Here is a 121,939-nt window from a genome sequence, read left to right as displayed (position 1 = left end):
TCACACCTCAAGATGGTTCATCCTCTACAAAGAAGAAAGAGAAGGACTTGGCATTCAAAGCTAGCCAAGATAAGGGCAAAGCAAGACTTGAGTATGAAAGCTCAAGTGATGAAGAAGATGATGAAGAAAGTTTTTCTCTCATGGTGAAGAAGACCGCCAAGATGCTAAAGAAGCTAAACAAGAGTGGCATCAAGTTTGATAGCAAGAAGAAGAAGTTCTTCACTAGCTCAAGAAGAAAGCCAATCTTCGAGATGGATTGCTACAATTGTGGTAAACTTGGCCATCTTGCTCATCAATGCACAAAGCCCAAGAAATACAAGTTTAAGAACAAGAACAAGAGCAAGAAAGATGACTCAAGCAATGAAGATGAAGATGAGAAGAAAAAGAACAAGCCATATAAGAAGAGAGATGGCAAAAAGAGGGACTTCTACAAGAAGAAGAAGAGTGGAAAGGCCTACATTGTCGGTGATTGGCTCACGGACATTGATTCATCAAGTGGATCATCCGATGATGATAGTGACAATGAGAAGGTGGCCGCCATTGCTATTGATCTTGCATCTTCACCGCCACCATCGCCATCATCCTCTACACACATATGCCTTATGGCCAAGGGTGAACACAAGGTAACTAAGAGTGATGATAGTAGTGATGATGAGCATGCTAGTGATGATGATAGCGATAGCGATGATGATGATTCACCTACATATGATGATCTTATCAACATACTAAGAAAATACACTAAGATCATTAGAAAGAGTAGAGCTACAAATGAAAAGCTTGATGCTAAAAATGATTCACTCTTAGCTAAGTGTGATACATTGGAAAAGACTAATGATGAGCTTAGAGAAACTAATGATGCTATATCATCCAAACTCAAGGAGCTAAAATCTTCCAAGAAAGAGCTTAAAGATAAACATGACAAACTTGAGTGGGTGCACAATGAACTCATCACTAGCCACAACAAGCTAAAAGATGAATACACTACTCTTAAGATTAATCATGATACCCTTGTTATTGCTCAATAATTTTTACCAAGTGAGCCACATGATGCTACTAACCATGTTGTCAAGATTGATATAGCTACTTCATGTGATGATTTAATTGATGAGAGCATTGAGCATGGATCTAGTAGCGAAGGCAAGCAAGTGGTTGAGTGCAATAACTATGATGAGTATGTCAAGCTCAAGAGTGATAATAAGAAGCTCATGAAAGATCTTGAAGAGATGAAAAGCCACAACATCATTGTGCTAGAAACTCTTAATCATGACAAAGAGTTGATCCTTGAAAATGAGAAGCTCAAAGAAGAGAACAAGAAGCTCAAGGAAGAGAAGAAAGATGATGCTCTAAAGGAAGAAAATAAGAAACTCAAGTTAGAGAAAGAGCATCTCAAGATTGGGTTGAGCAAGTTTGCTAGAGGCAGGCACCTCCAAAGTGAGCTACTTATGAACACCATCATGAAGATGGATAGAAGTGGCATTGGATATGTGGCAAGTATAGAGAAGAAGAAAGCTCAAGCTCAACAACTACAATCAAAGCCAAAGCCAAAGCCAAAGAGATGCTTTGAGTGTGGACAAGAAGGCCATTTTGCTCATGAGTGTCAAACTCCACCGCCACAACCCTTGCCCAAGCATGCTAGACCCTTTGCTTTCAATGCTCACTACATGCTTAGAAAAGATTCTAGTGGAAAGATGAAAGTCATGTTCTTAGGACCCCCCAACAAGAGTAGACCTAAGAAGATTTAGGTAGCTAAGTCACTTGTTGAGAAGGTGAAGGGCCCTCAACAAGTTTGGATTCCTAAAGCTTGAATCTCTTATGTGTAGGTGAACTACAAGATCGGTGGAAGTCATTGGGTTGTAGATAGTGGTTGCACTCAACATATGACCGGTGATCCTCGTATGTTCACCTCACTAGATGAAGAGGTAGATGGACAAGAGAAAATAACATTTGGAGATAACTCAAAGGGCAAGGTTAAAGGATTGGGCAAAGTGGCAATATCAAATGATCATTCCATCTCCAATGTGCTCTATGTTGCTTCATTAAGCTTCAACTTGCTATCCGTTGGACAATTGTGTGATCTTGGCTTCCAATGCTTGTTCACCGAAAAGGAGGTTGTTGTATCTAAGGTAGATGACAATCAAGTGATATTCAATGGATTTAGATACAACAACTTATATCTAGTTGACTTCACCTCCGAAGATGCAAATTTGAAGACTTGCCTATTCACCAAAACAACACTTGGGTGGCTATGGCATAGAAGACTTGCTCATGTTGGGATGAGCTCACTCAAGAAGCTTATGAAGAATGATTTGGTGAGAGGGTTGAAGGATGTGAAGTTTGAGAAGGACAAGCTTTGTAGTGCATGTCAAGCCGGCAAGCAAGTCGCAAACACTCATCCAACCAAAGCTTTATGTCGACCACAAGAGTGCTAGAGCTCCTACATATGGATTTATTTGGACCAACAACATACAAGAGTTTGGGAGGAAATCTCTATTATCTTGTGATTATGGATGACTATTCAAGGTATACATGGGTGTTCTTCCTTCATGACAAATCCGAAGTTGCATCTTGCTTGAAGAAGTTTGCCAAGAGAGCTCAAAATGAATTTGAAGTGAAGCTCAAGAAGATTAGAAGTGATAATGGGAAAGAATTTGACAACACAAACATTGAAGCTTATTGTGATGAAGTTGGGATCAAGCATAAAGTCTCCGCAACTTATACTCCTCGACAAAATGGTGTAGTTGAGAGGAAGAACCAGACTTTGATCGCTCTTGCAAGAACAATGCTAGATGAGTACAACACCCCCGAAGCTCTATGGGCGGAAGCAATCAACACCGCATGCTATGCATCAAACCGCCTATTCCTTCAAAAGTTCCTTGGCAAGACACCTTATGAGTTGCTAATGGAAAGAAGCCGGACGTCTCCTTCTTTAGGGTGTTTGGTTGCAAATGCTACATCTACAAGAAGCGGCAACACCTAGGGAAGTTCCAAAGACGTTGTGATATTGGTTTTCTTGTTAGTTACTCATCGAAGTCCAAAGCATATAGAGTATTTAATCATGCCACCGGCTTGATTGAAGAAACATATAATGTGGAATTTGATGAATCTAACGGCTCCCAAGGAGCACATGAGAATCTTGATGATGTAGGTGATGAACCATTGAGGGAGGCTATGAAGAATATTCTGGTGGGAGACATCAAGCCAAAAGATAATGAAGATGATGTACAAGTCATTAACCAACCTTCTTCATCAAGTGTGCCACAAGATGGTGAAAAAGATGGGAGAGTAGAAAATGAAGATACTCATATCTCCCATGAGCAAATGGTGGTACAAGCACAAGATGTTGATGCTCCACAACCTCCTCCTCAAGTGGTCAATAGAAGAAATACACCTCTCCTACAAGATCATCCACAAGATCTCATCATAGGGAGTCCATCAAAGGGAGTGATGACTCGATCTTAAAAACTCACTTCATTTATTGCTCATCACTCTTTTGTCTCTTGCTATGAGCCTACCAAGGTAGAAGAAGCTCTTAAAGATCCGGATTGGATCAATGCCATGCATGAAGAGTTGAACAACTTCACTCGCAATGAAGTTTGGACTCTTGAAGAGCGACCAAAAGGTGCAAGAGTCATTGGAACAAAGTGTGTGTTCCGCAACAAGCAAGATGATCAAGGTGTTATGAGGAACAAGGCAAGACTAGTTGCAAAGGGGTTCTCTCAAGTTGAAGGTTTGGATTTTGGAGAGACCTTTGCACCGATTACAAGATTAGAAGCCATCCGTATCCTACTTGCATATGCATCACATCATGAAATGAAACTATATCAAATGGATGTGAAAAGTGTATTTTTAAATGGCTTTATTAATGAACTAGTCTATGTTGATCAACCTCCCAGGTTTGAAGACCCTAGATATCCTAATCATGTTTATAAGTTGTCCAAGGCACTATATGGGCTTAAGCAAGCCCCAAGAGCTTAGTATGAGTGCCTTCGGGACTTCCTCGTCGAGAAGGGCTTCACCATTGAGAAGGTCAATACCACACTATTCACCAAGAAGCTTGATGGGCATATCTTCATTTGTCAAGTATATGTTGATGACATCATCTTTGGATCATTAAATGAAGACTCGTGCAAAGAATTTGGTGAATTGATGTCGAAGGAGTTCGAGATGTCCATAATTGGTGAGCTTACATTATTTCTTGGTTTTCAAGTCAAGCAAATGAAAGAAGGCATCTTCATCTCTCAAGAGAAATACATAAAAGATCTTCTCAAGAGATTCAAGATGGATGAATATAAGCCAATCAAGACACCAATGCCTACCAATGGACATCTCGACCTAGATGAGGGAGGTAACCTGGTTGATCAAACTCTCTACCGTTCTATGATTGGTAGCTTGTTATACTTAACCGCATCTAGGCCCGATATCATGTTTAGTGTGTGTATGTGTGCTAGATTCCAAGCTAGTCCTAAGAAAACACATTTAATTGCTGTAAAAAGAATCCTTAGGTATCTTAAGCACACACCAAGCATTGGCTTTTGGTATCCTAAAGGAGCTATATTTGAATTAGTCAGCTATTCCGATTCGGATTATGCCAGATGCAAAGTGGATAGAAAGAGCACATCCGGAGGGTGCCATTTGCTTGGTAGATCACTTGTGTCTTGGTCCTCCAAGAAACAAAATAGTGTAGCTTTGTCCACCGCCGAAGCGGAATACATTGCCGCGGGTGCTTGTTGTGCACAAATTTTATACATGAAACAAACTTTGCTAGACTATGGTGTAGTTCTAGAAAAGGTACCTCTTTTGTGCGACAATAAAAGTGCGGTAAAACTTGCAAATAATCCGATTCAACACTCTCGCACCAAGCACATAGATATCCGCCATCACTTTCTAAGAAATCATGTTGCTAAAAATGATATATCACTAGAAGGTGTAAGAACCGAAGATCAATTAGCGGATATCTTTACTAAACCGCTAGATGAGGCTACATTTTGTAGATTGCGGAATGAGCTCAATGTACTTGACTTTAGCAACTTCACTAAAAATTGAGCTTATGTTGTCCCTTGCATTCATTGTAATATACAACACGTTTAATTTTTGGCAATGCATATAGGGCTTGTCTAACATGGTTAAGATAACCACCGAAAAACGTGTGAAGAAGCTTAACCTTGGGTCAAACTTGACAAGCAACTAGATTTACTTACATAATATTGCATTTGCATGAATGTTGTTTTGTCGTTTTGTTCCATTTGCCCTCTTATTGCCTATTTTCTTAAAAAGAATAATAGCCTAAGGCAAAATATTTTGAGAAATATGAGGGTTTGAGAGAGGTCACTCATATCAGTCCCATTTGGTGTTTATTTGGATCTTATTCAAGTTGGGACTTGATTGGGAACATGCAGCGCGAAGGAACTTTGCAGATTTGCTGGAAAAGGTGCACCGGACGCTGCACCAGACGCTGCCGTCCAGCGTTCGGTCAGTTCACAGGAGGTGAACTGCTGGTAAAGGAGTGACTGGACGCTACGTTTGTGCGTCCGGTCAGGAGGGGATCCAGCGTCCGGTCGATTGAAGGAAGAACAAGTTGTACTGACCGGACCCTACCTGCGTCCGGTCATGGACCACCGGACGCGTCCGGTCCCGATTCCAGAGGAATTGGACCTCTCTGGAATCGACCGGACGCTGGGTGGTAGAGTCCGGTCGCTACCACCGGAGCATCCGGTTAGTGGATCCCGCACAGTTTTAGGACTCTTTTCCATTTCCTTTCTTGTCACGTTTGGGGAATCTATTTAACCGAACCGCCGTACCTTTTTTTTCCTGCATCCCGCCGTGACCAAGCCAAAACCTAATCGCCATTACCGCCACCTCCGCCGCTCCTACGCTGCCGCAGCCCCGTGTCGAGCACCTTGCGCTAGCTACACACGCCACCACGCCTCCCCTGCCTGCGCTCACCCCTACCTCGCTCGCCACCGCGCCGCCGCTGAGGAGCCCGCTGTCGAGCCTCGCCGTTTGCCCAAGTCACCGTGCGGCTCTCCATGTCAGCGCCGTCGTCGGCTAGCATCACTCAAGGCCATCTCTAGTGCCCTAGCCCTACCTCCTCCCTCATTGGTAAGGCCAGATTCTTGTTCCAATTTTGATTTGCTTAGATCAAATTGCAATGCAATGCACTGATTTCAAATAATCTAGGGCCACCGGTTCATCGCTGTTCCTCGCAACCCCTAACCCTAGTCGGTTCCGAGGTTCCCCGCGCGACGTCTTTCCTTTTCTCAGATCATCGTTTCATCAGGTAGCTTGCCCATCATCTCAATTTCACACCTACATTGCTTGCTTCCTAGGTCTTTCGCATCCATTAGATATATTGTATTTATTCGTATATCCATCTATTCTATCATGCAGCGAGTTGGTGTTGTTGAGGTTCTCATGGCAGTTGGCAGTCAACTCGGAGCCAAGCTCACGAGTAAGGATTGAGGCCAAGCCTCGGGAGTGTCAGTTGGTCTGTTGATCTTCATCAGCGACAGTTCATCCTCTTGTCAGATCAGATGGCTCGCACCAAGAACGTTGGTGGTGGTCCGAGTGATGATGATCGGAGGCCCCCGCCTCGCTAGCCTGCAGGATCGAAAGGCAAGGCAACGAAGCAGGTGACATCTAAGAAGTGCAAGTACCCCGAAGCAGAGACAGCGAGAGCAGCAGCAGTTGCAGAGGCTGCAGACCATGCCGAGAGAGGAGGTGCATGCAGTGGGGTTGTGATTGCAGATCCACAACTTACACCAGCACAGAGGGTAGCAGTCGAGGATGCTGAGCAGCGTCATGGTGGTCCACCTGGGACTGTCATGATGGCAGGCCATCATCTGGCCATTGAGGAGCCTCAGCCTCAGGGGGAGTCCCAGTAGGAGCCACAGCAGTCGCCTCCACCAGCAGATACTCAGCCAGCTCAGGAGACTTAGGAGGGCCAGTAGGCCGAGGAGACCGAGCAGGCACCCTAGCTATGCCGCTCTGATCGTACCAGTGCTACTGTTCCACCGAGGCCAGCTACACAGCGCAGGGGTTCCCACCCACCGCCTAGACCACAGGGTCCGCCTCCAGTGGTAGACCTCGACTTGAGGGCGGCCACAGCCAGACAGGTTCGCCAGTTGCGGTTTATTGAGTTCGAGGTGTGGTTTCCTCCGAGGAGGGATGAGAGAGCAGCAGAGGGCTTCTACACACCGCTCTAGGAGGATTTCTATAATGCTTATCTCAACAGCGGAGCAGTGTTCAGATCTCAGAGAGTCTGCAGTTTAGAGTCTATTGTGGCAACAGCTGGAGAGCACATCTGCCCTTACTTGTCATATTTGCTGGGGCTCATAGATCTGATTGGCTGGACTAGACTATATGTACCATCTTGGGTCCGGTAGTTTTATGCTTCACTCTACGTTGATCCACAGCACAACTTCATACATTTTGCATTCAACGGCAGAGACTATAGGATGATGAGTTTCAGGGCCCGTGAGATACTGAGACTACAGGAGCAGCCTGTCAAGTTACACGAGGTATGCTATGGACAGTAGGAGCCTCCTAGACATCCTCATGGTGGATTGGTGCCCCCTATAGACCTTGTGCGCCATTGTTTCAAGGAGCCCTTTGGTGAGAGGTTGAGGAGGAACCCCAGTGACCTGACTCCTATAGCTCGTATCCTAGAGGCCATTATCAGGAGGACACTTCTTCCCAGGTTGGGATACAGAGATGGTCTGACTCGCCTACAGCTCTGGCTCCTTAATGCCCTGATGCAGCAGACCGTGTTCGACATTTGGGATCTCCTTCTATCAGAGATGGAGGATACTATTGCTGAGGGCTTCAAGGGTCGCAGACAGCTTCCTTATGCATATTGGATTACATTTCTCATGCTGAAGGTAGTGTCAGTCAGGACCCTAGAGATGGTTGCTAAGTATAGAGGTGCCACTACAGAGTTCCCAGCATATAACATGGCACAGAGGATCAGGCACAGCACTCCACAGGCACCAGCTCGTCCCAGTCATCGTCTAGATGTTCTAGAGTTAGCCGCTCAGCCAGATGAGATCATCCGAGGCATAGCCACTACTGAGGAGGAGCAGCTCAAGGCACAGCAGGAGGCGACAGCGTCTAGTGATAGCTCGGATGATGATTATCGACCCATCCCTCAGATGCCTCCATGCAGACACGATGCAGAGGCCGGTAGTTCCAGCTCCGCTCCACCTGCACCATAGACGGACCTCGCTCTCATTGCTATTCTTGAGTAGATGCAGCAGTATCAGGCAAGGCAGGAATAGGAGACCGCTGCCAACTTCACACAGTTCTAGACTCGTCAGGACGAGTTCTAGAGGTAGCAGCAGCTTCTCCAGCAGCAGCTCATGGGATTCATGCAGCATATAGTGACAGCACTTGGGGCCCCACTACCACAGCATTTGCCCTAGCTTGCTCAGTCTGCCACCACTTCGACGACTCCAGCTATACAGCCCAGTGTGCTTCAGAGTCAGGGACAGCCTCCTGCTCAGTTTGCTTCACCTCCAGTATAGGTGTCCTAGTGGTTAGCCTCACCAGTGGTAGCCCCGCAGTTCACTCCATTTCAGACAGGCTTCACACTAGACCAGTCAGCTTCGCTCTTTGTGCCTGACACATCAGTCTCCAGGAGTCTTAGAGCATCCTTTAGCGAGCTGACCGGCATGCCTACACCGCCTCATATGCATACCACCGGTCCGTCTATAGTAGCTCCAGTCGCAGTGACTACTCAGAGGCTCCCCTCGTCTATCGCCTCTTTAGATCCTACGACAGACGTACTAGCAGCTTCATAGGCAGCACCAGCCCCAGCTCAGACCCAGACTGCTTCAGCGACACTTCCTGCCATAGAGGGTCAGTCCGTGTAGAGCTCAGGGTTAGATGATGATGGAGCCCAGTTCCAGCTTGCCCCTCGCACCTCAGCGCTAGGCTCATCCGCTGCAACCCCACCGACCGACCCTTAGGTTTTGGCGTTTGACGCCAAAGGGGGAGAGGGTTCGAGTATGTAGACTCAGGGGGAGCGACATTTAGGGGGAGCTAGTTATCTAGTATTAGCTTATTATATACATTTGGAGTTTTATTTGTGTGATACACTATTACTATTATGCATTCGTGTGGTACTTTCATGCATACTATTATATCTATGTGATAGTAATATCTATGTGATTGTGATATATGACATGTGTGCTCTCTACTTTAAATAATTTATATGTCATATCACTTGTGTTATGCTCATTTGCTTTTGCTTCCGCGTTTATACTCCAAAGCAAATGAGCTTTATCACTCGTACTCATGCTTAAATCATATCCTTTGAGTACATTGTGTTGGCTTGGGTCATATAAGCTTGCCTAACTCATTTGTTCTTATTGACAAAAGCTTATATGAACCAAGCCCGTCAAAAACCTCACTCTTTCACATACTCGAGGTGGTATTGTCATCAATCACCAAAAAGAGGGAGATTAAAAGCATCTAGGCCCCTAGATTGGATTTCGATGATTAATGACAATATAAGATTACTGTGACTAACGTGTGTTTTGCAGAGGCAAATAAGTTAGGTCATGGTAATGGAGATTGATTGGGCGATCATGGATGTCATGCCCCTACGATGGAAATCATTTCGGTTTTCAAAGGATGGACGACAAGGTTAAGGATAACTAGTTCTAAGTGTCGATTGGAGTTGAAGTGACACTTAGAGTAGTTTAGGACTTTGTTTTTCCTTTGGCCGTACTATTAAGGGGGGTATGGACGGGTAGCTTGACCTAGATGAGTCTAGTGAGTTAGGTGTGGTGCACACTTATTAAAACTAGCTCTAGGTAGCTCCTATGAATGCCTTAGATCCTTTGGAGCAAACTTCATTCACATATGATTGAGAGTTGGAAGTGAATGGAGGGTCAAATGCTGACCGGACGCTGGCCCCGGTGCGACCGGACGCTAGCCATAGGGTCCGGTCAGTTCATTTGATCAGCAGATTGCGTTCGATGCGACCAGACGCTAGAGAGGTCGAGTGACCGGACGCTGAAAGGCAGCGTCCGGTCGACTCCAGTAAGGTTCCAGAGAAGGGAATCTGCGACCGGACGCATCCGATCAGTACTGATCGGACCCTGAGGGTTCAGCGTCCGATTGAGTCCAGTAAGGTTTCAGTAAGGGTTTTATGCGACCGGACACGTCCGGTCAGTGCTGACCGGACCCTGCCAGCGTCCGATCAATACATTTTTATTGGTTCATGGGTTGAACTGATCGGAGCATCCGGTCAACACGACCGGAGCGTCCGGTCATCCCGTAGAAGCTCATAACGGTTCGTTTTTCAGGCTGCCTTATAAATAGAAGCTCCACTCGTGTGTGGAGTCACTTTTGCTCATTCCAACAGCTGAGAAACATGTTTGTGAGTGCTAAGAAGAGCAAGGTCCTAGTGAGGTGTTTGTGATTTGAGAATCCAAGAGTGAAACCTCATTAGTGAATCAAGAGTAGACAAGTGTGCATCCATCTTCTCATTAGGCTTCGCATGGTCAAGTGAGAGTTCGTGCTTGTTACTCTTGGTGATCACCATCACCTATATGGCTTGGTGGTGATTGGAGCTTGGTGATCACCCGGCGGAGCTTGTGGGTGACCCAACTCAAGTTGTGAGCGGCTTTGGGTGATTCGCTGCGACAGAGTGTCGAAGAATCAACCCGTAGAGAGCACTTGATCCTTACGCGGATCAAGGGGGAGCTACACCCTTGCGCGGGTGCTCCAACGAGGACTAGTGGGGAGTGTCGACTCTCTGATACCTCGGCAAAACATCGCCGCGTTCCTCTCTCTTTACTTTGAGCATTTACTTTGAGTATTTACTTTGAGCAATTCAATACTTGTCTTTACATTCATAGAATTGCCATGCTAGAGTAAGTTTGGAACATAGGTTGCAAGTCCTTTGTGCATTAGTTTGATATAAACACTTTTATAGGCACAAGGGGTTAATTGGGCTATCTGTAGGATTTGATTATTGAAAGAAAATTTAGAATTAGCCCAATTCACCCCCCTCTTGGGCATCTTGATCCTTTCACTTTCCTTTTCCACACAGGAATGGCAAAGGCTACAAATATCCTGGAGTATGCATATGATCTGCCTTAACTCTACCACAAGTGTCGCACTCCATGACGTGCCGGGTGATGTCCTGCTTCATGTTAGACCACCAGTACAAGTGACGCAGGTCATGATATATCTTGTTGCTGCTGGGATGAATAGACAACTTTGAATGGTGGGCTTCATTCAAAATCTTCCTTTTTAGCTCTTCATTGGATGGAACCACCAACCTATCCTTGTATCTCCCCACTCCATGCTCATCAACACTAAAGTGAGGGCCACGCCCTTCAGCCATCAATTTTCTAATGTGGGGAATTTCTTCGGGGTCTTCTTTTTGCTCTTGAATAATCTGCTCCAGCAATTCTGAGGTCAATGCAATGTGAGCCAACACTTCAGCATGGTCGAGAGACAAAGTTGTTTCCTCAACCTAATGTTACTTTTGGTTCAAAGCATCAGCCACTACATTGGCCTTTCCTGGGTGATAATGGACTTCTAAGTTATAATCCTTTATCAATTCTAACCATCTCTTTTGCCTCATATTCAGCTTAGACTAGGTGAAAATATACTTGAGGCTCTTGTGATCAATGAAAATATGTACTTTGTTACCCAACAGATAGTGCATCCAAATCTTTAGAGAGTGGACTACAGCAGCCAGCTCTAAATCATGAGTGGGATAATTTACTTCATGCTTCTTCAGTTGGCGCGAAGCATATGCTATCACACGCCCATCTTGCATAAGCACACACCCCAACCCTGTCTTCAAGGCGTCACAGTATACATCAAAGGGCCTATCAATATCTAGTTGGACCAATACAGGAGCAGTGGTCAGGAATGTCTTCAGAGTTTGGAAAGCTTCTTCATAAGCTGGGCTCCAATCAAACTTAGCTTCTTTTTGGAGTAGCTTGGTCATTGGCTGGGCTATCTTAGAGAAATCAGAAATGAAACGCCGATAGTATCCAGCTAGACCAAGGAACTGATCAATCTAGTACACAGACTTGGGAGACTTCCAATCCAATACATCTTGCACCTTGCTGGGATCTACAGAAATGCCTTCAGGTGTCAACACATGCCCCAAAAACTGTACTCGATCTAACAAAAATTCGCACTTGCTGAATTTAGCATACAGCTTGTGCTCCCTTAGTTGAGCCAGCACTATTCGAAGGTGTTGGGCATGCTCTTCATTATTATTGGAATAGATCAGGATGTCATCAATGAAAACTACCACAAACTTATCCAGCTCCGGCATAAAAACTGAATTTATCAGGTACATGAAGAAGGCAGGAGCATTGGTGAGACCAAAAGACATCACTAGGTACTCATACAGCCCATACCTAGTAGAGAAAGCTGTCTTTGGTATATCATGTGGCCTGATCTTGATCTGATGATAGCCTGATCGAAGATCAATCTTCGAGAACACCTTGGCACTGGCTAGCTGGTCGAACAAAGTATCTATGTGAGGCAAAGGATACTTGTTCTTAACTGTTACCGCATTAAGGGGGTGGTAATCCACACACATCCGCAGAGTACCATCCTTTTTCTTCACGAAAATAGCCGAGCAACCCCATGGTGAAGAACTAGGACGAATGAAACCTTTGTCTATCAGTTCTTTCAGCTGCTTCTTTATTTCTGCTAGTTCCCTTGGAGCCATGTGGTATGGGTGTCTAGAGATAGGAGCAGTACCAGGCTCAAGCTCAATGGAGAACTCTACCTCTCTGTCTAGTGGCGACCCTAGAAGATCTTCAGGAAAAACATCCGGGAACTCACATACCATAGGATTGGAGGTAAGATCAAGAGAGGCTTTAGCATGGGCAGCAACAGGTAAGACTGGATCTGAGGGTACAATAAGAGACATCCTATCCTTAGAAGAAGGAAGTCGTAACTCCACACTCCTCTGCTTCATATCCAATACTACCCTATACATCCGCAACCAGTTCATTCCAAGAATAGCATCAATGCCTTGCCCAGGCATTACCATGAACTGTAGGCGGTAAGTGTGGGTAGCTAATACCAAGCTTACTGTATCTGTTCATGTATTGATGAATATTTGTGAACCCACAGTATGGATCTTATAGGCATACGACATAGCCATAAGTGGTAAGTTGTGCCGCTCTACAAACCCCATGCTCATAAAGGAATGTGATGCACTAGAATTGAACAACACATAAGCTGGATGGGAGTCGATGGTAAACATACCAGCCATCATCGGCTCCTGCTACAAAATCTACTCAGCACCTATGAAATGCACTTGACCGAATCTACTGGGCACTTTTTTCTTGATTATGGTCCTCTTAACAAGCCTAGAGTTCGGTGACGGTTGAGCGGACTGAGCTGGCTGGTTCTAGGGACAAGCTCGGGCATAGTGGCCATCTTTGCCACACTTGAAGCAAGCACCTGGCCTATTCCCAAACCCCTAATGAGGTGGGACCTGCTGTCCCTGAGACTGCTAGGGCTGCACCTGATGCAGGGGTGCACAGTACTGGGTGGAGGAAGTTTGCGAAGTCTGCTAGGGCTGCCGGAATGAAGGCCTGCCGGATGATTGATAGGGCCCCCACCGGACAACCTATATCTTCTATGTGTGAAGGTGGTTAGAGGATCTAGCTACCACCCACTTCCTCTTCCACTTGGCCTGGGACTCCCGCTGAAAACCCTCCATGGCAATGGCGGCGTTCATCAGTGCCCCAAAGGTCTGATAGTTCGCCATATACAGCTTCTTTTGAAGGATGGAAGAGAGACCGCGAAAGAAGCGGTCCTTCTTCTTGTCATCAGTGTCCACATGGATGCCAGCATACTGAGCCAAGTGATTGAACTTGTTCACATAATCCATCACTGTCATATTCCCCCGGCACAGCTCGAGGAACTCAGTCACCTTCCTGTTGATGACATCGGCAGGGGTAAAGAACTCTCAGAATGCAGTGGTGAACTCCTGCTAGGTTGTTGGATGATCAGGCTACTCCATGGCATGGAAGGTGTCCCACCATGTGCTTGTAGACCCCAAAAGCTACTGCGCTGCAAAGCGCACCTTCTGCTCGTCGGCCACGTCGAGTAGCAGAAACTTCTGCTCTAGAATGCGAAGCCAGTGCGCCACATCTAGGGGCTCATTAGACTGGGTGAAGGTGGGTGGGTGAGTCTTGAGGAAGTCCTGGTAAGAGGATGGTCCCTCCAGATGGTGGGCACCACCCCCGTTCCCACCGTTGCCCCCGTGGCCTCCATGGGCGAGACCTGCGACAGCTTGTGCCATTATGTCCATGGCATGAGCTGACTCTCGGCGAGCAGCCAATAGCTCTGCCATCATCTCAGCATGGGTCATTGGAGGCGGTGGTGGCGGAGGAGGAGCCAGAAGTGGAGCCCCATGGCTCTCCCCGTTGGGCTCATGGGCCCGGCCACTCTCGTCGTGGCCCTCGCCAAGACCGTGAGCCACCCCGCACTAGTGCTCCCGTGTCCAGACCTTAGATTCATCTGTAAGAGATATGAACAATCCATTAGAACACCCTCCCGATCAGCATCAAGGGATTAGAGAAATGACAGCACATTTATTAAAGCATTCCGTTAGTTAGTCCTATCAATTTACTAATTCAATTATTTGTGAAGCGGGATTTCAGTTGAAGTAAGATGCTATTATCATGATGCATGCTTCGACCTATACGTTCACTCAAGCCAAAATATAGCGGCATTCGTAAAACTTTTCGACACATCGCACACTCACTTTCCGTATACTAAGCGATTTCTTACGCAACGTAAGTCAGTGTACCTGTAGAAAACTGATTAGATAAAACCAGTGCCGCTATCCTAGATAGACCATATTGCTAGGGCTTATATTTATTTACCTAATATAATCGCATCCTACTTTTCGCAAAACTTTTGTTGGTCAAATTTTTAAGTTTTGAAAAAGGGTGATGAACTCGTAACCATTATTGGCTCTAGTACCAACTGTGGTAGAAATGTCTGAAATAGCACACTTACGGAGGCGCTCGTCTTCCACCAGACACTAAGCACCCCAAAAGCAAGCTACAACAGGCGGTATCCGTCGGGCACACCCCAAGGGAGAACCCAAAAGATCCACATTTTTCCCAAGGATCCAATAATAAGAACGAGTTACAATACTTGTCCATTTCATACATCAGAGTTTCTTAAAAGGTACATTATTACAATACCAAATGTTAGACTGTGGAATGATAAACAGCAGAATTTAAATAAACATCTAGCGATCAGAGCGAGGATTCTGTCTAAGCCCACCAGAAGAATCCTCCACACAAAGGTACTTCTCATACATCACCTGCAACAGGGGTAAATAAACCCTGAGTACACGATGTACTCGCAAGACTTATCCGACTAGTGGGAATAATTTCTCAACTCCAAGGAATATGATAAGCTTTATGGTTTGCTAGTTTTCTTTTAGCAGAAAGCAATACTAATAGTGAGTCCTTATTTATGTTATTATTATTAGCCGCATTAAGTTATTATCTATCCAGTCTATATATGCACCTGATCTACTTTCAAGCAAGAGTTGAGCAATAAGTTCCATTTCTTCTCCTTTCAACTTTCAGTTCTTACTATGGTGCTAAACACGAGACAAGTTGTACCGGATAGCTCGACGATTCACGAATCAATATGCCCAGCTAGGTGCCCTAAAACACACGCCCCAATTGTACCCCAGGCACAAGTAGGACTAACCCATTGCCCTCCTGTCCTAGGTGTCCAGGTCCTCGTCCAAACTTGGACTCCAAGCCCCCACTCTTGAGTCTTGGACTCAATGCGATGCAAGGACCACCACCATCCCGCCTCCCATCAGTCGGTCCAAAAAGAGCCAGATCTACGACAAGAGAGCAACAAGTCTTCCCTGCGCCCGTACCCAAGTATGCGCTCGAGACAATAAATCTGTGACATGCCCACGATGCCTTATGCAATGACCGGTCCTTAATCGACTCAGATAGGGAAAAAATGTAACCAGGCTATGCCCTGTTGGCCGCAGGACACAACCCTTTACACCCACCAATACCCAAACCATATCCCTGCCCGGTCACCATTTACCTTTACCATTTTATCATGAGTGATCATGTTTATCACCTACTTGTGAGTAATGGCAGGTTACTCACGCTACCGATTTACTGAGCATAGCAGCTACTCGACCTGTACTAGTAGGACTCATAGGTAGATATATTTATGCATGTAGTTTCCATAAAATACTTGTAACGTAAATGCACATCATAGATATATATTCAGTGATAATTTAAAATAGGTGTTATACACCGGGGCTTGCCTTGGGCAGGCGACAGGTCAGTAAGGTCAGCACCAATAGGCTCCAGGGCACCCTCCTGTATGAGGATCTCCTCGTCGTACTCCTCGATCACCTCGTCGTACTCCTGTTCGTCGATGGGCACGAACTCAACCAACTCACGATCTACATGCATGACATGATGATGCAATACTTAGTAATATAGCAACGGCAGTTCTTAAAACAAAAGTACATCTATCTAACTACTAAGCTAGTGCTACCGACCATGGTACTAAGCTATCTCTTGTTATCGATAACAAGTTTGAAGTACAACATTCATTGTTATCATAGCAACTACATGTATTCTTACTCCTAACGCCGATTTACGCTATATACGATAAAGTAAGGACAATGGCTACTCTATTTATCATCCTACTCTAGGGCTACAAAATTTACAGCAAGTACATAATAATCTAGTGAGGCTACTGTAAAATTTTCATAGCTATAGCTGTCACCAATTTTCCACAAATATTCCTACAAATATTAATCTACCTAATATTAGCTCTCTAGTTTTGAATTTATGACCCACTACTTTCCACAGCTAACTGCAATCTAACTGTACTAACAAGTAGATGGTATTTTTGTGAAACTAACAAACTTGGTTTCACTATTTTTGGACATCTACAAGATTTACCACAAATTATCAAAGTTTAGCTGGCCCAGACGGCGAGCGCGGCCCAGCACGGGGAGCTAGCCCAGACAGCTACGCGGACACGCCCAACAGAGCAAGGCAGCGTATTTCAATGTATTCAAGGGTTTATTTTTTCACAAGAAAGCGGCCCTATAACCTGTGTTATGCAAGGATGATGCAGAGATGACATCAACAAGTTAAGAGCAATAGTACGCACCGCCGGCTGCTCTGCATGCGCGAGGTTGCCCGGTTCACGCTGGTCGCGGAGAAGATGTTCTCGGCGGCTTGCTACACCGTTGATGGACCACTGCACGGACGAGGAAAATGAGTCAAGGAGAGGCAACCGCCGTGCCCGATTGAAACAAACGAGCAAGAGCAGCACCCCGGCTGAGAACTCTGTCTCGCCGGCCATGGCAGCCCGACAAGGGGAAATGCCCCGTCGTACCTCACTGAAGGCCGAACGAAAGCCAGGACGGCTTCACTCACACGCTAACGATTTGGGCTCGCAGTGGGCACGGTTAATTGGAAAATGGTGGAGCGGTTGAGGCCAATTGCAGCGGCGACTCCTAAGGACTTATGGCGACCGGCGGCGATAGAATTCCAAATTGGTGTCCTTTCCTTGTACCACCGCCACAGTGGCTAGTTTGTCACGACGCCATCCTTCCACACGACCGCCATACGTGCACCGTACACAGAAAAGGGCAACGCATTGATTCGGTTGCTTGGCGTGGCTTGGCCGGCCAATGACCTTACAGGCAAAGTGACTGGCGCCTTTGGTGTGGCCTTGAGTGAAATCGTGAGAACACGACAAGCTGGACGAGCCCACGCGCGCGCGCAGCCGACGTCAACGGGAGCAGTACCAGGACGGCAATGTTGAACAGCACGCCAGGCGAGCGACGCGACGCAACGTGAGGCGAGCAACAGCCACGTTGGATGCGCTAAAGGGGAAGCAGAGTCGTCAGGACCCGGGCGCGGTGCTCTTGTGTGCATGCGTGCGGGTGCCGGGCAGATACGTTCGCCCACAGCAGCAGTGCAAGGGCCATACGCGTGTGTACATGCACAAGCACAGCAGTGGGAACATGGCTAACGTGGCAGTGCACGTTGGCAAGCCAGCAGTGGTGCTAGGCCAAGCAGAGGGTGGTGACCACGCTCGGAGATGAACCATGTGTCGTGCACGCTTTTTAAAGCATCCCAAAACTCAAACCCGAATGCTACAATCGCCAAACCAGTCGTTCTACATGGAAAAGGGTACCTAAGGCTAGCCAATCGTGCCAAAACGTCTCACCACTTCTTAACCCGGTCTCTCTACAAAAATTGCCAAAAGTGGCTTCATCGACCCATTTTTAAACTTACGCGAATTGACGTAACTCTGAACGGTTTCGCGTTGAATTCCAATTTTGATCTACTGGATGTACTAGCTAGCTACCCTCGTCCTCGACCGCACATATTTCATCGTCGCCTACGAAGTACGTACTACAAACTTTATCAAAGTTCGCATAAACGTTTTATAGCATTTTTATTCGATAAAATCCGATTTGGATACTAAATGATATCAAGCGACATGAAACGTAACGTTTGTTTCTTGTTTTGGAGAAACGTTTCAAGTACCGTATATTGATTTATACTTTATGTTACACACATTTGCACATAAGTAAGATGCTCATGCAGTGTCTCAGCAAAAGCAGTACAATGTAACACCGAGGGGGTTACAGGCAGGAGGCTTGGGTGCAGTAAGAGAGAGACGTGTGCTCGCTCGCTCGCTCAGTGTCATGCTTCAAATCAATCACGTCATGCGCCTTGCCACGCCATCCGCCGTGGCGCGTCACAGCACGCCCAGGCGGTCCTAGCCATGTCAGCGTTTAACGGTCTGGTCGCTGCCACATCACTGCTCCTACTGCGCCAACATGCATGGCGCGGCAACGTGATTTCGCCGTGCCATTTAAATAGGCGCAGCCAAAAGTGTTAGTTTTGAAAAAAAATAGTGTTATATTTAAAAATAGTTTTAAAAAAGTGTTAAAAATAAAAAAATTTCCCTGTCTCTAGGCCGGCCCCAAATCCTTGTCCCTTGCCTCGGGCTCCGGCCTGCGATCGATGCAAATGCGTGCGGGTGGGCACCACAATGCCCTGAGCAAGGGCTGTAGCTGCGGGGGCTTCGGTGCACGGCAGACCTACTCGCTACTGTAGTGCTGCGGACCACAGTACCACACGGTCACACGGTGGAAGGCGGTCGCGCTGTTGTCCACTTGAACGCTTTTCATCATCCTCGCTTCGCTCTTCCGCTTTCCCCTGGCCCGCGCGCCGCGTCACTCGATTTTTTTTTATTTTTAGCCCTTTTTTTGAAAAAATTTCACAAATATGCCCTTGGAGGTATGACTTCAAAATCTGGACCCTTAGCTCGGTGCCATTATTGGTGGCGCCGAGCTTACACATCTCGGCGCCATAGATTCTGGTGCCTAGGTCGGGCCACGTTGGTGGCGTGGACGCTGACATGGCAGCTAGCTTGGTGCCGTGGATCTTAGCGCCAAGCTCGGCGCCATGGATCTTGGCGTCAAGCTTGGCATCGTCATTATTGGCGCTGAGCCCTATCTTACGTATAGGACCTCCCTTCCTTTCTCTCTTTCTCTCTTCCACTCTCTCTCGAGCCAGGGCACCACGTCTGCCGCTGCGTGTTGCCTCGGTCACCGAGCTCGCGCCCACACCGCCCCACGCGCCTGCCACCGTGCCCACAACCTCGCCCGTGCCCGCCACTGCCACCACGCCGGCGGTCCGCGCCCGGCCACCACCGTGCCCTCGCCGACACCCGTGGCCCACGCTCGCCACCGCCACCATGCCCACGTCCCGCGCCCGCAATAGTGCTGGCCACCCGTAGCCCTAGGCCGCTTGCGCCACCTCACCGCGTAGAGCGCCGACCATCCTATGCCTGCCGTGCGCCACCGCCGGCCCTAGCCCCTGCAGTGCCCGGCTATGCCACCGCTGGCCTGGCTCATCGCCCTCACCCACGCCTGGCGTCCGCTGTGACTCCATCCTAGGGCCATCAATCCCGACATCCGCTACGACTCCATCGACGTCCACGTCCTCGGCCGCGGCACCGCCGGCCCCGGCCCCTACAGCGCTCGGCCACCCCATCGCCAGCCCAGCTTGTCACCCTCACCCACGCCCAGCATCTACTACGAGTCCATCCTAGGGCCATCGATCCTGGTGTCCGCTGTGACTCCATCGATGTCCGTGCCCCCGTCCACATACCTGTCGCCGGCCGTCCTATGGCCAAGGGCGGTGGCCTTTGGCAAGGGCCGAGGGGAGGGGGTGCTGTCCATAAGATCTTGAACTCATCAGACAGGTAAAAATTATGAATATACAATGTACCTACTTAGTTAGCTTTGATTGTAGTGTAGTAGTTTTGGCATTTGTTATTTACTAGTTAATGTGATGACTTAGGTAGTTGATTTAGTTAGTGATCTTGTCAGATAGATATGTAGATAGATAGAAACATAGATACATAGGTACATAGATATAGTTAGATAGCTACTTAGATAGGTAATTATATATTTAGTTAACTAAATAGGATCTAGCTATTTAGTGAGTACACTGTATATATATACGTAGTTATTATCTTATTTACTTGGTTTGTAGTTAGAAAGTACTTGTTAGGTACTATCTATCGTCTAATTTGGACTAAAGAACATGTGTTTCGTTACGTGTTTGAACTAGATGGACAACCTAGTGACCATATATCATGGAGGCACCATTGAAAGCGATCGCTATGGATATGTTGAGTTTGTTGACATACAAAGCATGCCTGTGCTATTCAATGATAGACCTTCATTTAGTGAGATGGTTGCAAGGGCTCGGGAGGAGCTGCATTGCCTTGGAGATGATGATGATGGCATTGCAATTGAGGGTGTACTGCACCTAGGTTCTCCTTCCAACATCCTCAGGCGAATGATCCCAATTGGGTGTGCGGATTAGTGGGAGAACTATGTGAGATCGGCTATGAAGAGCCAGTTGCAATGTTTGGACGTGGTTGTGCATCGAGTGTTAGTTGATCCCATCCCTCATGGGTTTTCCCCACCAATGGGTCAACAAGCACACTTGGACCCTCTCATCCTAGAACCTGATATGGATGTGGAGGTTGCACCTATTGTTTCGGATGCTCAATCTACCCCCAATGAGCTAGTTGGAGATGCTTGTCAGACTTATGATGTTGTGGCATATCCTTCTCATGAGATCCATTTGACACAGAATCATCCAAGTGAGTGTCTTATCCGCATAGTTATTGGGAGCTTACCCCATTCCTTACATCTAATTTTTCATTATTTCCTCATTTTTCTACTTATGTTGCAGTAGATATTCCTAACAATGTGGATGTGCCCACTGTTGCTGTGCAAGTGCTCTATGGAGATGGATTCCGTGCCTCCAATAGTGTTGAAATTATGAATGATTCAGAGCCATATGAGATGGCAAGGGCTCTTGATTCTGATGATGATCGTCCTGTTGGAGAGCTGACAGAGAGTGATGTTGAGATGCTGATGCGTATCTTTCGTGGCCACTATGATCTAAGAGTTCACGAGTTCAGTGATCTTGCTCATTTTGATCAGGTGTCTGCAAACATGGTAATTGAGAATGGGAGGGTATTCAAGGACCTCTCTACATTGAAGAGGTGGTTGCAGGCATTTGTAGTGATATGAAAGAGACCTTACAAGGTCTTGCATTCATATGTGGAGCGCCGTTACATAGTTGTGTGTGATATGGAACACTGCCCATGGAGGGTTTGTGTAATGAAGCAAAAGGTATCGGACAGTGGAAGATCATAAAAGTTGTCGGGCCACACAACTGTGCTGGCCATGTGCTGACATTGAAGCATCGGCAGTTGACATCTACCCTCATTGCCAAGCGGTTGATGGGAATATTGTAGGGAGAACCTAACATGAAGGTTAGAACAATTATCAGGACCGTTGAGGCGTTGTATGGAGGTTATGTGATAACTTATGGTAAAGCTTGGAGGGCTAAGCAGTGAGCGTGGAAGATGATATATGGGGACTAGGAGGATGGGTATGAGTAGCTGCTAGTACTTTTCAATGCAATCAAAGCGGTGAATCTAGACATGCACTTGTGGTAAACCAAGGCAGTACCACTTTCTATGTTCCCATTTGGTGGCAGCAGCTAGGCATCACAACTATAATATCGAGAGCGGGATATTTCACGAGTTCAGTGTCAACACACTTGTGCACACATGGAGTCCCCGCTTTGTGCCTTTTCGGTACCCTAGAGAGTGGCCTCCATATGATGGGCTAAAGTACATTATGGATCCAGCTTACCGTTGGAACAAGCGTGGATCAAGGAAGAGGACGAGGCACAGGATGGTTATGGATCAGATACCTAGAAGAACGAGGCATGGGAGAGGAACTCCATTTCTTAGTGATCCTGAGCAGTATGAGTGCGGCAAGTGTGGTAGACTGGTCCACAATTCACACACTTGCCATTGTCAAATTAGTGAGGTGCGACTATTGGTTGTTTTCATTATTTCATATTTGTCGTATTCATTCAATTAATTATGCATGTCTCAATTTATGCTTGTAATTGTGCCAATTATTTGTACATTTCTAAGTTTATGTTTCATTGTAGGGCATGGATCCTACACCTGTTTGCCTGCGTTCTCTTCCTTGACGCCACGGGTGACACTACATCGTGGATGTGGGTCCACTACCTCAGTGACTAGGACCAGGCGGGTCAGTACAGCAGGGGCTCTGTAGTGTTGGGTTTTCTTTACTGGTAGCTTTGCGAGGCATGTCATCGAACTTCGTCCTTAGTGTCACTTGGTGGATGTGTGTACCTGCTCTAGTTGTGGATCTAGGCTCGTCTACCAGTTGGCCGTCCCAAGGTTCTGGCTCATCGTGAGTGGTTCCTAGGTCAGCCTCCACATCGACAACCAATGTGGGCGTACCTTTGGGACCAGGTTAGGGTTCTGCACATAAGGTTACAACAGGCGTACATTGAGTTCACGAACGAGCTAGACACGCTCATGGCGTCTAGTGTAAGTAAATTTTATTTTCCATGCTAGTTTGAAATGGTTTAGTATAGCATCTAACATCTTGTTTGGACATGTTGCAGGTGTCGTGGGAGCCGTACGATGGAGAGGGGGCACTTCTTTTTCAGTTGAGCAACATTTGTGGGTGCGATGACGACTTCTATAGGATGAGGTGCCCTCTAATATGTTTTTATGCTGTTGAGTTCCACCTGCCAGATAGAGTTGCATGCCAATTTAGAGTGAGACAGCTTTGGCCAACAACTCCATTCTCGACTGGCGTTGACTTACACAAGTAAGTGTTTTGCCATTTCAATTGTCTCATGATGGTCCATTTCCATTAATATGGTGACATGTATATGGATTGAAGTAATGATGACATATGTGCAGGTTGGATCGTTAGAAGAATAGAAAGATTTTTGACTGGGAGAAGCACCACCAGTACTACATTGAATAATGGGAGTTGTTGCACGACAATATGGACGAGAACAACGAGCCGCACACGAACCATGAGTTCAGGCGCTACCAAGCTTGGTACCAACGTGTGACACGTTGTAGGCTAAGGCTACAATGGATAGAAGATGACTACGCCGACATCGAGTCCTCCAACGATGAAGACACAGCGTACGACCAATCTACTTGTGTAGGAAGGTAGGTGGAGGTAGGACCAATCTTGGACAGAGTGGTAAGTCAATTGCCTTATTTTTCTATGTTAAGTTGTATACCAATACATTATGCATTAGAGGTATCTATTTTAGTTAGTGGCACCTTTGAGTTGTAGCATCCTTATAATTAATTCAATCATGCAACATAATCATGCCTTCAGAAGAGGACTAGATGGAGTTTGATGCATGACCAAATGGATATTGTGATGACCTGTAGGTGACGGTACAAATTCGGATGGGTTTAGTCCTAGTAGTTGTTTAGTGAATTTTTCTTCTACAAAAGAAAATAAAACTTGTTGCTATCTGTTGAGAAGTATTATTACTGAGAACTTTGTTGCAGGGCAATACCTCAAATGCTCCATTGAAGACATTGAGCGCTTTCGTCCGAGAGTCAAGGACGACGACACGCGTAGCTTCCTAGACGTAAGATTCAAAATATTCTTTCAAACATATTATTAATACGTTAGATTCTTTTAGTTAACATAATTTTGTACAACAGAGGCTGTCACGTTGGCTACGCCGTGCGGCTGCTCGTTGTGGTTGTAGGATAGCCACGACGCAAGACGTGTAGGTTCCTTCCGTAAGTAGAGGAGGCTTAGGTTCCTCTAGCCAAGCACCTACAGGGTCCATAGGCATTGCGTACGAGGATGAGGACAAGGACGAGGACGACGACGACATGGACTAGAGGCACGAGGAGCTTGGCCCGTCTCAGCTCCAGGACTCTCCCTTGACTCAGCCTACATAGCCTTCAGGCACTAGGCGACATCGTCCACCTGACCCTTACACTCCAGATACCAATGCTCTTAGTCACAGGGGTAAGGGTAAGACTAGGAGGCAGTGAGGGTAAGACTATAGACTTTGTAGTTACTTTCCTATAACTATTTGGGATTGTATGGATATTATGGACTATGCAGGACATGTTATGTTGATTGTGATGTTCGATGTGGTTGCATTATGCTCTTTGAATGATTAAATGTTTAGATTATATAATGATGTCTCTATTTGTAACCGTGGATGCTCCTGAAACAAGGAAAACTCTTGCGAATTTTTTTCGTGAATCATTAATTATACTACACTGCTAAAAAGGCATAAATGTAATACACAAATTAAATGTAAATTCATTAAAACATGTATAGTCCAATCGTATCGTACAGACACTTTGTAGAAAAATCTAGGCTTTTCAGTAACAGTGAACGAATCTAGGCTTTTCATATAATGAAAATAGACTTTTCAGTTACAAGGACGAGGAGTACGATGACAACAGCGATTTATCACTTCACTTACATAGTACACTATAGCATCTAGGCTTTTCAGTGATTTATCATGTCAACGACGAATAGACTTTTCAGGAAATGAATCTAGGCTTTTTAGTGTCCATTGAAATAGGCTCTTCAGTGAAACTAATTAGGCTTTTTATGACCAGTTATAACACATTGAAACGGCAACTAAACCTACCTCTGCCTATATATACGCAATGTTGGATGCATTGCTACTTACTTCCCAACTAGTATTTTCTTTCGTTGTAGTACCAATGTCTGGAAGGTCGTCTAGAGGGAGATGAAAGGGGAAGGGAACTACCATTGTGTGGGAGGGTTCTCTTGGTCCCAATTTCTTTGAGGAAGCTCTTTATGAGAGGTTCCCGATTGAGAGCAAAAGTGATTTCACAAAAGAGGCACCACTGAGAGGATACGATGAACGGAAAAGAAGAGTGGCCAAATGCATGCATGGTGAGGACTGCCTAGTGCAGATGTTCACCGAGGAAATAGATGGAGGTCGTCGTTTCTTCAAATGCCCGCGAGCATGGGTAATTGCTATTACTATTTGTTTCTTTAATATGTTCCTCTTCTATACAGCTTACATGACATACTTATTGCAGTCTTCTTTGGCCAAAGAAAACTATGGGTTCACTAGGTGGGTCGATCCTCGACCTATTTAACCGCATACGGAGTACATCTACTACATGTAGGACCTTATCTTCAATCTAGAAAGAAAAGTTAGCAGCGGTTACAAGGACGACGAACAGGACGACAACAACAATGGTGCCGATTCATAGGAGGCACTCTGCAGTGATCCATATTGCACCTGTCCTAACCATAAGAACAAGGGGCCTCTGCCATCACCCCCGCCACCACCACCACCAACAATGGGAGGCTACTGTGGAGAAGGTGCAACACAATTTGCTATGTGACCATACTACTAGGATGACCCTATCTTATTCACATGGCACATCCATTTGTTTGTTGTTTGGTTTAATTACCTAAGGCATGTTAGGTTTAGTCAAAGAAACTCTATACCCTAGTTCGGTACATGTTCTCACATGCCATTTCATGTGTTTTGTGTGTTGAATTATATAATGTCCTACTTCGTTAGGTTTTGTTTGCAGCATGTGATCATATTTCACTACGTCCACAATATTATACTGAATATTATGACCACAAATAATAAAAATAACTACATAATGAAAAGTCCAATACTATGCCACATTAAACAACACAATAGTACTAGAAGTACGTGCCGACAGTAGACAACATTATTCATGAATAAACCATAGAACTAGCAAGTCATGGAGACTACTGAGTGCAACGAGGCCACTTTCCCTTCCTCAGGGCATCGGGATTCTCCTCCAACGCTGCTTGCGCTCGTCGTGCATGCTCAAGCTTCTTCTCTCTCTCCTCCCTATACGCAGCAACACGCCTCCTTTCCTCCTCTTCCTTGTGCTCCTTTTTGCAGCCTCCTCTCCACGTCTCTTCTCTATCATCTTCTTGTCCTCCACCTCCCACCGCAACAAGTTCTGCATCCATTCCTTGTCTTCAGGCTTGATCTCAGTGTCGATCCACTGCTCAAAATCACAAAGCAATGGAGGGGTCTGCAAAAAATGCACTTGTTACAAAACAAAAAATCATGCAAGATGTCATATGATACAAACATCAATTCCTCACCATCTTGTTAATGCGGGCTGACGAAGTGTAGGCTCAAATGCAAAATTAGAACACATCCAATACCTCTGCCTATACGTGTCCTCTTCATCGGACTTGGCAACCTTGCAATGATCGTCGCAAAAGCACATGGGCACTGGAACACCACTAGACAGAGGCAATGGGTCGAAGGTATTTCCGGTCATCCGGCCATAACTATAATTTAGTCATTTTCGTTATAAGAACCAAAATCAATTAACATTAAACCCTACACCTAGGGTTTCCCATTTGATCGGACAACAATGAACCCATACCATAACAACGTGCGCTGAGGTTACCTTGGTTTGCTAGCTTTTCCATGCCTTAGCATCCTACGGTTGTATAATATAAATATTAAAATTGCATGAAACCCTAAGTAATGATGATTCTTAAGTTGAAAAATATGACTAATATATACCGAATCGATGTAAAAAAACTAGGAGGGAGCGAGGATACCTTGCTCTCGAAGATCTACGGATCAAATCAAAGTTTCCAAGGTTCAATATGTCGATTCGTGAGGTAGGACGAAGTGGGGAGACAAAAAACCTGAAAGAGAGGAGAAAGAAGAGGAAGAAGGTTCAGGCAGAAAGGTTGGGGGCCGGGTTAAAACACCACCTCGGCACCGTAGATCTTGGCACCATTCTCGGCGCCAATAACTACGGCGCTAAGCTGAAAGGTCCTAATATGGCTAGAGGGGGGTGAATAGCCTATTTAAAAATCTAGCAATCAACTAGAGCAATTTAATTAGTATAAGAAATAGTGAAATGCAAACTTACTCTAGCTCTACAAGGGTTGCAAGCCACATATCCAACAATTCTAGTTACTATAATCACTAGGCACACAATTTGCTAACTCACTACTCACTAAGAGCTCTCACACTTGCTATACTAAAAAGCTCCACTAGATAAACTTAAAACAACAAAGCAAGCTCTCAATTCTAATTACACTAAAGAACTAGCTACAACTAATTTGCAAGAATATAAATGAGTGAGTAGGGTGATTATACCGCTATGTAGAGGAGTGAACCAATCACAAGATGAGTACTAAATCAATCACCGGGAGAATACCAAAGGGCAACAGACAACAAATTTTCTCCCGAGGTTCACGTGCTTGCCAACACGCTACGTCCCCGTTGTGTCGACCAACACTTGGTGGTTCGGCGGTTAAGATATGTTGCACAAACCTCGTCCACACAATTGGACACCGCAAGAACCTACCCACAAGTGAGGTAACTCAATGACACGAGCAATCCACTAGAGTTACCTTTTGGCGCTCTGCCAGGGAAGGCACAAGACCCCTCACAATCACCGGGAGATGGCCACGAACAATCACCAACTCGTGCCAATCCTCCACCGCTGCACCAAGCCGTCTAGGTGGTGGCAACCACCACCAACAACAAGCAAATACCGCAGCAAAACACGAACACCAAGTGCCTCTAGATGCAATCACTCAAGCAATGCACTTGGATTCTCTCCCAATCTCACAAAGATGATGAGTCAATAATGGGGATGAGTGGGAGGGCTTTGGCTAAGCTCATAAGGTTGCTATGTCAATGCAAATGGCCAAGTTAGTGAGATTGAGCCGGACATGAGGCTTAAATAGAAGCCCCCAAGAAATAGAGCCGTTGGCTCCTTAGTCCACTGAAAAACGGGGCGACCGGACGCGCCGATCAGATCGATCGGGCGCTGGACCCCAGCGTCCGATCGCGCGATGTGTGCCACATGTCCCCTGTTTCAAACGCTGATCGCCCGATCTCAACGGTCATCAGTACATTTAAGTTGTGACCGAACGCGCTGCTTTGAAGTGACCGGACGCAGGACCTCAGCGTCTGATCGTTTCTAGTAAGCATCAAGAAGCGAAAAATCACGACCGGACGCGTCCGGTCATGCCCGACCGGACTCACCCAGCGTCCGGTCACTCAACGTCTCCCCTATGCGCCGCATATGTCACCATACATCATACTGACCGGACTCAGGCCCTGAGCGTCTGATCATTTCTTGTGCCAGCGCCCGGTCAAGAGACCGAAACCGCGTGCTCATTGCTGCCACTGACCAGACGCGCCGGTCCTACTGAGACTTCCGTTCACCTACAGTGACTTCCGTTCACCTGGGTTAAGCCACCGAACACGTCCATTACGCTATGTGAAACCCTTTCTTTTCTGTACAGTGCGTCGGTGGCACCGTAGGACTGTCTGCACTCTACGGATGGACACTCCACCGGTGAAGTTTCTAACCCTTGCTCAAATGTGCCAACCACCAAGTGTATCACCTTGTGCACATGTGTTAGCATATTTTCACAAATATTTTCAAGGGTGTTAGCACTCCACTAGAATCCTAAATGCATATGCAATGAGTTAGAGTATCTAGTGGCACTTTAATAACCGTATTTCGATACGAGTTTAGATCTATTTAAATTGTTCACCATAATTAAAGCTTAATTACACTTACATCCTAAATGCATACGAGTAAGCATCAACGTGGCCCTGTGTGCAAACAATTGACGCTGATATTAGTTTGGCTCGGCGTTCAATCTATCATTCACTGTCGAGGTGCTGGACTTGGCTAATTAATGGCCACGCTCCGTACATGCATGGGAGAGACCGTCTGCATGCATGAGACGCTCTTCTCCGTTTTTTTGATAGCATATACACACGTAACACACACGTAAATATATGCATGCTCCGCACCACCTGTACCTAAGCTTGCTATTAGCTTCTGCGTGCTCTTTTCATTTATTACGAGTACTAGCCAATGTCCGGGCGTTGCTAGTGACAAAAAAAACAATTATTGTGAAAAATATGCAAAAAAAAAAACTAATAAATAGTTCACGGATATATGCTGTCAACAAATAATACATGGTAAAGAGGATGGAAATAACAATCCGTGTTTGATAGCTAACACTACGCCAGGGAGAGTTTGTAGGGAGGGTTCCAACATAGTTTGTAGGGAGGGTTGGGCGAGCGGCCAGCCGCCTCTACGCATCCGTCGCTAGAAATCAATGAGACGACTGAGTATTTGTAGGAGCGACTGAAAAAATAAGCCACTCCTACGGGTCTACAAAATAGTAAAATAGCAAAAAAAAATCTGATAAGACTCCATTGGGCAGCCAACCACAATCACTCCACCCCACACTCACTTGTGTTTATATCGCATATTTTTTCTTCTCATATTATACTCGACCAAATTTGAAATGAGTGCTTGGAACTCTAAACGAATTCAAATGAAAATGTCGTCAACTACAAAGTTGTTTAACTTTTTGATTTCTACAACTTTTGTTTTTGCTATTTCTCCATCCGAGACCATTCGAAAAATTCGAATTTCAAATGTGAGAAATTGAGACATAGTTTTCCTTGAATAAATGATTTCAAATGAAAAAGTTATCAACTACAAAGTTGTATAACTTTTAGAGATCTAAAACTTTCATTTTGGTCGTTTCTTTATCCGAGGTAGTTTAAAAATTCAAATTTCAAATGTGAGAAATTCTATAATTTTTGTTTTGGTCGTTACCTAATTTTACTATTCGGCGTCCATTTTTAGAGGCGGTTTAGGGACGGCTAGATGTAAGTGCAATTAAGCCCTAATGTGGTTTTTGGTGATAATGACCACGCAATTAGAGGACTAATAAGATTTATCGAGATGACAAGCAGGTAAGATGAAAGGGTGGATAATACATACGATGGTGGAGTCCCCAATTACAAAAGGACATAGCAACCGACGACTCAAAGGCGTTTAATTTATTTTCTATTTCGAATTTGAGTATAGGAAAAGCCACACTACAAAGGGGATACAATGCACAAGCGTTAACGTGTAACTAAGTGCTCAAACTAACCACCAAAGTATCCTCAAACACTTAGCCTTGACAGCAAGTCCTTCATTCTCCACCTTGTGGCTGTCAAAATGGAAATCATTGGTTATTAGTTCGGAAAAGAGTATCAGTCCCAGATAAATCCACTTAAGAAGCAAGGAACGAACAAGAAAGGTCTTGAGCTGCCAAGAAGAATTCAAAGCGTAGGGTGCACCCTGGCGGCTACTCTGGTTAATCGCATTACGGGTCTCATATCCATGTCCATGCTTTCTTCTTTGCGCACTGTTCGTTAGAGCTTTGCTACTAGCCGGCTAGAGCGTCGCCCGGACGTTTGTAATCACCCTCTTCATCTAGTAAGAACCACTCATCTCAAGAGTTCACTCTCTTACTTGAGAACGAGGATAGGGTTTGCGAGACCCAAGCCTTTGTGGCTTTCTCAACAACGTGGACTTAGGCAAGCCTTGGCGGCGAGCTAAACCATGGGATAAATCATTATGTCTCTTGTGTTGTGATTTGCATTGTATTACTTGTGTTTGTGGTGATTCTAGGGTTTGGTCCCGATCTACTTGCTCTTGCACTTCCACTAACATCCAGGTGGTGGAATAGGCTCTACACTACCCTACTCGATCTATTTGTGTTCACGAACGGCACAGAAGTGGCACTGCCACGCAAGAATTTAACTTTTGTTCGAGCTGAATTTTTACCTTAGCAGGGATCCTTACTGTAACACCATAAAATTTACATTGTTTTAAAATAGTAAATTTGATTTATTTATGTTATTTTGTGTGCATTCAAATATAGGAAAAATAATATTTTTGGTGAAATTAAAATAAATAATAAGGAATAGATACAAGTTGAGGCATTCATGCTGCTGCACATTGTTTTTGTAGTGATTAGCTTTGACTAAAATTTGAATTGAATTCAAATTTACCTTGAAAATGAGATTTGAAAATTTTATTTATAAAAAGAAAAAGGAAATTTCTTTCTCTCCACTCCCTTCCTCGGTTTCGGCCTGCAGGCCCTTTCTTCCGTGGCCCGTTCACCCTCCTCTCCCCTTCCCCGCTTAGCCCAGCCGCCGCTCTCGGCCCAGCAGCCGCGCGCCTCGGCGTCGCTAGCCCAGCAGCCACACCCAGCCCAGCAGCCGCGCCTGCGCCCGCACCAGGCAACCGCCCACGCCCCGCGCCCAGCCGCTGACCGCCCGGGCCCGCTTGTCGGCGCCGTCTTCACCCCGCGCTCCTCGGAACCGCCCGGCCAGGCCGCATGCCGCAACCGCCCCACTCCGCGTCGTGGGAGCGTGCCCCCCCTCGCGCTCGGCCGCTTTAAATCGGCACCGAGCCGTCTCCGCCCCTCCCTGCTGCCCCCCGCTCTCACTTTCGCGTTTGCCGTGCACCGAGGAAGCCCACAGCCGTCGCCCCGAGGTCTCCGAGCTCCATCGACCGCCCCTCCGCGCGGACAGCCTCCTCCGAGCCGCCTCTGTCTCCTTTTTTCCCTTGGTGAGCTTCGCCGTCCTCCCCTCTATCTCCCGGTATCTCTTTTTCTCGTTTTTGTTGGCTTCCCGAGCCTTGGCCGTGAGCTTCGCGGGCCATGGTCGCCGGCCATGGCGGCCACCGCGCTAGCCCCCGTTTCCGGCCACCGCAACGGCATGGCCGCGACCCCCCCTTCTCCCCCCGAGCTCACGGGTGCCCTCGGTGGTCAATTTGGTGAACCGTAGGCCCTAATCCGCGCGCAACCGAGTCCTTCGCGCCGCCGGCCATGGCGCCGGGCCACCGGTGTTACTGTTCCGGCCGGCCTACCCCCTCCAGGCCGATCCTAGCCGCCCATCGCGAGATCAACGGCCAGGAATAGAAGATACCCCTTCGTGGGTGATTTTGCATAAGAGCCCCTAGACTTTTCTAAGTCTTAACCCGCAGTCCAAAATGTATTTCCCCGAATACGCAATCTCGATTAGAAAGCGTAAACTCCACGGCTTAAGTCAAAAGTACGCTTTCAGTATTTACAGAAATGCCATTTGAACTGTTTCGCTTATAAAATTATCGTTTTAGCTCCGAATTGATCCATTCAAATCGCGTTAGCTTCGTAATTTCATAAGCTACATGTTGGAGCTACTGTTAGTCAAGTTTGGAACTTTTTAAATTCATGATTAGATTTAATTAAATATAGGGCTATAGGAAAACCTGTTTTAATCATAACTTTCGCATTTTAGCTCTGTTTTTCGTGAACTTCGCGTTGACGTGATCGTAGCGAAACGTAGATTAGTTTTACAGACATTTTATCTTGATTTCAATACTGTTGGTGTACTGTTCTAATGATAGGAATGTTTGCTTTGCATGAATGCTTTTGGAATGTTGTATGTTGCCGTGTTGGTCGCGTTCAGACGGTGAGGAAAACGTTGGAGACCAAGAACTCTTCGACGACCAGCAGGACCAGCACGAGTTTGTGAACCAAGGCAAGTATAACATGGGCCTTCCTTGATGTCCTATTTCACTTTAATCAATTATTCATTTACATGTGTCTAATTTTGATACCCGTAAGGACATCCTAGTGATTGTTATCCTGTTCCTTGTCTCCTATGGGTTAAATGCATATGGGTAGATTGCTAGTGCTCTAACTGAACTTGATATACATGTTGATGAATAATACTAAGGAACAAAGTGAGTAACATGATTTATAACAACTGTTCCATAGGGCGAAAGTGCAAATGACCTTTGTTCATGTTGCTCCCAGCCCTCCATAAGGACTTATCTGTCGGCAAAAGCTGGGACTAACAGTGCAACCGGGAGAGTCATATGGCTCTGACTTTAGCTCAGTAATAAGATCTTTCCTAACTAGTTAGCGGTTACCTTTTTGGCGCAAATGGGGCTTGCCACTTTGGGTATAGGGCTGCCTCTATTCCTATGAGTATAACCGCAATGGATTTGTGCCATAGGAAAGGGGGGTTCCTACATCTGCCTACCAAGGAAACCTAGCGGCCCTAACTTGTTAGGGAAACCTATGAAATGGCTTCATAGTGTACCCTGCCCGCTCACCTTGGTAGTGACATGGGAGTAATTAACCCGGGCATATGGGGATCACGACTCGCGGTGAATGTGCACCACCTCTGCAGAGGGTAACAAACTGTTATAACAGCCGTGCTCATGGTTACGAGCGGCCCGGAAAACTCACAGAATAACTGGTTACTTGTTGATGATCATTTAAAGTTGTTCAATGATGATATATGGTACACTTGACCCCGATATATGTTCTTATGTGGATTAAATGGGAGCTTAAGCATAACTTGATAATAATTGAGAATAAAAGCTTGACCTATTAAAAATGCTAACTGCAGTAAACCAGAGTCTATCCTTTTTGAGCTTCATAACCCCATGTTAGTTTGCTAAGTACGGAATGTACTTACACTTGTTTATTTTCTTTACTTGGATAAAAATTCCGGATGGGTAACAGATGACAACGGGTATGAGGATTTCCCGGAGGATTATTAGGCTTGTGGTCAACCAGTTGACCTTCCATGTGACGACGGCCACGAGAGTTTTATTATCTTTTTATTATTCCGCTGTGATGTATAAGACTAAGTTTTATTATAACTCTGATGTATGAGACACCGTGATGATACTTTATGTAATTTGTCAGCTTGTGTATGTGATTGATTCCTGGGCACACACGAGTTTTGGTGCATTCAATTTTATCCTTAAAATTGGGTGTGACAAATTGGTATCAGAGCCGTGTTGACTGTAGGACGCAAGCCTAGTTAGAAAATGGTCGTTTTAGCATCTTTGCTCCTCTGGTTTCTTGCTTACTGACTTATCCTTGTTATTTTATTAAAATGTTTATGCTTTTCATACCTTAATCTATTATTTAAAATTGTTGATTCTAATTTCATCTCACTTTAAATCTATAGATGTCTCATAATCCGAAGACTGCTCGACTCAGCACCGCCGGCTATCGTGCCATGTTCACCCCGCGTGCCCCACAGGCGGAGAGGGAGATTGTGATCATCTCCGACGACGAGGAGATGGCTACACCGACGCCTATACCTACTCCTACACCAGTCGCCATGCCCGTCTATCCTGTGGTAGCTACACCTGAGGAGTCGATGGCTACTTCCCCTACACCTGCACCCTCCCTAGCTGTCCCCGTGGAGGACGATGAGATTGGCTGGAAGTGCAAGTACTACTTCAAGCTAGCTCCAGAGACAGCCTACTACCACACTCTCCTCACCCACGTGCTGGACGACTACTTCCCCGACTTGCACGCCTCCATCAGCTACCACTGCGCCGAGTATAAGCACCCACTGGAGGCTACCTTCTGGAAGGTAGAGCTGGTGGTCACCGCATGGAATGATATCATCAATGGACATGAGGTGGAGACTGTCCACAGTGCCCCTGCCAGGAGAGCCCATGCTTTGGATGGCATGGAGGATGCAGCACAGAATGCCTACATCCACTACCATGGTCGTCGCTTCGAGGCCATGAGGGAGGATCGCTTTAGGTTCCTTCCTCGAAATGATCATGAGGGTGTTTGGTAGGTTTTGGCTCCACCAGAGAATGACCCAACTCTGGAGGCAACGGTGCAGCATGTCCACGCTATGCAGGGAGTGGATGATGAGGTCAAAGGAGAACTGCGTGCATCTCAGAGGGCGCAGAGATGTCTTTAGAAACAAGTGGATGAACTTAGAGCACAACTGGGACAGCCATCCATCTACAAGAAGAAGCGCCGTTCCTTCACCATGATTGACACCGCTCCATAGGTGTTAGGTGCCTTGATCTAGATTATCATGTCATTAGTTCGTGTCCTTATTTAGTCTTGTTGGTCTTGTGAACTTGGTTGATTAGATGTTTGATTTGTGAACTTGGTTGATTTGGTATTTTGCTTGATTTCTGGAAGTTTGTGGGCATGTCCACAACTTCCTTAGAAGGGAACTTTAAATTTAGAATGAAATCTTAATGCAGATGTTTCGTTTTATCTTATCTCTGCTGTGCTGATTTCTGGAGTAGCCTGTGTTCTTTATCTGGTAACTCGAAATCTGGGATGATAAAAATTCTGAAATTTTTGTGGAGATAACTAGACCTCTGTATCTTTCAAGTGTCTTTGGAATCACATCAATAGCTGTTCAGGTTTGGGAGATCTAGCTGACACAAGTTGATGTTCCTGCGCTGTCTGGAACTCAGAACAGTTTCGGTTTAGCTCTATTTTTGAATATGTGCAAGTTCGAATCTGTAAAAGTGGTCTAAATGAAAGTTGTAGCTGATGTCCTAAGCTTTCTAACGAGTCTTGGTGCACCGCTGTTGGATCTCTGAAACTCGAGTTATAACAGTTTTACTGAACTGCTGAATTTGAACCTTGTCCAGAAAATTCTCAGCATTGTTTCTTATCTTTTGTAAGCTCTCTATATTTGGAAAAATCTCTAAATTTTGCACATTTGTCGGAAAACAGATGGCCGTGAGAGGAGGAAGCGGCAGAGGCCGTGGTCGTGGGTGTGATGCTCTTATAAATCCACCACCGCCACCTGTGACCATGGAACAGATATTGGGAATGCAAGCGCAGCTGATGCAAGCTATGATGCAGCGCTTAGACAATGAACCTGCAAGAGAGCCACCGCCCGTCCAGGTTAGAGATAAGCGTGGAGAGTTTATGAAAGGTCGTCCACCGGTGTTCACCCATGCCACAGACCCTATGGAGGCCGATGATTGGTTGCGTGCTGTGGAGAAACAACTGAACATAGCACAATGCAACGACCTTGAGAAGGTGTTGTATGCCTCTGGGCAACTCCAAGGAGCTGCTCAGGATTGGTGGGAATCATTCCAGTTTGGACGTCCCAACAATGCTCCTGCTATCACTTGGCAGGAATTTAAGGACAGTTTCCGGTCATACCATATTTCTGATGGACTAGTGGAACTGAAGCAGGAAGAATTTAGATCTCTCAAGCAAGGATCAATGACTGTGGCGGAATATCGGGACAAGTTCGCACAACTATCACGCTACGCTCCTAATGATGTAGCGAATGACAAAGATAAGCAACGCCGTTTCCTCAAGGGACTCTATGATGGGCTGCAGCTCCAGCTGATATCTAATACTTATCCTAACTTCCAGTCTTTGGTGAATCGCGCAATCATGATTGATGATAAGCGCAAGGAAATGGAAGCTAAGAAGAGAAGGCTCCAAGGGCAAGCTTCTGGAAGCAACACTCGCCCACGTGCTTATCCCCAGCAAGGTTTCCAGCAGAGGAATCAAGGACCAACTCACTAGGGAAACCGTGGTCAGTATCCTCAGCGGAACCAGTCCTAGCAACGCCCTCAATATCAGCAACAGTTTGGAAATCAGCGTCCCCCGCAACAGACTAGTAATCCTACAACACGCCAGGGAGTGCCTAACAATGCTCATGTGAAGAGTGGTGCACCCAACAATCCCAATGCCTGTTACCGATGTGGAGAAGTAGGTCACTATGCTCATCAGTGTCCTAAGAAGCAGAACCAGCAAGCACCTCAGAACCAGACCAACAATCAGAAGTTCAACGCCCGACCACCTCTCACAGCGAAGGTGAACTATGTGTCATCTGATGCAGCTCAGGAGACGCCTGAGGTCATGTTGGGTACGTTTAGCGTCAACTCTGTTTCTGCTATCGTACTTTTTGATTCTGGTGCTTCGCATTCTTTTATCTCCCAAACTTTTGTTAGAATGCATAGCATACCTTTGTGTGCCATGAAAAACCCTATACTAGTGAATTCCCCGGGAGGTAGTATGCCCGCTTCTTATTGGAGCCCCTCAACTAGCATTTCCTTAAGGGGGTAGACTTCAAGGTGAAGCCTATCCAGGGATGAAAACAGATCGGATACGGACGGATATCACTGATATTACATTTGTTTTCATATTTCTGTCTGGATTCGGATTCGAATACGGATAGTGTCAACTATGTCGGATAGGATATGATTGGATGTCGACATCATAAATATGCGATTTGAGTATTCGGATACGGATACGGTATCGGATGTTGGATATCCGGACTCGGATATGGACAGATCTCAACCCCTCTAAACAAATTCGGTTTCGAATACGGTCAGAAAATATTCATACCATTTTCATCCCTCCTATCGTGTTGAGAACAACGAGAATTGATCTTATCCTGGGAATGGATTGGATGAAACAACACCGGGCAGTGATTCAGTGTCAGGAGAAATCTGTGGTTGTGACATCACTCAATGGGGATAGAATCTGTGTAGAAGTAGTAGTGCAAGCTCAGCCTACAGCCACAGTGAATCAGCTAGATGGTGAAGTCAATGAACAAGATCGTGTCGTGGAGGAATTCTCGGATGTCTTCCCCGATGACTTGCCAGGTATGCCACCTGACCGAGACATTGAATTCATTATTGAATTATTACCTGGAACTGCACCAATAGCTAAACGTCCATATAGAATGGGAGTTAATGAATTAGAAGAGCTTAAGAAACAACTAAAAGAGTTGCAAGAAAAAGGTTTCATACGCCCCAGTTTTTCCCCGTGGGGGGCACCTGTGATCTTTGTGGATAAGAAGGATGGTAGTCAACGGATGTGTGTGGATTACCGCTCACTTAATGAGGTTACCATCAAGAATAAATACCCTTTGCCTAGGATAGATGATTTGTTTGATCAGTTGAGAGGAGCTCATGTGTTCTCCAAGATTGATCTCCGATCTAGTTATCATCAGCTTAAGATTCGGAACTCGGATATACCCAAGACAGCATTCACTACACGGTATGGATTGTATGAGTACACCGTTATGTCTTTTGGATTGACCAATGCACCTGCATACTTCATGTATTTGATGAATAAGGTGTTCATGGAGTTTCTGGATAAATTTGTGGTAGTATTCATAGATGACATACTAATATTCTCCAAGACTGAAGAAGAACATGCGGAACACATAAGGATGGTCTTGCAGAAGCTTAGAGAGCATAAGTTGTACGCTAAGCGGAGCAAGTGTGAGTTTTGGTTAAAGGAAGTCTCTTTTCTAGGTCATGTTGTCTCTAATGGTGGAATAGCAGTGGATCCAGGCAAAGTGCAAGATGTACTGAATTGGAAACCACCAACTACTGTAAGTGAGATTCGTAGTTTTTTGGGATTAGCTGGTTATTACCGAAGGTTCATTGAAGGTTTTTCCAAGCTAGCCAAGCCCATGACAGCTCTGTTGGAAAAGAGTGCTAAGTATGTATGGTCGGATAAATGCCAGGCAAACTTTGAAGAGCTAAAGAAGAGATTGACTACAGCTCTAGTATTAATTTTGCCCGATTTAAACAAGAACTTCTCTATATATTGTGATGCATCCCGTTTGGGTCTTGGATGTGTGCTTATGCAAGAAGGAAGAGTGGTTGCATATGCATCTAGACAACTAAGAAAGCATGAGTTGAATTATCCTACTCATGACTTGGAATTGGCAGCTGTGGTTCATGCTTTAAAGATCTGGAGACATTATCTAATTGGACATAAGAGAGATATCTATACTGATCATAAGAGTTTGAAATATATCTTCACCCAATCAGATCTGAATCTAAGACAACATCGTTGGTTGGAATTGATCAAAGACTATGATTTGGAAGTGCATTATCACCCGAGAAAGGCAAACGTTGTAGCTGATGCACTTAGCAGAAAGAGCTATGCCAATGGAATTCAGACAACATCTATGTCAGTAGAGTTGTGTGCTGAAATGGAGTATCTCAACTTGAGCCTGGTCACTAATGCAATGGAATTGGTGATAGAGTCTACATTGGAGCAGGAGATATGCAAAGGACAATTGGAGGATGAAAAACTTAAGGAGATAGCAGAGAATGTAGTGCTTGGAAAGGCACCCGGATTTAGAATGGATGAGAATGGAACTCTTTGGTTCGGGAAAAGGATATGTGTACCGGAAGTGAAAGCTATCCGAGATGCAATTCTGCAAGAGGCCCATGAGTCTGCTTATTCTATACATCCCGGAAGTACCAAGATGTACTTGGATCTCAAAGAAAAGTATTGGTGGTATGGTTTGAAGAGAGATGTGGCAGAATATGTGGCTTTGTGTGACACTTGTCAAAGAGTGAAAGCTGAGCATCAAAGACCTGCAGGGTTACTACAACCAATGAAGATCCCTGAATGGAAATGGAAAGAAGTTGGTATGGATTTTATTGTAGGACTGCCCCGCACTCAAAGAGGTTATGATTCAATATGGGTAATAGTGGATCGACTTACCAAGGTTGCTCACTTTTTACCAATCAAGACTACCTATAATGGTGCAAGATTAGCAGAGTTGTACATGGAAAGAATAGTATGCTTACATGGTGTTCCCAAGAAAATTGTGTCGGATAGAGGCACCCAATTTACATCGCAATTCTGGCATAAAGTACATAGATCTTTGGGAACAAAGTTGAATTTCAGTTCTGCTTACCACCCGCAAACTGATGGACAGACGAAAAGGATCAACCAGATTTTGGAAGATATGTTGAGAGCCTATGCACTTCAGTATGGTGATAGTTGGGATAAGAGTCTGCCTTACGTAGAGTCTCATACAACAACAGTTATCAAAAGAGCCTCAAGATGGCACCTTTCGAGGCGTTGTATGGACGTAAGTGTAGAACACCTTTGTTCTGGAATTAGACTGGAGAAACTCAAGTGTTTGGTCCCGATGTCCTTAGAGACGCGGAAGAACAAGTGAGAATGATTAGAGACAATTTGAGAGTAGCTCAGTCTCGACAAAAGAGTTACGCTAATACCCGCAGAAGAGAGCTGACATTCGAGATTGATGATTATGTGTACCTGAAAGTGTCACCAATGAGAAGTGTGAGAAGATTCAATATGAAGGGAAAATTAGCACCAAGGTATATAGGACCTTTTAAGATCCTAGAGAGACGTGGAGAAGTAGCTTATCAGTTGGAACTGCCTGAGAGCTTGTCCGGTGTGCATGACGTGTTCCATGTTTCCCAGTTGAAAAAGTGTCTAAGGGTACCAGAAGAACAAATTCCTTTGGAAGAACTTGTTGTCAAGGAAGATCTTACTTATGAAGAGTATCCGATAAAGATTTTGGAAACTACTGAAAGAGTTACGAGAAGCCGAACAGTAAAGATGTGCAAGGTGCAGCGGAATCGTTATACAGAGGATGAGGCTACTTGGGAAAGAGAAGAGGATCTGAGAAAGACTTATCCCCAACTGTTTGAGTAAGCAATCACCCGAATCTCGAGGACGAGATTCATCTTAAGGGGGTAGAATTGTAACACCCTAAAATTTACATTGTTTTAAAATAGTAAATTTGATTTATTTATGTTATTTTGTGTGCATTCAAATATAGGAAAAAATAATATTTTTGGTGAAATTAAAATAAATAATAAGGAATAGATACAAGTTGAGGCATTCATGCTGCTGCACATTGTTTTTGTAGTGATTAGCTTTGACTAAAATTTGAATTGAATTCAAATTTACCTTGAAAATGAGATTTGAAAAATTTATTTATAAAAAGAAAAAGGAAATTTCTTTCTCTCCACTCCCTTCCTCGGTTTCGGCCTGCAGGCCCTTTCTTCCGTGGCCCGTTCACCCTCCTCTCCCCTTCCCCGCTCAGCCCAGCCGCCGCTCTCGGCCCAGCAGCCGCGCACCTCGGCGTCGCCAGCCCAGCAGCCACACCCAGCCCAGCAGCCACGCCTGCGCCCGCACCAGGCAACCGCCCACGCCCCGCGCCCAGCCGCTGACCGCCCAAGCCCGCTTGTCGGCGCCGTCTTCATCCCGCGCTCCTCGGAACCGCCCGGCCAGGCCGCATGCCGCAACCGCCCCACTCCGCATCGTGGGAGCGTGCCCACCCTCGCGCCCGGCCGCTTTAAATCGGCACCGAGCCATCTCCGCCCCTCCCTGCTGCCCCCCACTCTCACTTTCACGTTTGTCGTGCACCGAGGAAGCCCGTAGCTGTCGCCCCGAGGTCTCCGAGCTCCGTCGACCGCCCCTCCGCGCGGACAGCCTCCTCCAAGCCGTCTCCGTCTCCTTTTTCCCCTTGGTGAGCTTCGCCGTCCTCCCCTCTATCTCCCGGTATCTCTTTTTCTCGTTTTTTTTGGCTTCTCGAGCCTTGGCCGCGAGCTCCGCGGGCCATGGTCGCCGGCCATGGCGGCCACCGCGCTAGCCCCCGTTTCCGACCGCCGCAACAGCATGGCCGCGACCCCCCTTCTCCCCCCGAGCTCACGGGTGCCCTCGGTGGTCAATTTGGTGAACCGTAGGCCCTAATCCGTGCGCGACCGAGTCCTTCGCGCCGCCGGCCATGGCGCCTGGCCACCGGTGTTACTGTTCCGGCCGGCCGACCCCCCCCAGGCCGATCCTAGCCACCCATCGCGAGATCAACGGCCAGGAATAGAAGATACCCCTTCGCGGGTGATTTTGCATAAGAGCCCCTGGACTTTTCTAAGTCTTAACCCGCAGTCCAAAACGTATTTCCCCGAATGCGCAATCTCGATTAGAAAGCGTAAACTCCACGGCTTAAGTCAAAAGTACGCTTTCAGTATTTACAGAAATGCCATTTGAACTGTTTCGCTTATAAAATTGTCGTTTTAGCTCCGAATTGATCCATTCAAATCGCGTTAGCTTCGTAATTTCATAAGCTACATGTTGGAGCTACTGTTAGTCAAGTTTGGAACTTTTTAAATTCATGATTAGATTTAATTAAATATAGGGCTATAGGAAAACCCGTTTTAATCATAACTTTCGCATTTTAGCTCCGTTTTTCGTGAACTTCGCGTTGATGTGATCGTAGCGAAACATAGATTAGTTTTATAGATATTTTATCTTGATTTCAATACTGTTGGTGTACTGTTCTAATGATAGGAATGTTTGCTTTGCATGAATGCTTTTGGAATGTTGTATGTTGCCGTGTTGGTCGCGTTCAGACGGTGAGGAAAACGTTAGAGACCAAGAACTCTTCGACGACCAGCAGGACCAGCACGAGTTTGTGAACCAAGGCAAGTATAACATGGGCCTTCCTTGATGTCCTATTTCACTTTAATCAATTACTCATTTGCATGTGTCTAATTTTGATACCCGTAAGGACATCCTAGTGATTGTTATCCTGTTCCTTGTCTCCTATGGGTTAAATGCATATGGGTAGATTGCTAGTGCTCTAACTGAACTTGATATACATGTTGATGAATAATACTAAGGAACAAAGTGAGTAACATGATTTATAACAACTGTTCCATAGGGCGAAAGTGCAAATGACCTTTGTTCATGTTGCTCCCAGCCCTCCATAAGGACTTATCTGTCGGCAAAAGCTGGGACTGATAGTGCAACCGAGAGAGTCATATGGCTCTGACTTTAGCTCAGTAATAGGATCTTTCCTAACTAGTTAGCGGTTAACTTTTTGGCCCAAATGGGGCTTGCCACTTTGGGTATAGGGCTGCCTCTGTTCCTATGAGTATAGCCGCGATGGATTTGTGCCATAGGGAAGGGGGGTTCCTACATCTGCCTGCCAAGGAAACCTAGCGGCCCTAACTTGTTAGGGAAACCTATGAAATGGCTTCATAGTGTACCCTGCCCGCTCACCTTGGTAGTGACATGGGAGTAATTAACCCGGGCATATGGGGATCATGACTCGCGGTGAATGTGCACCACCTCTGCAGAGGGTAACAAACTGTTATAACAGCCGTGCTCATGGTTACGAGCGGCCCGGAAAACTCACAGAATAACTGGTTACTTGTTGATGATCATTTAAAGTTGTTCAATGATGATATATGGTACACTTGACCCCGATATATGTTCTTATGGGGATTAAATGGGAGCTTAAGCATAACTTGATAATAATTGAGAATAAAAGCTTGACCTATTAAAAATGCTAACTGCAGTAAACCAGAGTCTATCCTTTTTGAGCTTCATAACCCCATGTTAGCTTGCTAAGTACGGAATGTACTTACACTTGTTTATTTTCTTTACTTGGATAAAAATCCCGGATGGGTAACAGATGACAACGGGTATGAGGATTTCCCGGAGGATTATTAGGCTTGTGGTCAACCAGTTGACCTTCCATGTGACGACGGCCACGAGAGTTTTATTATCTTTTTATTATTCCGCTGTGATGTATAAGACTAAGTTTTATTATAACTCTGATGTATGAGACACCGTGATGATACTTTATGTAATTTGTCAGCTTGTGTGTGTGATTGATTCCTGAGCACACACGAGTTTTGGTGCATTCAATTTTATCCTTAAAATTGGGTGTGACACTTACACTAGATAGAGCCGCCCCTACAAATAGGGTCATTTGTAGGGGCCGCTGAAAGCTCGCTTTGGGAACAATTTTTAGAGGCGGTTTTAGACTGAGCCGCTCCTAGAAAAAGGAGGCCTTTTATGTGGCCTGGCTCGTGCCTCTAAGCCCTACCTCTACGTCTATCAAGTGTTATTCGTGTTAGGAATGCTCGAAAACGAGAGTTCTTACAATGGAGGAATCGAGAGAGAGGTGTGTAGGGGGAAGCACTATGCTGGCCTAGGGTTTGTGCTTCGGTCGGTAGATCGTTCTTCGTTCTCTTGATGGGAGTACAAATCGGGTCATTTGTCTAGGGCTTGGGTCCTCGTTTGTCTTGTAGCTGGGGCCGACAAAAAAATGCAACCACTACCTGCTAACCGCCACTACCCAGAGGGGCGCTTCGTTGGCTTGGGGGAGTTCTACCTAGAGGGGCGCTTCGTTGGCTTGGGGGAGTTCTTTGTCCAAACGCGTCACGCCCCCGGCATGACCCTGCCGAGGGAGTGGCCGACAGCCTCATAGGTGTGGAATGGGACGGCGGTGTGCTGCCCTACGTGGCTTGGCAGAGTCATAGTAGGCCTCATTCTCTTACCCTTGCATACCACTTACCACAAAAGCAAACACAAAGCATAGGGTGGGAGCCAGTGGCCAGTACAAATCGTACTGATAATTATTTGGCAGGTGACGAGCCCGAGTACGACTACAAGGGTGATGATTGGGAGGATTAGAGGTCTTGTCCTGTGCCCAAGTCTGCCTGAGGAGATGGAGTCTACTCCCACTGCCATGTCTTTTGATGCACGCTGTGTGCTCTGAGTGATTCCGCCAAGTGGCGATGTAATAATGAGTAAACCTTTCTATTGCACTCTTTATGACAAGTATTCGATATATGTACTGTGGTATCGGCTGAATTTTGATAATATGATGGCACGATCTCCTTGGACTATCACATCATGGTTTGTATCTATGGATTTCCCTTCGAGAAAATCATGGATCGTTTCAAGCACGGACACCCAGTCCAGCCTCTTAATCATGTGGTTCAACAAGCCAATGTTCATCTTGTCAGTAGCTTCATTGATCTCCTTAAGCATCTGGTCCATGTAGCCCTGCATGTCACTCTTAAGATTAGGCTCATGTTTGGCATTTTGTTACCAATAAGATAGAAGAAAACACAGAAGGTTATCCTTACCAACTACTATGTGGAGTTGTGGACGGTGGACACACATACTCACACATCTTACCGAGCTCCTATAAATGCTCTTACCAAAGCAAAACAATGGATATCTTTGTAGACAATGGCACAATCGGTGATTGTTTATGGTACCTATTAGTAACAAATAGTAATATTAAATAAATGTTCAAAGCACTTGTCCGAGTTGTTGGTCAATATGTGTCCCTAACACCAGTTGTGACAAACAAGGGAGTAAAATATGTATGAAAGGCGCCAAGAAAAAATACGGACAAGGCACACAACACTATAAACAAGACAACTCTCGTGTTCTCTATGTGCTCCTCTTCTTTTGTTCCCTACTTTTTTCACTATTTTCAGCATTCCTTTTTTTTTTGCATTTTTATATTTTTTCTCACTTAAGATGACGCAAGAACCAACCATAAAAATTTTAAGCTCTAACGGATAAAAGACATGGTCTGTAGAAAATCAAGTATATATATTCTCTGAAAAGCATGCCGAAACTTCTGAGCTCAAAAACAGTCTTCCTGGCCGATTTGGGTACTTGCCTTGATAACGATGTGACATATATAGTAGGCATAGATCAAGCAAGACGCAATCAAATCTATGGTTACAAAACTCCATTAACAAAAGTATAACACCTTGTAAGAAAAAAAATGACGAGCAAATAGTATAGTCAAAGAATTACAGTATGTTTTTTTTACAAGCAAAAAATTTTTTTTGGGGACAAATTTAAAGGAATGGCCTCAGTTTCAGTGGCACTTGCCTTCTCTGGGAAGACTGTTGGCAAGGACAACCTCTAAAACTCATTTTCCCTAAGCTCTTTTCTTTTGTCAAGAAACCTGATTCTCTCTCAAATCTGTAGTCTCGGCTAACTCAGTTTCTAGTCTTTTTAACCTTCCCTTCACGGTTGAGGCCTTTGAGCAATTCCCTGCTTCATAATCCGCAGATGGTAAATGGAGCAAACACCTGGTCTTACATTTGGGGGAACTCAATCTTTACTTCCAAGAGAGCCTACTGTCATCTCATAGGAACAAGTTGGGCACACCTAACCTTCAAAATGGATTTAAAAATCATCCTGCCAGCATAAGCACAAAGTATTCTTCTGGCTTCTCTCCAAGGAGAAAAGTTGGCCTCTTTCAATTGTGTTCTATGTGCTAATGATATTGTTCCTTGATTGTGATTTAGCTAAAGCCTGCTGCAATTTCATAAGGCAGCTAAATGTTCATTTCTTTATGGAAATCATTATCATTATGAGAGCATCTGGACAATCAGAAACGATGCCATTTTCAGAGGAACCCCGGCAAGCAGTTCGCGGTGTTCAGAAATCAATCTTCAGACTAACTTTTCGCCGGCTCCTTTGGAGAGCTAAGGAGAAGTATTTCTCTCATTGAATCATGGCTAGAGCAGCTTGTGTAATAGGCCTGATTTTCTTTGTTACCTGAATTCCACCGCCCCCCCCCCCCCCCCCCCCCCCCCCCCCCCTGTTTGTCTTTATTTCCTTTTGTTGCTCTTGTAACCTTCTTCGTTGCTCCTAATAAAATTTTCAGTAGGGGCTCTTGAGCCCCTCCTGTTTCTAAAAAAATACTAGAGAAAGATTTTTTTGCGGGAAACAAATACTAGAGAAAGATGGTTGTAAATGGCCCACATACACACAACCAGTGCAAGATGGATGTACCCGGTGGAGCGTAGCTGCTAGCCGTGTGGACATGACCCCATCATTCATCCGCACAACCAAGTGGCCTCACACCTTCGTAGATTCTATGATGAGTGGAGCCTAAAGTTATCTCATTGTAGAATACGCAGACTTCATTGTAGGGGTTCATTTTCTTTCACCTCCACCCAAGCACTAATTAATCATCTGTTTTCTTTTCTCTCATCCTCTTTTTGTTCCTTTTCTTCTTGCACTATCCAGTGGGTAGAGGGGGCTTGAGTCCCTCCCCGCGCGAGATCCAGCCATGAGGTCGACGACATTGTATTGTACTCGTTTGGATCACGACGTGATATAAAAGTCATAGATGAAGCAAGACGAAAACGCAATCAAACCATGCACTGGTTAGAAAACTCCGGTAATAAACGTACATTGGGTAAGAAAAACATGACGAGCAAGTAGTACAATGTATGCCACATAAATGAATTACAATACTCCTCTGTGTCTTTCATTACTACTCGGCCTGTTTGGTTGGCTGGTTTGTATCGTTGCTGGTTCGTGAAGAAATACTGCTGGCTGGTTTTTCGGCTGAAAATTTACGATCGTTTACGATAAGCCACAGTCAAACGAACAGGCTGATTGTCGTTTGGACATGCAGTGGTAGTTCTTTTTTACGTCATTCTGTATGTGAAACGACAAGATTTTCAGACCAGAGTGCCGAAGAAAATAGAGAAAGATGGTGGCAAATGGCCCATATGGACATCTACCACGGTGGAGCGTAGCTACTGGCCGTCTGCACATAACGCCGTCACTCATCCGCACGGCCAAGCGGCCTCACACCTTTCACAGGTTCACTGACACTTAAAAAAAAAGAGGTTCACTGACGAGTTGAGCCCACAGTACTCGACAGCCTCACACCTTCTGGGGTGCGTCCACGTTAGCACCTCCGCTGAGCTGAGGCAGGCAGTGAGCAGAGCGCCCCCCGCCCCCCCCCCCCCCCCCCCCCCACCCCCCACCATTCCTCCTCGAAGTCCTGCCCCCCTGCAGGCGCCCACGCCCCTGTCCTGTCGCCAGTCGCCTCTCCACCACCTTCTCCGAGCTAGCCACGGATGGGGCGCGGCGATGGCCCCCGCCGCCTCGTCGCGCTCCTGAACGCCCTCCTCCCTCATGGCCGGCGCGGCGGACGACGGCGAGGCTCGCGCGCTTCTGGCGCTGGACCCATCGGGCCGGCTGCTCCCGTCGTGGGCCCCGGGCGCGGCGACCCCTGCGCGTCATTCGAGTGCGTGGCCTGCGACGCCCGCGGCGCCGTGGCCAACGTCTCGCTGAAGCCTGCAGGGGAAGGGGCTCGCCGGCGGGCGAGGGCTCGCCGGCACGCTCTCGCCCGCCGTGGCGGGCCTCCCCGCGCTCACGGGGCTCTACCTCCACTACAACAGGCTCCGCGGCGGCCTGCCCAGGGAGCTCGCCAACCTCACCGACCTCTACCTCAACGTCAACAACCTCTCCGGGCCAATCCCGCCGGAGATCGGCGCCATGGCATCCCTGCAAGGTGATTAAGCTTTCTGTTAAAGCTCTTGCTATACGGATGCGTGCTGAGATGCGCGCACGTCCTGTGGGGGTTGACGCGTTCAGTTCATCTTGGAAGCTTCAGCGTGTGCTCGCCGTTGGATTTTTATTTTCTTGGAAGATTTTGCCATCCCATGTTGCAACCAGGAAGCACATTGTTGCCATTTAGCTAAAACAAGCTTGGTTACAAACTTGCTACTTGCTGCTTACATGTTTCTTCTACTATTTCTGTCACACTTCTGGTTTTAGCGGATACTGTTCTAGAGCTTCCTGCTGCTCAGGTGGTTGACTAATCTGTTACTCTACCCGTACCAAAAATACTTAGTATACCAATCAGATGGATTCGAATTGATGAGTATAACTAAGATGTTGCTCCGTTCTTACCTGTCCTTACTAGTATCAGGATTAAATGGCTCCATCTAACACTGCCTCTCTTGAGCATCTCTGACCTCCTGATTCAGGGCCTGTTTGATGCGCCCAACTAAAATTTTGAAGAAAAACTTTAGCCAGCTAAACTTTAGCTGAGGTGTTTAAATGCTGCTAGCTAATAGATTTAGTTAATTTTAGCTAGATTTTAGCTGGGTTGAAATAGCTAAACCCAGCTAAACTTTAGCTCCACAGAGGCACTCAATGCTGATTACATCATATTCGTTTGGCTATGGCTTATCATAAACAATCATAAATTTCCAGCCGAAACAGTATTTTTCTTTCACACAGACCAGTCATGGGTACGGGTAGAGGAACGATACGAACCGCTGATCTGTCCGTGGCGTGCCCGCTGAACCAGCTGAGCGGGAGCATCCATTACAATCTACACCCGTTAAACACCCAACACACACCGCTCCCTCCCGTTCCCCTGCCTGGCCGCCGCCGTGCTCGAGTGCTCAACGACTCGCTCGTCTCCGGCTCTCCCTCCCACTCTCCCAGTCCCAGATCTGCCCGCTCTGTCTCCTCCGGCTCCCTGGCAGCCTCCCACCGCGCGTGGAGCACCGGCTGCGGTGGCGCCGGCGCATCCCCTTCTCCTTCCCTTCAGCACCACAGTTGGCCCCCAGTGGAGGAGCGGTGCACGCGCGGCAGCGGCGTTGGAGCAGCGCGCGGCAGTCGTCCCTCAGCGGCGGTGCGTCGCTGGCGGTCGTCCCACATTTCGATATCCTCCGGCGAGATCGGCATCCTCGGTGCGGCCACTGTTGGAGGTCTCCGAGGAGCTCCGGCGACATCATCTGGTGCGTGATTCCTCCCTCTTCTTCCTCTTTGTATCTCTTCTGTTGCGTGATTTATCCGATGCCATTTCCTGATGTGGTGTCGATTCGCTCGATTCGAGTGTGAGAAGGTCATTGGGTTAGAGATTGGTGATGTTTTTGTTGCGCTATTGGCATTAGCGAGCTAGCCTACGGCCGTGCCGTTTTTTTGGAGCCACCAGGAGACGCGAACGCCTCCTTGCACGCGAGCAGGCCGCCCGAGAGCTGCCTCAACGCGCGGGCCACAGGAGCGTCCGCCGGCTAGAGCCCCCACTCCGCCGGCACCGGATCCCTTCCAATCCCACCTGCCGAATCCACACCCCAGGCAACGAACACGCACATTAGTTGCTCAACGCCATCTGCCAGGCCTCGAGTCCGAGTAACAACAAAAGCCCAGTAGCTGTCCATCTGCCATCCACAATGCTGGGAACTTCAGGTGAATCTTGTGCTATTCCAGGTGTTGGTTGAAGCCAGAAGCCACCATCAAGCACCTGAAGCCCCATTCAACCAGCTTTGCGGAATTGGTTTGTAGTCTGACATCGAGTCAGAGTCTAATGCCAGATATTTTTGACGGGGACCCAGTTCAGCTCGTCATTCCTTCCTGGACGGTTCTAGATTGCTCAGTAGGCGATGGTTCTTTGGTTAGCATCGGTGGTGTATATGTTTTATGGCGATTTCTGTTTTATGTGACTCAATTTTTCATCAATTTCTTTTTCATATTTTCAGGTCTCGTAGAGTAGTAGTCACAACAACTTTCTCTGTTGATAACCTGCTAGGCTACTATCTGTCAATTAGTTACTAGTAGTGGCTCTACCATAGGAAAATCATTTGCCTTCATCGGTGATCGGTCTGTGCAGGCTTTGTGGCATATGCAATGCAATATTTGACTGGTTTCAGAAATTCATATGACAGATAGGTTCTGTGCATTCAAGCAACAAAATCTGATCTGAGTTGCAATTTTAGACTGGTTGCAACTGATATGCACCTGGACACATTTATGCATCAAGCAACAAAATCTGATCTGAGTTGCAATTTTAGACTGGTTGCAACTGATATGTACCTGGACACATTTATCTGCTGATGATGATACTTTATGAGCTGACCTTTATTCATATTTTTTTTGGAGCAGACGATTACTATATGTAGCCTGACACTGTATGCAGAGGTTTGCATATAGAATCATGCTCGTTGCTTCCATGTATATACATCTTGTAGTTTAATTTTGAATAGTTGTAGTCTGTAGTACCCTCTTCTTGGCTATATATGAGCTTGGGAGGTTATCTGGTCAGATAGTGAGTAAATCACAGATATGACCATGTATATTTGATTGTTCAATCGATCTACCACAGCCAACATGTACATACAGCTGAAGGTCACATATATGCCCTAGTGTGACACGTAGCTGATGTGGCTCTGCGGAAGATGCAGACTTGTACTAGTTGGTTTTGGAATAGCTAGGCTGTCTTGTGGCTGTTGTAGTAGAATAGTAGGAGCTCACATCTTTTAACTGTGTTTTGCATATACGGTACACCAAAGCTATGTTTAGTATCCATTTCTTGATTGCACATTTATAAGTAGTAAATTGCACATTTAGATTATTGCAATTATAGTGTTTAACATGTGCAATATCGAGTCTTTATATATAACTTTCCACTATTTTGTTTTCCTTATTACATTTGATTAAGCAGGAAAAACATATGTTCAGAAAGCTTGCACTAGGAAAACTCTTCTCTTAGTTTAATAGTCAAGTGTACCATCAATTAGATTGTTTGATGATGAATAATATTACTCTAACCTGGTTCTGGCTCAACTGAGCACGCACCAAAGTTTGTGGGTATTCACTATTCAGTGTGGCCTGTGTGGGCGCCCGGTAAAAGTGGCGGGCCCGTTAGGATCTCCTAACGGGTTTATTCGCGGACCCGTTATTATTGCCTGCTTACAGAAACAACTAACAGTGGTAATTGGATGCAGATCTGATGGTCCACAGACGTCGCCTAAAAAAATGTCAGATTTCAAGCACCTAAAATATAGCAAATCCCCTCAATTTTAATGCGCAATTCGATTTTTGTTGATAAACTCGGTTGGTTAGTAGTGGCGAGTTGATTCGTCTTGATTGTTTCTTTCCAACAAGACCTAGCGACGAAGCTGCAGGCCGGGTTCTTACCGCAACAACACCGACCTCTGCGGCGCGGGGCTGCCGGCGATCCGGCCGTGCACCCTGGTGGACCCGGCAGCCCCGTCCGTGCACCCCGGTGGACCTCATCGACCAGGAAAGGCCACAGCACTTCAGCGCCGAAGGTCACGCCGCCGGGCTCCGGCCACGGCCGCTGTAGGCTGCAACGGCGGCCACTACACGCCGTCGTCCAAGGCCCACGTGGCTGTCGTTGTCGCCGCCGTGGCGCTCCTCGCGGCCACGGTGGCGGGCCTGTTCGCGCTCTCGTGGCGCCGGTGGCGCAGACAGAGGATCGCCTCTCATTCCTCGCCGCCGGCCACCATCGGCAGCCAATGCGGCGCCGACGCGGCGGCGAAGGTGTCGTCGTCGGCGCGCAAGTCATTCGCCCTCGCGAGCCTCGAGTACTCGAACGTGTGGGACCCGCTCGCTGGCGACGGGCGCGGCGGCGGCGCTGGGTCGGTGGCGTTCCCGCAGGAGGTATCGCAGCTGAGCACGGAGGAGGTGGAGTCCGCGACACGCTACATCTCGGAGCTCAACCTTCTGCTCGGCCCTCGGAAGAAGAGGGCTTCCAGCAGCGTCGCCGCCACATACATGGGCACGCTGCGCAACGGCACCCCAGTCGCCGTGAGGCGGCTGCGGAAAGACGTGCTGCAGGCAAGAGGAGGCCGAGTTCGTCAAGGGGCTGAGGCTGCTCGCCGAGTTCCGCCACGACAACGTCGTGTCTTTGAAGGGGTTCTGCTGCTCTAGGGCGAGGGGCGAGTGCTACCTTGTCTATGACTTCGTGCCCAACGGGAGCTTGTCGCAGTTCCTCGACAAACGCTGGCGGCGGCAGCGGCTGGATTCTCAGGTGGGCCACCAGGATCTCCATCATCAAGGGCATTGCCAAAGGTTAGTGCGGCTGCATCCCCTGTCACTCTCTGATCAGTTCGTTAGTGTCACTCTTAGTCATTAGTGGATGGATTTTGCCAATCACCAAAATCTTTCTGCATTCAACATTCTTCGCACTAGCTCATACATGATACAGCAGCAATGCACGAACAGCACTGCTACTAGTTCATCCGTTTATGCTAGTGGATGACAGTTAGTTGTTAGTCGACTGCTAGCTGCCATTTTTAGACTGAAAAACACATGGTTTGCATGCAACATTTGGTACCCAGATCGTGTAGGCATTTTGATTCTCGTGATCGCTGGGAGCGTAGTACATCCATTTATCGACACTGGCTGGTACTGTGCTGCTTCTTCACATGTTGTGCAGAAACATGTGCATCATAGGCCTGGTACGGACCAATATATCGTCACGTGTGTAGTGGAAGCTAACATCTGTACTGGGTTCTGAATTGTGACATGCAATGACTAGTGAGGTTTTAGTGCTATCCTGCCATTTATGACTTTTTTTAGTGTCATTTATATGACTTTTGACTCTTGCAGTAATACTCGTTAGTTAACCTTTGTTATTTTGAGGAGGTTCTAAACTTCTGTCTTTAGATGCTAAATGTGCTGCAACTAGGACTATGATGACCCATTTAAATTTGCTGTTTTTTATGGTGTTTCGTGCCTTCTTTTATTCTGTTTATCCATCTGAAGGGGTGCCAGTATGCTCTTAAGGCAGAATGCCTTGATGGCATTTGCGTGATACCCGCGTGAAATTAACTGTTGTCTCTTTGTATCACAGCTGGCTTTAATCTCTGCAGTTGTCTTGTCTTTTGCTCTCCTAGGTGCATCTATATGGTGGTCAAGTATCCTCTTGGAAGAATAACCATGGAGATGAGTTGCTTACAGAAGCATTCATAATGTCATGGCAGTGGTTAATTTGTTAATCATTAGTATAAATGGATGAAATTGCATAGAATCACACATCATTGTCTATACTCTATACCAAATAATTTAAGCATCGATTCGATTTTATCTGAACATATATCAGCTGTGATGACACCATCATATTGTTAGTTCAAGAATCCTTCTACATAACTATAAATTGCTGCCGCATCTCTAATTTTTTCTTTTGCACAAATGGACGTTTAACCCAGCTCAAGTATGAGACTGAGCTCTACCACAATCATCTTTGGTTGATTATTACTTTTACTTTTGTTATGAGGCTTCACTAAGTGATGGTTTATGGATTGAAACACTCCTTTCAGGCCATTTTCAAGCCTCCAAAAGCAATTCGTGGTGGCATCCCCATTTGCTTTCCCCAAGTATGGCAACTTTATTTTTATGATTTTCGTGCTTTCATACTAAAAAATTGATTGCCCAGTTATAGTAAAGTGCTATATATATGCAGTTTGGTATGATTGCCGAGTTATAATAAAGTTCTATATATATATATGCAGTTTGGAACACAAAGAAATCTTGAGAAACATGGATTTGCATGGAGCCGTTTGTGGTCAATTGATGTCAATCCTGCACCTCTCCGGGTAAACACTACTATAAAAACTTTTCTGAAACATTCTGAAGAAGATCTCAAGATTTGGTCGCACAGGTTAGTGTTGGACAATCATGTGATCATATCCTTTTTTTTTTTTTGCTTTTTGTGTTATAAATGACTGATTGTGCCTCTCATCTATCTTTGAATAAATTATGACTTGCAGCTTTGAATTTCGGTTAAGAGTTGCTCTTGGCCTGGAGATCTGATTCTCACTTCTCGAATTAGAAACACTAATATTGATGGAATGCCTTTCTCATTTACCTTTGCATATCATACATACTTCTCAGTATGGGACATAAGGTATGCACACTATTTTATTTTAAATAAGGCTGTATACCCATTCAGATATGTAACTTGAAACTTTGCAAAAAGGATGCCTTCAATGGGTAAGCTGTATGCTTGTGGCTCAGGTTTGAAGCAAACACAACCAGTGCAGCTTCTCCTAGTATTTACCATTCACATTTGGTATGAGCTTTCCCAACCAAATGCCTCCTAGGGAGGATTCCCATACCATATGCTAGGACTGGTGGTAGTGTTCATATTACTACTTAGTGCACTAGAACTCCATCATTTTGGTAGTAAAACCTGGATAATGAGGCACTGTTTGTGTTACATTGTTAGCTAACAAACATGCTAGTTTCATACAATAGCTTGAATGACAACATATCCAAACCGGTGACGTGATCTATCACAGTATGGAAATCGGGGTAGAGGATCTCAAGAACGAGGAGGAAGCGCGGTTTCCTAATCTCAGTTCTTTTTCTGAAATATCTTCTCTGTCTTAGACCTCTTCTCTTTATGGCTGCTACTTAGCACTGCCATGTAACTTGCCAGCCCACCACAAGGCCCAAAGCCTATGATATTCTAGCCCATATATCCTATAGTATCGGGTATGACATTGATTCACTTTGATTCGGTGTACCCTGAAATGACTTTAGAAAGTCATTGCTTGAGTTCCCAGGCATTACTTCAGAACTATTCATGTAGAATCTATGCGCTTCACTTGTCTCCTTATTTTGGGCCTGTTGGCAGAGCTTAGAACTTGCTAGAGCTGAGGGGCGACAGAGTGTATTTAGGCCCCATTTGTTTCAGCTTTAGATTGTGGATTTTACATTCCAAAAGCTGAAACAAAGGCTCAGAATTGAATCCAGATGCCACAATCTGTCCCACCAGATACCACAATCCGATAATTTGCTCTGGTCTTTTGCTGGATTATGGCACATATATTTACTCATTTGCCATTATGGACCACTGAAAATTGGATTGTGGAATCCAGACAAACAAAACTTGCTTAGATATCTCTAGCTTTAGATGAGATCTCTTCTCAGCTTTCAGCTTTGACAAAACAAATTGCTTATTCAACATGAAGATTTATATTACCAAATGCATATTAAATGTTTATGTATCTGCTTTGTTCCATTATTCATTATTCATTTGGATGTGTATTCAGTATGCTCAAACTTTTCTCTTCATGTTCAATTATTCATTTAGATGTGTATTCAGTATGCTTAGACCTTTCTCTTCATGTTCCATTATTCATTTGGATGTGTATTCACTATGCTCAGACTTTTCTCTTCATGCAGCAGTATGACGATGTAGATGTTGAGAAAATGAAGAAGTATGTTCAGGAGTTGGAGCTTAAAAATGCAGAACTAAAACAGAAGCTGGAGGCAGCACAGGCTTAACTCAAGGAAGGGAATAAATACATCAATTGTGACCCTCTGATTGAAGAACTTAGAAAATATCATGATGTATTCTTGTGCCCACGAGTCTGACTACAAAAAAAAACTTTCAGAATTTCTCGGTGATCCTCAGTCAAAACACACTATGGATGTAAAAGTGCATGGAAAGAGAGTTATACAGGCATTGAAGCAGCTTGAGAAAGACCTGCACAAATCCATATATATCCCTCCAAGTATAAGAACTAGGAAGATGTCTAAGAAATTCAGAAGAATGACAACAGTTGCTAAGTGTGTTATTCTAGAAATTATTGAAGATATATATCGACTTTACAGACATGGGTTCCCTCAATGTCAAGTTCACACTAGATAACTTCTACTGGACTCATCTTAAGAAGGTTCAGTTTGATCTCGCTCTGAAATTAGTTGTATGCAAGAGGGAGAGAAATGAAATGATCAACGATTTTCATAAGATTATTATGGAGATGTTGTCTTTTCATGATAGTGGCTTGCCTGTACCAAATGATCTGCAGAGTCTTCTTGATCTGTTGAATTGTGATGACCCTGTTAAGCACCAAGAAATTATACGTTATAATATATCCCTGCTGAGTGAGATTGGGAAAAAAGTCATTTCATCACTTTATATAATAGATTACAACAACAGATCATTGAAGATGAGGAAAAGGGTCCTCAGGAAGAAAAGAAATCTGAGATAGTGCTGAAATTTATTTACACATAGTTTACCTATCCTGAAGGTGACGAAGAACCATGATCAACTATGATAATGGATAACTCGTATGTTGGAGTAGTTTATGATCTTCGTAGCATGCACAAGGATAAGGTCTTAGAAGAGCCACTAGATTTATTGATAGTATGGCGCAATGCATTGTGTCATACTTGAAAATTCTGTTAAAGATGGTGTACCACTGTTTAAAGATGAAGACTTGGTTAAAATGATTGAATTAACAATACCTAATGTGTTTAATGGACTATAAAGAGCAATGAGTGAGGTAGGACTCCTGGAGTTACCTCATCTCATGAGGGCAATGAGGATGTAAATTAGAAGGTAAACTCTCTATCTATGTTATGCACTTTTTAGTTTTCATTGCATATATAATTAGTTCATTATATATGTAAACCATACACTAAATCAACTAATTATATATACAAAATGAACTAATTATATGTACAATGAAAACCGTAAAGTGCATGCATGGCGGACATACTAAATCAACTAATTATATATACAAAATGAACTAGTTATATATACAACGAAAACTGAAAAGTGCATGACATAGATAGAGAATTTACCTTCTAATTTACATCCTCATGACCCTCATAAGATAAGGTAACTCTAGAGTCCTACATCACTCATTGCTTTTTGTAGTCCATTAAACACATCAGGTATTGTTGATTCAAGCATGTTAACCAAGTCTTCATGTTTAAATAGTGGTACACCATTTTTAACAAAATTTTCAAGTATGACGCAATGCATTGCGTCATACTATCAACAAATCTAGTGGCTCTTCTAAAACCTTGTTCTTTTGCATGCTACGAAGATCATAAACTGCTCCAACATACGAGTTATCCATTGCCATAGTTGACCATGGTTCTTCGTCACCTTCAGGATAGGTAAACTGTGTGAAAATAAATTTCAGCACTATCTTATATTTCTTTTCTTTCTGAGGACCTCTTTCCTCATATTCAAGGATCTGCTGTTGTAATCTGTCATATAAAGTGATGAAATGACTATTTTCCTAATCTCGCTCAACAGGGATATATTGTAACGTATAATTTCTTGGTGCTTAACAGGATCATCACAATTCAATAGGTCAAGAAGACTATAGATCATTTAGTACAGGCAAGCCACTATCATGAAAAGACAACATCTCTATAATAATCTGATAAATCTTATGAAAATCGTTGATCATTTCATTTCTCTCCCTCTTGCATACAACTAATTTCAGAGAACTTAACCTTCTTAAGATGAGTCCAGTAGAAGTTATCTAGTATGAACTTGCCATTGAGGAACAACCCATGTCTGTGAAGCCGATATATATCTTTAATAATTTCTAGAATAACACACTTAACAACTGTTGTCATTCTTCTGAATTTCTTAGGCATCTTCCTAGTTCTTACACTTGGAGGGATATATATAGGCTTGTGTAGGTCTTTCTCAAGCTACTTCAATGCCTATATAATTCTCTTTCCATGCACTTTTACATCTATAATGAGTTTTGACTGAGGATCACCGAGAAATTCTGAAAGTTTTTTTTGTAGTCAGACTCATGTGGGCACAAGAATACATCATGACATTTTCTAAGTTCTTCATCAATCAGAGGGTCACAATCGATGTATTTATTCCCTTCCTTGAGTTGAGCCTGTGCTGCCTCCAGCTTCTGTTTCAGTTCTGTATTTTTAAGCTCCAACTCCTGAACATACTTCTTCATTTTCTCAACATCTACATCGTCATACTGCTACATGAAGAGAAAAGTGTGAGCATAGTGAATACACATCCAAATGAATAATGGAACATGAAGAGAAAGGTCTGAGCATACTGAATACACATCTAAATGAATAATTGAACATGAAGAGAAAAGTCTAAGCATACTGAATACACATCCAAATGAATAATGAATAATGGAACAAAGCAGATACATAAACATTTAATATGCATTTGGTAATATAAGTCTTCATGTTGAATAAGCAATTTGTTTTATCAAAGCTGAAAGCTGAGAAGAGATCTCATCTAAAGCTAGAGATATCTAAGCAAGTTTTGTTTGTCTGGATTCCACAATTCAATTTTCAGTGGTCCATAATGGCAAATGAGTAAATATATGTGCCATAATCCAGCAAAAGACCTGAGCAAATTATCGGATTGTGGTATCTGCTGGGACAGATTGTGGCATCTGGATTCAATTCTGAGCCTGGAATGTAAAATCCACAATCTAAAGCTGAAACAAATGGGGCCTAAATACACTCTGTCGCCCCTCAGCTCTAGCAAGTTCTAAGCTCTACCAACAGGCCCAAAATAAGGAGACAAGTGAAGCGCATAGATTCTACATGAATAGTTCTGAAGTAATGCCTGAGAACTCAAGCAATGACTTTCTAAAGTCATTTCAGGGTACACCGAATCAAAGTGAATCAATGTCATACCCGATACTATAGGATATATGGGCTAGAATATCATAGGCTTTGGGCCTTGTGGTGGGGTGGCAAGTTACATGGCAGTTCTAAGTAGCAGCCATAAAGAGAAGAGGTCTAAGACAGAGAAGATATTTCAGAAACAGAACTGAGATTAGGAAACCGCGCTTCCTCCTCGTTCTTGAGATCCTCTACCACGATTTCCATATTATGATAGCTCACGTCACCGGTTTGATCTCGCCGGCGGCCAAGGGCTGTGACAGTGGTATTAGAGACGACTTTCCTCGGAATGGGTGGTGGTCAGCGTCTGCTCCTGCTCCGACGCTAGTTATACACTTCTTCAGCTAACCTAGTGTGGCGGCGGCAGATCTCCCCAATCCAGTGCAGCTGCTCCATCGATCCAGCGCGGGTTGACTACGGGAGACGCTACGGCTTCTCCAGTCAGTGGGTCCCCTTCTACCCAAGGTATTTGTCTGCCCTTGGTGGCGCAGGTGACGGGTTCGTTGTGTGGAGTCCGGTGGCGTGCTGTGGTACTTCGACGTTGAGGTGATGGGTACTCCGGCGTTGAGGTGACGGGTACTCTGAATGGAATTCGACGGTGTGAAGAGGGGATTCCGGCGTTTAGGCTTTGGGATTGTTCACTAGCAGTCGATCTGAGAGCAGCAGGGTTTCGCGGCATGTTCGTGTGTAAAATTTCGTAATCTACTATCGGATTTGACTACGGTGGCAACGAGCGTCAGGCTTGGGAACACGCGCGGCGGCGCTGCGGAAATGCACGAAGGCTGAGACTACGGCCTGCCTGCCTGCCTGCAACCGCCCTCCACCAGGAGGGAGGGAGAGAGAGAGGTCACAGGAAAGAAGGTCACGGGAAAGAAGACACAATGCTCGGGCTGTAGATAAGATGTGGATATGACAGCGATTTTACGACTTGCCCCTCCACTTTATAAAAATTCCTACAAATTTTCTTGTTTTGATTTCCTTTACTGAACTTCTATTTTTCATAAGATACCACTTCTATTGCTGTAGGAACTTTTATGTATTCACCATTTCAGCTACTATATTTATATATTTATTCAGCTATACATGTTGAATGCAAATTTGGTAAAATGCCTAGAAAAATGCCTAGGCTAGCCTAGGCTCTAGGCCGTGGTTCGTCGTCTAGATACCGCCTAGCGCCTTCTTGAACATTATTCAATACTCTATATTTTGAGACTCCCGTAGCAACACATGGGCATCTGCTAGTTTATAAACAAATTTGGGTAGAAAATATGTTTTGTGGCTGCTAATGAACCGTGGGCTCATGTTCATATTCCCCCATCAATGCAAAGATCGCTACTTGGATTGATTTAACAAGCAACTAAGGGATAGCAATCAGAAGGGAAAAGCAAGGGAAGTTAGAGGAACTAACCCACAAAGACCGGAGGTAGTCAGCAAACTTTGCCCAGATATCCTGTAGGAGACAAATGATGAAACAGAAAATTAGGTCATTGGCATAGACCACAGGAACAAGCAAGGACATCCTTAACAAAGGAGGGTCAGCCAAGGAAGGAAAAACAATTACATTCACGCTATCCGGTAGGTAGCAGTGACCCCTCAAAAAAGTGAAAAGTGCAAAACCAGAGGGCGTCTCGAACAGCAGCAGCATTTGCCCGTGATACCACAGTCTTCTAGCTGCAAACAAGAAGTGAAGCTAAACGTAAGCAAGCAAGATTGCAAAGAAAAAACACATAGATAAATTGTGTGTTCATGTATCTGGAGACTGCTGCCTCACCTAAAGCGGCGACTAATTGCCCCTCCAAATTATATCAGAAGGCATCACTGTTAAAGTTAATGTCGCTGTCGCTGTCGCTTCCGCTTCCGCTTCCACTTTCTGAAGATGATGATGGTGAAACACTATGAGGTACACTCTGACTGGTACCTTCACTTGCCTTACTCTTGGATCCTATCAAAGAATCAACAATGCAAAGATGAATACAACTTCTAGTATGCTAGTACTACTGCTTACAAATTTCGATTGTTACTTCCTAAATCCTGAAGTTGCTATTTGTTACTTGACACTGCCAGGGACGAAGCCAGGAAAAATTTTAGGAGGGGCTGAACAGGGACGAAGCTAGGAAAAAATTTAGACCCGACTGAACAAAAGTGCTACACCGACTTAAAAACATTGGTTAACGATGAAATTCATAAAATACATCATGAAAAATAAAGGAAGCTGTTCATTCATACCGAAAGACCAAATTACGAAACTAATAGACGGCGCTTGAGTGCTTGACGTTGACACACATTATTCATCCGAAGTAGCAATCTACACAAATAGACATAATTGATTAGTCAAACATATTTGGACCGCCAAATTATGAATTTAGAAGAGAATAGAGCATACCACTAATTTTTTAGGCAATAACATACGATGCTTTTTCATATCTTGAAACCGCTTTTTGATCTTTTCATTATCAATCTTTCTAAATTTCTCCTTCTCATTATAGCATATCATCAAGTCATTGAGCCCGTCATCACCCATTTTACTACGCAAACCTGTCTTTATAATAGACATGGCTGAAAATATCCTTTCAACTGAAGCCGTTGCCACCGGTAGTATCAAGGTTAGCTCAATGAGACGACAAAACCAATTTATAAGATTCGTGCATTTTAGTCTTCACCATAATTTCAGCAACTTTTCCAAGTTCAGTGCATCCAAGAAATTCTGGAGTTCTTCTAGCACGGTTCACAAACTGTCTAAGTTGATTTGGCAAAACAACAAGTTCACCGATGTCAAAATCCTCAGCATAAATTTCAGCAAGCCTCACAAGTTTGTCCATATCAAAATTAGAGAAGGAGTTCCTTGGGTTAAAAGCAGCCATACATACTAATAACTCTGAACTAATTTCACTAAACCGATGATTCAACTCCGTCAAGATGGCATCAATGGCGACAAGAAAAATCTCAACATGATAGTAATGCATGTTTGTTATCTTTTGCTTTCTTCGTCTAGATGTCCCTCTAACATTTATTTCCTTACCCATATCTGGCACTTCAATCTCATTCTTCTCACAGAATGTTTTCACTTTTTTGAGTAATGGCTCCCATCCATTTTCCCTCATATCCTGCAAGCTATCTTTCACATCCGTGATCAAATGCATTGCTTCAACTATGTCTTGATCCTTCCTTTGCAAAGCATGTGACAAAATATCTGTCATGCTCAACAATTCTATCATCAAATGCAGGATGAACACAAAATCAAAGCTCTCCATTTTTCCAATTAAACCTAAAGCTCCACCATTACATGTTGGTTTAATAGAATCTTTCTTCACTATCTCAAGGACATCTATGATAGCCTCCCACATGACCAAAATGCGAAGCAAAGTTTTAAGATGTGAACCCCATCTAGTATCTCCAGGCCTAGCTAGGCTGCTTTCTTGATTTAAACCTCTTCCAGTCGTAATATCACCATTCTCAATCTTTTCTAGCAACACATCATGATGCTTTGCAAGCAAGGCATCTTTTCTCATGCAACTTGCACCCACATTGTTGATTATTAAAGGAATATAGTTAAAGAAATCTGCAATGTCTGCACTAGAAGTCGAAACGGTAACAACCACTAGCTAGCGGCGGCGAGGGCCTGCACGCCGTGGAGCCGCGCGGCGAGGTCGCGGTTGCCGGCGTGGAGGTGGGCGGCGCGGCCCCGAAGCTCCTCCAGGTGCCGCTCAAGATCCGGCGCCGGAGCCGACGTTGATGCCTGATGCGGATGCGGACGGCCGCCAGACGATGTGCTGCTGCTCGCTGCTCGCTGCTGGGCCTGGGCGTGCGGCGTGCTGGAGCCGCCGAGGAGCCGTGTAGAAGCAGGCCGCCGCCTCCAGGTCTCGGGAGTCGCCAATTTGGTTGGGCTTCTAACTTCTAACCAACCGAGCTATTTTCTCTTTCAGCCCAACCAGGAATAGAGGCTTTTTTTTATCTTCTCTTAATCTCTTAGCCCCTCCTACATATTACATATATGCATAAAATTTTAGAAAAGGCTTAGGGGGCTCCACTTGTCTGGCATCGGTAGCCCCCCCCCCCCCCCCCCCCCCCCCCCCCCCCCCCGGTCACTGGGCACTGCCACTATTCTACCTAGTGCCCTATTGCTAGTTTCTACAGCGTTGGGCCAGTTTGGTACAGCTACGGCGCCGAATTTAGGAGTGCTGGCTCACGCTTCACACAACACAAGAATCGAGTGGAGTGATTCGCTCATTTTGCGCTACATGGGGGAAGATGAATAAACCTGCTCCCCTGACTCCATTATCGATTCGCCACAATCGATTCACCTCTCTGGATGCCCTCTCGTTCTGCTTTCTCCTCCTCCACTGGCTTCTCCTATCTCCATTTGCCACGCCTCTCCACTCATCGGGCAGTCTATGGCAGCCCCTCCCCTTCCAGCTCTCTCCCACTCTCCGTTCCCCTCAATCCATGGTGACGCGACCATGGTTATGGCTGCTATAGTGTAGTGGTGGCACAGGCCGGACCTCTCACATGCGCGCTACCAGTCCTCAAGCTCCTCGGAGGATTTGTCTGGGTTCTTGGTCCCCATCGTGTTGCACAGGTTGCGCGGATTGTGGCCAGGGACATGGAGGAGGAGGCCTACGAAGAAGACCAAGGTGCTGCCACCAAGCCCGAGTGGTGTCCTACGGCCATCTCCCTCAGATCCGATGCATCCCCGACCTGGTAAATCCATCCATTCTACACCAAACGATTTTAGTGATTGATTCTGATTCACAACGCATCCCCGACCTGGCAAATCCATCCATCCTACACCCAAACGACTTTAGTAATTGATTCTGATACACAACTGGAATCAAGGGAGTCGATTCACCAGAGGAATCAGGAATCGGGATCTGGAGCAGGAGAATCGAGATAAGAAGATCTAGCGCTACCAAATACTACGCCCTTGCTTAACCACTGCTCTTATTCTATAACTCCAAATGCTTACGTTGCTACTTGTATAGTACTGGTGGTTTACTGCGTTCGCTAATTTGCTCACGCCGCGGCGTACCTGAAATGGATCCGCTGCTGTTGCCTTCGACAGAAGACGTTGACAGCAGCCGCTGTTGTAGCAGCATCCGGCGCACGGCCAGCGGTATAGGACGACCTCCCCCCTTTCGCGGCATTCTCCACCGGCGCAGGGAACATGATTTGTAAGGTTACTTATTTTTTGGACGGGGAGTATGGTTTATTTTTTTAATCTTGATGGGTTCAGCTTTGATTTTTGTCGGCGGCACTGTACCTACGAGCAACTCCAAAGATGTTGTAAGAGCATCTTCAATAATTTACAAAAAAATCGTAAATTAATGGATTTTAAGTGGCCAAAAAAAGTTGAAGCAAATTTGTTGCATTAGTTCAGTAATTTTCAAAATCTCGCTCCTAAAAGATAGAAAACAGTAAGGAACTCTGGATTATTTTCAAATCACCTCAACTACTTTTAGGGCTTGTTTGGATCGGAGGATTTTCATAGAATTTTTAAGAAATCCAATTCCTATGCTTTGCTTATATCACACGGTGTTTGGAAGGAACAAGTTTTCCTTTCCGGTGGGAAAGTTTGTTTTCCGCCACGAAATGGAAGAAATGAAACACCCACTTCAAGCTCTTGAAAAATTTTCCGAATGGAGGGATGAACAAGCCCGTATTCACTAGAATGGAGGAATAAACATGTTCTTATATTCCTATGTTGCAAACACTCATTCTTATAAAATTCTTGTGTTTTTCAATCCTTTATTTTCTCCCTACACACATTTCTTTAAAATTCATGTGTATTTTCAATCCTCTGTTTTCTACCTACACTCATTTTCTATTTTTGTATATTCTTCCAATCCTCTATTTTGTATTCCTTCGTTCCAAACATGTCCTTATACTTTTTTTTCTCTCTTGTACATTTGCATTTGAAATCATATCTTTCCTTCTTATTCTTCTTCACGTCCTTCCAACTTCGATTGATATGCACGTGTATATTTCCGCACGATTGGATCGATTTCCATGTGCGGAAAGATTGGAAGTTGAGATAAGAGCATCTCTAATAAGAATTTCCAAAACTAGGTCACACCCAACCATCCGCCCTCCTAGCAGCACTCCACATCCTATACAACAGTGGTGTTGCCCTAACAAAGTCACATCCGACCACCCGCCCTCCCAGAGCACTCCACCTCCCTATACACGATCTCCTCCATCCTATACAATAGTGGTATCACCCTAACTAGGTCACATCCGACCATCGGCCCTCCCAGAGCAGATGGTGTGTACGAGAGGAACCTAAGAAGACATCTCCATCAATGGAGAAGCTCTACTTATCATGCCCGCATGCACCTCCAACCAGAAAACTCATCGCACGATGTCTCTTAGTCTAGTACCTTAGGTACTGAAGCAAGCAACTAATGAAAAACTAACGATTACAAACTTAAGGAGTTAATCCTGAAATATGCATTTCATATTCTTCGTTCCTATCAGTAAATTCAGATATTCAATGTTTGATCCTGATTCTGTTTCCTGTCATCGGGCCAGAGGCCCAGTGCTATCTATACGAATGGAGGCCCAGGTGGCAAGTTCATTGTCGAAGATTGCTAGAGCAATCAAATTTTCTCCAATCTTCTAGGGAAAATTGGGTGACGCTCATCATGGGACTTCGTCTTGAACCGCATTTCTATCGTCCATTGCATTAGGATTTAGGACCAGCCGACCAAAGGTGCCGAAGGCAACCTGACGCATGCTGTTAGATCATGATGAGGTGAGGATGCCATGTATGCACAAGAGGACGTTGCATACTGTATTTCCATCTAATTTTTTTCTTTACCGGAATAGCCGTTGCAGCCCAACGAGAGAGAGCTCCCAACGGGCGTCTTCTGCTGGGCTGAGATATGTATGGCCTCTTGCACCGAGCCAGTTTGTGAGGATGCATTATGCGTTGAAAATGAACCCACACACACAGCCAAGCTCCTGTTTTGTTCGGAACTTCGGACTGATTTAAGCCAATCCCCAGTTTTGATCAGCTGGTTCGTTTCTTATTTAAGAAAATCCCCAGTTTTGTTCGGGCTCGTTCGCCTCTAATTTAAGACGCTTCTTTGACTGGCCCCAGTTTTGTTAAACAATAAAACTAGTGCGACGCATTTGCATATTGCACTGCGCGAGACTTGGTGCTGCCAAGTGCAATTCTTTGTTACTTGAATGCTCAAAAGGCTGGAGCATAGGCCTTACACAATATTGTGCAGAGGTAATTAACAGTTGGAATCACTCATGCCATCTTCCTTGCACATGACAACCATCCTGTCAGTAGCACACGCCTAAGATTTACATCCTACACTTTTTTTTACAACTGAACCATGAGTTAGCCCACTAGCTAAAAATTATATGCATCAGCACTTCATTGTCACATTCTGTTTGCTGTCAGTACTGGTCGTTGTCGTGTACCCCGTGTCCTCAGTCTTAATCATGCCCTGCAGCAATTGCAGAATAAATCATACTTGCTTCTATCCAATCTTATCTTACTAACAAAACAGGAAAAAAAATTCTAATTGGTGCGTGCCCTTTTTCAAGGATTGAAAACTAAAAGTTACAAGAATGAATTGTTGATTATTTATCATACCCAAAACAACTACGCTTGGTCGCTACGTTATGTGATCGGCGAAAAGGCTGGTCAAATGAATAAAATGGATTGCAAAGAACAGGCAAGTTGTAGATTACTTTGGTGCTCCCATTTAACACACTGAAGCATAAAAACATGCAGGCGCATAAAAACAAATATATAAACCCCTGTACCTCATAATATACTGCATCATCCACTAATTATATTTCCCTATGCACGTCACTAAAATCATGTGATGTCATTTCCGTAAAAAAGAAAAGTAGTGACCATCTAGAAGAAGCAATTGTATCCCATACGAAACAGTAAAAAAAGGGGGGGTTCAAGTGATCACTTATTTAATCCATACCTCAGCTATTGGATATTCTAGAGAATGATTATGAAATGATTGAGTGCACATCATCATTGATCATTAAAAGAAAAAGAAATGCAAGCAATTCAGGTAATTTTTAGATCATGTGAATGGATACAACAAAATGGGTCAGAATTCCATATTTCTCAGGTGGTATCCTGATTCTTGTTTGTACTTGCCTGGTAATTACAATGAACTAACGATGCACTTAACTCGTTGCATTCATCAAGTCATGATTTTTTTTCTCGAACTACGCTGGAGATCTGCGTGTCATTTCATTAAGATAGAGAAACACAAGACATGCTAGATTTAGAAAGAAACCCAGCAAGCCGAAAAAACAAGCACCACACACCCACCCTAACCGAAAAGGAAGGGGTGGGGGTGGCTCTATACATGACCAGGGTCATGAAATCAGAACCACGAAAAAAACAAGCTTAATTAGTTCTCACCCATAAACCTCCCTCTCAATTAGAACTAACATAAAAAACAAGTGTATTTAGAGCCAAAATCAATGTCCATTGATCAAAAGTTGAAAAAAATTAAATTCAAATTGCAGCCTACATTCTACAACAAGATCAGTTTTGTGGGACTAAAAGCTAGCTAATTCCACTTGAGCCATAGATAGTTTTTACACCTGCCACAAATCAGACACGATAATTTGTTTGACAAAACAACCACCATAGGAGTGCTAACAAGACAGAGATTGCACTAAGTACCTGATGGCTGAAAATTTTCCTAGCACTAAGTACCTGATTGCTTCAAGGATTTCACATTCACAAACACATTCCCCTTTTTTCTTTTCTTTTCCTTTTTTTTCAGAAAGACAGTTGTAAGGTTAAAGAGCTAGACAGGCGACAGAAAACTGAAACCCAAGCACATAGGGCAAACATGTTGCCAGAGGTAACCAAACTAACCTTCACATTTAGGGGAGATGCTGCTGGTTCTTCCATGCCTTGAGCTGAGCAGCAAGCTGACCACACTTCTTTTTTGTTTCCTCCAGTTCATGCTCCAGGTCTCCAATCTACAAAGCAGCAGCATTCAGCTCTGAACAGATAGATGATATTTTCACTTCGCTTTTTAATGGCTCAGCATGATATGCATACCGTCTGCTTCAACTGTGTATCTCGTTGTCGAAGCTCTTCACGCCTGTAAAAATATTTTTCAGTTTCAGGGTGCAATGAACCAGGGCAGGATGAGTTTAACAATACCTCGCAGAACCCAACCCCATGAACTGAAAATGCTGTTTAGCAGAAGGGTGTTTATGAGCACATATGTATCATATAACTGGAATAGTACCGCAGCAAGTCAGGAAATCACTAAACTAAGACCAGCTGCAACTTTCTTTACCAAGATCAGACAACGCAAGGTTCCAAAAGACGCTAGGCGCTAGGCTACTACCTAGATGGATTAAACGTAGATAAAACACGATTAAGTGTTTGTGCTTTTTTATTTATTTATTTATTTTTCTGGCAACACATGTGGCTCAGATTAGATGCCCAACTTCAATCTCAGAAGGAATTGTAACACATTAAGGCAATTTCATTCCAATTCTTGCAAACTTGCAAAGAAGTGGTGAAAAGACTTGCAATTTTGATCCCCACACATCCTGTTACCCTTTTCCCTGGCTCTTCTGCGTGCTTTTTTCCTGCTCTCCCACCCACATGGCCACACATTGCCCATCAAGCCAGCCAGGCTACCGCTTTTTCGTGTTTCTACGCCACTTAAGCACTACCTCAGGCCTACGCGCACCACCTAGACATGTCCAGAGTTTTATTGGACGCCTAGGCCCTAAACGAGACGCTAGGGGTCCATTTCAGGTTTAATCGAGAGTAAACGTAGGTTTAATTAGGTTTTTTCGATCCATGAGACAACTAAACTTCTACAAGTCTGATTAGCTAGCTTGACGTTACTATGCAGCAAATATGGCACAGAAGTTTATAATGTCCTTGAAAGTGCAATGGATATTTTGAGTTACTAGTGTTCAGGCCTGGTGCAGTGGTGAGAGCTGTCTCACTGAGTCACCAGGTCGCGGGTTCGAAACAGCCTCTCCGCAGATTTTGTGGGGGGAAGGCTTGCCTCGGTTTTTCCCTTCCCCAGACCCCACTCATGTGGGAGCCTCCAGCACTGGGTCTGCCCTTTAGTGTTCCAAACCAAGTAAATACATCCTCACCTCATGTGTGTTTGCAAGGCAGGTCTGGACCTTGATTTTCCAGAAATTTAAACTTTATGCAGAAAGGGCAACAGAATCTACTAGTTGCTTCTATGGCTGGTGGTATAGTACTTTAACAAGTGTTCCAAAGGAGATGCACAAAGGACTTAATTCCCTGATCATCCTTGTTGCTTGGGAGCCCTGGAAGCAAAGGAACGCTTGTGCTTTTGTGGGAGCTCACCCAGATGTTCAGACCCTTTTATACAATGTGGCTGTGGAGGGCAGTTTGTGGTGTCTGGCTGGTGCTACGGTCCTTCAGGAGCTCCTCATAAGGTTGCTATCCCATGACCTTTAGGGTCTAGGTAGGTTGTGAAGGTCGCAATCGTCTCCCTTGTTCGAGGGCTAGTAAGGCAGGGTGTGTGTTGGGCTTTTGTAAGGGGGAGACCTCTTGACTCCTTGCCCGTTTTTTCCATACATTTTGTACAGTCTCTTTCTCTTAATGAAATGACACGTAGTTCTTCTGCATTGTTCTAGGGAAAAAAAAAGTAAACAGTACTCCATTTTTTTTTTCTCGAACACGCAGGAGAGTTGTGTATCATTATATATTAAGAAGAAAAAGGGGTATAAAACCCCAAAACCCAAACAACAACAACACACACCACACCTCACTTAAAAAACCACTGCTCGCCTATTACAAAAAAGACTTGACCTCGACCAGGAAAGAGAGCCCTACTTTGCACTTGGCACTAGAGCGAGGAGATGAGAAATTCCTCTAGCCCCAGCCAGACTCCATAGAAGTAACTCCTCTCTAATGAGCAACAGAACACCATTCAGGTTGGGGATAATCCCATCAAATACGCAGCAATTGCGATGATTCCAGATTGATCAAGCCACCAAAATTATGATAGAATTGAGACCTTTTTTAATCTGACCATCCTAAACAGTACTCCATTGGTTGCCCTGCCTTTTGCTAGGGCAACTTTAGTTGTTCAGTAACTTCACTGCAACTAGGTTAAGTAAAGTACGTTCTTTTCTTAAATTCAATATTAAAATTCTCACTGTGGGGATCTCCCCCAGTCTTTTGCCGTCAAAAAAAAACTAGGTTAAGTAAAGTGTGGCTTGCCACATGAACTGTCGCAGCAAGGTTGATAAAAAGGCTAAGTTATGATGTCTGGGTTAGGCTTAGGCACTAACAAAGGTATAGCTTGCTACAGTTATTGTGAAGTTTAGGGTTAAGCGTGAACCCTACACGCCCTAATGTATGTAGTAGCATGCCAGAAATACATGTAACATAAAGCGACACATACTCTGTCCATGAAATTTATAAAGATTATTGAGGATTTTATAGGGATGATTATTGATAAGAAACATGATGCACAAATAAAATGGAGGTAGTGTATATAAAATGGACAGGACATAATGCTGCAATGCATTTATTAACAAAACCATGCTCAAACTTTTAATTAACAAGATCAGTAATTTAAAATCCATGCAGAAACTCTTCAATGACTGCAGTAACCATGCATAAGGACTATCTTTCCAAAACTCCCCAAGATACAACATGAAAGCAATAGTAAAAGCAATTTTACCTTGAAAACAGAGCAATGTTTTCTTCACTCAGCTTCTCAATAAAATTAGGATCTAGAACACCAGAGGAGCCAATCTCCACCAGATCCTGAACGAGGCAAAAAAAAAAATTGTTAGGTGCCAATAGTAATTTTACTTGGTGGAATGCTATGATTGATTAACAAAGATTGTGTTACAAATTAAAAATAACCTAGTAGTAAAGGTTGTCACAACACTGGCCAGTCACTATGAACCAGGGTAACTGGGATTTCTAATTGATAGAAGGTGGAGACAGCAATAATAAACTGAGCAAATTTCACAAAATTACAAGTATGTCAAATAATTATCACAAAATTGCAGTTATTTACACCTATCACAAGAAAATTTATATTTTGCACAATTTATTGGTAAACTATACTTTTGATGCGCATCGACAACTATGCTGTTATAAGGATGGCTTCACATGTAAAACGGAGAGTCAGTATTATTGAGTTGCATGCACCGACCAGTTGAACCCAAAAGCTTAAGGTGATGGGGAGAGGTGGGCAATTCACTTATACTCCAACACTACCCCTCACGTGGAGGCTCCCTTAGGCCTCAGACGTGGAATAGGAGCGGACAACAATTATTTTATTTAATTATGCCTACCAGGATTCGAACTCGAGACCTCTGGCTTTGACACCATATTGAGTTGCATGCACTGACCAGTTCAACCCAAAAGCTTAAGCTGATGGGGAGAGGTGGGCAATTCGCTTATACTCCAACAATTATGTTAAAGCTTTATACACAGACTGGCCTCTGTACTCTCACTCCCCACCAAAATGACATGGTGTTAGCACATTGGTGGCATTGGACCTGGTGTAGAGTTGAGAAGAAGCACACATAGAAGGTTTCAACTCCCTTGTGATTCTAGACACATGGTGGATCTGGATTCTGGAAACACCGGAACAGGAGTTTCTGATGGAGTGCCTCCATGGGTCAATGTGTGTCGCAGAAAATTTCTGATGAGGCAAGGCTATTGTGTCTTTCAGGAGCAAAAGAACTCAGCGCATTATGGAGTGGCGGTATTGTTTTAGTAAAAGTTTTGTGTGCGTGAATTTGGGTGTCACTTCTTAGGAGAGTACATCCGTACTTGCACCATTTCCTCTCTTTACTACAAAGATATTATTCCTGCACTGGCCAACTGGACGTCTAAGTCCAACCTGTATGATTAGCTTCTGTGTTACCACAAAATCAAATAAGGAAGCGACAGACATGTAAACTAAGGTGTGCTTGGAAGGGCTAACGAATAAACAAAGTAACAAACATTCATTAGCAACATTAGTGGTAGCTAACAGTGTTTTTTTTTCACATGAGCTATGATGGGGAAATAAAAGGATAAAAACGCCTAACTAGAAACAAAACATAATTGAAAGCCTAAAAAGAGCAAACCTCATCCAAGCCTTCTGACTCCATATTGTTCTCTTGTGCTTGGCCAGACGATTGCAAAAGAGAACCTGGCCAAAACAGAACAAAGTAAGAACATTAATTAGATAACATAACTTATAAGCTATCATAGATTCTCATGTAGAAAGATGCTTAAAATACAAGGAAATCAGGATCTAAATCACCAGTCTATAATAAATAAAACCCACCATTCCAAGTGCAAGAATTTAGATCAACAAAGCAAAGAATGGATGTCACCGACAGTATCTCATGCTACAGCTGCTATAATAATTTTTCCTATGCCCCTAGGGCGTGAAATTTTCTCCATAAATGTGCCCTAAGGCCAAGCACTGGGTGTGCCCATATTGCCAAGGCCAAGGTTCAATAGAACTTTTCGTATATACGAATTTGACATTAATCAGAGAAAAATGTATGCCTTTGACCTTGCTGTTTATTATGACAAGCTGACACCAGTGGATATTCAAGCTTGCAGTGCATCGTAACATTTGTGTTTTCAGTATTTACTCCATTATTTAGTCAGATAATGAGCTTCAACTGAAGCAGCATCAAAATAACCAGGCAGATCTCCTAATGCAATGGCAGGCAGATCTCCTGCGTGTTTGAGGGGGAAAATATCACATCATTTCTTGACACAGAAGTTTTGCAGACTCAGCAACACACATTCATAAAGCATTGAAAAAATATTTTATTTTATAATAATCAAACCACCACAAAATGATAAAATACTAGTACAAACAAAGAACAGGGTAGTATTGAGCACCATTATTTGCTAACCCAACAGTTTATGTCATCGTATGTCTCTGGTAGCAAGTTTGACGACAGCCCTCCAGTCCTTCGGGCACTGGAAGCTTTATGGTGAACTTGAGTTCCAGGACCACCCGAATCTTTGAGGGTGGCCTTATACTGGGATCTTAACTGTGGATCTATTGGCTGGTAACCAATCAAATGGCACCTTTCTTTCCTGCAAAGACATAGATTCCACTCAAATTTGATCACCAAGACATAAGCAAACATTTTTCATTTATGCAAGTACTGCAACATTTTAATCCTTAGTCAGACATAGTACAAGTTGCAAACACCAAATACCATATAGTGCTCAGTCCCTAGTAGTGTTGCAGATAGTTAATGCCAGAATAACTTGGGTGGTTACAAGGGCTATTCCTTTTGCTATGTATTCAATGTGGTATAGGTATACACAGTGGGCGTACCCAGTGCAGAGAGCTCCCGCTCTGTGCGGGGCCTGGGGAAGGGTGTCAGTGGCAAGCCTTACCCTTGCCTGTGCAATGCGAGGAGACCGCGACTCGAACCCGAGACCTTCCGGTCACAGGCGGTAAGACTCTACCGCTTGCACCAGGCCCGCCCTTCATAGGTATACACAGTGATGACTCTAATATAGGAACAAATTGTCTATTTTCCTATAAGATTGAGGTGCACAAGGAAAGAACTGAACGAAGCACTTACCAGAAATCAATAATAATTTGTCTAAGTCTTGCTTCTAGCCGAATAAACAATGGTGTCCTCTCAAAATCTTGTTTGTCATGTGCTGGTTCAATAAAATTTGCTTCAAGTACACCTGAATTGTGACACTTGTCATCACAGGGAGAAATAACATGAATAACAATAACTGCAGTACTGATTACTGAACATATGAAACTCACCAACCACACTTCTCCCTCTGCTAGATCCTTCTTGAAGGACCTTCCAGAAAGGCTATAAAGGGGGGAAGGTAGCAGAAACTCAGTTCCAACCCAAAAAAAAAAGGAGATATAATATTTGAATCTCTAGAACTGCATTCAAAAAGAAGAAAAAAGAGTCCCTAAAACTGTGCATTTAAGATGATTGGCTCAGCTCAGAAACATACATTTAGAAAAATATCGGATTAATGAGCATTTAGATAATTCTCACTATGCTAAGAAAAACCAGCAAAATTATTGTAGAAAGTGTACAACTGCCAGAACATACAAAAAAAATTGCTAGAAAACTTGCTACCCCTAACCCTTACATAACAGGTTTAGATACCATTCAAAAGAATGGAGATTCTAATGTTTCGCTAGGACTAAAGGCATGAGACATTGATTGGACATCAGCAAACATCTAAATCAGATATTGTCATATTGAAGGTCTTGAAGATGGAGCTAAATATTTCTACACCAGTAAGAAGACATCAATCGGGATCACAGACGCAAGCACATGCCAACTACAATTATTGCAAAAGATATAATTTAAAATAATTATAAAACAAATGGGCATTTTTATCCCATTATCCCTACTGTAGTTTTATTCCACAAGTTGAATTATCAGGACTGCAGACAACTAGTTGGAAAGTAGGTACCCAATAAGAAGTCTACTATTGCCTATCAATAGCTGAAAATAGTCCTCTCACAAGCTCTGTTTAGAAACGCAGCGCCTAGGCGCTAGCTAGAGCAGCACTTCCTAATCTAGCACCTAGGCATTTTCTCCACTTAGCACTTAACGAAGTTTTGGGCTTGATTTATGTACGAAAAATCAGATAAATTAAAGATGAGATGAACTATGGACATATTACTCATGGATGCATGTATATGCCAAATTTTATTTATTTAACATGGCATTACTTTAACCTACAGAAGGTACAAATGCCTAGCCACACTAGTAGCTAGGTGAAGTCTGCCCAGCAACCTAGCACCTAGTGCTTTTTGAAATATGGATTACAGGTATTACTTCTGGTACATATATGCAGTGTATAGTTGGCTGGCATGCTTCTGCAGTACATTGTACATTAATTATGTTAAATTATGTTAAATATCCCAAATTCCACCTACCCATAAATGTGTACTATTGGCCGATAGGAGAAATGTTGGTTTAAAATGAAGCTAAACAACATGGTGCGTAATGAAAACAGAAACTGCTCTAAAATAGAGAAAAGTAACCAGATGTTTGCTGGCAAGTGGGGATAGATGTTACCATTATAAGACGATCTTTGTGGTAGACATTCATCCCAAAAATGCCCAAAATAGGGGCCTCCTTTGCAAAACCAACATCAATTTTTACCGAGGCCTATATAGATAAATCGAAACATAGTAGTAAAGAAACATAAACAGATAGTATCATAAACAAAAGAAATGTAGCTGTAAAGAAAAACTGAAGGCACCATTTCATCACAAAAGAAAAGTTAAAGAATGGCTAACCAAAAACTGAAAAGAGTGACTGCTTTTGTAACTTCTGACAAACTCATTGAGCCAAACAGGAACCATCGATGAAATTCAATGCGCATTATTACCAGTTGTAGAGACTAGAGAACTAAGAAACAAGAAACATGGGTGGAAATTGCACAAATTTACTTACCACATGGGAATCATGTGCAGCTTGAGGTTTGTAAGTAACGACTTTCTTAAACTTTAGTTCATCAGTGATAAATAACTGCTCAACAGGTTTTCCTCTTAATATAATTTGGAAATTATCGAACTTCCTGAGGTAAAGGATGGAGGTATAAGCCTGGGTAAGGAGAAACACAATGTTACCAACCAGATAACAGATAAAGAATTAGGAAGGACAAAAGAAAATCAAGAATATAAAGACTAAAACCTACTCGCAATGAAAATCTGAGTCTGTGGGATATGTGTTGCTTAACAATTTCTTTCTGACTCTTTGTGAACCCCCCACTTGCACTACCTTGATCTCTAAGTAATATGTCCTGAAAAATGAGCACCAGAACTGAAGATAAGGACATGAACAGTCCAGTGTTAAAAAACAAGCGCACGCATGGTGGATAATAACAGTAAAGAACTGAATGAGGCTATGCAGTGAAAGAACTGAAGAAGTCTGGAATCAGTGGCAAACATCATTCAGTTTCTTAATTCTCATGTGTGACATTTAAAAAAATCGCAAATATCCTGCTCTGCAGCAAAATACAACATAGGGACCTCTGTTTCCAACAGTTCACAAAGCTAAACTAAATGTGTATCTTGGTATTCAATTCCAGATTCCTACAGAGCATTAATGCCATGGGAGAACACAGTTCATCAAGTATACATATTAACCCTAGGACAATTATACTTACCCTTTTCCTTGAGAAAAGTCAAATAGAACAAATCAGTCAGGTTGTTTTCAGAGGAATTAAAATTAGAATGATATAAAGCAAAACCATAACTTCACTAGCAAGTTTTATAATCATCTTTAACATATCTAATCTGCCTAATCTCTGTTAGTCCTATGTGCAAATAATTTGTTTGGTTCCCAGGAATTGAGAGGAATTGGAAAGTAATCTAATAACAAAATGAGAAGCACTTTCTAGATATTGGTTTGAATTCATGGGATCCAAACAGGCCCTTTGAAGGAAACAAACACAATCGAGAAAGAATACAATAACATGTATTGTGGTTGCTGCTGCCTTAAAGGCATTTTCATCAGACAAGGAAAGTCACTCTTTACAGTCCACATACATTGATTATATATAACATTTCTTACATTATGTGAATTCTGATAGGATAAATGGAACCAAACAAAATGGACAACATGGTCTTGCGATGAAAATTATATGAACACTCACCTCATCATCATCCTCAAAGTCAAGTTCCAAAAGGCCATCATCATTCATCCACAAATTGTACACTACCACTTTAGTTCCATGACTACCAACATCCTGAAACTGAATGCATATGAACACTATCAGTATAAAAGTAAACTGAAAAATTAGTTGCTCATCAGCAAGGACATAACCGACCGACTTGCTTATTGAATAGCTTCAGAAAAATAAGATAATCAGTTTAGCTTGTCATAAAAGGATTACAGCCATGTAAAAAGCATACATGCCTCAATGCATCGGAAATAGTACTGATAAAAAAAATCTGGATGCCACTTTGGGAGAGGACAAAAGAAATTATGAGTAAGGGAGTAAGGGCACAACAAAAAGATAACAACAAACATACTTCTACCCACTTCTTGGTCATGGAACAAAGGCACACTGTATTTCTCAATGTATGTATGTACAATTCTACCCCTGGATGTATCATCCAGTAGTATGCATTCATTGAACTATTGAAGGTTACTTTGGTTCTAGATTTGATATGCATATACTCCCTCAGTTTCGCAACAGGAGGTTCGAGGATAAGGAATACCTACCACTACAATAAGCCAGGTTATATATTGGGCACTCTTGAAGGGCGGGACTGGTGCAAGCGGTAGAGTCTTACCGCCTGTGACCGGAAGGTCCCGGGTTCAAGTCACGGTCTCCTCGCATTGCACAGGCGAGGGTAAGGCTTGCCACTAACACCCTTCCCCAGACCCCGCACAGAGCGGGAGCTCTCTGCACTGGGTACGCCCTTTATATATTGGGCACTCTTAACCATTAATGGTAACATTTTTTTTCTAGAATACGCAGGAGGGCTGCGGATCATTGTATTAAGATAGGGAAAGGAAAGGCTAAAATAGCCAATACAAAAAACTCACACCACACCACACACACCTCGGGATTTTTTTTTTTTACTATTACAAACGCGCCTGTTCAAAAACAAGAGACGACCAAAAAACCACAACTACAAGAGCCACTAGCCACCGTGACTAGCAGCAACCAGACCTCTGAGACCCTTGGCGCCTGCCAGCATCCAGTGATTAGCCTCATCCTGTGCAAGGAGAAGCGCCCGATGTAACCTGGGCGAGACACCATTAAACACTATGTCGTTCCTTTCCTTCCAAAGGATCCAAGCACGCACCATGATCAGCGAGTTAAAGCCTCGCCTAACGTCCTTGTTGAAAGTGCTGCCAGCTTGTTGCCACCAATCAAAGAACCCTGCCGCACTTGGTTGAGGTGCAACATCCGGTAATCCAAAACGACGAAGCAGCTGGTGCCAAAATTGCCTGTGAGAAGACACATGAACATAGGAGGTGCTGGATTGTTTCATCCTCCTGGTCGCAAAAATGGGCAATGCTCTGGATGGGGCAGACCACGTCGAGCAAGTCTATCAGCCGTCCAACAACGGTCATGTGCCACTGACCAGAGGAAAAATTTACACTTCCTGGGAGCCCAATTACTCCAAATCAATTTGCTTGGCTCAAAAAGGATTGCCCCAAGGAAGAAAGCCTCATACGCCGATTTGGCAGAGAATTCTCCTGAAGCCTCAAATTTCCATTTGTGAACATCATCAACCTCAGGTTGAAGTACTACTTCCTGGACCAAGTCCCAAATATCTAGATATTCAGCCAAGATTGCTACAGAGTAGTGACCTTGGATATCTAGCACCCAACTATTTTCCATTAGCGCTTCCCTAACAGTGCGCCTTCTTGCCTTCCTTTTTGGTACACATGCAAATAGATGAGGGGCCAATAGCTCAATAGAAGACCCATTCAGCCATTTATTCGGTCCAGAACTTGGTGTGCGCCCCATTGCTAACCGTTGAGGTCACAGGCCAAGGCAAAAAGAGCTTGGGCATTTCCATGAATTGTGACAGGGAAGGCATCCCATGGCTTATCGGGTTCAGTTTTACTTAGCCACAGCCATCTAACCCTGAGAGCCCAACCAAACTTCTGTAGGTCCAAAATACCCAAGCCACCCAATTCCTTCGGACGACTAACCTTGGGCCATGCAATCAAACAATGTCCACCATTTGTCTCCTTCCTGCCTCTCCATAGGAAATTACGACGAATCTTGTCTACTGCCTTTAAACACCATGGAGGAAGCTCCAATGCAGTAGCAAAATAGATCAGAACGAAAGTGAGAACTGATTGTACATAAGTAGCCCGACCAGCCCTGTTCAACAGATCAGCCTTCCACCCTGGCAGATGATCAGCAACTTTTTCAATCAAAGGTTGCAACTGTGCTCGAGTTAATTTCTTGAGAGAAAGAGGAAGGCCGAGATATTTGCAAGGAAATTCCTGGATTTCACATGGAAAATGAGTCTGCACCATAGCCAAGTCATCCTCAGAACATTGAATAGGTGAGACACAGCTTTTCTGGATATTGGTTCTGAGCCCCGTAGCAGTACCAAACAACTATAACAAAGCATGTACTATTTGTAGGTCTGTAGCGACCGGACGAAGAAACAGAACGACATCATCGGCATAAAGGGAGACACGATGATGGATACTTCGAGTGGAAAGGGGCTGCAACAAACCTTCAGCGCTAGCTTTTTCAATCAGGCTATTCAGGACGTCCATCACCAGAATAAAAAGCATTGGAGACAATGGATCGCCTTGCCGTAGCCCTCACCGGTGATAAAAGACCTCCCCGGGAACCCCATTAAGCAACACCCTAGATAGATGATGAGCCAAGCAAGCCACCGATCATATCCCGCCAGATGGGCCCAAAACCCCTTCTCTGAAGAACCTCTAACAGAAACAGGCCATGACACGGAGTCGAATGCTTTAGAAATGTCCAGCTTCAAAAGGATCCGTGGCTGTTTTTGTTGGTGCAAGAACCTGGTGGTTTCTTGGACAAGAAGGAAATTGTCGTGGATGCAACGCCCCTTCACAAAAGCACTTTGGTTGGCCGACACAAGCTCATTGAGTCTCCCTGCCAAGCGGTTGGACCAGCAGCTTTGTGATCAACTTGGCAAAACTATGAATGAGACTAATTGGTCGAAAATCCTTAACCATTGTCGCATCATTTTTTTGGGTAAGAGGGTTAACAGGGCTGAGTTAATAAGATGAAGATTCCTGTAATTCCCTCGCTGTATAGCTGCAATGGCTGCCATTATATCCTTCTTGATGGTTGGCCAACACTGTCTTATAGAAACGTCCTGTGTAACCATCAGGCCCTGGGGCCTTATCTGGAGGTAGGTGCTTGATGGTACCCCACACCTCTTCCTCAGTAAAAGGTTGGTCCAGGTCCGCGAGATCATGCTGGCTCAAATCTAACACATCCAAATTGATGGTTAAGTCTCGCTGGGCACTTGTACCCAACAATTGATTATAGAACTCAAAGATTGCAGCAGCCTTGTCTTCATGATTCGTCAGCACTTGTTCCTCTGAAACTATTTTTGAGATGAAATTCTTCCTCTTTCGATGGCGAGCATGAGTGGAAGAGAGCCGTGTTAGCATCACCATCCTTTAACCAACTAATCCTCGACCTGACCCGAGCAATTGTTCTCTGGAGAGAACTCAAAGCAAAAGAATGTTTCTTCAACGAATGCAGCAGCCAGAGCTCCCCTTCTGAGAGCTGTCCGGGTGTCCTGAGCAATCTTAAGTTGGTGAATAATTTCTCTGGCCAGGCCAAGCTGGGTGCCTGGGTACTGATATGACCAATGCATTTTTGGCTCCAACTTTGTAATGCTCGGATTAATAACTTAAACTTCAGAGACAATGTCTCCAAGGGACAGGATCTTGCTTCCACCGAACCCCAGGCCTGGGCAACTACCTCCTGGAATCCACCCAAACGAGGCCAAAATGACGCAAAATGGAACCTGCCCTTGCCAGGCAACATATCATTCAACCCTAGGATGAGAGGACAATGGTCTGAATCCTGAGAAGCTGCACTTTGCAGCAAGCAGTTTGGGAATAAAGTTTCCCACTCAATAGAAGAGAACACCCTGTCTCACTTGCTAAGAGTAGGTGAATCACCGCCACTACTCCATGTGAATTTACGACCAGTGAGAGGCAATTCCTTGAGAGCCAAGTCAGTCCAGAGCACGATGAAAACGACCCATCATAGCACGATTCAAGTTTGCATTGTTCTTATCTTCGTCCTTATAAATAAGATTAAAATCCCCAGCGATCACCCATGGGCCCTGGCAGTGAGTGCGAATCGAGCGGAGTTCTTGCAGGAAATTAATCTTCTCATCATTCCCTTGTGGCCCATACACGCATGTAAGCCACCAAGGTTCGCCGTCAGCCGGGAGGAATTGAATCGAAGCGCAATGAGCATCCACCCAAGTGCTTCCAGCAGGGCCAATATCTTGCCTCCACGCAACCAGGATCCCTCCACTGGCACCTACAGATGGCACCACCGTGAAATGACAGAAATCTGGACCCAGCGTAGAAAGAACAAGCCGCTGAGAAATAGCCTCCATCTTTGTTTCTTGGAGACAAACATCCGCTCTAATGGACTGAACCAGCGTGTGAACAGAGTCTTGACGTGCGGTAGAGTTTAAGCCCCGCACATTCCAAATGAGAATCTTCGCAGGATCCATAAGTCAACGAAAAGAAAGGCGACCAGGGAGCATAACTCAGCAGGTGGTTACCATCACGCCGGGGCACCTGTAGCCCTCAGGGAGGAGACCAACCAAACAAAAGCTGCGAGAGCCTGAACATGGGACGCCGAGAGGGAGACGCTGAATAATTTGGCGTAGTCGTCTCTTAACTAATGGATAATATGTTATATAGCTAATTCTAGTCCAAGGAGATTGATTTATGAAAAAATAATAATTCATTCACAACAAAGAACCAATAGGATTATGACCACCAAAAAGGGTTAAGAAGTTGTCTAGAACAGCAAGACAATGTTAGTTTCAACCATACAACTCAAGGTAATCTACTAAAATTATGATGGGTATCCTATACTGCTGGGACCAGGAGCAGTCGAGCAGGATCGACTTGACAGGGTCCTGAAGAGTCGCATAGCCCAAGTACTCAACAATAATCGGATTTTTTCTACCTTGTGACAAATAGAGCCCCATCCCAAATATGTGGGCTAACATCTCGTGCAGAATCACAATAACTCATTTGCAGGAAAAAAAAATCAGTACTGGATTCAGAATGACTGGAAAATGGACTAAACATTGCCTGGAATGAATGTGCCTCACCTGCTGCAGAAGTTCTTCCTTCGAAGAAAAAGGGGACCAATCAAGTACTATCTTCAGACTACTATCCCAATCACCCTGTGAACCATACACCAACGGTACAATGTCCCCATCTTGGATCTTAAAATCAAGCTGCAATAGTAATGGAAAGTGTAAGATCTAGACAGACAAAACATTGCCTCAAACACAAACAGCTTGTAAAATTCACATACCATTGGGACAACTATGTCATCCTTCATTGTCTTCCTCAAAAAAGTGTAGGAGAGCAAACCTATACTCAATGTAACATTACTGCAAGAGAATGAACTATATGAAAATCATTGCTAATTACAGAATAAGATTCAGTAAGTACCATGAATTCTTTCAAAATAAATCAAATCCAAATTCCATTAAGAACATTTACCTTCCACGGATTGCACGAGTAAAAACAATTGCATCTGCACCAAGTCTCATTGTGCTTGTCTTAAAGCCATTTCCATCTGTGCAGTAGAAGAAGGTGAGAAAGTAACAAGAGACAGCAATAGCAAGAGTTTTATACATGAAACTATAAAGCAGCTAGATACTAAATAAAAAAATTATACAAGTGTTCGAACAAAAATATCATCATGAGCTAGGACAAAGCAGTCCTTTTCTTTGAATGTAGACAGTAAACAATCAGATCTATTTGAGATTTGATAATTCATAATGGCAACAACATTGCAACTCAAATGGAAGAACTTAAGTTGTTTAATACCAATCCCGTAATGGACATACAAGTAAACTATCAAATATTGTTTTTTTGTGAGAAACCGAGCTTATCAACTGTAGCACAGAGTGTCATTTGAAGGTATACAAAATCCACCGACAACTTAACAAACATATACCTAAAATTTAGGGGTGCTCACATGACGGTGATTGCTCTAGGAAATATTATTATTAGTTCAAACTTGGATTATATTGGTAGCCAAAATTCCAAATCTCCACTATCCTATCCTGTTACAGACTCTATTTGGCACAAGTGAGAACTGGGAAGGTCCACCTAGATTAGAAAAAGAGTAGCCCACGATGTAAGGAGAGACAGTCGGTACGTTATGAAAGAGTCGTCCTAAAACGGATTATATACTAAATATATGCTTCCTCCAGAAATTTGAGTGCACAAGCCTCATCAAGATTAAATCATTTGAAAGTTCAATCATGTTAGTCAAGGTCTGTAAAACCATCCAGTTCAAACAAAATAATACATACACTGGCCAATAGTGGTCTTAGATTTCTTGGTTGAGAATCCTAAACTCATGCATCGACGGACACCTTCAGGATCCATGCCGCCTCCATCATCTGTGAAAATCCATGTTAATGGAAATCAATGTAGGACAAACTCTGATCTATCCCCAACCTGTTCAATCTAATTATATTCCAACCTCGAGTTTTATACCTTGGAAAACTAGCATTGAACTATTGTCTTTCAAATTGATGCTTTTATCCACTTTTATGAACGTGGCACCATTGCTTCTCTGAGACAATATCAGAAGACAATTACAGCTATTTGCAACATATACCAAAAACAAACTGAGAAAATTCAGCTAGTTTTAAGAGAAATGCACAAATGTTTAGATGAATACTACAAACCTCATCCACCGCATTGTCAAGAAGTTCAGCTATAGCTGCAACAAAAAAGAAGGAACAAAATGTAAGGGAATATTGACCAGACATACAGATATCTTGAACATAAAAGATGAACAGATGTCATTCCCATCATAATTATCAATCATCTCGTCGTCACTATTGTTCCAATAAAACATTATTTAGGGATGACAGGAAGTTGCTAAATTGCCATGATGCCAACAGGGATTATGTGCTCTAATTAACAGTGGCGGAGTGCGAGGTGAAATTAGGGGGGGGGGGGGGGGGGGGGGGGGGGGGCATTTCAGTATTGCACAACACAAATGGTCATCAAAAGAAACTTCACAATTGCTAGGTTTTGCAAAGCTACACTGTACAGTTGATTGTAATGGCCATAGGAAACATGAATAGCTTGTATCAATAGGCTAGTTTGCAGCTTGCAGCATGGCTATTGGTGAACACTTCCTGGGCCGGTGCACACTCTGAAAAATGATACTACGACTAGTATGCTTCTACAGGCTATGCTCATGCAGAGTTTGAAATGAGCTGAACATGATTACTAGTATGTAGTTATCAAATTGTACTACCGCACTTTGTGTCTCATATTGCATTAATGTTTAGCGGCAACACACTAAATTTAAGAGTAATCAATAGAGGGCTCATGTGGGGAGATAGTGCATTCAGTGGGCTTGCATGGTGGCATGCCTCAATCGTGATGGATAAGTCATGTGTGGCTGGTCTTTGTGGGGCTGTTGTTGCTCACATGGTCCTTGTGGCTGTTTTTCTGTTTTTAGAACAGCATCTTAGACTAGAGGACAGCATCTTAGACTAGAGGACAGCATCTTAGCTAGGACAGCATATTAGCATCTTAGACTAGCATCTTGGCATATGCTTGGCTGGCTAGCAGCCTATAAATATGTAACCCCAACCCCTCAGGTTGGTATGGCATTTGTGTGAGCTTGTGTGAGAAATAGACAAGAAAATTGCCCCAACTCCTAGTGTCATCCTCTCTCGATGAGAGTAAGAATTCTCCTACTACCAAGAGTGAGAATTCAGCGACTAACAAGTGGTATCGGAGCCGTATTATCCTGTAGCCTGAGCATCTCTTGCTCATCTTCTCTCCCAGCCCCACAACAGCCCCAGCTGTTGGCAGCAGCAGCTCCTCCGGCCGCTCCTGTTCACTCCTCTCCCAGCTCGTCTGAAGCAGCCCTCTCCCCACGCAGCAGCCCCCCGGTAGCGCGTCATGTCCGCAGGGCAGTCTCAGCGCTCGGTCGCCTCGAGCACGCGGCGTCGGCAGGAGGCCGAACTTGCCGCGGCAGAGACCGCTGCGGCGGCGGAAAGGGCGTCGAGGCTGGCAGCGGCGGAGCTGGCAGCAGCCAGAGCGGAGGCGGAAGCAGCGGCGGCGGCGAATGCAGCGCGTGCGGCGGCGGCGGAGGTCGAGGCTCTGCGCGGCAGCATCGACAGCTCCATTTCCGCTGACGACACCGCCGACGCGGACCTCGAGCTGCTAGAGAGGGAGGCAGCGCGAGCGCGGGCGGCGCAGTGGGCAGCCGCGCACGTCCACGAGCGTGGCGGCAGCCCAGACAGGCGCGGACGCGCTGGCGGCGCTCCTGGAGGAGGCGCGCACGGCGGTGGCGCTCCTGGGGCAGCCGCGCATGCCCACGAGCGCGGCGGCAGCCCAGACAGGCGCGGACGCGCCGGTGGCGCTCCTGGAGGAGGCGCGCACGGCGGCGGCGCTCCTGGAGGAGGCGCGCACGGCAACGGTGGCGGACGGGTCGATGGAGAGCGCGGCCTTCACAGGCAGCGTGGCTCTCTCTCCCCGGATCGGTACCGATGGGTCGATGGAGAGCGTGGCCTTCACAGGCAGCGTGGCTCTCTCCCCGGATCGGCACCGTGGTTACCACAGGCTCCAGGCTGTTGTCAGGGACGTCGGTCCCGGCGGTGGGTGGCCTACCCTCACCAAGACCAACTACGTCGAGTGGGCTGCGGTGATGAGGGTAAAGCTCCAGGTGCGGCACATGTGGGAGGCAGTCCGGTATGGCGACGTCGACTACGACCTAGATCGACGGGCGCTGGATGCTCTCATCGCTGCAGTCCCGCCCGAGATGCAGTTCTCGCTTACCAGCAAGCGGACTGCCAAGGAGGCTTGGGACGCCATCGCTGCGGCACGCATCGGCAGCGACCGCGCCCGCAAGTCCACGCTGCAGGCACTTCGCAAGGAGTGGGAGAACCTGGCCTTCAAGCCAGGTGAGGACGTTGATGACTTTGCTCTCCGTCTCAACACTCTGTTGCAGAAGATGGTGCAGTTCGGCGACGACACCTACGGCGAGGAGAGAGCTGTCGAAAAGCTCTTCCGCTGCGTCCCCGAGAAGTACAAGCAGATGGCTCGCTCGATCGAGTCGCTGCTGGATCTCTCCACGATGTCGATCGAGGAGGCGATAGGTCGCCTCAAGGTCGTCGACAGTGATGAGCCACAGTCCCTCTCGGGGCCCATCACCACTGGCGGGAAGCTCCTTCTCACTCGGGAGCAGTGGCTTGCCAGCCAGGGTGACCGGAGGAAGGGGGAGCCTTCTTCCGCGACAGGCGGCCGCAAGCGTGGCAAGCCGCGCAAGGCGCGCAGAGACGCCCAAGCCGGGGCGCGAGGACGTGCCGAGGGTGATGCCCGCGGAGGCGCCCAGGGCAGCGCCGCCGGCAGGCACAAGCCGGCACGAGACGACACCTGCCGCAACTGCGGCCAGCTTGGCCATTGGGCCAAGGACTGTCGACAGCCACGACGCGGCCAGGCCCACGTCGCACAGGCGGAGGAGGAGCCGGCTCTGTTCATGGCACATGCCAGCATCGAGCTACCTCCAGCGGCACCGGCCGCAGCGGCTCTCCTCCACCTCGACGAGCCAAAAGCACACGCCCTCCTCGGCGACAGCTCCGGCAACGACAAGACTGACGGGTGGTGCCTCGACACCGGCGCCACCCATCATATGACCGGTCGACGGGAGTTCTTCACCGAGCTTGACTCTAGCGTCCGAGGCTCCGTCAAGTTTGGGGATGCCTCCGGCGTGGAGATCAAGGGCGTCGGCTCCATCATCTTCACCGCCGTGTCTGGTGAGCACAGGCTGCTCACCGGAGTCTACTACATCCCCGCGTTGAGGAACTCCATCATCAGCTTGGGACAGCTGGATGAGGACGGTTCGCGCGTGGTGGTCGAGGATGGAGTCATGAGGATTTGGGATCGCCGTCGTCGCCTTCTTGCCAAGGTATCCAGAAGCGCAAATCGACTCTACGTCCTTAACGTGCAGGTGGCACAACCCCTCTGTCTCGCTGCTCGTCGGGACGACGAGGCGTGGCAGTGGCACGAGCGTTTCGGGCACCTTCACTTTGAGGCCCTGAAGCGGCTCAGCGCCACGAAGATGGTGCGAGGCCTGCCGTGCCTCGACCATGTGGAGCAGCTCTGCGACGTCTGCGTGTTGACGAAGCAGAGGCGACTCCCCTTTCCACAGCGGGCTAGCTTTCGAGCCAAGGAGAGGCTCGAGCTTGTGCACGGGGACTTGTGTGGCCCGGTGACACCGGCCACACCGGGAGGACGACGCTACTTCCTGCTGCTCGTCGACGACCTCTCCCGCTACATGTGGGTGATGGTCCTCGGCAGCAAGGGAGAGGCTGCGGACGCCATCAGGCGCACGCAGGCTGCTGCGGAGGCGGAGTGCGGCCGCAAGCTGCGCGTGCTGCGCACCGACAACGGCGGCGAATTCACGGCGGCTGAATTCGCGTCGTACTGCGCTGACGAGGGCATTCAGCGCCACTACTCCGCGCCGTACAGCCCGCAACAGAACGGCGTCGTCGAGCGGCGCAACCAGACGGTTGTGGGGATGGCTCGGGCCCTCCTCAAGCAGAGGGGCATGCCGGCTGTCTTCTGGGGAGAGGCGGTGGTGACGGCCGTCTACATCCTCAACCGCTCGCCTACCAAGGCGCCCGACGGCAGGACGCCGTACGAGGCTTGGCATGGGCGCAAACCGACGGTCTCCCACTTGCGGGTCTTCGGCTGCCTCGCGTTCGCTAAGGAGCTTGGCCACATCAGCAAGCTCGACGACAGGAGCACTCCGGGAGTGTTCATCGGCTACGCGGAGGGCTCGAAGGCCTACCGCATCCTCGACCCGAAGACACAGCGTGTGCGCACGGCGCGCGACGTTGTGTTCGACGAAGGGCGAGGATGGGCGTGGGACAAGGCGGTGGACGATGGCTCGGCTCCGACGTACGACGACTTCACTGTTGAGTACGTCCACTTCGAGGGAGCTGGGGGAGTAGGCGGCTCTTCTTCGGCGAGCGTGTCTACCCCAGTCCCCGAGCCTCCACCGACCCCGGCGCCTGCTACTCCGACAACACCACGCTCTGCAGCCAGGACCTCGGCTGCGATGAGTTCTCCGCCGGCTCCACCACAGCCGGCAACGCCACGCACTCCAGCACCGACAGGCACCACTCCGGGCACGTCTACTCCACCACCAGCTCGTGTCGAGCACGGCCCGGTTGAGCTCGCTACTCCGCTCTCTCACGACGAGGAGCGCGTCGACGCGTACCACGACGGCGAGCCGTTGCGGTACCGTACTATGGAGAACCTTCTCGGCGACCAGCCGGTGCCGGGACCGGTGCCTCATGACCTGGAGGCGCAGTTGCACCTTGCGTGTGACGACGGCGAGCCTCGGTCGTTTGCAGAGGCCGAGAGACACGCGGCATGGCGCGCCGCGATGCAGTTGGAGATGGATGCGGTTGAGAAGAACCGCACCTGGGAGCTTGCTGACCTTCCTCGTGGTCACCGCGCGATCACCCTTAAGTGGGTGTACAAGTTGAAGAGGGATGAAGCCGGCGCCATCGTCAAGCACAAGGCTCGCTTGGTGGCACGAGGTTTCGTGCAGCAGGAGGGGGTCGACTTCGACGACGCTTTTGCTCCCGTGGCACGGATGGAGTCCGTGCGACTCCTTGCGCTAGCTGCCCAGGAGGGCTGGCGTGTTCACCACATGGACGTCAAGTCGGCGTTCCATAACGGCGACTTGAAGGAGGAGGTCTACGTGCACCAGCCGCCGGGATTTGCGATCCCCGGCAAGGAGGGCAAGGTGCTCCGCCTGCGCAAGGCCCTCTATGGCTTGCGGCAGGCACCGAGGGCGTGGAATGCCAAGTTGGATTCCACGCTAATGGGGGATGGGCTTCGAGCAAAGCCCGCACGAGGCGGCCATCTACCGACGGGGCAATGGAGGAAATGCCCTGCTGGTGGGTGTCTACGTCGACGACTTGGTGATCACCGGCACCAAGGATGCGGAGGTGGCGGCATTCAAGGAAGAGATGAAGGCCACCTTCCAGATGAGTGACCTGGGGCCTCTCTCCTTCTACCTGGGAATCGAGGTGCACCAGGATGACTCCGGGATCACGCTTCGACAGACCGCCTACGCCAAGCGCGTCGTTGAGCTAGCTGGGCTCACCAACTGCAACCCAGCTCTCACTCCGATGGAGGAGAGGCTGAAGCTGAGCCGCGACAGCACGACGGAGGAGGTGGACGCTACACAATACCGGCGCCTTGTGGGAAGCCTTCGCTACCTCGCCCACACACGGCCGGACTTGGCATTCTCCGTCGGCTACGTTAGTCGGTTCATGCAGCGACCGACGACGGAGCACCAGCAGGCTGTGAAGAGGATCATCCGCTACGTTGCGGGGACTCTCGACCACGGCCTCTACTACCCGAGGTGTCCTGGGGCGGCACACTTCGTCGGGTACAGCGACAGCGACCACGCCGGCGACATCGACACCAGCAAGAGCACGAGCGGGATCCTCTTCTTCCTCGGCAAGTGCCTCGTTAGCTGGCAGTCGGTCAAGCAGCAGGTGGTGGCCCTGTCCAGCTGCGAGGCCGAGTACATAGCGGCCTCCACCGCTTCGACTCAGGCGCTCTGGCTCGCTCGACTGCTTGGTGATCTCCTCGGCAGAGACACTAGAGCGGTGGAGCTCAGGGTGGACAGCAAGTCCGCTCTGGCCCTGGCAAAGAACCCCGTGTTCCACGAACGCAGCAAACACATCCGGGTGAGGTACCACTTCATCCGAGGCTGTTTGGAGGAAGGGAGCATCAAGGCGAACTACATCAACACCAAGGACCAGCTTGCGGACCTGCTCACCAAGCCCCTTGGGAGGATCAAGTTCCTTGAGCTCTGCTCCAGGACCGGGATGGTTCAACTCTCCCACAAGACGACGCACAAGACTTAGGGGGAGAATGATGGATAAGTCATGTGTGGCTGGTCTTTGTGGGGCTGTTGTTGCTCACATGGTCCTTGTGGCTGTTTTTCTGTTTTTAGGACAGCATCTTAGACTAGAGGACAGCATCTTAGAGGACAGCATCTTAGACTAGAGGACAGCATCTTAGCTAGGACAGCATATTAGCATCTTAGACTAGCATCTTAGACTAGCATCTTGGCATATGCTTGGCTGGCTAGCAGCCTATAAATATGTAACCCCAACCCCTCAGGTTGGTATGGCATTTGTGTGAGCTTGTGTGAGAAATAGACAAGAAAATTGCCCCAACTCCTAGTGTCATCCTCTCTCGATGAGAGTAAGAATTCTCCTACTACCAAGAGTGAGAATTCAGCGACTAACAAATCGAAACTTTAGGCGCAGCCCAGTTTGCGCCTCCACAAGGCTCCGCCAGTGCTAATTAATAAATAACGAGCTGCTCATCAGAGAGAGAGAGACACCGATTGGCATCATCTACCAGTTCCAGCACAATCAATACACACAGAACTATGAAAAAGTTCCACACTCAGGGGCAGTCGAACAAAAAGTTTCTTCCATATCCAAAACTTAATCAGAAACAATGAAACTAACAGGAACCACTGCAGTGTAAGCGTAACCCATTAATATCAATCAAGGGACTACTCTTTCAATTACTAAAAGATCTTTTCTCTTTGCCCTAACAAACTTGGTTTTATCTCATCCAGCATAACAGACACATCACACTACTAACTAAGTATCACAGTTAGATAATCACCTATTTTTTTCTTCCATCGCTTATCAAATACGGTTCAAAGTGTAGCAGCAGCAACAGTGCCATATAGAATGCATTTAATCGCATCAATCAGAGGATGGATCTATTTTGTTTTTTGTTTTGTGCAAACTAGAGGATATCGCTTTCCCCTCCTTGCCCTAACAGGGTAACAGCAATAAGACTGAACCAATCTGCAGGCATCACCAACCTCCGAAAGCCCACTTGTGGGAGGTGGCGTTGGTGTGGAGGAACTTGGGGTGCACGCGCGCGCGGTCGAAGTCCCCCGCCTCCAGCGCATCTGCGGCCACGAAACAGCACCATCAGCGAGCGGCGACGCGAGAGGAGGGCGGAATTCGAGGAGGTGAGGTGAGGAACCTTGGAACTCTCTAGTCGGCGCAGTGGGGGCCTCGTACGCGCCGGCCTTCCAGAAGCTGCGGCAATCGAGGGCACGTCCGCCGCCGCCACCGCTGCCGTCCATCGCCAGCGGCATTTGAGGGGGCGGGGCCTTGGATGTTAGGATCTGCAGGAGATCGCCGGAGTGGTTTTTACGAATTTCTCAAAGTCAGAATGCCCTAAAATCGAAACCGCTCCTCGCCGTCGCATCCTCGCACGTAATAGGCCGATGGATGGATATAATGGTGTAATTGGGCCGGAGTTGCGTGGGCTTTTAGTCTTGGGAGTCAGGCAGGAGATATTGGGCTTACCAGCGGCGGATCCACAGGGGGGGCTGGGGGGCTCCAGCCCCCCTAATTTCTTGATTTCAAGCCTAATTACTGTAGCAAAAGCTTGATTTCACCATTAAATCTTCATGCAAATTAACATCTCCATTGTTTTAGCCCCCCTTATCCCGCATCGTGCATCCGCCACTGGGGCTTACTGATCCAGATCCAGGCTGGAGAGGAAGTTTGGGTGTACTTTGTTGTGTTCACGAGTTTTTTTCTTTGAATCTTGGTTCCTGTTGGATTTGTATTATTATATGTTTGATTGATCTAATGAATAGCACTATTTTCTCAAAGAAAAATACAAATGGACAAAACCTACAGGGCTCATATCTTGTGCATCAAATTTGCATATATTATATATTATACTAATTTAAAAATTCCCGAACTTGCAAAAAATAATCAACACAACCTGATAGCATAAAAACATTTTGTTTTATATGTTTTATAATTGGATTTTAAACTACAAATATAGCCATAGTCTGAAGTCACTAAATGGGATGCAGCAACGCAAACAGATGATCGCACGATAGATAAGTCCAGTTTCAATGGGAGGTTTCATGTTCCATCTTCCCAGACTTCATGTGTTAAATGGTGTAGATAAGTTTCATTCATACAAAACTTATTTTATCACATAAAACTTTCTTTATCTCTCTCTTCATCTATTCCATAACATGTCAATTTATTTTATGTTATGAAACTCTCATTGGGACAGGCCTGAGAACAAGGCTAATAATATAGCTCTCTCTTAGTTATATGTACATTTACACCCTACCGATTAGTCCATTTATATAGTGGTTGGTTCATCTTTGATCCACTTTTTACTCTTATAGGCCATGTTCGGCTTACCCCATATTAAGCTTGTTTGGTTTTTTTTTCAGCCGGAATAATATTTTTCTCTCACAACAATTCAACGGGAACAGTGTTTTTCAGCCAGTTTCAGCCAAGTTTTAGACCAGCGAACAGGGCCTATATTTTTCTTCGTTGCTGTTGCATTAGTTAGATGTAAATGTATAGGTCACTTCTCTTCTCTCCCATATTTTCTCTCCTCTACCTAACAAGTAACAACCCTTTACTATACTTGTTGTAAGCACAGGAGTACCTCTCTTAAAAATACTATAGCTCGCATGGCATCCTGTAACACGTTATCCCGTAAAAAGCTGACCGAGAAAACTCCTAAATACCAAATGCTTAGACAATTAGTTTCCCTATTTACATCAGAAAGAAGTGGTATAGTATATTATTTGCCGTTGAAACTCTTTTTCCTTATCTTATATTCTATCCCTTATAACTTTCGTGTTGAACCAAAAGAAGTGATGCAACATGAGTCTATTCCTTAAATGTAGTGGAATGATTTCATTCTTCGTATAAGTAATAATTATTATTAGCTTATGAGAAAAGAGATGGTCATGCATCAACTCATAACATTCCACGAACCAAACACTCTTTGTTTATCGGTGATCCATGCTAAGGAAAAAAAATTAAGTGCGGACCGTCCGCACCCAGCAACATGCGGACGTCCAATCAATTTGCGCCACGTGGGAAACAAATTAGAAGCCAACCCACGGTGCTGGTCAAGATTAACAGGTCCACTAGTCAGAATACGCTGGACGTCCGCACCGTGCTGCATGCGGATGGTCCCTATGTGATTTTTTTTCCCATGCTAACCAAAGCCCATGCTCACTTCATTCTCTCCTAGACTACATCATCTATTCTCCCACATGAGCAGAAAATCAGGATCACCGGGGCTATTTAGTTCGGCTTATAAGTTGTTTATAGCTAAAATAATCTGAAACTAAAAGCCAAATGACATGTTTTTTTTAGCTTTTTGTCACGTTTCTCCAATAGCCTCTGTTTGTACTAAAATAGAGAAATTGGGTTAGACCAGCTTTATTTTAACCAGGTTTTCGCTCAGTTTGTGTAGCTTCTCAAGAAAACATTTTTATGAGTATTCGTGTGCTTTTGTGCCGACCATCGAATTCCCCTGCTAATCACCCTTCCACGTGGTCATTAGGCATCCCCATGCGCTCTATCCTCCGGAGCAAGTATAATAAGGGTGGCTAAATGCTGAGGTGGAGGAGAGAGGAGAGAAGTGGGCTGTAAATTTACAGTCGGCTTAGGCACGAGAACCAAAAAAATTTGTGAGAGAAATAAATGGACCATATATTAATAGTGAAGAGCTAACTGTTATATGGGTGAGCTGAGAAAAGGCTGCAAAGAACCTTACAACTAGGAGTCGGCTATAAATATTAGCCTTGCTCTGAGTGATTAGTGACCATGCGGTTCAACAGTGACAACGTATATCGAGATTCACCCACATCCAATGTAATCACTGTCTTGCAACAGTAAGCTAGCGAGGAGAGACTCGTGAAAAAAAAAGAGAGCGTCGCTGCTCTCGTCCCATGCGCGCCGCTTCCCTCGCCGGCTCGCCTCTCCCATGCCACTCGGCTCTCGTACGGCGTTGACCCTGCAGTGGGGAGGCTTCCTCGCGCCTTCCGCTTCGGCATCGACGACATTGATTCCAACATCATAACCAAATAGATGGTTTAGGGGGTGGTGTTTGGTTCATGACTAAACTACAGGGGCGTTACATCGGGTGTTTGATACTAATTAGAAGAACTAAACATGAGCTACTCATAAAACTAATTACAGAAGCCATGACTAATTCATAAGACGAATATATTAAGCATAATTAATTCATCATTAACATATGTTTACTATAGCACCACCTTACCAAATCATAGATTAATTAGACTTAATATATTCGTCTCGCAAATTAGTCTCAATCTGTGTAATTAGTTTTATAATTATTCTATGTTTAATACTCTAAATTAGTGCCCAAACATTCGATGCGACAGAGAGTAAACTTTAAGAGGAATGATCCAAACATGCCCTAATCTATTGCTCTGTAACAGGTAAAGGTTGGAACGATCTCCATTAACGCTTCCTTCCCTTTTGCTGAACTATAGAACGCCTTGAACACTACCGTTTGCATTTAGGTTGGCACGGACAATGTTTTTTTTTTTTTTTTGAAAAGCTGACCACCATGGGAACTTGGGAAGGTCCGGGACTTGCGTGGAAGTTAAGAGTTTGTGGATGTTCCTTGTTTTCCCTCATAGAATTCATCTCGCATTCAGAAAAGCTACTCGCCCACTCTCCCTTTTGATTTTAGGTAAAATAAAAAGTGCTACTCTCCACTCCCCCCTTGTGATTTTTGGTTAGATTTGAAGTAGGATTGAGAGAGTTATTAAGTTTAAAATCCATGCTTTGGGCACTTAATTTTTTTCTCAAACCAACGGAATAGCACGGTAAAATGGTGGCCGTAGAAAGTGGATCAGGCAACGACGACCTCCCCCATCGCTATGAAGATCTCCGTGCTCCAGCGGTGTTTTATTTTGAAATCTTAATGAATAAGAATTGGAGTAACTGTATCTATAATCTATCATAATAAGCGTGTATATATCTTTCATAATAAGCATGGAGAACGGGTGGCTTGTAGAGGTGTCTTCCTAAATTCTCTACGTGTAAAGTTACAATATTTACGTCTAAATATTTTTGTGCCTAGTAACAGAAGAAAAAAAATTCTATTAAGGTTTAAGGTTGTATTTTAATTTGATACAAACTTTACCAGATATTATCATATTATTGTCAATATTAACTTATATATTATGCATGCTTGGTCATCATAAAATAAAATATAGCTTTTAAAATTTTATAGACAGAGAAAAAATATATATAGATGTACATTTTCGTTTCCATTTCGCATTAACGTTTCAAGGTGAACTGGTAATTTCGCTCCAAAGAAGAATATAATACTGAATATATAAATAACAATAACTTCAAGGCGAACTGGTGATTCCACTCCAAAAAGAATTAAAACTAAAATATCATAATTGCTGTTATATATTTTAGCACATCACTACATCAGTGTGTACATATATTTAATTGTTTGTTGCTCCTATATGTCAAAAACATTCGAGCATATGTCCTTGAGTCCAGTTCGATCTCCAAGCCAAATCAAAAGAGAGCTTGAAATTTTAATCATTTCGTTGTCCTGGTCGGTTCGCTGCTCTAGCAATGGCTTGATTTTCTAGTTCACCCTAAAGACGAACACATTTGCTCCTCAATTGGTTACTCTGTACTTCTGCAGAAGCAAATGTTCCAATTAATTTCATTAGACAGAAAATGTTGACAGTAAGAATCAACAGATGAGTCCTATGGAGAGCTGCTACAAAAAATTGCAAGTCAAATTGAATAAGTTTATCTCCCTCTGATGGAATTTGCATAGTATGCCTTCTGGTTCACATTGTTACATTGTGTTTGCTAAAAGATTTTATGCAGATAACAACCAGAGCTTATGTCTAACGTGTGAATAAATTTGAGACAATGTACCTTGACGGTGTTAAGTAGAACTTTGGCTTCATTGTTGTTGTTGAAGTGATCACGAACAGGCTGCAAAAGAAAAATTAGTGAGTTAAACCTACAAGTATGAACCAGGACTGAAAAAAATGCACAGTAATAGCTTCTTCCTAGACAAAGGAAGATCCAGCAATAAACAAGATGACAAGTTAATCCAAAACTACACTAGTAAGAAACAAGACCGATGATGCAGCAATAAAAACAGCCCACAAATTCATTGTCAGGATAGCAGCTATTGCAACTTCAAAGGCATCACAGTGCAAGACATGAAAAAGACAAAGATTGCAAATATACAAGCTTCTGACCAGAGAAAGACTGAGATACTATATAGAAAAAAAAAGTAAGATCGAGTGAAGTGAAATTTTTACCTGCAAAATTTCATTTATTGCTTTTGCCAGTGCAGGTTTGACATCGGCAGGATGCAAAGCACCAGTCTCGTAATCAGAAATTAGTTCATCCATGCTTGTAAATGTCCTGTTTGAAAGCAACCGCTTTAGAAGTCCATCAGAGATAATAAATCATGTCATGTTGGAAATTCAATAATCTAATTGCTACATAATTAATTGCATGACCACAGGTGTCAGCCAAATATAAATAATGGTGGCACGGAACTATATATCTCCCTGGTTCCACCACATTATTGACGGAAAAAAAAATTAGCAGATGAGATAAAAATATTACTTGTTACCACCATTGCTTTCCTTACGGATGACCTCAAACCTTCCAAACCAAGGGAAAACAATGTATTTAATGTACTCCAAACAAGGATTCCCCTCAACAATTTTGGGAGGGCAAAAAGCTTGCTTTATCTTCACATTAACTTGGGCCTGCAACAACAGCGAAGCTTATGAAACTATATTATCCTAGAAAGAAAGATGGGTACAACACATGCATGATGCTACTTAGCTACTATTCAAGATCAAACATTTAAACAGTCAGGTAATATAGACAAAACAGAGAGCAAAAACTAAATCCATAAGACAAATTTTAGATTGGAAGTTATTATTAGCTTATAAACATTGATGACTGATGTCTGTACTCCATCTATATTCTATCATGACTATTCATGAGCAACAAAAGACAATCCAAGCAAACTACAGATATAAAGAGAAATGATAATTCAATTCATTAACTAGAATAAGAAAATAAAACACACAGCTAATTAGCATGTAAGACTATGGTTAATCAGTTACAGCAACTTTTCATATATTAATGTAAACGGTGCATCACCCCCGTATACATATAGATGAACACAGCTAACAAAAGTCATGAACACCAGATTTTTAATATTGTGATACAGCTTTATTTTCTAGCAAGGAGATGAGAAACATATACGACAACTGTACAACATTCTAGCCAGGCAGTATCCTTCACCATGTTACCATCTCCACTGCCCCAAGCAAAATAGAGTTGAACCACTCTTGCGCAATCATTGATGCATAAAGCGATTTTGCGTTAGTCTCATTAATTTTCTAGTAAAATAATCAAATGATAAAGATGGCATTTTACTATTACACTGCATCATTAGGTGTCACAAGAACCAAGAGGATCAAAAGAATGTTGGTGAGGAAGAAAAACATTTCATGAGAAATATATTACCTCATCATCTTCCATAAAGATAGCTGAGGATGGATCACTCTTTGACATTTTCTCCTGGCCTTCTTTAAAACCAGGGAGCATATCTGCATTTCAGGTTAAGCAAAAAACACATGCTCCACAAACCAACAATGAACAATCACTTGTTATGAACTCCATCGCCGTAGACACATGACCATGATAAACACATATGTCCGAAAAATTTATTTAAAGGAAAAAAAGAGAACACGATCAAAATCACTAATCAGGATACGATGTGAAAGAATAATTGGTTTGTTCTTCCTTTTGATGTCATCGCAGTACTCCCTAGCTAGCATATTGACCTTCCTTTGGTCCATCCCCAACTGGCATATGTCAGCCTACAAAAGGAAAATGATAAGGAAAGGGATTTGTATACAGAATTATTTTTTTCTAGATTGAAGGTGTACGCATTGAAACATCAAAAGCCTTTCAGTCATCATTATTATGAGTAAATACAGTCAGAATGGAAATATCAAAAGCCTATCAGAACCCAAAGAGAATTCAATAAAATTTATTTCCAGATACCATGGAATGCAATAGCGCGATAAATACTTGCCTTCAAGAAAAATATATCAGCACATTGCATGCAAGGGTAGAAAATCTGGGCAGCAGTCAAGTCGTCCTGCTCACTTCTGCCCATAATTTGGCAGCATCTGCAAGTAAAGGAAAAATTGAATTACTTACACTTCATAATAAGCACATAGAGGGGAGGTAACCAACCATGTTTTGATGTTCATGCTCAAGCTTTCAAAGCGAAGAAGGCTTTTAATGGAAAACACAACATAAACACGAGCGTACCTCGTTATCCTTTTGACGTTGTTTTTCCGGGCAATGTCCATCACAATTGGCCAGTACTCATGCGCGCGGTTGTTGATCTCCTCGGAGGACCACAGGAACTCCACCCCGTCGAGGTTCATCCCCGCCGCTTTCCAAATCTCGATCATGTAGCGCCCGACCGTCTGGATTTTCTTGAGGTCACCTCCCATCTTGTTGTTGAGCTGCGCGAACCAGTCAGCGATCCAAATTTTCACCTTGCACCCGGCCCTGATCATCTTGTTGACGTTGATGGTTTTCACAATGCCCTAAGAATACAAGATAAGCATATGTCACGACCTTTTTTCTCCTACTGTTAAGCTTGCAAGATTCAAACAAAGATGCTTTTTTTTATGTGTATAATGCCGGGGAGGCGGGGCTGAAAGCAGAAGGTCGAACCTGAGCGATGTGCATGCGTCCGGAGGGCTCGAAGCCGTCGTAGCAGATGGGGATGGGCTTCTTCTCAAGCAAGCGTCTGAGCTCGTCCTCCTGGATGCATTCCTCCCCGATCCCCCGCAGCAGATCGAACCGTTCATCCAGGGTCATCGCCGCCACGCCCCCTGCCAGATCCTCGGCGGCCGCGGCAGCGACGGCGGCGGCGGCGGAAGAGGAAGAGGAGGCGCCAGGAGCCGCCTCGGCTGCCGGCGTGGAGTCCATGGCAGCGGCTGCGTCTGTGGAGGAGCAAAGGATTCGACGAGGTCGTGCCGGGAGACGGCGAGGAGGGGATGGCGGCGGCGGGTGGGTGTGCGTGACTCGTGAGGAGGAGAATTGAGATGGCGGCTTCGGGGTGCCGCGAAGGCAGCCAGGGTTTTGCTGGGGAACCGGGCCGCGTCAACGACAAGCGAGGCCCAATATCATCGTGGGCCGTTGTTGGTCAGGACCTGTGTTTCTGGTGGGCAGAGATTTCAGTAGGCCGTCTGTCGTCTCTGGCAATGCGCACTCGTGCAGGCCCAGCCAATTTTTGTTCAATGGAGAGTGCGTTCGATTTTTCATCGGCTTTATTTTTGATGAGATGAGATAGCTCGAAGCCTCGAACCACGAAGGGAATCCACCTGTGTAGACCCACTCTGCAACACAGGATTGCAAAATCACAGAAATATAAAAAATATAAAAATTCCATAGGAAAGGAATAGCAAAAAAGAGGCTTAAAAAGTATAGATAAGTTATAGATGTTTGGATACTCGTAGGAAAGCCGTAGGAATAGGAACGTTAGGAAGCACACAGTCTCATTCATCGATTGATTCAATTAACAGCGTGGAACTTTACCCCTTTCCATGCTGATTGTTTTATCCACTCGTTCTCAAGTCCATCGGTGTGTACTAACGTTGTGCCTTGATCCTACGCAAAGGAGAGGAAAAAATGAGGCTAGAGTGGATGTTTCCATTCCTATGAAATAGGTTCAAAAGCGTAGCGAATGAAAATTTCCTTTACCTTTCACATGCATCAATCCTGCAAACCAAAGGATTGTACAGTATATATTCCTATGGATTGCGGATTCATGTGTTTTCCCTTTGCAAATCATCCATTACAAAGGAGCGCACCCACAGTGGTTGCATCGACTTCTGGCAGAGCAGCCAACCACGTAAGCAAGTTGGTGGAGTCGTCTCATGGTTTGTTGGGTCCCACGGGCCATTAGAAAATCACAATTTACAAGTTATTTAATTAACTGTGGGTCCCATGTAGAATAAAGAAAGGCTCCCAGCCAATCAACATGCACGCCCACGGCTATTGCTCGGCCCGTGCTCTTTTTATATACTTTTTTATTGCGGATGATTCAACCCCGAGATATGAGTCGACTCCTTTCTCTCTCCTTCGTGATTCGGCTTCTCCGGTAGTTGCATCGATCACCTACTAAAATATTAGAAGCATATCGTATAGAGTATTCAGATACTAATAAAAAAATAAATTACATAATCCGTCAATACTCCAAGAGACGAATTTTTTAAGCCGAATTAATCCATCATTAGCACATGTTTACTGTAGCAAAACATTATCAAATCATGGACTAATTAGGCTCAAAAGATTCGTCTCGTAAATTAGTCGCAAACTATGCAATTAGTTTCATAATTAGTCTATATTTAATACTCCATACATATGTCAAATATCCGATGGGGCAGCGACTAAAATTTAGAAAGGACAACAAACACCCTCTTATTCAGCTGCCACATCGGATGAAGAGTCGGCCACTGGAGGATGAGAATGAGTCGGGTCAACTTATTGGGTCAGAAGGGATGGCATTATAGTATAGTCTAAAATAGGTCAATAAGATCAAAACCTATTAACCTAATGGGTAATATGGACCAACGTACTACTCGTTACATAACACTTTTTTCTTTCATTTGTTGGTCTTCTTCATTTTTTTTTCGAATAATCATAGTTGGTCATAAATAATAAGCACGTCTATGCTTGGAAGTACATCGAAATATATCATGTTTTAATTTAGAAGTGAAAATAGATAAAATGAAATCATGGTTCACTTGCAAACTTATTTAATTTAATGTATTGCTAATAATCTTAACGTGTCATCATGATACTTTTGTTGCATCTCATCTTTTCTATAAGTGTCGATAATATTCATGTATTATGATAGATTTTTTTTGGATCGCATAACCCATGGGACCAATGAGACCATAGCCTTAATGGCTCGACCCAAGCCCCTAAAATTAGCTTTGAGGCTATGGGGCTACGTCCAAGGCCAGGGCTAGATCAACCCATTCTCATCCCTACACCTATTTTAGGGATCTATTTTGTGGATCGTGGTAGCGAGTACGTAATAATACCTAGGCTTTCACTTTCTCACGCTCATATTTTTTTTATGAAACCCAATATAGACATAGGCGCTTACATATAAAGCATATACTCACCCCTCTAAACGCACTACCTACCCCTATAAAAACATCTAAAAGACTAAGCTGGACCAACAAATCTTGAGATTGATGAAGACATTATAGCGTCTCAGTACCGACGGGCATAACTGTGGCATGCCTTGCAATATAACGGAAAACAAACGAATCTAGTAAAATTAATTTCTCGAAAACGCAAGAGTTGCGCTTCAATATATTAAGAAGAAAACACGGGTCAAGAACCCAAACACACACAGTACACATGCTAAACTAAAGTTTTAGATCACATTCTCGCTTGCTAAACAAACAAGATGACCACACAACCAAACAACCAAGACACTCTAAGGTAAAGGTGTCGGGACAGTCAAGGAAGAGAGGCTTCGTGCACTTGCTATCTCCCAAAGACGTCATTCCTCGCTGGTAACACTAAGAGCCCTTGCAATGCTAGGAGCAGCTCCGTCAAAAAACACAAGAATTGCGGTGAGTCCAAAGAACCCAAGCACCTAGTACAACCAGAGAATTGAGACCTTTCTTTTGTTGTTCCGAAACAGCATGCCACAATCTGTCCTCTCAATCATCAAATACCAAATCAGTTGCCCGAGGAGCAAATTGCTGCAGCCCAACCTGACATAGCAAGGAATATCAGTATTGCCTTGCAAAGGGACAATATACTAGAAGATGAATAATTGTCTCTTACTCCTGATCGCACAAAGGACAACGTTTCGGGCACGGCAGACCTCGACGGGCAAGATGATCAGTCGTCCAACACCTGTCATGTACGACTAACCACAAGAAGAACTTGCATTTTCCGGGGGCCCAGGTCTTCCAAATCCGTTCCCATGGTCTAAACATAATTGATCCTTGAAAGAGATGTCCTAAGGGGGATAGGCACCACATATGAAAATCCTCCATTTCACGTTGTAAAGAGAAGTCCACGAGAAGATCCCAAAGACCAAGATATTCCACTAGTTCTCCAATCGATGAAGCTCTTCTTACATCCGAAATCCAGAGGTGTTCAGTGAGAGCTTCTGCTACCGTACGTTTCTTGATAGTTTTCTTAGCCACCAAAGAATGCAAACGAGGGGCAGCTTGCAAAGGGACATTTTTCTTAGTAAATAAATTTAATACTATATCTACAACTTCTTTCTTTTTAGGTTGACTTGTTTCATTGAAAAAACAAAAAAAAAACTTCCCTTCAAATAATTTTTCATCTCAATTTACCTCATCAAATCATAAATGTTAAGTACATAAGGACATTGACATGATAAACATAGTGGCATTGGCTCTCAATATTTTTAAAATCATATTATCTAAATATAAAGTGTTATATATTATAATTTCTAATTTTATGTCATCAATCTATAGAAGATTTACATATTCTAAGATAAAACAAAAAAAACTTGACTAATTTAAGAACACACATATATAGATTTATAGTTTTTTTTAAGAAATATATAGATTTATAGTTTTGATTGGATGAACTAAAAAAGTCAATTTGTAGTGTATAGTGAGTCCTAATTCTCAAGTAGTTTATCTCTTTGGCCAGCAAGGAGGTGTTTGGATCCCAAACTAAATTATGCTAGTAATTAGGTAAAATAACCTGGAGATGATGATCCAAACATCCCAAATTATAGGATGGATTATGAATGAATTATAATTATCCCATAATCTTTCTTCAACCTGTTTCTTTAGATTATAGGTCATTTGTACTTCAACTAATAAAAATTCACCTTTATAATCTTGGGATCAAAAGAGTCTAGATTATTATAGCCCTTGATCTAGATTATTAACATGTCGTCCATAATTCCAGATTACATCGTACGTAGTCTAGTTGGGATCTAAAGGAGCTCTAAGTGTACACGATGTGTCTATTCTGGCCAAGACCATGCATATTATTAGTGTACGTACGAAGACCTGATGAGGACAAAACACAACTAGTATTATTACAGCATGAACCAATGCATCATATTGCGCCCGGCCCGGCCGTACGTTTGCGTGGTTTTCTACCATGTGCATGCAACCGTTGATGGCACATTTGATTGAGAACATCAACTTCCATTCCGATCCTGTACTAATCCACTGCATTGCATGGATGATACATCACTTGAGCGCATGGTAAGCTCCAGATCCAGCAATGCCGCCCAGCGGAGGAGCAACTATGTAGACCCAGATCTTGGTGTACGTCCCTGTGGCGATCGCCGTTCCTAGCGTTCTCGCCGGATTCATCGACGACGCTCCGGTCGACTCCCTGCTCATATTGAGCCAACACATATACATAATTAAACATTTCAATTCATTGGAAACCTTATTAATTACTCGATCAATAAACAATAAAGCAATATTGGATCAAGGATTTATCTATCCGTTGCACGTACGCGGAGATGAGAGCGCTCATCATCACTGCCGCCCCAGCTCCCACTGCCACCAGTTCTTTTAGCTGCATGCATCAGAGATTATACAGTGTCAAAATTTGAAATGGAACGCAGCAAGATGTTTGTTTGAAACAGTTCACCGTGGTTAATTCCTCATGAATCTAGAAAAATCTTGTATGTCTTAGACGGTTGCATTTGAGAATTTACTGCTCTGGGATCGGTGGAAAGAGCGGTGATGACGAAGAGGAGGACGAAGGTGGTGATGAACTCGACCCAAAACGCCTCAAAGGCGCCGATTCTAGGCACCGTGGAGACAGTAGCGCCTAGGTTCACCGGATCATAGAGCGCCTTGGCCACGAACGAGGCCGCCGTGGATCCGAGGAGCTGAGCGACGACGTAGGGCACGAGGTGAGCTGGTGGGAGGTGGCCAAACACGGCCACGGTGACGCTGACCGCCGGGTTGAGCTGGCCTCCAGACACGTGGAAAATGGAGGAGACGATGACGACCACAGCCGTCCCCGCGGTCGCCGCCACGCCGAGCAGGCCCAGCGCACCGCCGTGCGCCTCATTCATGATGATCGCTGATAGCACGGTGAAGATGAGCAGGAATGTCCCCAGGAACTCTGCTACCACCTGGATCAAGCATGCATGCGTGCATCAACACGTTGGAATCATCATGGGTTGTAGGTATTTGAAACACTGTGGTAGTGACTAGTTGTGACTTAGTGATGAGCTCAGCTAGGGTTTGCACTTGTCATTATTACCTTCTTGATGAGTGCAAGTGTCATGCTCTTGGCGGAGACTGGAGGTGGATCATCGGATGCCTCGTTTTGTTGAAACCCTAGTGGCAGGATCTTGTTGGAAAGGAGACCTGTGGGGGATGAAGATTGATATCTTGTCATCGCTCGTGTTCTCCTTGTCCACCAGCATGGAAGCTGCTGCTGCTCCTGCTGCTGAAGGGATGCTCACTGAGTAGTCCATGGAGACACTCCTCCGACGGCCGTCCATTAGCAGTAGTTCTTCTATTCTACGGCTGCTCGCTAACTCAGTTGTATGTGTCAATGATGAAGAACTCAGGATGAGGAGAATGGCAGTGGGTATATATACATGGAGAGCCCAATATTATGTGATTGCTTTTCGGCTGACATGTATGGAGCATGCAAAGTGATGGATGCGATGCACCTGTTTAACACAAGGGCCAACACAAACAAAAACAAGGCCATGTTTAGTTCACCCCAAATTCCCAACTTTGACACTATGTAAAAAGAAGATTCTCCGTCACATCAAACTTGCGGTACATGCATGGAGTACTAAATGTTGACGAAATCAAAACTAATTGCACAGTTTGATTGTACTTTGCGAGACGAACGTTTTGAGCCTAATTAGTCAACGATTGGACAATTATTACCAAGTAAAAACAAACGCTACTGTAGCTACAGTGTATCTACATCAATTTCATCGGCGCCGAATCGGGGCAACTAAACACGGCCCAAATCAGCTGAGAATGAACTCATCAATCATCACGGGAAATATTACATTATTCAGAAAATAGCCAAATGGCACTACGAGATGCTCCATAGTCCATACTACCAACATTTTACCTGTTCAAACCATGAGAACGAAAATATATACTTTGTTTCTCCTTCCATGGGAATCTTGGTGATGTTTATTACTGCTTGATGCCGTACGTCTCCTTCGCTGGAAGCACATCCTGACATGCTGATAGACAACATTGTCCGGAGGCGGAGACGGATCGATTGCCTAATAATTTGTAAACGGGCAATGGGTTACTAGACTCTACTACTAATAACTAGTAGCATGTTGTCAGCTGGCGTCTCCGAGCTAATACAACGCACTGACTGCTGGCTGATACTATGTTTGAAAGTGCATGGAATACTTCAGTTATCACATCAGTCACGGCCGGCCAGGATCCATGCAGCTAGCAGCTTCAATCATCATATTCAATCATCATTTTTCGTCCTCTTGTAAATATAAGAGAGTTGATTCCTTTCAGTAATCATTGTTTTATATGAAGAAAATGTACTAATTCCGAGAGAAAAAAAGAATACCAGGCTTGGGCTGGGAATGGAAGACCAGAGACCAAGTCAAATTCCGGGCCAGGGACAGCAGGAACGCAAAAGGTCTACATGTCCTCTTCATGTTTATTACATGTTTGACCAGAGACCAAGTCAAACATTCGATCACAAACCTCCTGAACCAATATGTATAAGGCCAGTTTCAGTGGGAAGTTTCATAGCACAATTACCATGAGAGCCACATCAGCTTTTGTGTTGGTAACTGAGTCGATGGGTTTCATCCTAATGAAACTCCATTAAACACTCTCTATCTATCTCTTCATATTAGCATGCCAAGTCATCAGATTTGTTGACGTGTCGCAATATTAAATGCAAATGAACTCAGATGAAACTCCCATTGAGACCGGCCTAAGAGATGACAGCATCCAGTGTTATATATTATATTAATTAACACAACTGTACGGAAGAACCCTTTGAGAGCCGAAGACGTTAAGGCAAAAATGGTCATTACAAACAGGTAAAAAAAACCCAGCAATTTTCTAAAGAGTAAATTGCATTAGCATTCCTCAAACTTGTTTGGTTCTATCATCTCGATCTCTAAACTCACAAATCGCTCATTTAGGTTCTCGAACTTGTTCGGCTGTATTATCCCGGTCTCTAAACTTGCAAATCGCTTGATTAGGTCCTCAAACTTAATCAACTATGTCAGCCCAGTCCCTCAACTCGCAAATAATCCGTTTAAACCATCAATCAATGTTTGGAGTCTCACGGCCAGTCTAATCGGGCCTAGACCTATGTATGCTAATGTGGCATTATGCTGATATATGTGGCTCCCATGTTAACTCCATCTCCTTCCTCCCTCGTCTCTCCTCTCTCTCTCTTTTCTCGTGAGCTCACAACTCGGGGGTGGCACGGTTTGGGAGGCACGATTGGGGCTAGGGGTGACACAACCGGGGTTATTGTGGCCATGGCGACACTCGGCCATAGGGGCTTGCTTGGCCAGGGGCTTGGCACAGCCACAAGTGCAACCAGCCGCGTGAGGGCGTAGGGTGGAATGGTTGCCATGTATAGCTTGAGGCTTCGGGGGAGGGAGAGGAGAGAGAGTGAGCTCAGGGGAGAGGATCACCAGTAATTTCGTTTAAATCATCTATGCACGGTTTATGCAAACCTCCCTAAACAGTAGTTTTAAACCTAAAACAACCACTAAAGCGGCCTCTAACAAGCCTAATAACTAATCCTAATGCTTTTGCTAATAGACTAATTTTCTCTTAGGCACATCTGATGTCTAGAACACTATGAGATGAGCCTCAACTCAACTACAATTTCAACACAGAATAACACACTCCAAATGGCTAGGGATGGAGGTATATATAGCCCCACAAGCACCAACTAGCCGTTGGGACTTAGGGCGGTTGCCTTGGTAGGGTGCACCGGAGCTCTTCAGTAACCACGCTAGAGAATTCCAGTGCCCTCTATTGCACCAACTATCCATTGCAGAATGTTGGATAATAACTATGGTGGTTTATCCGGTGCAACCACTGGATAAATCCAGTGCTTAGTCTAGAGCATTGGGTGCTATATATGGAATGCATCGACGAGCTCTGGTAACCATCTCTTCTAAGCCACCCATGCATCGGCTTTCTTACATAACTCTGGTGTAATCTCCAATGCACACACCAGAAGGATGTTGTGCACTTTTTTTCTCTTCTGCCTCAGACTCCACCCATCGGATAACTCTGATACCCACCGGAAAACCCCAATGCTTTCTCTAATGCTAACTCAGTGCTCCTGGACTTGCATTTCTTCACATTCTTTTGTCCGGGCTTCACTTTCTTTGATGTATTGAGCTTCTTGCTTGTCTTCTAGGGTCTTCAAAGATTCTACTTGATCTTCATTTGAAGTGTTGCATTGATTACTTGATCTCCACCTTAACCTAACTCAAGTCCATCCTCATCCCTAGGACTAAGGGTCTGTTTGGTTCAACTGTGAGCCATTTGAAAAAAAAAACTATAAGCTGTTTGGTTGAGACACTGTGAAACCTACCCTCCTCTCTTTATCTCCCTTGAAACAGTTGTAAAAGGTATCTCTATTTTCACCGATTTGGAAACAAGAAAGCTGAAAGCTAAAAATAGAGTCTAAGATACTGCGAAAATTATACTACACGAAGCTGAACCAAACACAACCTATGAGCCTGTTTGTTTGAGTTGCAATTTTTAGGCTTTTGGGTCAAAAGCTGTAACATCCTAAAATTTGCTCTTTGAAAATATAGCTAGGATGATTTAATTTGGAATTTTTGTGCACATGAAATATAGAAAAATGATTTTTTTTCATTAAATTAAAATTCATCATAAGGTAGCAACATGTTTGAACATACATGCCATTGCATTTGATTTATTTGGTTGAGTGGTTTTGATTGAAAATTCAAAATGGTTAAAATTGCTTTTGCAAATGAAATTAAAAATGGCTTTGAAATAAAAGAAAAGAAAATTAGAAAATGAAAGAATTTAAAAAAATTATTCTTGGAAAACTTACCCAAAATTGGTTCATCTATGTTTGAATTAAAAGTGTATTTTAAATCATATTTATACTCGATTTGGTTCATATTTGAATTTGTTTTGAATTAAGAAAAGAAAAAGAATTTGGAAAAAAATAAAAAGAAGAAAAACTCTCCTCCCTCTCTCATTTTGGCCCGAAGGCCCATGCTTCCCTGGCCGGCCTGCTCCTTTCCTCCTCTTCGCGGCCCAGCCTCTTCTTCCTCCCCCTCCCACGCCTGGCCTACTCGGCGGCCTAGCCGTGCCTCCCGCTCCTCTCCCTCTCTTTCGCGCGCGCCTACCGCTCCGCACCGGCCCGCTTCGTGCCCTTCCTCCACTTCGTGTCGCCCGCGCGGCCTAGCTCCCCCCCGTGCGGCCCGCATCGGCCTGTCCCCAGCGCCCACGCCCGCACGCGCTTCACCCTTCTCTCCCTCACTGCGTCGTCGGCCCCACCCGTTAGCCGGCCCCGCTCTCTTCCTTCCCCTTCCTTTCTTTCCCCCTCTCCCTTCCTTTCTTCACCGTCGGCGATGGCGCACGACATGCATGGCAAGCCGCCAGTCCTCCGCGCCCGCATGGAAAGCATACGAAATCGCCCGAGCGCCCCGCCTTCCATCTACCACAGCACCGCCGGCCTATAAAGCCCGAACCGAGCATCTCCCTCTCCCTTTTCCCGGCCGCGCTGAAAGGTCCTAATGGCTAGAGGAGGGTGAATAGCCTATTAAAAATTTCTACAACAACACTTAACAAACCGGTTAGACAATTATGAGGCGAAGCAAGAGTTGCGCTAGCCTACTAAAAAGCAAGCCACCTACCACAATTCTAGTTTATATAGTTTCTATTCACACAATAGCTATGTCACCACACTAAGTTAGTGTGCTCTCAAAGGCTAACTAAAGAGCCACACTAACTAAACTAACAAGCTCTCACAACTAGCTACACTAAAGAGTTTGACAACTAGTTTGTGGAAATGTAAAGAGAGTGAGCAATTTGTTTATACCGCCGTGTCGAGGAAGGTGCCAATCAACCACAAGAATGAATACCAATGAAGACGAATCACCTCAGAATCAAAGGATGAACATAATGATTTTTTACCGAGGTTCACTTGCTTGTCGGCAAGCTACTCCTCGCTGTGGCGATTCACTCACTTGGAGGTTCACGCGTTAATTGGCATCACACACCAAACCCTCAATAGGGTGCCGCACAACCAACACAAGATGAGAATCACACAAGCCATGAGCAATCCACTAGAGTACATTTTGGCTCTCCGCCTAGGAAAGGTCAAGAACCCCTCACAATCACCACGATCAGAGCCAGAGACAATCACCACCCTCCGCTCGACGATCCTCGCTGCTCCAAGCCGTCTAGGTAGCGGTAACTCAATGATGGAGATGGGTGGGAGGGCTTTGGCTAAGCTCATAAGGTTGCTATGTCAATGTAAATGGCCAGAAGAGTGAGCTTGAGCCAGCCATAGGGCTTAAATAGAAGCCCCCACGAAATAGAGCCGTTGTATCCCTTCACTGGGCACAACGTAGGGTGACCGGACGCTCTGATTATATTGACCGGACGCTGGACCTCAGCGTCCAGTCACGCGTGCGTGCCACATATCCCCTCTCTTCAAATGTCGATCCCTCGATCTCAACGGTCAAGTGATGACCGGACGCAGCAGCTCAAAGTAACCGGACGCTGAACCCTAGCGTCCGGTCGTTTTCGGTAAGCATCCAGAGACGACTTTTCATGACCGAACGCATCCGGTCATGCTCGATCGGACACACCCAGCGTCCGGTCACACGACGACTCCCCTGTGCGCTGCCACGTCAGCAGGACCGAACGCACCCTTCCAGCGTCCGGTCACTAAGTGACCCAGCGTCCGGTCAGAGACCGATGCCAGCGTCATTGCAGCTTCCACTGACTGGACGCGCCGATCCAACCGAGGCCAGCGTTCGATCATTTATAGTGACCTCTGTCTTTTCTGTCTAGGGCACCGGTGGCACCATCGGACTGTCTGCATTCTACGGGCAGACACTCCGCCGGTGAAGTTTTCTACCCTTGCTCAAATGTGCCAACCACCAAGTGTATCACCTTGTGCACATGTGTTAGCATATTTTCACAAACATTTTTAAGGGTGTTAGCACTCCACTAGATCCTAAATGCATATACAATGAGTTAGAGCATTTAGTGGCACTTTGATAACAGCATTTCGATACGAGTTTCACCCCCTCTTAATAGTACGGCTATCGATCCTAAATGTGATCACCCTCACTAAGTGTCTCGATCACCAAAATAAAATAGCTCCTACCATTTATACCTTTGCTTAGAGCCTTTTGTTTTTATCTTTCTTCTTTTCAAGTCCAAGCACTTGATCATCACCATAGCATCACCATCATCATGTCATGATCTTCATTTGCTTCACCACTTGAAATGTGCTACCTATCTCATGATCACTTGATCAACTAGGTTAGCACTTAGGGTTTCATCAATTCACCAAAACCAAACTAGAGCTTTCACACGCTCAAGCACTCGCCACCACCGCCGCAATTCGCCATACCAGCACCCCTAACCTCGACGCCGACACGCCCGTGAGCTCCGCCGTGTTCCCCCGCAACCGTAGGTGGCTTCAATTCGCCGTTTTGGTCTTGATTTGCTCGGATTCTCCCTCACCCGCGCCATCGTCTCTCTCTCTAGTTCGCCGCCGCCGCCGACCCATGCCTCGGAGACCTTCCCGGATGCCGCGACCACCTCCATCCAAATCACAGTGATCTCTCGAACCTCCTCGTCCCCTTGTCGCGTTTAGTGCCCTAGAGCACCGTATCAGCAAGCTCCCGCCCTACCGGCCATGGCGCCGCCGTGGGATCGGCACCCTGACGCGTTCCCCGTCGTAGTTTTGCGCTCCCTTGAGTTCACGAGGTCCTGCGCTTCATGTCCGTGGGTTCGTCTTGGTCTGGGGTGGCCGGAATCACCCTCCCGATGTCCGCCGCCGTGCTGCCTCGCCGGAGCCGCTGTGCAGCCGCCGGAGTTCGACCCATGCACGCCTGCGTCGTTGGATCTGCTTTGAACAGCCACGATTAGATCTTACCCTTTTGGATCATAATCAGTCCACAGTAAGCCGTGGACTCCGTCCACGACGCTGCGTCAGCGCGCGCCCACGCCACGTGGTGCACCGCGCCAACCAGCAGCTGCCGCGTGACGCCCGGTCAGCCGCAACGGGTCAACCCGCAGTCAAGCCATGCGTATTTTGCAGAAAAAACCTCTCTGTTTTTTGTGAATTAATCCGCAGTCGGTAACAGTTCAAAATAAATACAATTTAGTCCTGTTTTTATTCGTTTATGTCCTTGCAGTTTCTAGAAATAGTACGCGCAATCCAGTAGCAGTGTAAATTCATATTTTTAATTGTTTTAATTCAAAAATGAGTTCGAGTTAATTATAGAAATGCCATTGAACCTTATTTCATGCGTAACTTTTACATTTTAAGTCCGATTTGATCCGTTCGAATTGCGTTAGGACCGTATTTACGTTTTCTATGTGTTTATACTACTGTTAGGCATGTTTTCAATATTTAAAATTTATGGGTAGATTTAATCTATTATTTAACTAAAGAAAAACTTGTTTAAATCATGACTTATTTATTTTAACTCTAAAATAGTCCGTTCAAGTTGCGTTAGATTCATAACGACGAGATCTACGCGTTAGTAATAGTGTTTACTATATTACTATTTCTAAAAAATCATGGTTTAAATCATATCTTGATTAATAATTATGCAACTGGATTTTATAAATAAAATATAATTTGTTTTACTTTAGTTTTATAATTCAAATCTAAAATTGACTTGATTCAATCTATATTATTTATAAAATATCTTATATATATGAATTTATATAGTTAAAATAAATGAAGCATATAGTTTTCTTTTCCACGTATAAAGCAAATCTCTTGGTAGATGTATCTTATCAACCATAGCTATGATTACCGTGCTTCTCGCGTCTGTGTGTTCGTAGAAATACGTAGGTCTATTTTAAATTATTTTTCTATCAGTTGGTGTATTGTTCTAATATGGCTATGTATGCATGTTATGCATGTCTGTTTGGATGCTTATGTGGTGTTATATGATTAAGTTCAGTCGGTGAGCTATATGTGGTGAGTCCAGATGTAGTTCTTGGAAGATTTGTACCAGAAGAAGATCTAATCTGAGTTCAAGGCAAGTATAGCATGGGACCATCCTTGATACCTATTCACCTTTAATCATTTAATTCATGTTGCATGTGTCTATCTTGGCAACTATAGTAATTTTCCTAGTTAATTGATATCCTAGATTCCTTGATACTCTTGGGTTATTGCATTGTATAGTTTTTGCTAGTGCTTAATCAAAACCATGATCTTGTAACTTGACTAATGCTATATGTAATAAACATTAAAACATGACTTTTTAGCAACATGGAAACATGGGGCTGGAGTGTTTAGCTACTTTCTAAATGCTCTAGATTCCTCTCCCTAAGAACTTATCTGTAAGTGATCATCCGGAACTTACAGTACAGCTGTGAGGGCTATATGGCTCTGATTTTAGCTCAGTATGAGGACCTTTTCTAGCTTATTAGTGGTTACCTTTATGACGCAAGAGGGACTCCGACAGGTATGATCTCGGCCTACCAAGAGGGTGCACTTTGTTAGTCACTCCTTAGAGGGGAGTTTATGCTTATTGATGGAGAAATCTTAGCGGCTCTAACTTGTTAGACGATTCTTTGAAAGGCTTCATAGTGAACCCTGCTGACCTTCCTTGGTAGTGGGCTAAGAGGCTGATCATCTCGGGCGAAAGGGTAAATCACGACTCATAGTGAAAGTGTACAACCTCTGCAGAGTTTAAAACTGTTATAACAGCCGTGCTCACGGACACGAGCGGCCTTGAAACCCTTATAGAATAGAGATGATCGCTAATGGTTAATTGTTTATGCTATTCATTATTCATGTTTACCTGATCATGTGTTTATGGGCTTATGATAAATTCGTTGCTACACAATTGCTTAAAAAGATGACCTGTTAAAAGCTAATCGCAGTAAACCCGTGTCAACCTTTTGAGCCTCATGAACCCCATGTTATATTGCTGAGTACGATATGTACTTACGCTTGTTTACTTTTCTATACTTTGGATAAAAATCCTGGATGTGTACCAGATTGCTAGTCTGGAAGAGTTAGGCTTGTGGTCAACCAGTCAGTCGTCGCTGTGGATTGGGAGTCGTCGTCTGAAGATCGGAGTTGTCTTTCCGCTATCTATACTCCGAGGTTATATTCCTTAGACTAATACGCTATGTATTTAAGCATTGTCTAATGATATTACCTTTATTTATGGCTATATGTGAGATTTGATTTCCTAGGCTCACATATGGTGTGTATCTGGTTTTGTCTTTAAAATCGGGTGCTACAAAACCCGACCTTATGGCTTTTGGCTTCTTGCTATTGGCTTTTGTAATTAATTTTTAGTTTCTTAGCACATAAAAAGCTAGAAAAACTGTTATGAATCCGCTTTTTAAATTTTAGTTTATTTCCTTATAAGTCAGCTTTCCAGCTTCTCGATCAAAAGCCAACTCAATAGCTGGACTATTTGTTCCAGCTTTTGCTTTTGGGCTGAAACAAACAGACTCAAAACCACCTTGTATACTTAGCAAACATTGCTAGTCCTATTGGTTATGCTGTCATTTAACCACCAAATTCACTAATCTCTTAATATAGTCCATAGTTCTTACGAGTGTAACTAATGTATATCACAATAAGATAAATATGGTGATAATAATTGTATTAGAATGTGAACCACAGGTGGGAAGTGCAAGGTCGCTTGGCGGATCGTTTGCGTGCCAAAGGAAAACGGAGGACTCGGGATCCCCGATCTGAGGATTCTCGGGTTCGCTCTGAGATTGCGATGGGAATGGCTTCGCCGAACAGACACAAACTTCGCCTGGTCAAAGCTGCCATCCACGACGGAACGCGCCGTCGACCGAATGTTCCAGTGCTCGGTGTCTCTGTGGCGCTGGGGGACGGCTCAACCGCCAAGTTCTGGACGGACGCCTGGCTTTCCGCTGGCGCCATTTCCTCATTCGCGCCTAACCTGCTGCGAGCTGTCGGCCGTCGTCACCGGAACCGCACCGGAAAGGACGCCCTGCACCTGCGAATACGTCCGTCTTTGGGAACTCATCGACGACGTCCAGCTGCAGCCACTGGAGTCCGACCGCTTCATCTGGAAATGGACGCCGAACGGCGAATACTCCGCTTCCTCGGCCTATCGGTCATTCTCCATGGGCATGTTCACGATACTTGGCGCCAAGGAATTGTGGAGAGCTGCAGTGCCACCGCGGGTAAAGTTCTTCTTTTGGCTCGCTCTTCACGGACGCCTCTGGACAGCAGTACGGCATGGTCTGCAGGACAGTGCAGCATACATCTTCTGTGATCAAGAACACGAGACAACCGACCACCTGCTGATAAACATGCGTATACAGCCGCGAGGTTTGGTTTAATTTCAACGTGCTCAGGCCGGCGAACCTACAACATCTTCGGCCGGAGGTCGGTGCAACGCTGCTCGCTTGGTGGATGCAGACCAGAGTGCGCATCCCGCAGGCCTTCAGGAGGGGCTTCGACTCCGTCGTCCTCTTGGTGGCATGCATGGAGCCTGTGGAATTAAGGAGCGCAATCGAAGGGTCTTCGAGGGTTGTTCCTGAAGAGAATGGGAGCCAACAGTTCTCCGTGTTGATCTCTGGTGTTTACATATACCGAGTACAGGGGCATGCGCTAGCCGTGTACAAGAGGAGATCGTGGGCGACGCCATGGCCACCACACGCCATGCGCTAGCCGTGTACAAGAGGCGCAAGAGCTGTTCCGGGTTCACGGCGATGTCGTCCATATATGCTTGCGAGAGCAAACTAGAGACAGAGATGCTAACAACGTCGCCAAACGCTGTTGTGTAATTACAATCTACCTCTGTTCCCGTCGCTGGGCGGTGTGTTTTTGGCTCGCTCGGACACAAACGGCATCTCGCCGATGTTGTGCTCCGGCAAAACTTTGTAAACTTACTTTTCCATCTTTAATGAAACACGTGCTAAGCACGTTCTCAAAAAAAATATATTAGAATGTGAAAACATTGAGAGACAAATTCAACTAAATACATTTGATAAAGGAATCATAAATGGAGATGCCATGTAAATAAACAGGGAAAACTATGAGTTGGGATGGTTAAATATATAGAGTAATTGATAACTAAAGTTCATCATAATGATAACATAGTATCTACATGAATATTATGTTAAAATACGAGCACAAATAAGCAATTCAGTTAGTTGTGGCTTAAAATTTGTATATGATCATATGAGATTTGTAATGCTTATATCTTTTAGAATTGCTAGCCTGCGCGGTACCGTGGTCAAAGTACCTGACACATTTGACTTTATACGTTCTTAGATGTGTATTTTTTATAACTAATTATTTCTTTCAAAATATATTCTTAAAATTCCTTTGAATTTGTGGAATTTTCCAAGTATACTTGAATACAAATATTTACATATGTAACATACATGTTTCCAAACTAAATATTAGAAGTTATCTACTTTTGTAGTTTTAAGGTTTGACATAATCTTGTCCTAAACAACATGTTTCTGAGATCTCCGGACGAAGTATAATCCCTTGACAAGAGAAAGTAGGCATGATTTAGCCTGATGGAGTTCTACCTGTTGGTTCATAGACAACTAAGATAGATTTGATCAACTTGCAATCATCCAATGGGAAAAAACTCAATCAGCCGGGGGTATGATCTTTCTCAGGCCATTGCTTTTTTAAGGTACAAGCGCCCTGTTTGTTTGGGCTTGTTTGGCTTATAAGCCATGGCTGAAAGTACTGTTGGCTGATTTGGTGTGAGAGAAAAATACTGTTCGTTGACTGATAAGCCATGGCTTATAAGCCAAATACGACCAAGCGAACAGGCTAACTTAAACTTACTGGCCAAGAGAATCCCCATACCTTGGCTTTAGGAGTGAGGATATTTTTTTAACCAACCTAAATTCATCTCCATGGGAAGTCGAATCTAGAACATGAACATGCTACTAATTAGTATCTAATGGGATTTATAAAGCACTGTAACCACTATGCTACGGTTTTGTCCACACAAGTATCTAATGGGATCACGGAAATGAAAAACACAATATAATTGATCGACTGGCTGGTACAGTGGTACTACAAATGTAGCCGAGCAAGAGTTAAGAGTAAAAGGAGCACGAACAAAAATGGCACAGGGCTCCTTATATTACTGAGTTACAAGCTTTTCTTTATAATAGCATTGGATGATAAAATATGGTTTTAACATGAATACTTCAGTAATAAACTATTGGTGAAACAAGGAAACACATGTAAGCTCTAAACAGAAGATATCCGTATCTGTCAAAAACTAATGGAATAATCACAAAGAAACATCTTCCAGTGGCAGTTCATTTGGGGGTCCACTGTATTTTCTTCCAAACAAGCATACAAGCAGTTAAGTGGTCATTTAAGTATTCATCCAGTTTTCAAATGGCTTTAGAAGAGCTCCTGTCAAAACAAACATCGAGTTTTCTTCTGGCTACTTCTCAAAAACAGATTAAGTACTAGAGAGTTTCTTATCTTAGGAGAAAAGCATGGAGCTTCAAAACTACTACTGTGTGCTGTGCAACTCCAACTCGGATGAATCACTTGAACACCTCTTCATCAGCTGCCCATTTGCTTCGGCTTGCTAGAGTTTATTGAACCTTCACAGCTCTGCACAGGCTGACCCATTTGCTAACCTGATCAATTTTAAGATGCAACTTAAAGAGTTCTTCATGGAAGTCATCATCTTAATGTGTAGGAGCATCTAGATGACTAGAAATAATCAAATCTTCAAAAGCATCCCAGCTTCAGTTCAAGGCTGCAAGTCTTTCTTCGGTTCAGAATTTACTTCCTTTGGCGCGCCAAGAAAAGATACTTCCCTCATATTCAAGAATGGCTACAAAACCTGATTTAGTTTTCACTTCTATTCTAGTTGTACTTATTTTTTGTCCTTCTCCTTCTTTGTCTCTTGAAGGAGTTACACTGATCATTCTGTACTTTGTTTTTTTTCCTAATATATATCCAGTAAGGGCCAAGGCCCTTCCTGTTCTTAAAAAAAAAAAAGAAACATAGCATATTGGTGGTAACCCCAGAAATTCCAAACTCAATTTGACAGTTGGAATGCGTGCGAGTTCAGAGTTGTATAGTAACATTTTCTGCAATAAGTTAGTGCATATGAGAGGAGTAACTGTCCCATCCTTGTTCCATCGAATCTCATAGGAATCTGTGTATGAAGTTGGATCAACAGATTGGTCGTCATTTGAATTATCTCGGTTCTCGCGTTCCGCCATGGCATGTGGTTTTGCCAGTATCAACTACTCCAGATTTGCAGCGGCAGAGGTGTGTGCCGGATCAGCGCCCTGGTTTTCAAATGAAGGCGGAATGCCAAGGTCGACGCCTCCATCTCAATTTTGCACACAAGTTGTTCCTGTCTTCCAACTGCCAGTTTTTAGAAATGGTTTTGGCTGAGTCATCTCTCTACTCCTGTTTCGGTAATACAGAATAGAAGTATCTAAATAACATCATGTATGGTCATCTCGTCCAATAGAAATACTTCGAACTAAAATAAAATCTCAGAACAGAATTTGCACGTGTTGCCGACGTGAATAGCTAAACAATAGGTTAAGTGGTTAACTGAGCCACGGCCTGAATATTCCATTACGAACCAGAGATCAGAGATGATGGCAACAAATATAATTGAATAAACACAGCTGCTAGGCACTCTCATTTGATAGTTGAACACTACTTCAGATGGGAGCCGTTGACATTTTTATTATACTTACATTGCTCTAGCAACTTCCTTCCCCATGGCGTTCTGTTGGATAATATCATGTAACATAGGAGTATTATACTTGGGCCAGTGTCTACCTATTCTGCTACCGCCTTTCTGAAATCCATGAACTCGGCACCTCCGCCGCTGCAAATTTGGAGGCTGCTGGTTTTGACAACAGAAGCTACAAGGCATATTGTACAAATGAAATCAGAGGCCTATATAAATACCCCTCGACTTCACTGCCATGCTCCATATCACACCCAAGCATCAAGCAACAGAATTCCTTTGGTCCTACAAAGATAAGAAAGGAAGAGTTCAGATCATCGCCATCCAGTTTAGTCCATTACTCAGTGAGGTCTAGTTGCTTGGCTTCGAGGGGAATAGCATGGAAGAGCAAAAGCGCAGTATGGGTGATGTGGCTGCAGTTGCAGTCCCTCCCATGCAAACAAGCGAGAGCAACAAGATTTCCATCATCATCTCCCCAAGGGCTGCAACATCCAAGATTATGCCATTTGAGCTGATCCATGCCGGAAGCATCAGCTCACGACCACATGCAGACTCTGCTGAATCCTCTGGTGCTCATGCAACTCATCATCACCGATGGAATCAAGTCTTACCAAAGATCAATGCAGTTCCGCTGATCAAGAAGGTAAAAAGTTATAAAACGTTTGCAGTTCAGTTTAACTGACTGACAGTTGTTATTGTGCGTTTTCCTAGAGATGAAATGTTGACCTGAAAGAGTGGCCATTGCATTGCAGGTGAGCGCGGAATTCCTTGGCACATTCATACTGATCTTCACCGTGTTGTCCACCATCATCATGAATGAACAGCATGATGGCGTCGAGAGCATGCTCGGCATTGCAACCTCTGCAGGTTTAGCTGTCACTGTTCTTGTGCTGTCCCTCATCCACATTTCCGGCTGCCACCTGAACCCAGCAGTCAGCATCGCCATGGCTGTATTTGGTCACCTCCCCCTTGCTCACATCCTGCCTTACATGGCTGCACAAATTCTGGGCTCCATTGCTGCCTCCTTCACTGTCAAGGGCATCTATCATCCAGTGAACCCTGGGATCGCCACCATACCCAAGGTTGGCACTACTGAAGCTTTCTTCCTTGAGTTCATCACGACATTCGTGCTTCTGTTCATCATCACCGCTCTGGCCACTGATCCCCACGCAGTAAGTTTTATGTCGCTTTCGACCTTACAATCCTGTTTTCCCTTCTTCCCATTGTATGAAGCCAAAGCTAATAATGATCTTCTCATAAATCTTCAGGTGAAAGAGTTGATAGCAGTGGCAGTTGGGGCAACAATAATGATGAATGCTCTTGTCTCAGGGTATGTGCACATGGAATTGTTCAGAAGTACTTTCCGTTAAATTAGGAAATTTCTTGTGTACTTGAACTTTCACAAAAATATACTCTAACTTTGCTTGTTAATGTGTATGAGCAGACCGTCAACAGGAGCATCAATGAATCCTGCACGCACGCTTGGACCGGCAATTGCCACCTGTAGATACACTCAGATTTGGATCTACATGGTGGCAACGCCACTAGGCGCTATAGCTGGAACTGGAGCCTATGTTGCTATTAAGCTGTAGTTTCCAAAAGGTAGGGAAAATTCACAAATCTGTATCTGAACATAACAATTCTCTCATCTGACATGTAGTTCTAAGAAACTTCATGTTTCTGCAGGGAACATGTGACTCTCAGAGCGAGCTGATAGTACAAGAACAGTGTAAATACATCAACATTCTTCAGACTTCATGGTCAAATGGAAAGTGTAGATGCATGATACAATATTGATTTTAACCATTTTGGTTCCCTATAGAAGTTTCTTTTCTTTTTCTTACCTCACATGCCCAAGTCCAAATTCCAATGGGATATTGTGCTACAAAAACAACATGGAAGGGACCCAGTTTATGAAGTCAAGTATAGTGTGTTGTTGCTAATTGCTATGCAGCAGACTACTACCTGGTTTGCATACCAGCTAGACACATGACAAGTGTTGAGCGTTGTAACTACCTGCAGAACTTAAGTTTCACTGTACATATATCTATGAATTCTGAAGAACAAGTGAGCAGTGTGTTCCTCCAAAGGTTCAAGAGCAACGATGCCCAGCTTAAGTATTGAGATCACAGCATCCGATTTCCAAAGGAAATTCGATGCAAGGACAAGGGTACTTTCCTAAGCACAATACTACTAATGCAGTAACTCTGCTACTAGAGTACGGGGGTTTGACGGATTAACCTCGGTCTATAAGAAAACTTACAGAGCAGAGCAGAGCAGGTAGGCATGCGGTCTTCCTCCTGTTCTCCATCCTGAGCACGTCGGAGCCTTGCCGGACAGACAGCGGCCAGGACATGATCTGCTCGGAGCTCCTCGATGCCCACGGCAGGCCGTCGATCAGGGTGGTACTGGTCTGGGTATGGTGGGCGGATCACCGTGGACGGGGAAACGGAGCCCTGACCCTGCACTGTGCTCTGCACGGCAGGCCCGGAAGCTCGGGTGGGCGGTGGGCCTGTAGGGTGATGGGCCGTTCGTGCGACGGCTGAAAGTTCTCTTCCCTTCCACATAGGCCCGTATGTTCCGTGGGCCACAGCCCAGCGAACAGCAGGCCGAATGGATTTTGTTTTCGATCGTCATTGTGGGCTTGACAACTGGTTCGCAATGGGCGATTCTCAAAAAAAAAAAAAAAATGCAATGGGCCTTAACCAATGTTTGTTCAATATTTGCTTCTTATGTTTGGACCAATATATATATTCTCAAAAAAATGTCTGGGCCAAATGTATTTTTTTAAACGTGGGCCATATATTGGCCTGGAATAAAGGTGGACCAATACATACATACAGTAAAATTTACATCATATATTGATTGAATATACACTGGAACGTTGGAATGGACCGACACTGGCACCGTTAGTTCCAACTGCAGCCAGAACAAAATTGAGAAATACTGTTTCAGAAATGCTATACAATACACATGTGTTTTAGCAAAAAAAAAAAAAACGCATGGATTTTTTGGCGGTGGCGCACGCAACCGCCCGAGCCGTCCCGCCTCCGCGCCGTACTGCGCTGCTGTCCACCTGTCCCTGTCCGGTGGTGTCTACCCCAACCAAATCCTTCCCACGCCGCTCTGCGCAGCGAAGTCACGCCGCGCCGGCCGGGGAATGGCAAGACTGCAACACAAAATTCGAGATTCCGGCCTGCACTCCCGAAGAGACCGTGTGTGACGTTCACAAGACCGAGTGGTCGCACCGGACGCTAGACGAGACGCATTCTTCGGCGGTGGTGGCGGCTGCGAATCTGTGATTTGTCCTTCTATAGAAAAAATGTGATCTGTAATATGTGATCTGTGATCTGTGGAGGCTGTAGGCTGAAGGTAGAAGAATGGTGGAGGCTGTTGGATCTTAATCCTATGGTGCAAAAAAATTCATGTGTTGAAATTGCATAAAACACATGGTTGTGTAGTAGACAGACTCCTTTTTTTTCTATGAAAGGACAAATCACAGATCCGCAGCTGCCACCGCCGAAGCAGAATGCGTCTCGTCTAGCGTCCGGTGCGACCACTCGGTCTTGTGAACGTCACACACGGTCTGTTCGGGAGTGCAGGCCAAAATCTCGAATTTTGTGTTGCAGTCTTGCCATTCCCTGGTCGGCGCGGCGCGACTTCGCTGCGCAGAGCGGCGTGGGAAGGATTTGGTTGGGGCAGACAGGGACAGGCGGACAGTAGCGCAGTATGGTGCGGAGGCTGGACGGCTCGGGCGGTTGCGTGCGCCACCGCCAAAAAAATCCATGTGTTTTTTTGCTAAAACACATGTGTCGGTGTTTCGAACAAGCACTGGCTAGTAAATTTATAATTGTTGCGCATTAGGCTCGGATTGTGTATTAAAGGACACAAGGTTTATACTGGTTCGGGCAGAACGTCCCTACGTCCAGTCTGCGGCTGCTCGTGTTATTAGTACCAAAAAAGGTTCATAGTAGGGGGTACAAACGACCGAGAGAGGGACATGTCCCAAGTCTCTGATGGAAAGGCCGGAAGGATGCCAAGAGCTTAGTTGCTGCTTGGTTGTGTGTTGTGTGTCAAAAACGATTGATTAAAAGTCGGTCCCCTTAGTGGGGTGCCCAGCCCTCCCTTTTATAGACCAAGGGGGAGCAGGGGTTACAGATGGGAGAAAGAGGAAAAAAATCAAAGGTAGAGAAGGTCCTTTTAGGGAGCCAGGTCTTCCTTTTCCCGTATGCCTGCCCTGCTAACATGGCAGACCATGTCAGGGATGGCGTGTTCGCTGATCCTTATAGGGTCGTGCCCTGGCTTCTGTCAGCAAGTGGGTACGTCCCATCCTACGCTGGCGGGTAGTACGGCGTGTCGGAGGGCCAAGCTATGACCCTTCGGGGAGTAGACGGGGAAGTGACCCTACGTCCGTCACTGTAGGTGATGTGAATTCTATCTTAGATCGTAGTGGTTGTCGCATGCTTGTGTTAGTATCCACATCTGAGGGCTGATGGCGGCGCCTACAACACTGTGGGACAAAAGTCGGCGCCTACAACACTGTTCGGGCACTGTTAGGTTGGAAAGGGCTTAAAGCGCCAGTCCCATCGTATCCTGGCAGTGCCTTCCTATAGG

The 121,939-nt window shown here is 44.9% G+C and overlaps 4 protein-coding genes and 4 pseudogenes across 5 annotated transcripts; 2 read left to right on the top strand and 6 right to left on the bottom strand.

The window, feature by feature from the left end:
- Positions 1 to 12,040: 12,040 nt before the first annotated feature.
- LOC136469178 (uncharacterized) lies at positions 12,041 to 19,790 on the bottom strand. Its single transcript, XM_066467478.1, has 6 exons — positions 19,388 to 19,790; positions 16,316 to 16,456; positions 14,061 to 14,277; positions 13,668 to 13,928; positions 12,649 to 12,971; positions 12,041 to 12,309 (listed from the first exon to the last, which is right to left on the bottom strand). The coding sequence occupies exons 1-6, from the start codon at positions 19,788 to 19,790 to the stop codon at positions 12,041 to 12,043; spliced, it is 1,614 nt and encodes a 537-aa protein (XP_066323575.1).
- A 27,691-nt stretch (positions 19,791 to 47,481) lies between these two features.
- LOC136469177 (leucine-rich repeat receptor-like protein kinase PXC2) lies at positions 47,482 to 55,733 on the top strand (annotated as a pseudogene).
- Positions 55,734 to 57,328: 1,595 nt separating this feature from the next.
- LOC136476492 (uncharacterized) lies at positions 57,329 to 63,817 on the bottom strand. 2 transcript variants are annotated; one of them, XM_066474349.1, is made up of 5 exons: positions 63,699 to 63,817; positions 60,444 to 60,614; positions 60,234 to 60,343; positions 60,081 to 60,122; positions 57,329 to 58,005 (listed from the first exon to the last, which is right to left on the bottom strand). In XM_066474349.1, the coding sequence occupies exons 3-5, from the start codon at positions 60,315 to 60,317 to the stop codon at positions 57,754 to 57,756; spliced, it is 378 nt and encodes a 125-aa protein (XP_066330446.1). In that variant the 5' UTR covers positions 60,318 to 60,343; positions 60,444 to 60,614; positions 63,699 to 63,817; the 3' UTR covers positions 57,329 to 57,753. The 2 variants fall into 2 exon arrangements, with proteins under 2 accessions (XP_066330446.1, XP_066330447.1); XM_066474350.1 differs by having other exon boundaries at positions 57,329 to 58,002.
- LOC136469176 (uncharacterized) lies at positions 60,932 to 62,900 on the bottom strand (annotated as a pseudogene).
- A 1,689-nt stretch (positions 63,818 to 65,506) lies between the features above and the next one.
- Positions 65,507 to 90,719, bottom strand: LOC136476491 (protein MICRORCHIDIA 1-like; annotated as a pseudogene).
- Positions 90,720 to 94,678: 3,959 nt separating this feature from the next.
- Positions 94,679 to 98,449, bottom strand: LOC136472256 (tyrosine--tRNA ligase 1, cytoplasmic-like). The gene is made up of 9 exons (XM_066469985.1): positions 98,074 to 98,449; positions 97,660 to 97,943; positions 97,418 to 97,514; positions 97,094 to 97,199; positions 96,844 to 96,926; positions 95,926 to 96,071; positions 95,613 to 95,718; positions 95,218 to 95,277; positions 94,679 to 94,969 (listed from the first exon to the last, which is right to left on the bottom strand). Exons 1-9 carry the CDS (start codon positions 98,329 to 98,331, stop codon positions 94,949 to 94,951), a joined length of 1,161 nt encoding a protein of 386 aa, XP_066326082.1. The 5' UTR covers positions 98,332 to 98,449; the 3' UTR covers positions 94,679 to 94,948.
- A 4,168-nt stretch (positions 98,450 to 102,617) lies between these two features.
- LOC136469175 (aquaporin NIP3-3-like) lies at positions 102,618 to 105,049 on the bottom strand (annotated as a pseudogene).
- A 12,676-nt stretch (positions 105,050 to 117,725) lies between these two features.
- Positions 117,726 to 118,917, top strand: LOC136469174 (aquaporin NIP3-2-like). Its single transcript, XM_066467477.1, has 4 exons — positions 117,726 to 117,968; positions 118,078 to 118,497; positions 118,594 to 118,655; positions 118,770 to 118,917. Exons 1-4 carry the CDS (start codon positions 117,726 to 117,728, stop codon positions 118,915 to 118,917), a joined length of 873 nt encoding a protein of 290 aa, XP_066323574.1.
- The last annotated feature ends 3,022 nt before the right edge of the window (positions 118,918 to 121,939 follow it).

This window comes from Miscanthus floridulus, chromosome 8 (assembly GCF_019320115.1).
Source record: "Miscanthus floridulus cultivar M001 chromosome 8, ASM1932011v1, whole genome shotgun sequence".
Lineage (NCBI taxonomy): Eukaryota > Viridiplantae > Streptophyta > Magnoliopsida > Poales > Poaceae > Miscanthus > Miscanthus floridulus.
This window is presented reverse-complemented; position numbering and strand designations above follow the sequence as displayed.

What these genes read in the sequence shown, in the direction of transcription:
- LOC136469178 (XM_066467478.1), bottom strand. Translation starts at nt 19,790, where the DNA reads ATGGTGGCGGTGGCGAGCGTGGGCCACGGGTGTCGGCGAGGGCACGGT. An exon ending in AAGGTGCGCTTTGCAGCGCA is followed by an intron (nt 13,929 to 14,060) that starts GTAGCTTTTGGG and finishes TGTCATCAACAG; the next exon opens with GAAGGTGACTGAGTTCCTCG. An exon ending in GAAAGAACTGATAGACAAAG is followed by an intron (nt 12,310 to 12,648) that starts GTTTCATTCGTC and finishes TGATAAATTCAG; the next exon opens with TTTTTATGCCGGAGCTGGAT.
- LOC136476492 (XM_066474349.1), bottom strand. Translation starts at nt 60,317, where the DNA reads ATGCTGCTGCTGTTCGAGACGCCCTCTGGTTTTGCACTTTTCACTTTT. An exon ending in ACCTACCGGATAGCGTGAAT is followed by an intron (nt 60,123 to 60,233) that starts GTAATTGTTTTT and finishes TGTCTCCTACAG; the next exon opens with GATATCTGGGCAAAGTTTGC. An exon ending in ACTACCTCCGGTCTTTGTGG is followed by an intron (nt 58,006 to 60,080) that starts GTTAGTTCCTCT and finishes CTCTTCATGTAG; the next exon opens with CAGTATGACGATGTAGATGT.
- LOC136472256 (XM_066469985.1), bottom strand. Translation starts at nt 98,331, where the DNA reads ATGGACTCCACGCCGGCAGCCGAGGCGGCTCCTGGCGCCTCCTCTTCC. An exon ending in GACGCATGCACATCGCTCAG is followed by an intron (nt 97,944 to 98,073) that starts GTTCGACCTTCT and finishes TTGTATTCTTAG; the next exon opens with GGCATTGTGAAAACCATCAA. An exon ending in ACCAATTATTCTTTCACATC is followed by an intron (nt 96,927 to 97,093) that starts GTATCCTGATTA and finishes CCTGAAATGCAG; the next exon opens with ATATGCTCCCTGGTTTTAAA.
- LOC136469174 (XM_066467477.1), top strand. Translation starts at nt 117,726, where the DNA reads ATGGGTGATGTGGCTGCAGTTGCAGTCCCTCCCATGCAAACAAGCGAG. An exon ending in TGGCCACTGATCCCCACGCA is followed by an intron (nt 118,498 to 118,593) that starts GTAAGTTTTATG and finishes ATAAATCTTCAG; the next exon opens with GTGAAAGAGTTGATAGCAGT. An exon ending in ATGAATGCTCTTGTCTCAGG is followed by an intron (nt 118,656 to 118,769) that starts GTATGTGCACAT and finishes GTGTATGAGCAG; the next exon opens with ACCGTCAACAGGAGCATCAA.